At 31.8% G+C, this 144,179-nt stretch overlaps 2 protein-coding genes across 4 annotated transcripts; both read left to right on the top strand.

Annotated features, from left to right (window-relative positions):
* Positions 1 to 94,669: 94,669 nt before the first annotated feature.
* On the top strand, positions 94,670 to 139,350 carry LOC124360261 (adenosine kinase 2-like). 3 transcript variants are annotated; one of them, XM_046813705.1, is made up of 8 exons: positions 94,670 to 94,842; positions 101,826 to 102,033; positions 102,935 to 103,070; positions 107,605 to 107,750; positions 120,404 to 120,577; positions 128,109 to 128,259; positions 129,029 to 129,115; positions 139,194 to 139,350. In XM_046813705.1, the coding sequence occupies exons 1-8, from the start codon at positions 94,823 to 94,825 to the stop codon at positions 139,337 to 139,339; spliced, it is 1,068 nt and encodes a 355-aa protein (XP_046669661.1). In that variant the 5' UTR covers positions 94,670 to 94,822; the 3' UTR covers positions 139,340 to 139,350. The 3 variants fall into 3 exon arrangements, with proteins under 3 accessions (XP_046669661.1, XP_046669663.1, XP_046669662.1); XM_046813707.1 differs by lacking the exon at positions 94,670 to 94,842 and adding an exon at positions 96,791 to 96,904; XM_046813706.1 differs by lacking the exon at positions 94,670 to 94,842 and adding an exon at positions 98,860 to 99,023.
* LOC124360260 lies at positions 113,328 to 116,290 on the top strand. Its single transcript, XM_046813702.1, has one exon. It carries the CDS (start codon positions 113,720 to 113,722, stop codon positions 115,160 to 115,162), a length of 1,443 nt encoding a protein of 480 aa, XP_046669658.1. The 5' UTR covers positions 113,328 to 113,719; the 3' UTR covers positions 115,163 to 116,290.
* Positions 139,351 to 144,179: the final 4,829 nt, after the last annotated feature.

Here is a 144,179-nt window from a genome sequence, read left to right as displayed (position 1 = left end):
TGTAATGTGATGTACGCCAATTTATGATTAATTATTCACTTGGCGGGTTACTATTACATCGTAACAACCTGATTTCGGGACCTTCTCCACTGACGGCTGCAATTTTATTGTTATTATATGGTAGTAAATGTGTAATATTAACAGTTATCATTCAATGAAGCCACTTACCTTGCTGAGTATTGGAGAAGCATATTACTCTAGGGAATGTAAAAATGTTACTTCTCTCTGTAAATCCGCAGGATTTCTTAAAAATAAACTGACCCTTTAACTAGAAACTTTGTGTGAAACTTCATTTATATAAAAGCAACATCGAGTTAACGATAGTGCATGTCACTCCATTTGACTTTCTGGACATTTATTCAACAATTTTACATTAGGTAAATATCCATGGAAACGATAAAATGTCAAAATAAATATATTTATAAGTAAACATGACACGACCATACGCCGTTTTAACATATGATCCCCTTTAGACATTTAAATATATATTTCTTTACATTTATTATAAAACTTCATTAGGACTTAGACAAAAATAAGATCTACGACGTTGCATGCTCATCCATGGTATTTGGCTGAGCATTATTGAACGCTATCACTCAAAAGTATGGCACAGTTTCTCTGTTGTGTCCCTTATGGGTAAAAACGTTTCTTATCTGTCAGTGTTTCTGTCTCCAGGACATCTTAAGAATGCAGTGAGCTGTGGATTAGATATTTTGTATGCAGCCTCAGTGGATCCCATTATACGTCACGTAGTATAACGTAGTCACACATTTTATAAAAACATTTAGGAGGAAAAACATTAATTGTGTATAATTTAGTACGTGATATAACAAAATAGTGTAACAATTTCAAATGGAACCTTAAAAGGTTCCCCGGGTGAAAATTTGATTGAGAATAATGTGTACCTATAATATCAAAGTGTAAATTTAATGCCTAAATTGCATCAACTCCCAACACAATTTCCTAAGGTGTTCTTCTTTGCTCCTTAAGTCTGTTCCAGAACATCTTCATTGACGTGCGAAAACATTCAATTTACGAAGTTAACACATGAAATGCATACTTCCTGCTGTTATGAAATGTTTAAACGGATATTTTTATTATGTGAACCATTCACCCAAAAAGATTCCATAAAAACGTATCTATCCTGTTTTCTTTGTCTGTGTTCAAGTCTAGCTCCCGATCGCGACCTGTTTAATATTAAGTAATTCCCATACAATTTTGTATTAAAAATCCATTTGACTAATTCCGTACAAAAAAAGGTCTTAACTTATCATTATACATCAATACTTTGGTTTACATGGGTTTTATGCTGTGATCAAATTTCTTAACAGTTGGCAAAATTATAATAAAACTACTATATGAATTGCTATAAGCCTGTAAAAGGGGTTTTCTCAGGTTTGGTGATCTGCTGAAGCTGTAAACAGAATGTCTGTCCTAATGGTATAATTTTGGGGAGCACAACAATTCCTTCAGGCTTAACTTTATGACAATAGGCCGCTCCTTAGAAGAAGAAGAAGTCTCTAAACATACTAAGTTTTCTATTCATTTAAACAAACTCTCCAATAATATAAAGTTTTTATTTTTGTGAGGCCTTTCGTACACCGAGTACATCTTCGGACTCACACAACTGAATAAAAGTAATAATAACAATAGTAACATAAACAATTTTGTACTAAATAAAAACATATGTCATTAAAAATACAAAGAGGTTATATTCTATGACAGCACAGTATGTTATATTTATATATAAAAATAAAGTTTATATTTAGTTAAATCAAATAAAGTAACGGTGAATTTTGAAAAGGCCCAGGTTCGTTTTTTACCAGATTATTTTGGTTCGTTTTTATAAAAATTGTTTCATATGCATCAAGGAATTTTTTATTTTGTACTTCTTTTAATAATTTGAATTTCAAAAAGAGTGTCCAGTTTGAAGTGCGTGTTTTGCCATGGCTGATCTTTCTTCCTGTTGGTATATACTAAGTTTTTTTTATAACTTTCCATTGTTGACTCGATTTCCAGCAAATTTACCGTGAGCTATTTCCAATTTAGGCCCATTCTTTGAGAGCAGTTAACGTTAACTAAGAAGTTTTCATACAGGTGTAACAATTTTCTTAAATAAATTTGGTCTAATTCCGTCTCTATATACAAAATTCTTGAAATCAAAAAGTTTTAAGAATATAATTTGTTATAAAACAGTGTTTGCCCAATATATATGGTTATATCATTAAAACGTCCTAATTAAAAATTATCCAACATAATTTCAAAGTTTTGCAATTTAATTGTAAAAGCAGCCTAGTGAAGCATTATTATATTTAGCTGAAAAATAATTCCGAAATAAAATTATTATAAAACAAAGTGGCAATTGTCAATTTCTAGCCTCTTTAATTTAAAAACTGTAAATCTGGATTTCCCTAAAATGTGTTACTATACGTTAATTTTAAAACTAATCTCACAGTATATGAACGTTTATTAATTGAAAACTTTAGGAGTTTATTAAAGTGTAGTTTAAAATTAAAAATACTTCAAAGGATATTTATATTCAACAAACCAGCATCTGCTTGGTTAGTCATTATCGCGGACCCTTCCCTTTTTAATAGATTCAATTTGTTACCGGCTTCCAGTTTAAGAGATGCTCCTTAAATGCTTTAAGCTAGCTGCTGTTTCTTAATGAAAAAGTTTTACAGGGAACTGGATGGTTCTAACCAATTATTAACTAAATATAGAACAAGTTTATTGTAGTGTTTGAATTTACATCCCGTACATGGGCTGCATTAACTTTTAAGTTTTTGTTGTATTATTATGTAGGAGTCGACGTATAGACGAAAATATTCAAATATAAAAATGTTCAAAGTTTATTTATTAAAATTAATTACTTCAAAATGTAATACCACGTATCCATACGAATATGTACAGTACAAAATTTTAAGAACGATACATAAATACTGTTAAGAAAAATCGTAAAACTGTATAATTTCGTAAATCAAATCAAGCATTTTTATAATTGAATACTAATAAATGTTAATTATTTTTGTTATTATTACATTATAATTTAACAGAAATATGCATCTTCAATTTAAGATTACACGATAATGACTTCGACTCGCCGTGTGTCCCGTAATAAACATTGTTGAGGTTACATGCAAAATCACTAGGCATCTACCCATGTTAATAGGTCACAAAGTCATAGGATTTTACTCAGTTATTTTACAAATTGATTTGTTAATGAAATTACCTCTTTGACATCGTGGTTACACATAATATTTAATAATTCACTAATGCTCAGCCAAACACATATATTGACATGCAAATTCAATTAACTGGATGCCGCTTATATAAAAATGAAGGTTAATGCACAATTTCACGTTAAAACGTCAGTGCTTTCTTGAGATATCGTATAGATAGGCTTGCAGAAATGAAATTTGTACAACCACTCAAGTGGTAGTCTTCACCAATAATCAAACATCTATTTAAGAGTTTTCATATTGAATAAGTTGACTCAGTGTGTATTTTACACTCAGAATGAGTCTTACTTGAATATACTTATAGCTATTGTATTGGTCTCTCCTAAATTAAATAGAAAAAGATTTCAATTTCACACACTGATTATTTACATAGTTAGTGATTAGTTAGCATATTATTTAATGTTAATTTAAGGATTATTTATGAAAGTAACGTAATTGGTTCCGTTGCATTATCTTGTTTCAAGGCTCTCGGTTAGGGTCAGCTATAGATCTAAAGCGTTACATAACGTATACACTAATTGCATCAATGTTAATTAGTTTCGTGACGTAACAGCCCGCACAAAGATATTTAAATGAAAATAACAACGATACAACTAATAAGATAGGTATGAACGAAAACATTTAACTACAAATATAAAAGTGATAAAACATTAATGGTCGCGTAAGTTTATTCCTATAAGTTATAACCCCACGTGTTATGCTATCCAAGGTGGGTTATTACTCAAAGGCTGTTAAACTAATCTGAAGAGGTCGGATTCCACACGTTTTTTGATCTAGCAGTTCAACTTTATTTCAGGATCAAACGTGGGGAAATATACAAAGTTAATGTGTTCTATGAGATGTTTCTGCTCACACCTTATCACTTTATTAGGTGTCTTCATTCACTGTTGTAAATACAATGTCACATTTAACACTTCCACAAAACGACCTACACCACCATAGTGTTAGGTTATAGTATGGTCTGGAATCATGAGCAGTTTTTATATTGATAACATCTTGGTAATTCGATACATTTCCTATAAATCACAGTAGGGAATTATTTGGTTAGGAATATAATGCTATTTATAAACATAATGTAGTATATATTGTATACAATTTTATAATAAAGATTTATGAAGTTTACTTAAAATTTACAAAGATCGGTGGCGTTCAACAAAACCGTTTTGAACGACAAATTATTTTGATGACTTCTTATGCAAAAGGGTATCCTTATTCATTTAACATTTATAATTAATATGATTAGCTGAGGACAACGCTCTACTACTGTTTGGTGCATAAAAGTGGAAAGGTATTCTTCTGTAGAAACTGTTACAGGATTTAACATAGTTTAATCTAAAGTATATAGTTTTATCAGAAAAAACAAACGAAATAACAAAGAGCTTCCATATTTTCATTATATTTGCTGTGATTTTTTTATATTCATATACTTTATACATACGATAATATGAGATAAAATGTTGTTGTATGTACTTATTACAGGATAGCTTTTTATAAAACAGTGAAAATTCGTTGTAAAATATTTTCCCGTTTTGCCAGAAACAGGGCTCATGATCTTTTCCTAATGAAAATAAACATAGTATCACCCCCCTGTCAGATATAACATGAAGCTTTTTAGGAAAATTCCAACGTGACAGTAAACATCATTTAACTGCCCCATGACGTCCCGGCTGTCAAACTGTTGGTTTGACACTCTGACAGTTGCGGTAATTATTAATTAGGGAACAGGAGCGGGAGATGATACTGAGGTCAGTAGAGAGACACAAAGCCCTCTATACTGACACGTGCTTAATAAAATAGTTAGTAGACCTAGTATCTGGAGTTGGTAGGAGTGTATCTCCGAATACCATGAATTACAATTCATATACAATTTGTCCAATAAATATTTCCGGTTGCATCTTTTTAAAACGCCCAAATCCATACAATAGGTGTCTTGGCAAAGGGTGCTCAGCAGGATCGGAAAAGGATAGAACAAATTATATTCCTATTTTTAAAAGACAATGGCCGTTACTATTATTGGAATATATTTCTAAGCTCTTAAAAAATATTTATTATGTCAAGATTTTATATGATTAAAACGTATACAATCATATTCAACACAACGAAAATACTGTAATATTTAGCCAACGCATGTTAACCAAAACTAACAATAATGCATATCCGTGTATAGAAGCTTGGCCAATAAGCAATTTATATGACTGAATAGCTAATAATGTATGGAAAACTATCTCGTAATAGTTATTGATTACTCTCTATACATTTTGTCATTTATACATTTTATACCTTCTTCAAACAAATTGAAGGTGCATCATTTTTTTAAATGGAATCCTATGGTTTGAGGATGTTTTAACAGTAGGCATGTTGTAAATATTGTATTTTGAAGTTTCATAGTGTCTAAATCTTTCAACATAATAATTATTAAATCCTATAAGATCTGCTTAAAACTTAGATTAAACCTATTTAATTTTGCTATAAAAATTTTTTGTATAAACATATAATAATATATATGTTCAGTCACTTAGATAATTTAAATTACCGGTCTTTATTTTAAATAGTTACGTAGAAGTTTCATAAATTATTATTTATAGTTTCTGGCTGCCATACTGCTACTTTCACATAAATTAGCCATCAGAGTATATTAATTATGATGCCCATGTTTGGTTGCAACCAATTATTTTTGAAACCTCCTGTTAAGATACCGTAAGGAGGGATAATGGGGGCTATATCTCATTCATGTAATCTTGGAAGAAGGGGAGGCACCTGCTGTGTTCCTCTAGACAGCCATTCATACTTGCAAGTAGTAATATTTCGTTCCTAAGCATTCATAGAGTTACCCAGATATAAATGACTCATGGATTTTAGCTGTAAAACTTGTAGGTTCAACTCAAAGGTAAATACCAATTTTTAGATATGGGGTGTAAAATGTTTCGTAATACAGTCTACGAAGTCTTACATATAAGATATATTCTCAAGCTTCAAAATAGTGGCGACAAATGCAATTATTTTACCTGTGTTGAAACTTTACATTTATTGACTTTTATGTGCAGAATTAATTGATTAATAAAGCTTAAGAGATTCAGATTGCATTAGTTTGAGCATTTACAATGTACCATGCACTATGAACCGGCTTATATAGAGTAAACAGTGTTATGGCCTGTCCTGAAATGCATTAAAGTCTATTTGCGTTCCCGCTCCAAACATTAAAGCTTACACAGGGACATAATATATTCATGCTGTACCTGTACATCATATTAACATACAGTAATTGTACTAACATCATATAGTTTATATGATTCCTCGTACATGCTTGACTGACTAACTGTTGAAACTACCTATCATATATTCTGAAAGATAATTTAGAACCAAATGAAAAAGCATCTTAATTGTTTTATTGCCTGAGCGAAAGCAAAACCTATGAATCAAAATGCTGGAGAAATTTCATTTCCGTCCTTTTTCTTGTGTTTTCAACACAATATCTTGAAAATGAAATGGTCTACGTAATTAAATTTTCTTAATACATCTTAATGACTGTGTAATATTAATATTATTGAATAGTGTGTGGTATTATGAATTATTATCCTGTGTTTAAGACAATTACCTTGGTTATCTTTTACTGTGTTCTTAATCAATTGCGATATATAAGATTAATTTAAAGAGCACCTGAAGTAACTCCAGTGTGGAATTGTAAAATAAGGTCTTTTACATCATGTGGATTTAGTCGTATTCTGATTTGTTTTTTACCAAAAAATACAATATGATTGTTTTGAATATAAAATTAATTTACTTACAAAACATGTATTTTAGAGTCTGGCTATCTTTTATAGACAGGTTATCAAATCTTGGATAAACATTAAACCCAGATAAGGTAAGGGTTTACTGTAAATGATTGAGTTATTAGCTATATAATAAGTGAAAAAATACTAAAATACGTTCTTCAAAAACTTCTACAATAAGAAGGAATAGAAACTTAGAAAAGGTTATAATTGTATAAATTAATTAAGAAAGAAGAACAGAAAGCTCGATTCAACAGAGGGTTGCTAAAGAAGTTTTAGGAAAATGAAAAAATGTGTAATGACTCCTCCGGTGTTAGAAATACTAAATGATAATAAACCTTTTATTCTGTACATGAAGGAAGGTGTATGATAGAGAAGGTGGACGGAATGGCTAGGACTATCGCTTTCTAACAAATGTAATGACGCAGTGATGAAGACTTTTTTTGTATATTTAAAGGAAGATTTGATACTCGACCATGCATTAAATAAATTAAGAAAATACATTGAGGTAACACTGTTTACAATGTTATTAATCACAGACAATAGAGCACTGTCAAGGGTCTCAGTAACATAATTACATAATATAATCAACGATGATTAGAACGATTTACAAAGTGTTTTATGTTATTCATTTACATTTAAACGTACATTTTAAATTAAAGTGTAGATAAAAAATAACAACGTATTTATTTCTGAATGAATGAATGGTATTACTTATATTTAACGGTATACGTTTATGTTTTAAAATAAATATTATCGTTCACGTTTATTAGATCCAGGGGAAAAGAAAAACCAAATTTGAGTAGAAATTACTTGCGTGTTAAACATTTTATTTATCGTTACGAGGGAAGAAAATTGTTATTGCTGGTGAAACAAGAGAAATAAATGTAACAACAAAGAAGGCATGAAAGAAATAACTACGTCAAAATCAATACGGATTTGAATTTTGAGAAAAGTTAATCATCAATATAGAACATTCAGTACTTAGATCCATAAATACTTAAAATATACTTCCGTGCAGTGATTGAATGCAGACTGCAATCAGTGCAGTACATACATTCTATTCACGAGTAAACGTGTGCAGCTTATTTATGCATAGTTGTGCGCGGGAACGTTCCCTTTATTCTGCCTTTATTCATCACAAATACTCGAAAGCTTTTGTAGACTGGAACCACAATTGCCTAGTGATTGTGTGAACACTAATGTAATGGTGACATGACTGCACACAGGATAGCTGGTTACGTTATATAGATACAAAGCCGAGAGCCAACTAATGTAATCCAGCGACATGACTGGCATCGAAAATTTTAACTTAACCAAAATTATATCCACTGCCGAATACTAAGGTACACATTCATATATTAATATTTTAATACATATTGCAGTTTTAAAGAGGCTATTTTGAATTAATAGAGTAGTAAATTTTATCATTTAGATTTAATTTTTAATTGGTATTTGTCAAATTTTATTTGTTTGGAGGCTAATATTTCTAGCTCTTACAACTTTTAAAGTAAAGTAAACACATTCATATTTAAGCCATATTATCGTTTAGGTACACATAAAGTACATCATGGTATCGTGTATTAGCTTTATTTATTATGTCAGTCTCAGTACTATAAAGCCAATAGTTGTAGAAAAGATTATTTTCTGTGTATGTGTTTGAGGTCAACAAAGAGCTAATACCCAAATATAATAACTTTATATTTGGTATAATACCTTATCAGGATAATTTCGAAATTAATACAGAATATAACTTGTGATTGACATCCAGAATGAACTAAAGGCACTAAAGGTTTACTTTATTCCATTAGTGCTTGCCTTGAACATCTATTTCTGATAACTGCTTATCGTGGACGTGTAAATTTGACAAGGTCAGGCCAAGGTCAGAAGTTGACATCGATGCAAATTTTGCAAGCGCACTTAATTGAGAGGTGACACGATCTCAGAGCCATAGTGACAGATGACACGCTATTCCAGTTAAAGACGTTTACTACGAATTCGAAGTCTAGGATAAGACGCAGCGTTTTATTGCTTTAAGTATATACGAGGACATTAAAGTGCCAGCTAGATTCACAGTCGTCATTCCATTAGTCGTGTATAATTTACTTTTAATATTATAACTAATGTTGTAACAAATCAGCTTTAGTTAGTTAGTGGACTGAGAATAACAGTTTGAGCAACTCATGATTGTGTGTTCGATAATCATCTGTTTATTATGTACTATGTACCTACTTACTATGTACTTTCAGTATAAGATGGAAATTCTTATTTAGGTTTTGCAACTTTCCAAAATAATCGTTATTAAAGTTTTGCGTTATACTTGTTTTTTGGACTGTAGCCAGGGAAAGAATTAATCGTTGAGGCATGTTAGTATTCATTTTTCTGTTTTTCTATTAGCCATTGTTAAAATGTAATATCATAATGTCAAGGAAGCTCGCCAGTTTAAAGTAACTTACGTGAAAACATTCATAACTTTGTTCATTAAGGTTAGTTTTATAACAGTATTTAATGTATTACATGATTTTAATTGGTCACTGGTGCAATCTGGAGTAAAATTTATATATTAATGTTTTATTTACTATCTACATTACACTACCGATCAAGCACTGTTTATTTATTATTGATAAAATTCAAAGGTAAACAGATGTTTCAGAAAGTTTTTCGAGCTATAGCTGTCAACAGCTGTCAAAATACGTTTCGTTCTTATTATAACATACGAATGTAAACAAACTAATTTTTCAATTTCAATTAGGCTTTATTTGGTGAAATTAATGTGTTATGGCTGGTAAAAAATCACTCTAAATGTTAATTCAGACCAAATGCTATACCTGTTCCAAATTTCAGCACAATCCGTATATCAGTTTCAGCGTGATTCGAGGACAAACCTCCAAACATCCAAACATCTAATTATCCAGACATTCAAACTTTCGCATTTATAATATTAGTGGGATTAACATTGATAACACAGAAGCTCGTGGGGTTAGATATGTTTAAATCCACAAATTAAAATCTAGAGAGTGATAGGTTTTTATTGATATCCAATAGAAGAAAAGGTTTTAGGTACCTAAAGTCGCCTAACAGTTTCTAAAAATTGTTGTAATGTTTTAGATAATTCAACATTCGTAAGAAGGACTTTAATTTATCTTCATTGAATGTAAATTATCTTACAAGTCTTTGTACGACAACACAATAAAAGTATTCGAATTTACCTGAGAAAGTGAGCCTTTTATATCGCTGCGATTATTCTTAATTGCACAGAAATATTTTCTGTCTAATTAACGAAATTATATAAAATAAATATACGCAATGAAGATTGTTAAATAATAATGTGATTTCCAATTTTAGTTTTCCTTTAGATAAGTGTGCTCTGATATCAGTAAAGATCCTCAAGCACAGCTTCAACTTATCAGGGATGACAGCTGTTAAGAGCAGTTTACTAAACTTTGTAGGCTTTGTTGTGATTCCCTTTTTATGTACAGCCTTGTTCTGAAAATTCGGACAAGATCAAGTCTATTAATATGTTTAGAAATGAGACTACATACTTTTGCAAATTTGCATTAGAGAAAATTTCCTTAATAAACGTAAACAATAACGTAAATTAACTGGTTGAAACCGACTTATTCTATTATAATAAAATCACGTACTACTGCATAGAGAAAAATTACAATTTTAAAAGAAAATGTTCTTTCCAAGCTATGAGTTCTTCATAAAAAGTTCTAAACAAAATAGAAAAGTAGTTTTGATAATAATAGCGGACTGGTTACTGGTTTAAGAAATAAAATTTAACCTTAGCCACGTAATAATTGCAAGTTGGTAATCATTACCAGATACATACATACAAAGTGATTTGTAAAAGAAAATGAATCATTGATAGTAAATATATTGACAGTTCCCTAAAACTCATATATTATATAATTATATTATTGTATAAAAATATTCAAGCTTCAAAATTACTAAACACTTTATGTTCAGATGTTACTAGTGGTTATTTCCTTTCCCTTTCCTTTTCCTTTCCTTTAGTTTTACATTGATAACAGGTTACATGGTCGAATATATTGCGATAAGATCATGACACTCGTGTGGGATATCTCTTTTATATCCACTTTATTGAAAATATAATGTAGGCATACGCGAAATTAGATTTTCATTGACGTGTTTATTTTATGTCTTCACAGTATATTTGTAATATTATTTTAACTTTCAAAATCAGATACAAGAAATAAATATAGACCATAATAAACACCAACCAAAACTGACTGTGTGCATTGTCATTATATTAGTCATCAATGGTGGAAAATCTGAAAATAAACTAAGAAAAGCAGATGAATAGTTTTACAAATATTTCACAGTATTACGTGAGGTGTTCATTAATGACTTCCTCTGACCTACTTCTAGAGAAACAGGACCGTTGAGAGATGGCACTGTTATTCTCTCTACATAAAAACAACTAGGAACAAACGTCTCTCCTCCTCTTCATACAAATAATACACCTCGTTTACGGTGAGTCTTTAAAAATTATCTTATAAATTCGGAAATCGTAATTTAATCATCTAGAAAATGTTTACGCTACAAAAGTCTTTCTTCGTTGAAGTTTTAATTCGTTAATGCAGATTCGGTTACATAGTTCAGATGCTATTAAATTTCAAAAGTGTAATGCGCTCTTCCATTTCAAAAATTTATACAGCGTAAACTCCTTCCATTCATTCCATAGGCTGGAAAGTTTCTGCTGTAACTCGGTGCAGCAGTGTAGCATTTTATAATATGCTACTAAATGGTCGTTATTTTCCTCTTGCCAAGAAATTTAAGAAGGCTAATATGTGCAGACCTTGGAAAACTGCCTTCTCAGAGACAGTGACAGTCGATGATTTCACTGAATTCCAAACTTTCATCCGGGATCATAGTGGTGGACCTAGCGTTTATCCTTTATAAAAGGTTTGATCAAGAATCGTCAAAGTTTCTGAAGCACATTGTCAACAGAACTTGGGAAGAGTCCGATTCCAGCCTCCAGCCAGGTTGGAGATTGCCACATCGCGAGTCCCGTAACAGCTCAGTGAGGTTGCATGCGATAGTACAAGTCTGAACCTTATTATTAAAATTTACTGCGGAAAGATTGACGGGTGAGAAAGAAATTCTTTCAAACTGGCACATAAAAGAGATATTTTAAGAGAGGTTTTATAGTAGTGTTTAAATAATAAAAATTCCTGTTATGAAGACATGGTACTATTAAGAAGAAGTACCTTGGAACAAAATCTTGTCACTGACTCTTAACTGTCAACCACATGTATTCAATGTTAATCACATACGATAGTACTCAGTTGATTTCAAAGTTTACTTATTATTATATTTTATTTTTGCCGCCATGGTTTCCTATAAGAATCATGTATTATTATTTCATAACGCTCAGCTAAATCATATGGACTAAACTACACCATCGCCTAAATCAGAGTTTGCTATATAGAAAATTTCAAGTAAATAGGTCTGTTCGTTTTCGTAATATCGTGCGGAAAGAGACAAACCACTAAACAGACTGAAAGTAAATATTTTTTTGCCCCGCAAGAGACAGACTTTGCTAACGCTAGTCAATTTCAATTGCTAATAATGATTGCCATGATGGCAACTGTTGATAATAGTCTGATCTCGCGAGTATCAGCAGTGTTGTATTCGGAAACACGGCAATTTTTTCACAAAGAAAATGTTTTTACTGTTTATCTATTTAGACCCCTGGGATTTTAGTTTTTCCACATATGATATTTCAACTATTGTTTTCAGTGCTTATCAGTATTGTATCCAAGAGTAGTATTAGAGTAGTAGTAGTAGAGTAGTATTGTATCCTCACTATTAGGTCATATTGAAAATCTACTATTAGCGACGTTTCAATTGAAGGAACTTTAAGGTTATTTTTACCAATGAATCCATTACTAAAACAACATTACTGGAGAACTCATAATGTAGATGAATGTCATTCTATAGTGTCAGTTATTTTCAAAATACTTGTCATTATCCATGAACGAAGAGCTAATTTCCACTTCTTAAGCATGAAACCAGATTTGGAAATCAATAGAGGAATTTACCCTGAAGAAGTAATAGATCGTCTGCCGCGCTATTTTTTTATCTTGAAATGAAAGGGTCTCATAAAGGGTAACAATATTACATGACAATTTGTTCTTAGATAATATTTTCTAAGCTTGGTACACTATAAATATTGTTGATTTTCAAGGTAAAGGCAGAGAGAACTTTCTTTCCAAAACAAAGACGTTTTACATTTCGTGTTACAACCGAACCCGACCGTCAGGCACGTAAGTAACATTAAATCAGATCTAACTAACCATAAATTGCCTCTTAAAGTGATGATTTTTAGTTTATTTCTTTCTTCTGGGAATGATAAAAATATTCCTAGTGTATCTATATTCCTTGACGGAAGAAGGAATATAGTGAAGGAATATTGCTTCAAGCTAGTTTCAAGAAAAATATGATCTTTGGAAAATATTTTCAAGTCATATTTATACCTTCCTCTTATTTTTAACAAATTTTTTAATACCCTTTTATACCTTCAATAAAACTAGCGTGGCTGACAAGTTTGTTTAACATTTCTCTATCGATTATAAGACATCTGATGATGTGTTTTTCTAAATTGTAAACTTGCTTTTCGTTCCTGGACTTTAATACTTTAATTAACTTGTAATTCATGCTCTGTTTTAGACTGCACGATAATTATAATTAGATTTGAGAAGTATTTCAATAATATCCCTCGAAACTATTAAATTCGGATTTGTGAAGATCCAAGGACGTTCTAATAACCAATCAACCAAAGAATTCTCACATACTCATAAGTTACAATGTATAAGTATTTTAATGAACACAATCATACAATTACGTATGCATACCAATTACACTGAAAAATGAATAAACAAATTTAATACCCTCAAAAATCTACTTTGGTAGACTGGATGATGCACCCTGCAAAACCCCATTACTATCTTTCTGTTCTGGAAGTTTGTCAAATGCAGAGTTAACAAGTGGCTCGTAGTTACAAACTGCAGCCATTCACATTCAAGGCCTGCCCGGACGTTTATGGTAATATCGTTGAAAGCCGAGTAAATCTTTCATTGAACAAAATCTACCGAAAAAAAAAATACAACCCAACTTTGTCATTTATATCCCACATTATTGTTGGATATCTATCGCACGTACTATGGAACTATGTACATAAATATTATAATTCTCATATACACAATATGAAATAAGTGTCTTTAAAATCATGTTTATTGTTGCTGAATTTAGGAAGAAGCTGTTTTTACATGACAGGGTTTGAATAACATATTTGTCTATTAATAAAATCCCACTTAATGTAGTAATATTTTAATAAAACCATGTAAAAGTTTATTTATATAATTCTTTCAAATCTACAGGTTGAGTATAAGAATTTTTTAGAGGATTTTTCCATATAAAGTGGGCACCAATTAAAATGATGAAATAATAATTTTTCCGTTTGATGCATAATTAAAAGGAATAAAATATACAAAATATTTATGCGATCTATAAATAATTGATGAATAATTAAAAGGAATAAAATATAAAAAATATTTATGTGATCTATAGATGAATTATAAATTTGTATTAAAACATACTACTATGTCACTTTCAAAAGCTTAGAATAATTTAAATTTATTTTTTACTTCAAGAAATAAAAAGAAGTCAATACAATTTCTAGTATTTGCTAAATATTAGAGTATAAAAAGTGGAATTAAAAATAGTTTTTGTTTTCTCAAATCTATAATCCTCCTCTAAATGATGTAATAAAAAGGCGATTGTAATTTGAAATTTTGGATGACTTATACTTTTTTTAAAGTCACCTACCTCGTGAAACGTGCCTAAATATTTGATATGGAATCAAAAACGATAAAACTAATCATTGTTTTTGTTTCAAATACAACTTTTTAATAGAAGAAATGGTTTTGAATTGAATAGAGATATACGGAAAAATATAAATATACGGTACTAGAGCTAATGTGATTCAAATCTGTTTGGCCCTCATTGTTTTTGGGACGTTGACAAATTTAAATAAAGCAACACTTAAACTTAAGATACTACAAGTAAGCAGTGATCGTGATAAAGAAGAAAAAACACCCATAACAGTCAGGTTTATGTTAAAGTATACAATTGGTGGACTCATTGCACAGCGGTGGTACAGTGAAAATTGTAAAATTTAATTGTGAGATTGAAACAATTTAATAAAGTAAAACATAAAATGAATACATATAGTAACACAGTGATTATGATAGAAACCTCTTAGCGAGTCAGATTTCAGATTAAATATGCAGTCAGTGGATTCATAACGTGGGCACAGTGGCAATAGTACATTGTGAGGTTAAAAAAGTTGAATGGGGCAGTAATTAAACTTAAGATATTCCAGTAGAGCAGTGATTGTGATATAAAACAAAAAAACACCCACACCTTGCAAAGTTTAGGGGTTAAGAATGTAATCGGAGACGTATTAGCGTGGGTACAGTGACAGTTGCGACTTAACGACTTCTTGAAAGGTGATTACCAGCTCTCATTTCAGGAAGTTTAAAAGAAAGGTTGAAGGAGGACTTCTTTTGTTCCTAAGTGTCTTCTGAGTAGTTCAAGTTTTTAGGTAGTAACATTGTTAACTGCGTGTGTTTATACCATTCCTAATTAAGTTTTTTAAATATATAACATTGAACTCACAATGATTGTTGTAGATTCAATTTAATGCATGTACGATTTACATGTGTTTTACAAATTGTAATATTTCAATCTAATTTTTAAATTGTGTATTATGAATTAACAGAATCGTACACCATCTCTTTATAAACTTTATTTTATATGATCTTCTAAGTCGTTTTCTGTTTCCATGTCAGGTTCTCCTTCACGCAATCTAAGCTAATCGTTTATTTAAGCATCGGTTGTTCCAATGGTACAATAAACACTATAAATCAAACCATAAAATACTCATATTGGTCATACACAAAAAACATTATGGGATAGCTGTCTGAACTGAATATTGCGAGCTAAACTATGTGCTAACACTAATAACAGAGGACCAAGGAAGTGATGATATCTAGTATAAATACTGTTACGCGCGGTGTTGTAGGTAGAAATGGTTCTTGCGCAATGTGTTGGTTGTTGCAAACAACAAAACAAAATAGGAAAAAGATGACTATGCGTAATATTATGTCCAGAGCATATTTTACGCAATTGCAATAAACGAAATACTAAATAAAAAATTATGGTTGCCTGTAAAGTCGGTTTTACGGGCGAAGATTTTACGTGACAACGTCTTTTTCTCGGTAGAATATTTATTGATATGAATATTATTAAATTGCACAATAGGAACAAGGAATTGAATGAAAATAAGAATTGCACAAATTTTAACTATAGAAATATATTTTGTTTACTAAAACATTGTACATAATTTGAAATTAATTAAAATTTGTTATTGTAAATGGTAAAGTTGAATAAAACATTTACTAAAATTGGAATTTGAAATTCTTGCTAAACACAGTTAAATTCTAACTCCGCGCGTGGTGATTGGTCGGCTTAGTTCGTTTGTTTGGTCGCACTGTTATGACAGGTTAGAGGTTATAATTTGTTATTTTAAATGTTTGACTAGCAATACGCGCTGTTTCTTCTCAATCGACTGAATTACGATTGATTGCAGAGTGATTTAAACTAATAATTTACTTAACACTATCAACATTTGTCAATAGTATGACATAACCTATAAACTCAGTTTCTCAACTTTTGTGTCAATCTAACAATTAATCAATCAATCATAGTTTACGATAATGAAATATCAGTGTACAATTATTTACCTTTATTGTTGTAGTTGTTGTAAATGACGAATCTAAGCACTCCACATTTTCACGAATAAACATAGTTATCTGCTTTATCCCGTGCGGCGGACCCACAGTTATCTGCTTTATCCCGTGCGGATCCCGTGCGGCGGACCCACTGGACGGGCATCGTAACGTTACCGGGCGTTACACTTTTTCATGAGTGACTCCGAGCCGCAACCTAATTTAAGACGTTGTCACGTCAAAAAGTAAATGGGATTAGATTTTTTGAATAAAAAACGTTTATTGTAATATATAAAATGCCTCTTTTGTAACTTAGAGAGAAAAAACAGAAAATTGTTAATCCCATTACAGGAATTGTGAGCTACATAACTATAGAGAACAATGCAGTTCATCAAGCCGTTGTTAAAGCAAGTATAGCCGGTAATTGCAGACTTACACTCGTGTGTATGTATGTATGATTGACAGTGAACCTATTGGTGATTGACTTCACCCACTGTTCAGAGTTCCTAGAGCGATAGAGCGATAGTTATAGCAAGTATAGCCGGTAGTTGTATATTGACACTCGTGTGTATGTTTGTATGATTGACTGTGAACCTCTTGGTGATTGACCTTCACCCACTGTTCAGAGTTCCTAGAGCGATAGGTTATAGCAAGTATAGCCGGTAGTTGCAGACTTACACTCGTGTGTACGTTTGTATGATTGACAGTGAACCTCTTGGTGATTGACCTTCACCCACTGTTCAGAGTTCCTAGAGCGATGTTTATAGCAAGTATAGCCGGTAATTGCAGACTTACACTCGTGTGTACGTTTGTATGATTGACAGTGAACCTCTTGGTGATTGACCTTCACCCACTGTTCAGAGTTCCTAGAGCGATGGTTATAGCAAGTATAGCCGGTAGTTGCAGACTTACACTCGTGCGTATGTTTGTATGATTGACAGTGAACCTCTTGGTGATTGATCTTCACCCACCGTTCAGAGTTCCTAGAGCGATGGTTATAGCAAGTATAGCCGGTAGTTGCAGACTTACACTCGTGTGTATGTTTGTATGACAGACAGTGAACCTCTTGGTGATTGATCTTCATCCACCGTTCAGAGTTCCTAGAGCGATGGTTATAGCAAGTATAGCCGGTAGTTGCAGACTTACACTCGTGTGTACGTTTGTATGATTGACAGTGAACCTCTTTGTGATTGACCTTCACCCACTGTTCAGAGTTCCTAGAGCGATGCATCTAGTCTAATAGTCCGTGACATTTTTACAGCCGTGGACTTGAAAGCTGCCGTCAACCAGATGACGTCACTGGACCTTTCTCTTCCTCATTCCTTGTCAATGGAGATTTGTTGGATTGCCTCACCCACTAGAGCCGGAGTGAAAATATAGATTAGTAGTCTGTAGCTCAAAATTCAGAATTACGTATTGGGGTTTGTGATAATCAATGAACTCACTTTAAACGCCAGATATTGTAACGCAGTGTTGTAATATAATATTTGTCTTATATTAATAGTCTGTTATAATTTTTTATACGGGATCTCACCAGAAGAATAATACAGTAATTTTAACGAATTGATCATTGATATTATGTCGATTACAGCTTAAAAATTACTGTTCACCCATAATCCAAATTCGTTTATAAACAATACAATGATAGTGAACCATATCTTATCTGAAAGTGTCAATTTTTCAATATTGTACAAATCAGTAATCATCTGAAAGAGTTTTATACTGAATGTCTCAGCAAGATTTTGGCATGGTTTACAGCATCTAGGTGCATATACGCCATCCAATCAATATAAATGTTTGCATACAAGTTATTCTAAAATCTGACATCAGATATTGATCTGCAATGTAAAGAAGAAGCGGCTGCCGACAGCGTATGCATAGTTTAATGCTCGTATCATACCAAACAGCAGCAAAAGATTGCATTTTATTTTGTTAGAGATTGTAATAGTTTTTTTTGTTGTTCCATCTTGCGGTAAGCCATTACTGTTATAGTGCAGTGATTAAATGAAAATGGCAATACTACCAAACGTGAATGGAAGAATTTATTTAATTGGCTGACGCAGTATTTCTAAATATGACACAATTTTACAAGTAAAGTTTTGCGACTAAATATCTTAACCAAGTATATTGATAGAAAATCGTCGTAAGAAAATATTTTGGCAAATATAAAGTGGTAATATATTAATTTTTCGCTGAAAACTTTCACATAACCGTCTCAATTTTAGTTGAGCGTCAACGAAGCGTATTACCGAAGGCGTGGAAAGTGTTCATGTCCATGCCTGTCCACACGATATAATTAGAACTGACTGAACCTAAAGCTTGAAATTTGTAAGAAGCTCCATTTATAACTAAGCAGCATTTCGATGGCGGTCCATTAAACTCCATGAAATTTGGCTGAACGTTCTTATAGTAAAACAGGGCACCAGAGAATTAGTTGCAGAATAAATAAACTAGTTAACAAATTTAGTGCAATCGTATAACATTTCACATGTGACATGGTAATGCATGTAGTCTATAGACAAGAAATAAAACAGGAAAGAAAATAAAACAAGAGTTGAAGTTTCGCATGTATTGTGGAAGCCTGTAACGTTGCCCAGTGTGTCATTCCCCTACCTTGTAACCTAACATAACGTAACATTATTTCACTTAACCTAAACTCATCTAACCTGAACTAACCTAATACAACCTAACACTACCTAACTTAACGTAAAGTGACCTAGCCGTATTGGTGTTATGCAAAAGTAACGTTTGTATCAACCAGTCAGTTTAGTCTCATTGAAATCAGACGGAATAATAATTCCAAACATATTTTTGTAACAAAAAATACATAGAAATTAATTTCCATTAGTAGCTCTGAATTGTTTTTATCAGTATAGGATAAATCAGTGTAGTGAATGTGGTGACACTGTCAGGTCCAACAAAGACGATGGCACACATCGTGTACGGGACTGCTATGCACGTACGCTCTCATTGTTCGCTCTTCCCTGCTAAAGTACGCTCCTTGCAACCCTTTTATCTCACCGACACTCAATTTAAATCCTTTTTCCGTGCGAAATACAATTACCTGTCTCCATTGTACCGGGAAAAGTCTGCAGAATGGAAGAAGAATCTGCAATCACCGCTAATAAAATGGATGTTTCCTTCCCATTGTGGTCTGGATACTGTGTTACGGTATTGTAAAATATCTGCAGAACTTTCGTTTTTACTACGATTTTGGGAATACATTTATTCATAAATGTTATATGTATTAGAAATACTTGATTATAATATGGAAATGTATACAATAGTATAAAATACAGTATTAATCAAGCAAATTATAATCTGTGAATAAAACTATGAGATGTTTTGCTAATTATCTATACTAAGTTTGTAACTATAAGTCTGGTTTACGGTATAAAAATAGTGTTAGTCATTCGGATTATATGTAATATATTTAAATTCAGATGGATCGAGTAAATTCCATCACACTTAAAAATTATGAACATTTTTTTTTTTTATTTTATTAACGGAGGTTTTACTTATTCTTATAAATGTTTTGCGTCCTTGTTCTGTATATAATCAATAAGTAGAGAAATTTACCCAAGAAGATTAAATCCATCATTTAAAGATATAAAAAAGCATAAGGTTTTAACGTAGAGTGGTGGGAGGGGTTTGTACAATTCGAAATATAACGATGTAATTTTAGAAACTTATAACAAATTTATATTTACTTTTTTAATGTGTGACGAAACCCAATACTTTAAATAATCGACTATCGTGAGCAGTCAGTAATCACAGCCAACTATAGAGAACCATGTGTCAGCAGGTGAAGGTCAACTTGAGTTGGGCACGACACGAGTTAAGTACCTCCCACGTTAAGTACCGGTAGTTGAAAACTGCACCATTACACCACTATCTCTAGTGGGTCTGTTCTCCTTGATTCAACACACCTTCTTTACCTCTAATAGAGGGATCAATGAACGATTTTACAACATAATATCCTAATCTTCGAATCTTGAATATTATGATTTAAAATTTCAAAAATTACATAAAGTCGCATGCACTGTCTAATTATATTGACATAAAATATACCTTACCATATATTATTGTCATATTATTACGGCTTGGCAATGAAATTGTCCAGATCATTTTAGGAAATATTTTATTGGAAATTTCTGCTCATACATAAATGTAATACTCTTTATGCCTTACAGGTATGTATTGCTATTATCTATAGCAAGATACGCAGGCAATTCAAACAACACCAAATTGATAAAAAATATTTTTATTTCAATGATTACAATAAATTATAATTTCACTATCTTATTTCACTCGTGTAAGGCCCCTATTTCATGCTATAGTATATAAAGATAAGCATTATAATGGTATGCTTTAAGTTCATAGGCACAGAACCTTCCAAAACCATAAATTACCTAGGAAAGTTAAATTACCTACCTCCATAGATTTTTATTACGTTTAATTTGCTTCAAATACCTCAATTCACACTGAGCTGTTTGTTATTTTATTATTTTAAATTATCAATGTTCTACACATCAAGGAATTTCCGTAACAACTCAACAATAGCATTTATAAAGGAGCAGGATATTAGGTAATACTGTATACATGCGATTTAGACAAAATTTTAGGTTGGTTCAAATAACCAACCTAAAATATACTAGTTAAATAAAGTACGCCAATTCAATTTAGGCATACGTATTAAAGAGTCGATCAACACAAGAGTTAACACTTTACGTTACGTTTTATTTAGCGTAATGTCAGTGCTCCTATGTTGTTGTGTGGTTTGTTATGTCGGCGTATTTACTCCCAAATCCATTCTATCAGAGCAATTTAATCTTCTCTTGCTTGCCAAATCTAATTATGTGTCTCCATTTCATCGGGAAAGGGTCATAATGGAAGGGTAGGACATTTCCTTTATGATAAATTAGTTTTATTTCATTTAATTCCACGAATGTAATGTTCGATTTCCAGGACCCTTCTTTTTAATAAATAATTATAACAATTTACTGAAGGGATCTGTCATTTAATTTCATAACAACAGTATTGTTTAAATATTACCAAAGTGTTTTAATATATTGATGGATTGTTTATAAATATTAAATATCAGTAAGAAATTATTCTACATATGATTTAAAATAATAGTATTATATTCAAGGTACTTGTAATACAGTAATGTATTTACTGACACACAATAATTACGACAACATAAACACGATTACTCAAATGAACTTCAAAATCCTGATCAATTTTACAGTTTCGTTAAGAAAAGCTGAAAAAGATTTCTTATTGTTAATTTCTTTTTGGCGAATTATCCATTCTAATCCTTGTGACAGGTAGATGTAAACCCAAATAAAAATCTAAAAACTAATATTTCAACGTATTAGCATACATATTATGATAATTGTTATTGACCCTATTTGTAATGGAACGCTATCTATGTAATTAGTATAAAGAAGTGTGGGATCTATGTCAAACCAATTTAAAGGTAGTTTAAAAAAGGCCACACTTTGATAATAATCACTTGAAATAACACATACAACTGTCCTGTTTAAGAAATAATGTAAAAAAATTACTTAAAATGCTTTTAGAAAATTCATATTGGAGGATTACATTTATTTATATAGCTGTTAACCTGACACATTTATAGATCTTAAGCTTATTATAAATCCTCATATCTTAAAACTATAAAAAGCCAAATAGAAAAGCTTTTATGAAAAAAATTGCCATAAACCGGACCGTGAGTGCATAGAAATTACTCTAATATTGAGCAATGGATCGTAAGTAAAAAAATTTATGATTTAAATTTTTTTGCCTTGATTGGGTGGTTTACCCAAATGGTTTTCTATACAGGCCCATATCAAGTGGTGAAGTCCCGTTTTTGTAGGACTCGACGTGGTATTTTAGTTTGCTTTGTTATGGTTCCATGATGAAACATTGGTTGAATGATGTGTTATTATATTATAACCTGCATTGATATCAAAAGACCTGAAATTTTATCTGGGGGTTTTAAATTGTGAGTAATCATAATCTCATTTGATTAAGGTACTATGTAAACATAGAATTGTTTACAGGTAAAAAATAAGCACAATTTTCATTCAGTGCGCTCTCTGACAAGAATCACTTTGGCAAATTCTGGTTTTCGTCAAAAAACGACATGATTTTACAATTTTAATGTACTATCAATGACGAATCAAACTGTCTGTAAAAATATCTGTAGATTTAGATGATTATTTTTAACGTGTTTCTGAAGTGGATTGATAAAAATCATCCACAGGGAATTTTTAGAAGCAACAAACATTCCAGCATAGTACTCTTCATACTATTTAATATAAGGCCAAATGAAGGTGTATAGAAAATAATTCCGTTACCAGTTTGTTCAGCCATGTCAGATGTTTCTTTGTTGCTTTAGTTTTTTAGGAATTATTTAAGGATTAGTAATGAATAACGGAAAATGTACGAGTTCAGAGATGGTCTTCAGAACGAAATCACAATATCTTCACTCAATCTAAACTTTATGCATAACCCATGGAAGATGCAGTCCTCTAACATGAGGATCCGACATTTTTGCCTTTCTGTTGTGGCCCAATGTATTTTTGATAACTTTTTCTGATAAACCTGATATTACCTGTAAAGTGAGATTTTGTACGGCAGAAAATAAATGCTAGAACAAGTCATTAATCCCTGACCCTTTTAGGTGTTGCTCGTTACAATAGGTCTGAAATTTCCAAAAATATAATCGTTGGTAATCAACACTTTGATAACGAAGTGTCTCCAACTCAAATGAGGAATGTTTTTGGGTGAGTTATATTTTATAGAAAATTTTATATTCTATCCTATTTTATCTAAACGTTTTAATAGTTAGAGAACTATATAATTACAGTGTATATAACAAAAATCGTTTGTTTAAAATCATAAGAACTTTATTTTAGAACTATAAACCCATTTTTCAGTTTTTCACATTTTAAAACAACGGAACTTCGCTACTCAACATTAGGGGCCTGTAATTAAAACTATTGTGTTAAATTATCCGATGAAGGAAAAACATTAAAATCGTCTGTTTTTCCCTGACTGATTCTTTTCTCAATATTAGGGTAATTTCTATGCTCTCATGCTGCGGTTTTAACGGGACGTTCATAAAATTTGTCTTTTTACAGTTTTAAGATATGTAGATGTATGGCAAATGAACGAAGACTAAGTATGTTAGTTATTTAAATAAATATATTCCTCTAATATGAATTCTCCAAAGACATTCATTTGGTAAAGAAATAATAATTTAATATTTAAGTAATTTTTGTACTTTACCTCGTAAAACGAACAGTTGTATGGGTTATTTTAACAGTTTATTATTAAAATGTGACAGTTTTTAACTACCTCAAAATTAGTTTGACATCGTTTCTACACTTGCGCATGCTAATTCCATTGATAGCGCTCCATTACAAGTAAGTTAAATACACATATAATTATATACATGCTAGTACATAGAAATATTAGTTTTAAATTTTTATTTTGGGGTTGAAATATACCTGTCACGAGGAGTATTTTTTGAAAAAATGGATAATTTGTCAGCAAAAATTTAACAATTATAAATATGTCTAAGCTATTTTTTTATAAAACTCTGAAATCTAAGAGGATTTTTAATTTTATTGGAGTAATCGTGAATATTTTATTATATTATTAACAGTTTTATTCGTATCCAATGAAGAATATGAAACTTAATCATAAATTAAGTTCTAATTAGAGCAACATACAGTTTTGTAATAAAGCGAATACAAGCACAGAAGCTAGTATATAGGGTTTACATTACGACCAGTACATGGCTATGAAACACTCAAGTAGTCCCAGCAGCAATATCCACTAGCTCACGGTGCAATATGTTGAAGTTAGTGTTCACCGTTATGGCTCCGTTGATGACCTTTTGTTTTTAAATAAAAGAGAGTTTTTATAACACGGGGATGAATTTAATTATTTATGAAACGCTAATTGACACAATTATTTCCGCTTGAGTTTGATAACTTGTACAGGCTGCTTAATATTAATAAATAAACTTATATGTTTATCCTAATAGGTGTTCAATTCGCCACGACTGGAATTATCAAGAAGGCAAGAGTACGCCACACCACTGGCGAATTGCTGGCTTTACTGAGTTTGTATGAACAGTTTAAAATTATATAGCTCATTTTATCCTGCAGACAGATAAATTGACAGAAAATTACAGATCAAAGAGATATTTATACATTTTCACGGCAGACGAAAGAACAGTTTTGTTATCCTACTGTGTGCCAGTCTTCAAAGATGTTCAGTATAATTTCATGGTTGGACATACCGCATCCTTTCTATTTGGAATATAATTTCCTACAAAATGTATAGACTTCAAATAAAAGCTTTCTCGAGATACCTTGACACATTTATCAATATTCAGATACTTGTTCGACGTTCGTTAAGTTAGGTCTTTAGCAATGTTAAAACAATAACAGGTCCCGTGATCTAGGAGAGTTCTACAACGCAATAATGTGATAAAATAAAATCTTGTTTCCGATTTCAGATATTGGTTTTCCACTTTATTAAATATTTTTTTTACACTGTGTATTACAATGTGACATTTTAACATCTCATATGGATGAACTCATTTTGTTTACGAACTTACTTTTCTGTTATTTTCTCATTGCCACCTTTAAGATACTACAGGAGTTATATATTTTACCTAATTTTTTTCCCATTTTAATATGGTGCAGCATTTTGGGGGAATACTAATAATCCTGAAACAGCATTTAGCCTTTGAAAAAGAAATATAATATTTATATACAATTTAAGTTACAATGGTGTATGTAAAGAGTATTTCATTATTCTTCGAATAATATCACATTTTTTTAAGTTTAGAATTTTCCTAATAAAAAACACATTGTTTACTAAATAGTTAAAGTTTACAGAACTTGTATCTGCTCACGCATAATATTTTACTTAATATAGCGGTTTTATATTAATAAGGAGCTCATAACGCCTTTTTGAAACTGTTTAACTGCTTACCTTTGAAACTAGAGCAAATGGGCTGTTTTAACTGTTTTAAAATTTCTCTAAGGAGCTGCTAAGCCTTTCAGTTTCAGAGCTTTTTTGATTCTAATTCAGCTTAACGTTTAGAAATTTTAATTTGATATAATGTAAATTTTACTTAACTTTGTATTGTTTGTTTTAGTTTTTTGTAACAAATCATATGGTCCAAATATTCATTTTATTTTAGTTCAAAATCTTTCCAATTTTAAATTGAAATTTAATTAACAATTTTGATTTAGCATGGACAGTTGTATATAGTGCAAATTATGCCTTAAGTTATTTTAACTAGTTTTAGCTTTTACTTATCTTGATAAGTCATACTTGTACTTAAACAATTTTAGTAAAAATGTAACCTATGAAATTAAATGTAAGAAACAATTAATAATAATTCGTATGGAATTAGTTTGTAAATATTTTACTCCAATTATTTAATTCGTTTTCGTTTTAATATATTAGAAACTTTAATTACTTTGCAACATTAAAGTGTTATATTATAAACATAAATTTATATAATTAAATACACCATACAAAATCCTTAATCTGTGTAGATTTCATTTGGCCTTTTATACCTTTAGATAATTCTCCTTACTTAATTACTCAGAGAGTAGAAACTATCGTCTGCGACTCTTTACAAAATGTCCTGACAGACCACTTCCAAATCTCGATTAGTATCCTGAATTTTCATTCTTCCAATTTTATTTATTCATAGCCCTCTTGGACCAATCCGGATAAAGAAAGATTAATTTATACAGAAGCTTTTTTCAATACTTATGAATAATTTATCTTAATAGGTCCCTAGGTGATCAGGTAAAGATTTTATATAGAATGAATATAAAAATAAGACAAAGATTAGGTGCTGGCTGTAATTACAACGTGACACTTGAACGGTTCCAGATGTTAGAGGTAATAGATGTGACATTACCTCCCTGACAGGATGGGAAAGTGGTGGACAGGGACAAAGACTAGGAGTTGGCTGTAACTACACTGTAACACTTGAACGGTTTCAGGTGTTAGAGGTAATAGATGTGACATTACCTCCCTGACAGAATACGGAAGTGGTGGAACGAGACTAATGTATTCTTCATTTTACCATAATGTTCTCTACTATTGAAAGATCCAGTAGAATAAACCTTGTTGTGTATCCTTGTTAACAATGGTTTATTTAAATCTTATCCCATTTTAATATCAATCAATTGTTTGTTTATTATAGTTAGAACTAACAATTATATTAATTCATTATAGACTTATAGACAATTTGAAATTTTAGTGCATATAGCAATGGCATGAATGCTGTCTGGAAAGTTATTAACGGTTTAAATTTGTCTCTGTGTTTTAGAATGTGTGTTGAATCAGAAATCGTACATGATACCATATATCGAGCCCAGTATCGTATTGTCTTTGAACATCTATTGTAAATCTACTTGTACTGTTCAAAATGATTTTAATATGATAGTAATGAACATGGTATTTATTGTATATATTTGTAGCATGTATTTTTTTGTTACCTATGATAAGTAAAATGTTTACCTACTTTAAAGTTTATCAATATTTTATGAAGTTTTGGATATCTGTACTTTGTATTCGGTTTGGATTATCCAAAATTTCGTGTCATAAATATTTACAATGATAGAAAATTAAGTTAACCACATATAGGTAAGTTATTTGAAAATAGTGGATATTTGCAAGAATTCAATTAATACATTTTTAAACTTCTTTCAAAATAAATGAGCTACACAATACAGGGAGCTAAATTAAACTTTTTTATTTCTTGGGTAGAACTATAAAAATAATATACAACTACCGGTTTTCATGATGATAGTAAGGAAGGATGTACTTTTCAAACGAACTGGAGCTTTCAAACTGGACAATTATTAACTTAAAAAACTTGTATCCCGATTAAGACCAATTTTATTAAACAAGATTATCACAATCACTACATTAAAAATAAAGAACAAATATTCATAACTATATATTTCTGTCACACCGCAACAGTAAATACGAAAGTGAATTTAGTTTTTTATTTTATTTTATTTTTTAAACATATGACACATGTAATTTAACCCCTGTGGCGTAGTTTTTAAAATATAGATAAATCATGACTTGGAACAATACTATGTAAATTTTTATTAGTTTAATTTATAATTATTTCTATTAGTTTTTTATAAAGCTATTTTAGTTATATTCGTAAAATTAGCATAAAAGTTTAGTCCATCTTCTTGATTTAATAAATCTTTTGTGTTTGCTTAATTACCCTAAAAATATTCCCATATATATTCGAATTTATTTGAGTTAATAAGTTTACATAATTTTAGGTTTTCTGCTGATATGGTGTCCAATATTAGTTGAGAGGTGTGCGACTATCTATGTTGAATTTGATGTGGAAGCAATATTTTTAAAATCTTCATGAATGTATATTTCTGTTTGTTAAATGTATTTCTTGTTGCAGTAATCGTATTTTGTTTCATATAGCCTATATCTGATGTATTCTTATTTTCTTCAGAATCTCTTATATTGTTCAATTTGTTCTTTAACTTACTTTTTGTTTTATATTTGATTTTATGTTCTTATTTTTAGTTACAATAGAAATTTGGCTATGTAGTGTTTGTGTTTTTCATTGGTAACATTCCAAGATAATTACAAGTGCACTGTTTTTGAGAATGAAATTTCAGTTGAAATTAATAAAAAAAGTTTAATAGCTTACCATGTTAACTTCGGGATTTACCACGTTATGAGGCTCTTAGTCATTATCCTGTTTGTTTAGTTTTGTAAGCTTATATTTAAACTAAACACCAGTATATTTAAACCTACATCTAATAGTACTATACCTAATCATCAAACGTATATTGACTAAAAAACAGCATATAAGGGCAACTACTTGAAAAAATAGAGTATGTTCCATTGGAAATAAACTGCAGATATATTTCCTTGTACATAAACAGAAACAATTACATTTGGTTTCGGAAGATATTCCTGTTCTACAAAAAATGTATAAAATAATGAACTTATATTTTACTTAGTAGCCTATATTCGCTTCTGCCAAGTCAATACTTTTCACCTGTGACATAGCGTTAAGTAATAACACCGAACGCACAGTGGGATTAATGACACCAGGCTTCGGCGTAGTAAAATAGTAATTTTTCACCGTACAGAGATGTTTCAACAGAATAATCTACAAGCCAGATATAAAACGATTAATTGACGTACATGGATACTGGATTACCTGGGACTAGAGCCAGGCTACTATTATTCCATCACGTCCATCCGATGACAGCTGACTGTCCGTCAACACGGCACAGCGTCACATACTCCACTAATATCAGTTCTTGTTTGCCGATACCCGTTCATGTCCGTGTAGCTCGCAGTATTATTGTGGAATTGTGTCTAATCCTTGCTACACGGTCCACCAGCTCCACGTATATTACAATATACATCCCTCTGTACACAATAGGGGCACTCTGTATAGTATGAAATACTGAATTAAAATATTGTATATTTGTTCTACTTGTGGCTTTATCTTTTAAAGATTGGATTTATGATTACTCCATAGAAGTTACTACGGGTATAAAGGAAACCACATAAACTATCTACAATCTGCTTTCGTTCATTTTGGTTGTCTGATCAATAAATGAGTGGATCCTCATTCCAGTGCCTGTTTTAAGAATGATGCTTGATGCACGTGTCTCGAATGTTTATAATAATGATAATGTGAACCTAAGCATGCGTCTATCGTTATGTATTTATTTTGATAACTTATGTTTACTTATGTTAAGTTTACTCCTGTACTTCGATCTCTATAACATTAAGGAAACAAATAATTAGTAAAAAATAGAGAACTCAAACAGTTTTAATGTAAGGCAAAACATTGTTTATCCTAATAAAATTATATACAGGAAAGTATATGCCCTTTGGTTGTTTTGCTTTTACGCTATTTTATTCAACTTTTTGTACTGATATTTTACTTGGACGGGATATTTACGGTCCTATTTTACGGTCCCTGGGATGAATATAGGCATATTATTGTTTCGAAAATTGCCCTTGGCTACGCCTCACTGATTTTTAAAGTAGCGAAAAATACCATCATATTCTCTACAGCTGTGAAAAATTGATTGAAAGAGCCTGTAATATCTAATCAACTGTTCTTTGTAAACATTGATTTATGATGCAAAACTGTATGTTTAAGTAAGTTAACTATAATTTTTAATTAATTTCCATCGATAGTGTGTAAATTCTTTAAAGAGTAAACATTAGTTTACCCACCGTTTTTAGATTTTAGCGATTAGGTAAGTAAGTACTAATCCTACTTAGAAAATGTTCTAAACATATAGCACTCAGAATATGACAGCGAAGATTCCATTAGAAGCACTTAGGAAGAACTAGATGAAAGTTCGCTGGAATTTTTGACTAATATAACAATTCCAACCCTAAATGTACTAAAATATCAAACATAATTCGCAGTTTCTAAAAATTATAAATTTATAATGCACGTTTACCTGTAAATTTTTATCAAATATTAAGTATTAAGGATAAAAGTTACGTTACTATCTAACTTTTAATATAAATTTAGAGACTGTTATAAAACCCATCTTAGTTGTATTTTGAGAGAAGTAGGCTTCTCTAGTACGTGATACATATTTTCTTGAATCAGAGAACGAGGCAAAATCAACTATGGAACAAAAGTACTAAGAATAAAGAACGAACTACAATGGCCATAAATACAAACTTGTCGTCTAAAATATAATTCACTCGAAACAGCAGTGGTCATACACACACAACGAGAAAAGAAGTGGGTCAGTGCTAGTAGTGCAAATATAAAAGACAAAATAGTGTAACTTTTTGTATAACTTTTAGTAACTTTTAAAACTATTATGAAATACATATTAACGTAAAAGGTATTAAAAGATTTGTTTGACTCTTGACAGAGGAACAATTTATTACAAGACAAAAGCATCTAAACTTGGTAGACTTTATTGTGATAACAAAGTAATGAGAGAATCGAGAACTGAGAACACTCCCTGGACGTCTCTGTTTACCTCAGCCCATTATTGGACACGAGTCAATACGGGATGTGTCCTTTTCAGCCAAACACTAATGCTGGTAATGCTGGTCTGTCCCCATATCGTGCGTGATAATTTTCAGTATGATATTGAGTTAATGGTGTTTTCTAGGACGTGTCATTATCGGTCAAACATTAAATACTGGTTATTTTTTTAGAACTTGATACTTCTCAGTTTTATAGTTAGTTATTAATGTTATATGGGACGAGTAATTTTCAGCCAAACATTATTTAAGGTCTGTTCCTAGACCTTAGAAATCAAATGTCAGTCTATGGATTTAAAGATGTTTTCTGGGAAGAGATCTTTTGAGTCAAGTTAAATACTGGTCCATTTCCAAACCTTTCCTGATATTGTTCAGTCATCAGACTGAAAACTGAATATAATATTTTTATAGATGTTTTCTGTAACATTTACTTTCAACCAATCATTAATGGTAGTCTCTTCTCAAATGTCTTATATTTTTCAGTCTGATATTTCTTTGAGGTAGTTTTCTCAGACAATTACTTTTCAGTCAAACGTTAAATACTGGTTTCTTAACACACATCACCTACAGTAAAATGAATGGGAGTCACAGAAGATAATATCTATAATGGGGTTTTAAATTATACCGATTGCAAATCATATACATCCAGGAAATTATAGTGTCGTTTGCTATATGGATGTATAACATTCTTGAACTGTCATCTGTCCCACTAGTTTTGGAAAAGGTCAAAGTAGGAGTGTTAAAAGGGGTTTGAAATATAAAACGATAAGTTAAAAAAACAAGAGGTTTTAAAAACTATAAACTGACTGTTAGACACAAAAATAATAGTTATAAGACCGTTAGACTACTGTACAAAGTCTACTTTGAATGGGCCAGTATATAGTTATTCAACGTTGATTTAACAGTAATTTACGTATCCACGGTCTATTGTAAGTGTGTTTAACTCTGAAAATATGCGATCTATGAAAAAAAACAATACTTTTTTTAATTTTACGAGTCTTACTTTTTGTCCCTGTTGAGAAATCTATCGAAACTCCAGCGGGTGAATATGAATAAAATACTTTAGGAAAATTTATCAATTTAATTTCAAGAATTACCAGGTTGTGTACGTGTGCAATGAAAATTGGCTATCGGTCCCTTGAATATCATGGGATTTCACTATTAACATTGAGTTTGAGAAAAATTATCCAAATACTTACCTGGAAATACAAACATTGTTGCAAGCTCAAATTAGTTTAAGGTGATGAATATATGGCACATACCCTTTTCGATAATAATAAGAACAATGCATTCAGCGCCTTGCATGAATCATGTAAGTAACACAACCACAAAGTCATAAACTAACATTGAACAATGCTGGGAATGAACCGCTACGTATTAAATCAAGGAGACAACATCAGCGGTAATGAATCTACCTGGAGAAACTTGTGTAATTACACCACCCGGTTCCATGAGTTGAGTTTACTTATCTTACTTTTAGCTTTATAAGAAAAACTACAACAAAGTATCAAAACCAATTAAAATTTATATAATCTGTGCATGTTCAATGTATTCAGTTCATTACACGAATCATGTAATTAACAACACCTCAAAGTCATAAACTACTATGGATTAACTATCAAAAGTTAATTTCAAACTGGGCCCGTGACAAGTGGTAACATATAATACGTTGCAAAAATACTATTTAAACTCTGATACATGACTAATGTTAATAAAAAAAGCTTGGAATGTTTTCACATAAGGTAATGTACAAAGTATTGGTAAGTTTCCTTGATATGGCATTTTTATAGTGGTCTATGGAAAAAACTAAGAAATGAACACTAATATGTCTTAACGATCCATTCTTTCAGAGACTTCAGTCCGGAAAACAACAAGACTTCTGTACCGCAAAATATTATAAACGAATATTTTGGAATGTTGCATGCACCTAATTAAGATTTCCCTCTTACACAGGCATAATGTTTAATTTACAAATAGGCCATAATAGGCTTCTTGGTCATATATATGTATACAAAACTTTCTTTATCGCGAACCAAGGCAAACTCAAGTATAACTGGAAATATTTTAGGCAGAAATTAAATTACCAGAGCCGGAAGTAGAGGATTATTTATCGAAGTAGATTTTTGAGGAGGTCATAAGTTTATATATGTTTTATTGGAAGAATAAGGCAAAATAATGTGTGATACCATATTTAAATGGCTACAAGTACGATCGTATATATGTATATATTTTTCTTCGTCAGAACAACAAGGCAAACTCTACTATGGTATTGAAAATATCTTATACCGTAGGGATATGACAAATCAAATCAAATTACTCTTTATTTTTACATATACAATAATTAAAATTTCAAGCATTCTATACTGAATATACCGTAACATGTGCCGAGGCCTGTGCGTGACGGCGTGCCCTTATCTAAATTACTGTCAATAGAACAGACTTTATTTAAATATATCCATACATTAAGCACACTTCAGCTCACACATCAAGTCTTACAAAATGAAACAGTAGTTACGAAAAAAATGAATATCTAAGAAAGCGGTTGAACATGCTATATATTCTGAAACGACAGCAAAGCAACTGAAAGTAGTCATAGTAAATGTAGTTAATAACGGTAAGTGGGAGAGAGGAGAGACTCCGCGTTATCAGAGCCGACCATCCGCAGCCACGTTTGTGACAAGGGATGAAAGTAAACGCTTTTTGATTTAAGTAGGTTTCTAAGACCTGAGCATTTTTATTTTCTTAATCAGGGTACCAAAGCAGACTCATTTGTGGCTTTGAAATTATACTTAATTTGAAGCAGAAATGCTTCTTCATGAGCAATACGTTGTACAAGAGTCAGGTTGAACTCTGACCCTTATGCATTAACACTGAAATATCTACATAATTTATGCCTATAATTTCATTAGACAAATTCAAAGGACACCTTCATATTACATCATAAGTGTTTTGACTAAGTACTACAAGAACTTGAAAATTGCGAGCGAAGAGGGTAACAGCTGCTATTGAAATAAATTATGAAAACTATACGTCATCGGTGTCGTCTTAGGCAGCAGAGATTTATAATTCCCAGCAATATTTCTATGAATTATGTCATTCTTGAAGGAACTGACTCTACCAGGTCTTTAGGCATACACCTAGATCAAGGTCTGATCGCTTATGACGAAGAGGGTATTTATTCTACAGTGAATATCTTTAGTTCCTTATGCGATCTAGGGAAGACACTTGAAATCATATTGATGGTCTTATCTACCCTAAGTTGGCTGAGAAAATAAGACCCTGTGGAGGTTTATAAAATATAAAAGCAAAAACTATTTAAATTACAAAATATTGGACAGAATAATCGCTGGATTAGATAACATAGGGTTATATAGAAACGTTTCTGTCAAGGTAGGATGACTTTGTATTGCTTCTAAGTATTAGAAACGATCATAAACTGCAAAGTAAAATTGCAGTTTGATACAAAGCATGCAAGATATCCGGACTTCTACTGGATTCAAAGCTTTTGCGAGAAAAGGTTGGCGTGAGATTAATCAATTAGCACCCTGAGGCATTCAAACAATTAAATGCTTCAAGGCCCGTGTGAACTGTCAATCCGTGTAAATGCCTTTTCCTCTGTTGATGAGTTATTAATGAAAGTGGGTTGTTTTACCATTTCATTACAAATGTTATTTATGCAACTTATCTGGTTATGAAGTTCCTCTAAATAACTACCAGTAAACGGTTTAATTATTTTTATGGTTAATACGTGACGCATACAATTACAAATTTGTGAAATTTTTATGTTAAATTAAACTGTATTCTAATTATTACTTCATAATGTTTGATGTTATGAACATATTCATATCAAAGAAACATAACGATGTAATATGATAAGGTTTGCTTATCGAAATTTAGTCCGCAATATCGTATATGGATTGAAGGTGGTCGTTTAGCATTCAAAATATTCCTAACACCTAAAAAGACACTAAGGGAGCCACGAAAACCAATAATATGTATTACAGGGAGTATAACTGTGAATTTATTATTATGAACGATTTATGTAATATTTTTTTCACTATTTTTTAAGTTTCACGAACACATATGATTTAGTTGTTTTTTAATATAAATTTAATTTTTAAGATCTGTACAGAGTAAGACCAATATTTACAAAAATATGTAAATTTATTGACGAATATGTAATATTATTTTAATACTTAATATTAAATGAAAAATTATTTTTTTAATAACCGCCTAATTTGTAGCACATTACAATTGTTTTGCTCTCATGAAATAAATTATGATAAAATGATTTGTAACAGTATATATAAAAGTTTAAACTTGTAATATAGGTTCTGATGTTGTTAAGATGGGAAAACGGATTGAGTAAATGCTTTGACAGAGGAATGCTGGTAGATTAAATTGATAAGTTTCTTGGAGAATTTCAGCCTTAAACTGCACTGTAATCTTCAGACTTCCGCTGAATTACGCGTTCTATTTCTTTTTTACAATAGATAATTAATTAGATTTTATAATGTACTAAAGAGGGATGTCTTTCTCTTAAATGGTGATATTATTATCTCTCGATTATTTATGACCAAATTTAGCTTTACTAAGAGCCATTTATGATTTGATATTTCACACATAAAATAAAGGTCACTTTTAATAATAAAAGAATCCTTAGTTAATTTTAAGGATATATATAAAGATTTGAGTAAAGAGATCGTAAATAGAGCATGACATTAGTAAATTCTAAGATTGCAAGTTGATATGAGTACTTATTGTTCACTTAGTACAAGAAGTTGAGTAACTTTTCGCTACACTTATTTCTAAAAGACCTTTACGCTCACATCCGGAGTAACAGGATTTCGGCATGGATATGTTTAAAGGTTAGGCATGGCTTAATGTTGAGATCTCATGAGGAAGAAAAACGGAAACACTATATCTGTCATCTCAACTTGAAAGAGGAGGAGGCAGCTCTGTTTAATATCATGAATGTATGTTCTGGTCAGAAGCCATCTTAATGTTTTAACGTTGTATGGATTCAACACAGACTTACATAAACATTTGTTTTAATCGTTTCTTTAGTGCTCGATTTGAACATTTCATTACCTGGTTGCAATGAGCAAAACATGCCTTCTACTCCTGATATGTCTTATTTGACAATAGCAGGACTAAGCGACACGGTCTGTCCCTATTTCCGAATATAAAGTATAAGTAAGTTGGTAATAAGTTCTGCAGCATTTCCACACTAATTACTATTGATTATTAGTGATAGTAATAGAAAACGAGAAAGCTACATGTAAGTTACTACGAGTGTGGGACATCGTGCCCCACATTGCTTCTTGCTTCGTTGGGTTTCAGAGTTGTTCGAAACTTTTACTCTCGAGAGTGTATTTGTTTTGTGAGTGGATAGGTAAGATATTGATCTGAGTGGGAGGCTAACAAAATTATATTGTATGTAAATGAAAAATACACATGCATCTGGTTTGCAACGTCAGTTCTCACCATAACCAGCAAGTATTTGTAAAATAAAACTTTCGGAGTTAGGTAAACATATCTCCTAATGCCAATATATTTCCGACAAGTCTGTCAACTCCTATACTTTACATCTTTTTTGAATGAACCGCCATTGGTGATAGAAGTGAGGACTTTTGAGTAAATTATTTTAAAGGTATATAACCTTGAAAATTAAATTTACTCCGAATTTGGTTGTACATAAAATATTTATATACTAGGTTTCTATCTAGTCGGAAATTTTTAGGCCTGCTAAAGTTCATAATAAAATTATAAATAATGATTTCTAAATTTCTTTCAGTAGAAAGTACATTATTTTGAAATATTTGGTGAGAATTTGATTTGACAGTCTAACCAGATACAAATTATTTTCCAATCTTAATAAGTTTTCTACCTTAATATGGAGCAATTTATAAAATTAAATAAAAAATATAAGATGGAACTATTTATCAGGATGCAATATAGAGTATATAAACGAAATACATGAAAAATTAAAACAAATTACCTTTATTGTGCTCATGACTTACTTCCAGTTTTAGTATTTAACATTAAGAAACGTTAAATTTTTTAGCTTTCAATTATGAAAATAATGTCTAAACTGTTATCAAACTTGCATATAGCACCATAAATAAATGCTCGGATTTGAATTACAACTAAACTTAGGCGTCATGTGGAGGCCGTAATATTTTAATGAGCTATAACGCCATAACTCTTTTACCCTTGCTTCAACTTACTTTAACGACTGTCAGTTTATGTATTAGTGATGTTGAAAAAGTTAAATTTAATTTTAACTTTTGAATTAAGTTTAGTGTTTGATGGGAGTGAGAAAATAAAGAATTGTTATTAATCAATACAATTATGATTTATTTGAATATATACTATGCAAAATATACACAATCTTTTATATAAAATGCAAAGATTTAATTGTGAAGCTCAGATATTTATTGAGGATTGATAGCCACTTTGCTCCACTCGTGGGATTTCACATGTTATGTGTGTATGTTTCAGATGTTTTTGAAATAATTCATATCCCTAACGCTGTCCGATTGAAGTAAAACGGGCTCAGAAATTAGATACATAATCCAGCAGTCATTCATGGACGACATCATAACATTGATCCAAAACTCCACACCTTGTCTCGTTTCCTTGACCTTTGGGCAGTAATCTTTAAAACATCTCTGAAATAAAGTGTAAGTAAGGTATATAAGATAAGAAACCTTTTATCATTTTTACACCTAACCTCATCTAACTGCAACTAGACTGACAACAGCGTACTCTCCAACAACGTCTTGATCGGTCAATTCTTGTATCCAAATAAACCGATCGATTTAAACATTTTAACCGCTGATTAAAAAAAATTGTCTGATAATTAATGTCAATTTATTTCATTGATGTAACATTTCTTATGATGCAGTAAATGTTGTTTTACAGAATAACCTTTTAAATTTTCTTTTATTTGCTTATGTGTTTTAGTAAAGTACCTGTTAATATATATATATATATATATATATATATATATATATATATATATATATATATATATATATATGAAAGAAACGGCCAAATACAAAATAATTGAATCGTAAAAAGTGAGGGCTCTGTGGTTTAATGGTAGCACATTCACCCGGCAAGTGAGAGATCCGGGTTCGAGTCCCGGTAGAGCAAGTACTTTTTGTTTTGCGATTCAATGTTTATTGAAATAAATTAAATTCGGCTATTGACGATTATACAAATTTAATGAAAGTAAATAAATATATATATATATATATATATATATATATATATATATGTATATATATATATATATATGTATATAATAAAATATATATATGGAAGTAATTATTTTAAATAGTGTTTCATTATTGCATATTTTTCTTAGTGCTAATAAAAGTATTCACTAAATTTTATAAAAAAAATACACTAGTAATAGTTTAAATATTAAACGCATTAATCAACTGAAAATTTAAGTAATGAATGGTTTAAATAATTACATTGAAAGCTTGTACTCAGTTTTCTTAGAAATTTTGTCATCCTGCAATGTTTATGTTTACCCGTTAATTATGACCATGAGATAATTCCTAAAATGCTCACTAACGTTTAAAAAATTCCAATATCATCATAGAACTCGATATTGTGTAAACAGAAGTGAAGGTTCATGCAAACTTTCTTGTCAATAGTTGGTTAGTTCGTTGCTGACATATTGTGCAAACAAACAGGCGGATAGACAGACAGGAAAAACAGAGAAATATAATTTTTCTGCTCCTTGAGTGTTTCGCTAACGCTCAGTTGATAATGCTAATCAACAACAATTCGTGTACTCTCATGTTGATAGCTATTGTGGAATACTCTCATTTTAATTTCGTTAGGTATGCATATCTTTACATAAATGTAGTCCAAGATAACTAATGAAAATGGTTGATTTAAAAAAAAAAACATTTTGGGATGAAAATTATCAGAGAGATTAACATAATCTGAGTATTTAAACTACAGTAAAGAAATGTGTGTGCTTCATTATAAGTGGGTAGATCACGTATTCGTGTAGCTCAGTGTGAATTATTAATCATTGTTTACTCATCTAAGTTGTGTGGAGGGAAATTCGGTAAAGTTAGTATGGTTAATTCTCTTCTCAAACCAGTTTTATATAATAATCCTTCATCAAGAGAGATTTTGATAGGCTCTGCATTTTACAGTCTAGTTTTGCATGCAACTCCAAAATGTATTCTAAATAAGTAAACTAATAAAAACAATCACATAACTGGTGTTGTATTATATCCATCATAGCAACACAATATAGAGATTTTTTAAATGTTATCTAATTTTAAAATTTATGTCTTAGATTGTCAATGAAAAATGTGAAGCCGCCATTTGAAAATTACTGTAAGTTTTGTCGTTTTGGGATATCATCGATACCATTGATAGCACATAAACTGTGTATACACTGAAATAATACTATGATTAGCGGCAAGAACTGTTAAAAACAAAGACAACATAATGTATATGGGTGATAAATGTTAAATAGGTTCATAGTATACTAAACTCTACAATATTTAGAATTTCGTATAAACAACACAAAAACTATCGTTATTGAGGGATAATAGGATAATCTAACATCAGAAAGTTATAATAATAATATTTAATTTTACAGTTTTGCACTTTTCTTATTTAGCTGACAAAGTCACATTTATTTATAGGTGAAAATCTATATAGAGACAATTCAAGCCTGACAATTAGCTAAATGCCCTTAACTTTCTTTTCAAACACCTTAATTTTTGATAATGCTCTACTAAACTCTTTAAACCTAAACTTTTCCTATTACAGTTCCCTTAATAATTCAAATATTTGGACTTTTAACACCATTTAGCTCAGCAAATATTAATTTTTGATCATTTCAATACAATTAATTTGTCTCAAAAAGATAATTACAAGTAAAATCTACTATTCAATTCGTTAATCCTATAAGATTATAATTTTTTATGTTTGGAGGTTAAACAGTTTTTGTTGACTTTACCAGTTGTTTTGTATTTTTAATTATTTACGAAGATAGGTATGGAAGTGTATCTAATGATATGAAACGTATAATATAATATGTTATGTTATTGAACTAGAAAATTAATTAAAAGTTTACCTTATAATTAATCCAACGTGCTTAATCTAGTTTCTATTATTACGATGTCTTCACTAAGGAGATGTCTTATACAATATAGAATAGGACGGCAACCCATTTATGGAATAATCCTTTTTTACGTAATTATTATTGTAACATAAATTTAAAAGTTGGTCAATGTTTATGAATACGCAATAAAAACTATGAGTCTGCATGTATGTTTGTGTATGAATGTGGTTGTTTCAACAACATCTTAAGAACCTTCTGAAGAAGAGTATACAAATATAATGCATTTTTGTCTTTAACATAGTAATGCTACCAGATTTAATTATTTTTTACCTATAGCTCGTTACCTATACAGGGAAACTCCTACCCAGAATTAATCCACAAGGAGACATTAGCATACATAAATAAAGTTGTACAGTTATTACTTATCTATCCTCCACTCAAAAGAATTAGACCCTATGAAATCTTCGTTGGTTATTGAATGGGTAAGCTTTACCAATCACCTAACAACTTTGTCCCCTTCAACTCAGAAATTAAAGTGAGTAAGTGTAAATGTTACGTTTAATTTCACACTCGGTGAATGAAGACGGCTCATCACGGATATAATTTAGTTATTTTAACGATGTTTTGACGTTTCAAGAAATGAAAAATTTTATAGTTAGCCCAGCAATTGCTGGAATTTTTGAACTTTTGGGTGTGATGTGGTAGATATTTTGCGGGGACGAAACTTTTTCTCCTCCAAGTTTGGAATGCCTGATACAGTGTGAACACCTGTCATAAAATCGACACTCATAAATCGCATGATTATTTGGTTCCATTATGTTAAGTTTGCTCTAAAATCTATGGTTCTATAATGGCTCTAAAAACCACGCATAGATCTGCATCCTAAGGATTCATAGGAGATAGTTTAATAGATTTATTTTAACACTTTCAGCCCCAAGCAAAAAGTAGACTAGTTTACTCCCAGCCCACGATATTTTTATTACTGTGAGCCCAGCCCCATGTGTATATATTTGATTCACACTATGTTTTGCATTGAGCCCCGTGTGCATCATATTGCTTCACAAAAAACTACTGTTTTAATCAAGCTGTGAGCCTTTTTTATGCACACTTACATTAAAACTGCATAGCATACTGTGTTGTGTGGGACTGTGAGACCACAGGGCAGTGATGGGTCATAAATTGGTTGGCGGTTGGCAACACTGCATTGTTTACAAAAACAGCTGTTTTGCCCAGATCTTGGCTTGGAGTGTTTGTGTGACATGACAATTTACGTTTTGATCATGTACTGAAAACCGTTGAAGACAGGCCTAGGGGGAGATGTACATCTTGCTACGAACATTACCAATCCCGTGTGGGTCGGTTACAAGCTGCAAAGATAACTCCTCAAGTTAGAACAAAGTGTCCTGGTTGTCCAGAACAGAACATGTGTATGGACTGCTTTTTCAAAAAACATTGATGTGTAAAAAAATAAGAAATAAGATGTAGTAGCCTACCTGAATAGTAATATGCAGATTGTAAAATAAAATATGTTCATAGTAAATCTACTGTATGTTGTTTTGCCCGATCGACGTTTGCCCAATCAAACAAATTTGTTAGCAGCTTATCTAATATTAGGCTATATCATACAATCCATCCTTTATGTTAGGGTACATTATGTAAATAGGTTAGGTAAATATGGAACTTTATGGGATTATTCATATCCTAACATAACTTTAGATGGAAGCCGTATAATGGACAAACCATTTTTATGTATTTCTATTGAGACATAACCTAACCTAATATATATTACCAAACAAACTTTACCTGGCCTAACCTACCAAAAACACTTACTGTCAAAGAAAGTTGATTTTAATTAGCTAGAAATAAAAGAATAGGCCAGATAATAGGATTTTTATACTTTTCAGCTCCGTGAGCCAAAATGATGCACATGTTGAAATTTGAAAATGGGCATCATATTGACTCACAGTGGGCCATTGTGGTAAAAAAGAAAACAAAAAAACATACATTATGGCCCATATGCATCATAATGATGCACAGTCTAAAAAATGCTCTAAGAATGTTATTATTCAGTTGTTTTGATTTTTTTTATGCATGAAAGCAATCAGAGGAATGATTCCACACGTTAGTAAGCCTTGGGCTGGGGATAAACTTTTACACTTTTTGGCTGGGTTTTACAGTGTATCAAAATGATGCACGTGGGCGTGAGCTCATAGTGCAACGTGTATCATATTTATACATATGGGGCTGAAAGTGTTAAGTCACAAGAGAATCACTGATCTCATTTCTTACCTTAAATAGTTGACAAAAACAAAGAATGAAGTTTTTTCAACGGGATGCTAACATAAAGAGTTATAGTAAAGCATTAGTAGTAATGATCCCCATAGTACTGGGAAGTCATTGCTTTGGATTTATGAACCACAAATAAAATTATGTGATAGAACAATTAGCACACAACAACTAATTACGTTTTATTATATACTTGTTAGTGTTATGAATGTATACAAATTTGAATAAATGCTCATTCAGGATTTTTTGCCAATAATATCATAATATAATGTATAATTTTAGGTAGTGAATATTAAAAAACCAAATATTGCAATATAAATACTTCAGTTTCCTACGTTATCCCCTTAATTATTTAGTTAAAAAATGGATAAAATGAGTAAGCCAATAACGGATCCACAGTAATAAATCATACTAATGTGATCGCAATTACAGTATCGGAGTAATCTACAGCCGGGAGTAATCTGGATATGTGTTATACATGCAAATCACTATGTGTGGAATCAATCTCATTTAATTCAATCAATATAATCAACTTTAATGAGATAATAGAAAGACTCATAGTTTAGAGTTAATATCAGGATTGCGTTCGAATAAGAGCCTTATATAACTTAAAACAATTTACGTTTATCAGTTTACTTTGCTACTGTGTCATTTACGCCTTTGTTGTAATTAGAAATTTATGAACTAAGTATGAAAGTTACATTACATGATGCCACCTAAATAATGAGCACCTTTTTTGACGAAATTCGATTTGCTAATTTAGTTTTATGAGACTTTTCATGGTTTATTATTTACTAGATGGAAATATTGAAGAGCGTTGTAATTAATTTGAAAATTTTTCCAAGATGGATGAAAAACAATGTTTATTTTAGTATATTTAAAATAGTTTTCTAGTAAATATTATGCTCTTATTCAATGTAAACTATTAAAAGTTCCAAAGCTTCGGGATTCTTAACGTCTTTAGTTTACATAGAACTAAGCGTAATATTACGGAATTTTATCTTGTAGTATGATAATAACATATGAAGTTATTCTTTGTTATAATGTTTTTTATTTACGATAAATATTAAGAATTGATAATAGAGTGTTGAACATTGTTTTGACTTTGTATGTCACAAAAATAGAACACCATAGTTTAATGACTGATATCTACTTTTCTGTGCATGTGTTAATAAACACCAATAAATACAGTTAAATACCCAGAACCAAGCTATTTATTCTTCCTCCTGTCCTAATGCGGTTGACATGTGTTGTGTAGTATTTTTTTGTTCTGCGCTCTGGTTTATTTTCGCTAGCCTGGCCTTAATGAGTTTGCTGAAACAGTCAGTTAGTACTTTCTTATTTTCTTGTGCAAAGTTGTTATGACAATTGACGTGTGTGTGTGGAAGTTCACTGAATTATTCATAAACAAATTAATATGTAAGTTCATTAAGTCTTGAAATTTTTGGTATATTTAGTTCACATATTAGGGTTTTTCACAAATTAGCAAGAGGTGATTTTAAATCTCCGAGACGTAGTAATATATATTTGTAATATATAACGATGTCCAAGAGAAAATAATTTTGCTGGGTAAGTTGGTAAGACTTTAGTTACCTGTCAGGTTCTTCATCGTGATATCAATATATTTGCAGTTAAGGGCCTTAAATGAGCATGTGCATAATAGAGGTCTGTTGATATGTTGAGACTTACAGTTATGCAGTGTAGGGTTTGTAATGATTTTTAAGCAAACATTCTGAGTCACACAAAATACAAACAGCCGTCCAAATGATGTTGTATGATTGCCTGATCAACGGAGATGGGTGTAGTCTTATAGTCTGACGTTTTTGTGGCCTCACAGATAGTAATTTATTATTACCAATAGTTTAATACACCGAAGGTGATCTCTGACGGTTGTACAGGTTCATTTGGCGTTAAATATAACTAGATAAGGTGACAACTGGTAGCACAGCGATATGTTTTGTAAAATATTCTGTTATATGATCAGATAATATGGTATTATTCTATCTAACAATGTTAAAATTGAAAGTATATAATAACACGAATTCATATTTTTGATAATAATGAACTTCACTAAGATATTTTAGATTATAAAAATATGACGTATTTTAATCAGACTGTGTAGCGCTTTTAATGCTACATTGGCTAATTTTTTAATTAACACTTAAACTAGATGAAAATTTTGGGAAAGAAATATTGGGATTTAATTTTAAATTAGATTGTGAGAAGTATTTGATTTTTATTTGAAAACTGTATTATTTTATATTATAAGAGAGCTCTGATTTTTAGTTTGATATATTTGATTAGTATTTTTATTTTTTGCCAAATGACCTTTTAAATTTACTAAACGGTTTGTCAATTCTTTATGGAAAATAGAGTGATGAAAATTCTGAAACATTGAACTTATTAATTATTAATGAGATAAACAGAAGTACAAATAGTGCCATAGTTGTTATGCCTTGCATTTCATAATTATCTTAACGTATTTAATTAATATATAATTAATGACATAATTTACCACATTAAACGTATCCAAAGGATACATTTTTTTCTATCAGGCAAACAATTTGTAATATCTGAAGAGTTTTAATCTGTCCCTAGAATGCCAGTTGAAAATCGTTTTTATTGTTAGTTATGATTTAAAAAATACTTAATTTTCTCATTTTGAAAATCAGTGTTATCATGACAGTTTTAAAAAGTGTTAGTGTAAGGTTCGAAGGAGAATGTAACATACACGTGATTTGTCATAAGTTTCATTTGCAACTTTTGTAACTGAAGTTACACGAAATTTCCCCATAAAGATAGTGTTAGTTATGATTTAATAAATATTTCATTTTTATTTTTTCATCGTGTTTACTTGGCAGTTTTAAAAGTGTTCGTGAAAAGTTCAAAGAAGGCTGTGACATACGCGACATAGTGTTAAATTTAAACTTTGCATTTCCTTTTAAGAGGCTATTATAAATATGTTAAACATTTTTTTGAATAAACTATTATCAATATAAATTTTATTCCTTACGTTTAAATTTTGGATGTAAACGTATTTTATCAGCTTGTATTATTTCAAGAATACTGTGTAAAAGTGGTTTAAAAATGGCGGTATAATAAGTGTAAAACTTAAAGACTAACAAAATACTCAAAAGATGAGAGCTGGTAAAGTATTTAGTAAATGAAGTAAATTCACCGTTCATGAATGCGCCACCTCACCTCGAGGTGTTTCTGGCGGTTGATTGACACAAACCCCACAACATCACTGTAACAGCAGTAACTAATGAGCGCACTAATTATGTGCCGTCGCTCCCAGTAGTTTAGTGAGATCCTTGACAGAGCCGCTGTCAGAGATCGTTCCTTAAACATTCCTGAGAATAACACCGGGGTTTGATGATATCTTGTTCTGAAAGGGCAAAATGGCGGTTTTATTATCTTGCAGACTTTAATACTGTTAAGATGGAGTTTTAAATTAATATTAAAGTTAGCATTAGATAACTTTTATTTTTATATATTTTCTTATTAGTGTGGTTTATAACTCAAGGTTTTGATGATTGATATATTGCAGTCTGGTGCGTGGAATGGGCCAAACAGTCCTACATTTCCAACCCTCTCAGTAATGTTGACTTGAATGCTAAGATGATATATTTTTTCATAATTTATAAGTTCTTAAAGGCTTTATAAATTACAGTGTTTTAGCTCCAAAAAGCTTGTGTGAGTTTTCTAAATTAATTTTTTTTTGTACATTCACTACTAAAATACCAAACAAGTTATTTATTTAGAATATTTCTAAAATATAAATATACAACAGCTTTTACAGCACAATTATTTTTCGAATACAATAACCGCACATTTTGTTCAAATACGTTGACATGTGTAGCAATAGTGTATTTTCAGAGCATTCTAAATTATTATAGAATAGGTTTTTAGCGTAGATTGCTTTGTAAGTAGAATGATTTTATTAAGATTTAATAAAATTAGATTTAATAGAAGTAAATAAATAAAAAACAAAACCATACGTTTTTCTGGAAATTTTGACGAAACTTCCCGGGAAATGTAAAAGTTTTTTATACGAATGACTGTCTGTTTATCTGTCTTCGGCCCGTGTCCTGAATGTATTCTCTTGTAAATGTAATTGTTTATAAAGTTTTTTTACAATAAAAGGATATTAGACGGTAAATAAAGTGACACAATTACTTTATAGCTCTTTAATAAAACTGTATAATTTTGTAAACTTCCCGATACTGCACATATATTACAATCTAAAGATGTCTCTATATTTTAATTTCATTTGTCCTCTGCTCATAACATAATCAGTTACTGACTCCTGTTGAGGAACGTGTGAGAGTTTGACCCAATTAAAAACAACAGATGTTGCACAGATAAAGTATTAATTACAATCAGGTTTTAACTAGCGAGCCATGTTGCAGAATCCATCAGCAAATGAGATACACCGTGGGCACTGTATAATTAATTCATTTAATGTCCTGAAGGTTTGGGAAATCACTGTTGTGTGACCTGTAGAAAAAGAGCTTTGATAATCTCTATGTAATAAAGGTAAGACTAGTTCATTCACTCATTAATAACCTTTCAACAACCCGATATCTCCGAAATTTTACACTTTACGCACTTTATATCTCAGGATTTAAAACAGAGAAAGAATAAAATTTTCGTGAAAATCTAATATAAAATAAGGAAAGAACTAAATTAAAACCAATAAAAAACTATATTTTTTGCTTTTACCATACCAGATTGCCCATGTAAATTAATATCTACTAGACACATGATTCCTTACGATCTTAAGAGACAAATAATATATTTTTTTCATTAAGATCAACTCTCTTATAGAAGTTTAAAAATTATGATTTTCTACCCTAGAATACATATATATTACCTTTTCTGTTATCCAATGTAATAGGAAGATCACTAATTAACTAATGAATTGTTATGTTCTTAAGAATTGTTTTTTATTTTAACAATTATAAATTTTACGAGTAATTGTTTATAAAATTAATATTTATTCTCAAGAAATTGTAATCATTAATAAGGAAGGAAGAGTGCTGTAGACGCTATTTTTACAGAAGAAGAATTTTTTTTAAACTACCTACTTATGTATATAGTATCAGAAATGTAAACGCATATACCGCAGTTGTTACATTTGTAATTCTAAAAACCATTTCACTCTCAGTCTTCAGGTCCAAAAAAAAGATCTTTAAACTTAAAAATCTTATTATTACGAAATATATCAGAAGACTGAAATTTATTCCAGTGGCCAAAGTTTATTGCCATAAGATTTGATTATTGCGCTTTATACAGAATGTACATCTGTATTCAGGCCAATTAATTGACAATTATTTAACTGTTGCTCTCCATACTCCTTACAATTAGTAGTGTCTTAAAAACACAGAAAAAATCAAAGTGTAGGAAATCTTTTTATTCTGTTTCTCTATTACAATTCATTGGGATTAAATATATTAACAATATATTATATTAAATGTTTCCTCATGAAAGTATGTAATGATTAGTGCTGCATTATTAATGTTTAACAAGGAATGTAAACACTCACCTGCGTGCAGGTTTCCTCTATCCAATCTTTACGGGCAGTAGCTCCTGAATCTACACCATTAAATTCCCACACCGTCTCGTTTGTCACTTCCTCTATCCGTCTCATGACTTGCTTAAAATTGTAAGCGTCACGTCTGTTCAAAAATTATATCTCACTATTTCAAGATGGTCAATTCAGATGTATAATTTTAAAACATAGAATATTTATTACAATAAGTTATTATAAAATAATTTTGTATGCTATATATTTATTGATAGTCATATTTTTTTATTGATAAAGTGTCACAATGGTGATGGATACGAAATGTTTATAAATTAGTAAATTAGTTTTTTATTCTACTGTGTAATTAGTAAAATTCAGTACAAATAATCGCAATACGTGAAGGTTTTTAGTTTAGGTTCAATGACCACTAAGCAAATGTCAGTCAAATTCAAATGGATTAGGCCGAAGAAAACATTTAAAACGAATGTCAGGACCACGTTAATGGCAATTCTTTGTATATCCGTTTGTATTTGTTGACAACCCGTGTTGACAGGTACTATTATTGCTTGTTGTGAGAACTTGTTTTAATCCAAATTTTTACTTGAAAGAGTCCGTTTATTGTACTTAATTTGCGACCTGTGCAAAACAGGTTTAAAAATGATTATAACATTATTGTAACTCTCTAAAATTATTTTTTTTCTAAAAAAAATTGCAAATAAAAAGTCTAAACCTTGTAAAAAGATTTTAAATTACACGTCTCGTTCTAAAATCTAGATTTTACTTATCTTAAATGGCATTGCGAATATTAAATATATATATATATATATATATATATATAATATAATATATATATATATATATTATATATATATATAAAAATATATGTAATTTTATTTACTGCATGGTGGTGAAAGGCCTCTATGAAGACGTTAACTCTATCAGATGAATTCTACTACAAAACATTTTTAAGAATCTGTAATGTTTCCTAGATCTTGTTTTGTTACTTTTTATATTTTTCAGTTATTTAAATGCCTTATTTTATTTTTTAGATTTATGTATCTGAAGTAGACATTATAGAGCAGTTGTCGTTTGACATTTTGATAGTTTTAAATTACCGCAACATGCATTGTCCTAGCACTTAATACTCTTTAATGGATTCAATGTATATTCCCCCGACAACACTACAGTCACACATCGCAGATTATTCGTCTCCTTTGAAATTAATACTTTAATAACAGTTTCTCTACCAATATGCACAATTTATACAAACCCACAGAGATCACATTAGTATTTACACCATAAACATTCGCAGAGCTGAAGCTATGGCTTACAGAAGCATTCAATACAGAATGCGGGATGATTGATGGGCAAAATGAGGAGCGAACACTCCTGGGTTCAGCTATGCATACGTGAGCTTCGCACGTTCACTCATGAATGCATGTTCTGCAGTATAGCACGGTACAAAGCATGCAACCAATCACGTACGAAAATGAACTGAAAGTTGAGTGTAGTTCTGATACAATGTTCACTGCAATTATTAATGGCATTGACGTCAAAGAGGAAAAAAATTGAATTTAAACTTTTTAAGGACTTTTTGGAAAACATTCTTTCCAATACGATAAGAATTATGTTACGTTATTTCCACATGTTAATCTTTATTACACAGCCTCCTCTCGAGATGTAAACCACTCCGGTGGAAAAGTTAAATTATTTGTTTACATGTCACTCGTCTGTTAATTTTTAGATTAAAATAAGTAAGTTACAACAATTCAGACGATTTTGTTCACGAGAAAAACCAACCAATTTGATTAATCATGCAAATTTTAAGAAATGCGAATTTTTTATAGTTTAGATATAGAGACGCTCTCTGTTGGAACAGTCTCAATTTCTTTCGAAGATTTATTTAATACTACTTAAAATAGCTGCATAGATAAAGTACTAATGACGACTAAAATTTGTATTATACAAAAAGTCTTTCTTTGGTTAATATACTAGTATACTAAACTGTTGAAGCTTATTGAGGATTGAAACCGTATGGGTGAGGGGGGTGGGTATAGTTTAGCTATAAAAACTTTTATCTCTGTTTAAATAGGCTTTTTTATTTGAATACTATTTTTATGTACTTTATAGCACCTACCATTTGTAAAAGGCGGGCGGAATTAAGGTCCGCTGGGATTCATGAATTTACTCGTGTGTTATGCAAGGTAATACTGCAAAAAGCGTTATACTTATCGATCAGTTTTTAAAGCAGTGAATTATAGATTTACAAATAATTAAACCGGAAGAAACGCAGCAAAATTATTGGACTTTCAAAAAAATATATATTTTGACTCGTTTGGCCTAGTTCAGGCACTACAACTGAATAACTCATTTTTAACACGAATCAATAAATATTGAATAATAAGCCTAATTGAGGCATGGAGATTGGAAGATAGAAGGAGGTTAAAGTTGAAATTTTCATATCGTATCATGTGGGATATGGTTAGAAGCTGTTAACGAGAGCTACAGTCTTTAGAGCGCGAATTCAAATTTGCAAGCTTTTTTGAAGCCGGTCTCGGTCAGTTCAGACTTCTTCTGACCTGTATTCTTTTGTTCAGTTCTAATAATAAGGGTTTTATCTTTATTACGTGCATATCTTAGAGTTAGTTTGCATGGAGTTTTTGCATAACAGGGTTTTTGTTTTCCTAACTTATGCTTGGTGTTAGTTGTTGCTATTATTGCTATTATTTGCTAGTTTTAACCTAGATTTCTGTATCGTGTTAGGATAATTATCTACCTGAGGAAGAAGTCAGATCGCAGGTTTAAACACGTAGTTTAAACCGTTTTCTTGTTTCAATTAACGATGGCAAATATTTGGGAAAACCCTGTGACCTTCTCGAGCTTTAGTAATTGAGAAGGGCTTCACAATCGACTTATAATACAGGAATATGATCTGGTTCTCACAAGCAGGTACAAAAGAGGTACATAGCATGTTAGGAACACATCGTTACGATTCTGTAAATTATGGTGCAATTTTGAAAGAAATAAAATCTTTTTATTGCAACGTTCTCCCCAGGGGAATTATGCAAATTTCGGTTCAGACCTTGACGAAGAGGAGTAATGGTGCGGGCCGGTCACAATTATTATATATAACAATAATAATTTAATTCCACCACAATCAAATTTACTGGCAATTTTGAAGTCAGCAATATCTACATTCAGTAGCAACTTAAATAAAGATTTAAATATAAATAAAATATTAAACAACGATTAAATATATAAATAAACACGTCAGACTTTAGTTAGTTGGACATAACGAAAATATCGGCTGTTTAGATTTAAGGTATTAAATATTTTTTATAACAATAACATAAATAAATAGTTCAATTACCTTATATGTACACAGTACGATTTTACAGAATAGGCATTGTATTGGCAAAATTTTGTTAATAAATTCAATGTGATATCAGAGACTAATAGCTTGCGATAAACAATTAGAATGTTTTGACTTCTATTACAGATAAATATTGATGTATTTAGGGGAAACAATGAATCTATAGTTTCATGCTAACATAAAACTGTGACACATTAAATTAGATTTAGAAAAACTGTACAAAATATACACATACTTAAATCCCTTCAACGACTGAGGTAAAGTTCTTAATAAGTCTTAAAAAAATCATTTTTCTGGAAGCTTTAAGCCACATTGGTTACATCAAACAAGGAGGGAGCTGTTAAACGTCACATCGAGCAACGTATGCAGCGCTGTCCTTGCGTTTGTTTTCAGGACACCTTGATGACCAGTGGTTGGTTGTTCGTGACATTCTCCTACCGCTTAAGGACGAAGATATTTCGGGATAACCGATCTCCAATTATCATTCTGCAGTGAATGATCCTAAGTATTCAGTCTCTTCCAAAGCTTTTCATCCTCGGTTTACCACTCCATACTGTTCTGGGTTTGGCGAACACGTTCTGAAGTATATTGGTATACCAACGATCCTTTGGTTCGTAGGCATCACACTGTATGGTCTCTTCAGTGGATCGCACTGCAGCACTGGAAGCCCTGGACAAGCTGTAAATTCTTCCCTCGGATGAAGCGAGGCAAGAACCAAGATCAACATCGGTGATTTAGTATCTATCCAAAAAGTGCACCCTTTTACACCCCGTGTCTCAACCATCCTTCCATCTACAGATATATTTGGTTAATTTTATTTGTGTCTCTCTATTCCATTCGTAACATTTTGGCCTCCGAACCGAAATATCTTTATAGTTCTTTTTCCCCTTAACAAATATCGATCAAGTCTATAAAAAACTTTAAACTAAGAAAAAATACATCTTACACATATGACGTATCTTAGAGTGAAGTATTCGGTTCACAGTTGGCTTATTTTATGTATAAAAATATATCTCAAAAAGTGAGGAATTTTCCATAAATGGCTGTGACTGCAATCTTAAAACAAATAACAAACCTGTTATTTGTTTAAAACCTAAAATTCTGTTGCATTACGGTTATTTTCAGTTTCATATAACATTAATGGATAACGTGATATGTATATATTGAACATATTATGATAAAAGCAATACTAATACACCAAAATTCACTTTTATATTACTTAAGGATATGTCCAATGCTAACAGGTAAATGGTATGTCCAAGATTAATAGTATAAATATTGTAATAGAACCATCATTTAAATTAAATACTCTCGATGTTTAAAGAAAATTGAAGAGTTGGAAAATGAAGGGTGTAACGCTTTGAAAGGATGATGCTTGTGGCTTAAACGATAAGCTGCTTTGAACAAACTAGTCTCCGTCTAAAACAGCGATCCGTTCCTCAAAGAGGTATATAATGGTTTCCTATTGCTCTGGAAATACTCATTACATCCTGAAGTGTGCAATTATCTCGCTAGTGTGTTTGATTAGATGAAATTATTAAATTTCATGTTAATTAAACACACCATATATCTTAGTAAATTTAGAATATCAAAGAAAATAAAACAATTTTTGAAATATATGTGTTATAAAAGGTGAAAATCATTATTAAAATGTTTAAATGAGATATAGATTTTTATTACGGTTAAAGATTTTTTTAAAGAGAATGCAGGATCAACGAAGGAATTTAGGCTCCAAATCTACCTTGAATTAGCTTGGGGCTTACGTTCCATCTACATTTTTCTTGAAAATCTTTATCCTGTACTTATAGTCTGTAAAAATAACCGGATAATTCCGATTACTAAAGTGTCTCTGTCGTAAGTGACGAAGCACCTACTGCGCCACATAGTAGGCTATTTAATAAACTATTAACCCCTAACAGCTTTCACAATCTCTAAAGTGTGGTTGGAATCACTAAAATAATACTTTTTGCACGTAGGGTAGTATATTAACAACTTCGCGACAGTATTTTTCTAATTCGAAGATTTATAATGGTTTTTCGCTTGCAAGTAGAAACTGTAAAATAAAGTTCGTTTTAGGCTACCCCTTCCCGACTTTTCTGGGTCTCTTCCGACAGAAACTTCGAAAGAAAAAGACCAAGTAGTTCCTTTTGAGCTTCTTCTTCGTCACCGCCTTTTTCATCTCTCCATACAAACATGATTCCATGATTTAAGTCTTTGACAGCTTCGGACCGCAGATGTTGCACTCAAGTTCAAAGGAGATTAAACTCCACATTCGTGACCCTTCCAACTATACCAACGTCATGTGTTGTCTACTTAGTTGCACCGCCGTCCTTTGGGATCAGGTCTAAAAACACCAAAGTGCACTCAACTGTGCACTTAATGAGCAATGAAAACACATCTTTATCTAGATTAGACTTTCTTTTGTGGTCTAGGTGTGTATTATACAAAATTTGTTTTGAGTTCCTTCGTAAAAGACTTATTTTGGATCTCTTCAGTCAAACATAGATCCAAATTCCCGGAGATAAGCCTTTTACAATTTTACATACAACTTTTTAATATGTGTTCGTCAATATTTGATCTGTAAAAATCCCACGATATATTGAAATTGATAAAAAGATTACTTAATATTCAAAACTCCACACAAGTATATTTTATAGTATTAATCTCTTCGTTATTGCCGTTTTTGGGTTGATATAAAACCAAAAATTTAGAAAAGAAAGAAGATTCACTCAAAGTGCACATAATAATTTCTAATATCAAATGTTGAGACCCGGTACCGAAATTTTTGGACGCTTAAAAGAAATTTTTACTCAGAAATATAACTTTTTAGGGCACGAAGAAAGCGTCGAATAAAAAATTTTAATTGTTTTCAAATATTTTTACAGATTGTAAAAGATAAAAACGGTAAAGTCTAAATGCCAAGAGGATTTCTCTATTCAATTGTCCACTGCTACTTAATCCGTCCCATTTAACAGCCACAGTTAAGAGTGGTTTGTCAGTTGCTCTAACAGTTTCTCTCTAATAGAATAGTGCTTTTAACGAACAACACGTTGCAACGTGTAATTGTATGTCTAAAAGCTTTCTCTGCATTTAATTTTAAAATACTGTTTAATATTGTAAAATTGAATAAACAACAATATTTTTAATATCAAGTGTTGTATTTTGTGTCTTTAATGTAACTTTTGATGCAAATAGTTTTTTATAAATATAAAATAATATTATTATATTACAATTATGCAATTAATTTTCTAGTTTTCATACACATTTTAACAACTCCATACAATAAATTTAATTTGTATGTGCAGACTTTTGTTTTTAGAATTAAAATATAATATTAGAAAATTACAATAATGGTATAGTATATTTAAAATTTGTTTGGACACCAGATCCCAACATTAAGTAGAATATACGGATTCTTAAATATATATTCTTCTAAAAAAATACAAACTGACATGCAAAGATTACTATCAACATGATCCTGACATTTGTTTTAATTTTTTCTTTGGCCAAACCAATTTGAGTTTGACTGACATTTCCGTAGCGGTTATTGAACTTAACTAAGACATTCGCAGATTCTGATAATTTGCACTGAATTTTAGTAATCACATAATAGAATAAAAACATAATTTTATTGTAACAATGTATTATCCATTATCATTTTGTTACTTAATTAATAACAAATTGTCACCATCAATAAATTTAAATCGTATACAAATATTTATAATACCTGATTCTATTAAATATTCTATATTTACAATTATAAATCTTGAATGGACATCTTGAAATAGTGAGATATATAGTCTTTAAACAGACGTTACTCTTACAATTTGTAACATGCCATGACACGGGTAGAGGAAATGACAAACGAGACTTAATTGTGAGAATCCAATGGGGTGGATTCAGGAGCTACGGACTATTGAATAGAGGAACCTTCATGGAGGTGAGTGTTTTTCATTCCTTGTTTAAAATTCATAAATAAAGCGCTAATAGTTACATACTCTCATGACGTAAAAGCTGCTCCGGTAACCTTTTACCATATAATTTTAATCTGTTTAATTCCAATGATTGTAAGAGAAAAACTATTAAAAGAATTTTCTACTCTTTGATCTTTTTCGTCGCTTAAGACACTACTAATTGTAAAAATATGGAGACCGACAAACAAAGAACTGTCAATGAACTGGCCAGAGTCCGCGCTATTGATAGAAATTTAATATAGAATAAACGAGACGCCATATGTATATTTATATTTAAGTAGAATAATAAAAACTCCTAGCAATAAGCTTTGGTTATTGGAATAAATTTAAGTTTTCTGATTTATTTCGTAATAGTACAATTTTATGTATAACGAGCAGTTTTTTTGAGGACCTGCAAACTGAGATTAACTTAGGTTTATCTAAAATTTTAAATAGGTTTAGGATTAAAATAACTGCGGTAGATGTCTTTAAAATTTCTGAAACTATATACATAAGTAGTTATTAAAAGTCTTCTTTGGTTAAAACAGCATCTACAGCACTTCCTTTCTTATTATGATCACAATGTATTGACAAATTTACCAAATTAATACTAAAATTATAATAAATTACTTATAATAATAAATTATAATAGTAATAATAAATTTATAATTGTTAAAATAAAATAAAATAAACATAACTCATTAAGAACAACAAGAATGTAATAATTACTTAGTAATCTTCCTTATATATCATATAAACTAAAACGTAATATATAGGTCTTTTAGGGTTGCAACCCTAATTTATCTCCTATGAGGTGTTAGTCTTCACGAAAAAAAAAACATTAATTGTCTATTAAGATCTTTAAAAGATAGACATCGAAGAAGCAAAATATATAGTTCTTCTAGTAGTTTAATCTATTTATTCCCCTATAGATTTAATATTTTCAAGAAATTTTTCTTCTTTCTTCTGTTTTCATCCTGAGATATACGTGTGTAAAATTTAAACTTTCTGAGATATCGGGTAGTTGAAAGGTTATTGCTGACTGAGTGACGCTTACCTTTAGTATATAGAGATTGTCAAAGCTTTTTTCCACAGTTTACACACTAGTGATTTACCAAACATACAGGACATTAAGTGACCTTATTATACAGTGCTCACGGTGCATCTCATTTGCTGATGGACTCTGCAACATGGCTCGCTAATTAAAACCAGATTGTAATTAATTCATTATATGTATAGCATCTGTTGTTTGTAATTGGGACTAATTTTCCACACGTTCTTTAACAGGAGTCAGTACCTGTTTATGTTATGAGAAGAGTAAACTACAAATGAAATTAAAATATAGATCCATCTGTAGATGGAAATATCAGATGTGCAATATCAGGAGATTTACAAAATTATAACAGTTTTATTAAAGAGCTTTAAAGTAATTGTGTTATTTTATTACCGTCTAATATCCTGATATTGTAAAAAAACTTTATAAACAGTTACAAGTTTATATGTAACAAAGTAGGAGTACGTAATGCACATGTAGCGTAACAGGCTTCTTTGGGATTGTATGTAAAATTTCAAATCAATTGCTCATTTGATTCAGAACATGTGTCGCAAACGGATAGACAGTCTGTCAATCATACAAGACACTTTCACATCATACGGGAAGTTTCCGTCAAACTTTTCTAGAAAACCTTTTGTTTTCTTTGCTATTTATTTATTTCTATTAAAAGTTCTGATTTTATGAATTCCTAATAAAATGCTTTTACATAACAAGCAATCAAACTAAATTACCTAAATCAACCCATTCTTTAATAATGTTGAATGCTCATAAATTCCCTCAATTGCTATATTTAATTATTTTATTGGTACAAAATGTACGGTTATCCTATTCAAAACAATAATTAATTGTGCTCTAACAGATTGTATATTCATCATTTGAAAATTTAAAATTTTGCGGTCAATGCTTTTTTGAGATTACAGTAGTAAAATTACAGTAATAAATTTAATTTTAGAAAATAAACATAATTATTTGTAGTTAAAACACTGTAATTTAAGAAGCGTTTAATACCTTATAACTTATGAATATATCTATTATATCAGATTAACATTACTGACAGCGCTGATAATGTAGGAATTTGGAATGATTCTACTTACCTATATTTTCAAAAAAACCACCAGAGTGCAGTAAATCAATTAACAAAACCTTGGGTATTAATTTACACTAATAATTCAATATATTAAAATAAACATAATTTAATAGTAACTTTAATATTAAGTTAAAAAATCTACTTAACAGTATTAAACTTTGAAATATAATAAAACCGTTACATTTCTATTTCAGAACAAGATAATTTAAAAAAAACTACCTCATGAAACCCGGTGTTTTTCTCAGGAATGTTTAAGGAACGTTCTCTGACAGCGGGTCTGTCAAGGATCTCACTAACTACTGGTAGGTACCGACGGCACATAATTAGTGCGCTCATTAGTTACTGCTGTTACGGTGATGATGTGGGGTTAGTGTCTATCAACCGCTTGAAACACCTCGAGGTGAATTGTAACATTCATAAACGGTGAATTTGCTTCATTTACTAAATATTTTACCAACTTCTCATTTGATATATTTTAAAGGTTTGTTAGCCCTTAAGTTTGACACTCGCAATACCTGACAATAACGCTAGGCACTCGTATTTAATTTAATTTTAATGAGGTGTTAGGAACACACGTATTTCACAATCTTCTATGAACCTTGCGCGAACACCTTTGAAAACTGTCCAGGTAACGCTGATTTTCAAAACGAGAAAAATAAAATAATTTTTAAATCATAACTAACACCAAGAAAGGTTTGTAACTGGTATTCTACAAACGGCTTAAAACTCTTTATATAGTAAAAATATTTTTGCCTGGAAGAAAAAACGTGTCCTTACGTTATTTTTGCATGTGTGGCATGACACATTTTAAAGAGAGCAATCAGAATTTTCATATATTAATTTATGATTCACTTGTTCTAATTATTTACTTGAAAATGTGTCGATCCAGAAATGAAAATTGGTTCAATACATGGACAACACAGAGATCTCTGACCATGTCTTGGAAATTTTATTATTTATTACTCTAAATTCTTGCATATAACATCTAATTTATCTTAAATCTATTAAAAAATTAATCTAAGAATAATAGTATTCAATTTTGCTAAATAAAACCAAGTAAAGTGTTCTGCATCTATAGTTAAAATTCGAAGTCTTCATTATATGTGTTCCTTTATAGTATACCAGAACAAATAAACATACAAAAAATTATAATAGCACAATTAACTAAAATAAAATGTGATATTTTTAAATAACCCATATATTGATTCATTTGCTTAAGTTTAATCACTGTACAATTACATTATAACGTTAATAACTTGTTAAACTGATTTAGTTTTAAAATAAAATTTGAATAGTAGTGGAGCTAGACAAATTCAAGAATAATTAAAGTTTTTGTCCAAAAATGCAACAAAACAGTGATTAAAGTTCAATGTTTAAAGTTTATTTTTGACCATGAAATACAAGGAAGGAAACATGGTTTTTCCTGATATTTTCTAAAGTTAGGAAAAACATAAACACAGATTTACTATTGGCCTCTGTTTAGTTCTCATTGGTTAGTTGATCAGTTAAAACATATTATGACCTGTGTTATTTAGTTTAGTGATAATAATAATTATTGTTTTTATCAAACGCATTTTAAAAATATAGTGTACTTGAAAATGGACACAACACTATTTTCCTAACGTTTTCAGGAATGTGGTTATAATGTTTGTTAACCTTAGGAAGAAATCAGATTGTATATCGATAATCGGGCACATCAATTAAGTTTTCTACAAACGGTGTGATTAAAACTCCATGAAAATATGTTTAATCTATCTCGAGGACTGATTCTATGGGAAAACCCAAACAAATCACTCTGCATTTTAAAAATTTGGGTTTACTTGATGGTAGAATATATTTAGCTATCAAATCGTTTCCGTTGAGTATTTAAGTTAAATATTGTTTAAGAATACTTGCATTTGGGTACTAAATTATTATTTAAGATCCTATACAAATCGGATCTGCATAAAATATCTTAACAGCGTGAATTAATTTATTCAAATAGGGTATTAAGGATGTGTACCTCAAATAAAAAATAATACAAAGTGGGCTTGATCGATTCGTAATAAGTAATGTTAAAATTATCGAAAACTTGTAAAAAATGCTTTTACGAATTGGATACAACTTTCTTATTACAAATACATAATCATTTCTAGACCAAATGATTATTTTTATAGTCTACCAGTTCCAGTTAAAAAAAAAATTTTTGAAACTAATAAATTCAATCATAGTGTCCCAACTCAATTAAAAATAGCGTATTGGAGAACATTTATAATTACTTATCTGTTCAATGCAGACGTTTAAATAACTATAAAATGCAAGCCATGCATAATATTTCTACTCCTCGTGATGTAACTGTCATACTTAATTTATACATTGTTAATTAAAACCTAGGCGAAAACGTCACAAGCAAAGTAAACTGATACACGTAATTTGTTATTATTTATATAAGGCTCTTATTCGAACGCAATCCTGATATTAACTCTAAACTATGAGAGTCTTTCTATTATCGCATTAAAGTTGATTATATTGATTGAATTAAATGAGATTGATTCTGCACATAGTGATTTGCATGTATAACACATATCCAGATTACTCCCGGCTCTAGATTACTCCGATACTGTAATTGCGATCACATTAGTATGATTTATTACTGTGGATCTGTTATAGGCTTATTCATTTCATCCATTTTGAAACTGAATAATTAAGTAGATAATGTAGGAAACTGAAATGTTTATATGGCAATATTTGGTTTTTTAATATTCACTACCTAAAATTATATATTATTTTATGATATTATTGGCAAAAAAGCCTGAATGAGCATTTATTCAAATTTGTATACATTCATAACACTAACAAGTATATAATAAAACGTAATCAGTTGTTGTGTGCTAATTGTTCTATCACGTAATTTTATTTGTGGTTCCTAAATCCAAAGCAATGACTTCCCAAAGTACAATGGGGATCACTTACTACTAATGCTTTACTATAACTCTTTATGTTAGCATCCCGTTGATAAAACTCCATTCTTTGTTTTCGTCAACTATTTAAGTTATGAAATGTGATCAGTGATTCTCTTTTAAATCTGTGACTTAAATTTAATCAATAAAACTGTCTCCTATGAATCCTTAGGATGCAGATCTATGTGTGGTTTTTAGGGCCATTATAGAACCATAGATTTTAGAGCACACTTAACATAATGAAACCAAATAATCATGCAATTTATGAGTGTCGATTTTATGACAGGTGCTCACACTTTATCAGGCATTCCAAACTTGGAGAAGAAAAAGTTTCGTCCCCGCAAAATATCCACCACATCACACCCAAAAGTTCAAAAATTCCAGCAATTGCTGGACTAACTATACATTTTTCATTTCTATAAACGTCAAAACATTATTAAAATAATTAAATTGTATCCGTGATGAGCCATCTTCATTCACCGAGTGTGAAATTAAACGTACCTTTTATACTTATCCACTTTAATTTCTAAACTGAAGGGGACAAAGTTGTTAGGTGGTTGGTAAAGCGTACCCATTCAAAAACCAACGAAGATATCATAGGGTCTAATTATTTTGAGTGGAGGATAGATAAGTAATAACTGTACAACTTGATTTATGTCTGCTAATGTCTCCTCGGGATCAACTCTGGGTAGGAGTTTCTCTTTTTTTGTATAACGAGATATAGGTAAAATTATTAAATCTGGTAACATTACTATGTTAAAGACAAAAATAGCATTATATCTGAATACTGTTTTTCAGAAGGTTCTTAAAATGTTGTTTGAACAACCACATTCATACAAAAACATACATGCAGACTCATATCTTTTATAGAGTATTCACAAACTTTCACCCACTTTTAAATTTCTTTTACAATAAGAATTACGTAAAAAAAGAGAATTATTCCAGAAGATAGGATGCCGTCCTATTAAATATTGTAAAGGACATCTCCTTAGAGAAAACATCGTAATAATAGACACTAGACCAAGCACATTGGTGTAATTTATAAGAATTTTAATTTTAGTTTAATTAATTTTCCAGTTCACTAACATAACATATTAATTTATACGCATTTCAGAACGTTTCATAGCATTAGATACACTTTAAGAAGAACTACAAGTTTCAGTGACCATGCCCATCTTCGTAAATAAGTAAAAATACAAAACAACTGGTAAAGTCCACATAAACTGTTATAAACCTCCGAACTTCAAAAACATTTTATTCCTTATACGGATTGAATAGTAGAGTTTACCTGAAATCATCTTAATGAGATCAATTAGTTATATTGAAATTACAAAATTGTTAATGTTTGCTAAGCTAAATGGTGTTAAAAGGCCAAATATTTGAATTATTAAGAGAACTGTAATAGGAAAAGTTTAGGTTTAAAGGGGTTTGGATAGCACTATCTTTACCAAGTTAAATTTGTAATATTGATGACCCGTTTTCTCAAAAACTACTAAAGTTAAAGAGGTGAACATGTTTTTAGTACTTATATATCATGTAATAAAGATTTGTAAATGAAAGATTGTGCAGCTTCTTGCTGTAAAGTAAAAACTAAAGCATAAAACTAAAAAGGTCCATGTTAAAGTTTTTACAATAAATATACAGTACGAGAGGATGTGGTAAAAATTGTAGAGTTGTATCTCTTGTAGTTTCTGTGATAATAAAAAATCATTTGTGTAAAAAATTACAGTTTTCGGGAAATCGCAAATAAAGATTTGGCGTACAGGAAATTATTAAATTACTGATCTATAAAATTAGTTTAGTGCAATCCAGCACCATACGATGGTTGGCCTGGGTCCTCTTCTTCAGCAAAAGCTTCTTCCAACCTCCTTTTGGCACTTTCACGTCGTTTTCTGGCTTTTTTCTGGAGTTTTGAAAGTTCTCACTCGCCCCTTTGCACTCGCAGTCTGTCTAGTTCACTCATTAACTGAAGCAGTGTTTTTTACTAACAGTCATTCCAGGCTCCTTCAAGACAAGGCACCTTGTGGCATTTTCTCTGTTAAAACTTAAAATGGCTTCATAAATACCAAACTCCAAGGTCTGTAGACCTACAAACACCGTTTTGGGTAGTCGTGACCAAATTACAGCATTGACCGACCCATTGGGATTTTGGGACTTACCATGCAAGCATTTCTTCAACAGGGCAGGATCTGCCAAATCCTGAAAAATAGGCTTAATCTGCCTCATAATAACTTCAGGTATATGCATGTGCTTCAAATGATCATATATTTCATTGTTGGCGACTGTTCGCTGATATTTTACACCAGCTCTCTTTGCCTTTTTCACACATCCCGTGCTGTGGATTTTCATTAGTGGACAACAAAAGAAAATATTCAGCGCATAACTGCTTGCCTCATTTTATCTAAATGTCCATTATTTCCTCCGAATAGCTAACCCGTAATATTTCTGAATGGCTAAGATGCGTTCATCTGTAAGGCGATTTCTTCCACCAAAGGTTTTTCCATCGGCAAGGACATGTTTTCCTGATTTTTAGCTTTAGTTTCTTTAGTGTGAGCACCCATTCTTTTTTTTACATGTCCACAACACTCCATTTTCTCAATCATATAGTCATCTCCATAAAGCTTACTGTCAGCAACAGAGCTAAACGCACTGGTATCGCCATCCCCCTAAACAATATTTATATTTTACGCCAAATTCAGTTTCTGACCTACCAAAGATTTGTTTGCTCCATGTATTTCCATAGCCCCACTAGAGCCTATGAAATTAGCTTTACAGTTTTAATTGTGTATGTTTTGTAATTTATCTTTGCATGTACAAAACTTACTTACAATGGCCACATCAATAACACAACCTGTATCTACACTTGTTACAGTCACAACTCCGTTATTTGATGTGTGCCCCCTCTTTTGCCAGGAGCCATCTACTGCCACAGTTAGTTCTCTGCTTCCATTTTTTTCTTAAACAGCTTTCTCAATTGCTTCCTTCAGTACAACTTTACAAACTTCCTTAGTGACTTTTGCCAATAACTTCATTGTACCAAAATAATCTTGCAGGAGGGTTCGGAAGATTGAGAATAGCGCACAATGTTTTAGCCGCAGATTGTCCCTTACCTATAGTGCGTAAAGCATAATAACCAACCTAGTGTTTATATCATGTAACCTGGTATTCAATGTCTGTTCTGAATTGCAGTACTCTACTTTGGAATCACACTGTGTAAAATACAGGTGGCAGCTTGTCGCTAATCCACCGAGCATATTTGTACTGTAGGCTAGTTTTGCGCCACAAAACCTACAGGCATTTAATTTCCAGGAACTTACTCATAAGTGACTCTATATCTACTAGGTCATATATGTTCTCTGCTTCATACTCACTGTAACTTAGTTCTCTATCACCTATTTTCACCTTTGAAGAGCTTACACTAGGTAAGTCATCTTGTTTTTGGGTTAGGCTTAGGACTACTGTTGAAATCAACTTGTTAATAACTTTCTGGCTTGTGTTTTTAAACCCCAAAAATTGTTCCTTCTCTTGAACACACTTTTACGCCTCGTCATTTTACTTCATCAATAACTATTTATTACTGAAAATATGTGAAAATATTCACAGTCTCATAAGACACAACACAATAGCCTATGTGGGTAATAAACAAACTGATACAGGCACAATAAAACAGCAGAAAAAAATTGTCTTGTTTATAAACACTCAGAACTACCAACCTAACACATTCAAAAATAAAGAACTTACTACTGTTGTACTATATAAATTTCATTGCAGAAAGTATAAGTTGTTGCTAAGCAACGTGTTCCTGTCTTGTCAATTCACGGCAGAGCTACTAAAATTTTGATATAGACGCATGAAATAAGTGGAATAACTTTGTTTCTAAATAACAGATTTTGATGGGAGTGGTCTTAAAATGTTTTTGACATGTATATGAAACACAAATTATCTAATAAAATAAAAAATGCATTAACAAATATTTTTCTACCATCTGAACCCCCTTAGAGTTTAGTAGAGCATTATCAAAACTTAAGGTGTTTGAAAAGAAAGTTAAGAGCGTTTAGCTAATTGTCAGGCTTGAATTGTCTCTATATAGATTTTCGCTTACAAATAAATGTGAATTTAACACTTATTACATAAGCATATATGCGTCATAAGTATATTTGTTTAAAATAGTTCATACCGCTAATCTCAATATTATTGTTTGAGTATACAGAGTGAGGATAATGTTTGTTATATATTGCAACAATAATATCCCAAAACGACAAAACTTACAAGAAGGTTCAAATGGCGGCTTTACCTACTTCCCATTGACAATTTAAAATATCAATTTAAAACTAGGCTACTCTTTTAAAAATTACTTCTGACGTTACATTTTCAAGAAACACTCTATATTTTGTTTTTTAGCACTGGTATGTTTATTTCTTAGTTATGTATGAACGTGGTCAATTTCAGGAACGTAATATTTCATGTTAAAAATGGAAACTCTAAACAGTAAAACTAGACTGTAAAACGTAGAGCCTATTAAAATCTCTCTTGATGAAGGATTATTATACAATACTAGTTTGAGGAGAGAAATTAACCATACTGACTTTACCGAATTTCCAGCCACACAACTTAGAAAAGTAAACAACGATTAATAATTCACACTGAGCTATACAAGTACGTGTTCTACCCACTTATGATGAACCATGTTGATTTCTTTACTGTATTTGAAATAGGCCTACTCAGTTTATGTTCATCTCACTAATAATTCGCTTACCAAAATGTTTTTTATTAAAAATATTCGTATTTTTAGCTTGGACTAAACATTTAGGTAAAGGGATGTATACCTGACGAAATACGATGAGAGTATTCCATAATAGCTATCAACGCTAGTGTTGAAGAACTGTTGATTATCATTATTAGCCAAGCATTAGCAAAGCCTACCACTTAAGGAGCTGAAAAATATCATTTCTCTGTTAGACCGACTGTCTATCTGCCTGTTTGTTTGTACAATATCTTAGCAACGAACTGACCAATTATAGATATGAAATTTTGCATGAAGCTTCACTTCTATGTAAGCAACAAGGCCATGCCACGTGTCACTTAACAGACTTTGTTGAGATGCTTTGTGAAATTAAAAGTCAATATTTTGTATCATTTTGCTAAATGTATTAGCATGTAACATGTTAAAATATCACATTATTGTGCTTGGTTTGTAAAAAGAAAACATGTTAACTCATTTTCTTGTCGTTAACAACACGGTTATTTTTAATACCAATGTTTACTAACATTCATCCAAATTCCATTAATCAAAAATGTTTAGTCTATCGGTTAATGTTTTCTTTAAATATCTTTTGGACAGGCAGACAGAAAGGTATAAAACATTACCAGCTCCAAGAGTGATGACGTTCACAAACTATGAACAAATAACGTATTAACTAAACCAATAGATTCAATAAGAGTATTCTGGGATGTACATAAAGTTATTCTAAGGCATAAATTATACAAATACTCAAATATAAACTTCTCAATTGAGGTCACATGCTCCAAAATTATAGCTGAGCTGTAAAGTTTTATTTTAAGAGTAGTTTTTATTAGTGTTACATTACATTATTTACTGCCATAAAATGATTCATAGACGAAGTTGGATTAAAAGTCTCCCAGTTTATATTATGGAAAGTTCTTAAACAATTTTAAACTAATCTAACCTTGTGTTTTACATGGATTCGTTTTTACACACGGAACATCTTATATGCAAATTTATGCTCAACTGTCAATCTCCATACACATTCTATTATTGATTTACCCAGTGTTGAGTTGTAATATTTACTGAATAGTACCTGAATGCAATACATGTTTCACCATTACAATTTTCAGTTCACAATATGTAAGAAATGTTTTATAAAATACAGTCCCATATGTCTGTCTGTTTGTGCTTTTTAGGGAATCATTATATAAACAGAACAAAGGTAACAATAAGGGGTAAGGTAAGGGGTTTTTGTTCGAACTTGTAACAATATTTATTTTAACTTAAAACTGTTTTTAAAAATCATTAGAAAATATCAGGTTTTAACTTTTCGGTTCTAAATGGTTGACTTACGAAAGAAATTTAATTATTTTAACCATTTATTAATTAACTTTTCAGTTAATAATTGAGTTTAATAGTTCGACTATTACAAAATGTATGGTTTGTATTAAATTTATTGAATAGATTTAATAACAATAAGAAACATATTAAGTGTGATAGTAAGTGCATTATTATCCATAGTCGACGGATGTTGGAGAAACTATCACAACAGTTGGCAGAACCGTACAGTGTGTCGGGCATAGTGAGGCCGGGTCCCCGCCTCTACCGAAGTATACCAATCTGCTATACTTAAAAACTAGGACAAGGCAGAAACATTTCTAAAACGCTGAAAAGTCAAAGCATTTTTCTCTCAACAACCAAGGCAATCTAATTAATGTTTTGTTTAATAATGAAAAGCCAAATGTCTCATATGTTTGTTCTTTTAAAACGTTGATGTGTTTTATGTTATCCTGTATGTATGTATTTTGTTAAAGAAAATCTACATGTACATATTTTTGAAATAATTTAAATGATAATTGAAGGAGTGCACTTTTGATTCGAAGTGTCGATCTTTCCGAAACGACGATAGTAACATATTAATATAAATTCAAAATGTTCTACGAAACCTATGGTGATACAAATGACATTAAGTATTTACAAAATATTCACAGCGTATCTAATTAAAACATCTAGTTTCTATATCTGTAACATTGTGTGAGAATTGATACGTGATATCACTATAAACATGACTTTCAAACACGAGTCAGGGTATTTCCACAAAACGGATCTCACGATATGTGAGTTTAGTCATTTTTTTAATGTTCTGCTACATAGGTTTTCTTTCAAATCTATGTATCAAATCATGTTTTTAGAGACCTCTAGTTTTCATCCTATTGCAATGTTGGAAGATAGGGATAGGATAAAGGTGGGGATTGGGGATTCCTTCATACCATTACAATTTACAAAGGGAAGCTTCAAAATATCTAACCATGGATATAAGAATTCACAAATCAAGTGGAGGTATAACTTATATGCCTTACTCCGGAGCTGTTTTAAAGATCACTGCCCAAAGGTCAAAGAAATCAGATAAGGTGTGGAGATTTTGATCTCTACAATGATGTCGTTGTTATCTCTTTCGCCCGTGTATGACTCAGCAGTCTAGATAGATTATGTATCTAGTTTCTGACCCTGTTTTAGTTTGATGGATCAGAGTCAAGGATATAAATTTTCAAAAAACTTAATCTGAGATCCCGCTCCGAGACAAAGCGAGTAGAGATAAAAGTAAGTAGCTATTAATCCCCAGGGCGTATCTGGGCTTTACAATACAATCGTTGCATTTTTATATTAAATATTTCTTATTTGTTGTAGAGTGTATTTCCAGATAAATCATAATTACAAGTTGTATTGTTAAGTTAAATATAAATAAATGTATACGTTATTTTCTTACTCCCATCTGACACAAACCTTGATTCCTGAGTTAAAAGGAAATTAAACTTTTTCAACACCACCACTACATAAATTAACGGTCGTTAAACTAGGTTCAAGCAAGGGATAAAATAGTTATGGCACAACAATAGACAAGGTTATAGCTCATTAAAATATTATAGCCTCCAGATGACGCCTAATTTTAGTTGTAATTCAAACCCGAGCATTTATTTATGGTGCTATATGCAAGTTTAATAACAGTTTAGATATTATTTTCATCATTGAAAGCTACAATTTAAGCCATGTGCACAATAAAAGTTAGTTTATTCAAATTTAATTTATTTCGTTAATATGCTCTGTATTGTATCCTAATAAACAGTAACATCTTATGATTTGTATTTAATTCTTGAAATATCAGCGTACTAAAGTAGAACATTTTTTAAGAATGCTAAATAATTAGTATCTGATTAGACTCTAACAACTGTTGATCAATCAAATTCTTGAAAAAAATTTCAAAATAAAGTACTTTGTACTAAAAATAATTAGATATATTTATTTATGATCTTATTATGAACTTCAACAGGCCTAAAAACTTCTGACTAGATGGGAGCCCACTATATAAATATTTTATGCTGAAAAAAGTCCGGAGGAATTTGAATTCTTCAGGTTTTATAGCCTTAAAATAATTTCTTTAAAGGTCCTCACTCCTGTCACTGGCTATTCATAAGAACATTATTTAATGTGTAGGAATTGAAAGACCCATCAGAATTACTTTGGTATTGGATGATTTTTTACGTTTATTTACTGGGCTATCAGAGTTTTTTACTTGTTCACCTCCACTCCAAAAGTTTTATTTTATACATAACTGGCCCTTAAATCGAGCGCTGACGCTACAAACCAGATACCTGTGTGGTTTTTTCATTTACACAGAATATCATTTTGTTATCCTTCCCAATCAGATCAGTGTCTTACCTACTCAATCACAGGCCAATGACACTCTCGCAGTTAAGGTATTTTAAACCGCTCTGAAATCCAACGAAGCAAGGAACAAAGTGGATTACGAAGTCCCACATACGTGGTAACTCACTTGTGATTTTCTCGTTTTCACTTAGAACAACAGTGAATAATAATCAACCATTATTAGTGTAGAAATGCTGCAGAACTTATTACCAAGTTATTTATACTTTAAATTAAGAAAGAGAGACAGGACGTGTCTCGTAGACCCGCACAATTGCTAATGATTTATTTTGACTTTTCGGAATTATATGAACAAACCATAATTCTACCAAAGATGACAAATGAGAAGTATAAAGCATCTTTCCGGTATAACAACTAGCTATAGAAATGTTAAAATCGTGCACTAAAGCAACGATTATAACAAATGTTTATGTGATTCTCATTTTTTATCTAGACAACGTTAACAACATTAAGATTGCTGATTATAATTGATTCTGATTGGCATTCGTTTTGTTAAACAGAGCTGCCTTCCCTCTTTCCAAGATGACATGACTTAAATGTAGTGTGCCCGCTTTCCTTCCTCATGAGATCTCAACATAAGGCTATGCCTAACTTTTAAACGTACCCATGCTGATATCCTGTCACTCCGGATTTAATTGCATAGGTTCTCTAATAAGTAAGTGCAACGATAAGTCTCTTAACTCCTTGTCCTAAGTGAACAATAAGTACTAATATTAACTTTTAATCTGAGCGTTGACCAATATCTTGCTCTATGTATGATCTTTTCATTCGACTCTTTATATTTCCATAAATTGAACTAAGGATTACTATATAATGATTAGTTTAGATTATAATGATAGAGTGAGATATCGTGTTATTAATAGCTCAAAGTAGAGCTAAACTGCATAATTGAGAGATACTAATATCATCATTTAAAAGAAAGGCATCTCTCTTTAGTAAATTATAAAACCTAGTAATTATCCATTGTAAAATAGTAATATAACGAGTAATTCAACGGTTGTCTGAAGATTAGAGTGCAGTTTAAGGCTGAACTACTTCAAAGGAACTTATCAATTTAATCTACCAGCATTCCTCCGTCAAAGCATTCATTCAACCCGCTTCCCCATCTTAACAACATCAGAACCTATATTACCAGTTTTACAGATACTGGTTTAAATTATTTTATCATAACCTTCCGGAGCGCAAAAAAATTGTAAAACGTCATAAATTGTTTCATGGTGTTTTATTCACATATTGTTATTTTATAATTCATACAGCAATATTATGTATTTGTCAGTAAATTTACATAATTTTCGTAAATATGTAAGTATTGGTCTTACTCTGCTCAATCCGTAAAGACTTAAATTTATAATAAGATTAAAATCTTATATCCTATCTCTTTGGGAAAGTTAAAAAATAGTGTAAAGCATATGAAATAAATAGTTTATTTAAAAAATAAATTCACAAAAATAAGTTTTGACTCCTTTTATAGATCTTAAAGACATATTCTCGGTTTTGGTGGCTTCCCTAATGATCTTTTAGGTGTTAGGAATAAAAAATAAAAATATGTGTTTGATTGCTGAAATAACCACCTTCAATCCATATACGATATTGTAGACTAAATTTCAATAAGCAAACCTTATGGTAAAAAGTATAGTAATAGTAAGAATACAATTTAATTCAACAAGAAAAGTTCACAAATTCGTGATTGTATGCGATACGTATTAGCAATAAAAATAATAAAACAGCGTATAGGTAATTATTTAGAGGCACTTCATAACCAAATAATTTGCATAAATAAAATTTGAAAACAAATTGTACGTCAACCCAGTTTCATTTCAAACTCATCAACAGAGCAAAAGCCATTTAAACAGGATGGCAATTCACACGGGCCTTGAAGCATTTAATTGTTTGACTGCCTCGGGGAGCTAATTGATTAATTTCACGCCAACCTTTTCCTGCAAAAGCTTTGAATCCAGTAGTAGTCCGGATATCTTACATGCTTTGAAACAAACCGCAATTTTACTTCGCTGTGTATGACCATTTCTAATACTTAAGGACAATACAAAATCATCTAAGGTTGCCAGAAACGTCTCTATATAACCCTCTGTAATATAACTCAGTAATAATTTTGTCCAATATTTTGTAATTTAAATAATTTTAGCTTTTATATTTTATAAACCTCCACAGGGCCTTATTTTCCCAGCCAACTTAGGGTAGATAAGACCATCAACATGATTTCAAGAGTCTTCGCTAGATCGCATAAGGAACTAAAGATATACACTGTAGAATAAACACTCTCGTCATCATAAGCGATCAGAACTTGATCTAGGTGTATGCCTAAAGACCTGGTAGAGTCTTTTCCTTCAAGAATGACATAATTCATAGAAATATTGCTGGGAATTATAAATCTCTGCTGCCTAAGACGACACCGATGACGTATAGTTTTCATAATTTATTTCAATTGTAGCTGTTACCCTCTTCGCTCGCAATTTTGTACTACTTAGTCAAAGCACTTATGATGTATTATGAAGGTGTCCTTTGAATTTGTCAAATGAAATGATAGGCATACATTATATAGATAATTATTTCAGTGTTAATGCATAAGTGTCAGAGTTCAACCTGACTCTTGTACAACGTATTGCTCGTGAAGAAGCATTTCTGCTTCAAATTAAGTATAATTTCAAAGCCACAAATGAGTCTGCTTCGGTACCCTGATGAAGAAAATACAAATTTTCAGGTCTTAGAAACCTACTTAAGTCAAAAAGCGATAACTTTCTGCCCTTGTCACATCGACCGGTCTGTTCAAACGACTGATTACTAACTGGCTGCGGATGGTCGGCTCTGATAACGCTGAGTCTCTCCTCACTACCACTTACCGTTATTAACTACATTTAATATAACTACTTTCAGTTGCTCTGCTGTCGTGTCAGCATATATAACAGGTTCAACTGCTTGCTTGGATATTTTATTGTTGTAACTATTATTTCGTTTATTAAGACTTGATGTGTTAAGGTAAATTGTGCTCACTGTATGGATATATTTAAATAAAGTCTGTTCTATTAAGATTATTTTAAATAGGACCTCACCGTCACTCACAGGCCTCGGCCCAAGTATTTTTAATATAGAACGCTTGGAATTTTAATTATTGTATATTTTAAAACAAAGAATAATTTTATTTGATTTCATTTGTCATATCCCTACGGTATAAGATATTTCCAGTACCATAGTAGAGTTTGCTTTGTTGTCCCGACGAAGAAAAATACTTATGTATATACGATCTTATATACATACGTAGGACTACGAAGCGTAATTCGGTTAAAATATTCCGAATTCTAGCCGCCTAAATTTTCTCCTGGTATCACACTTTAGTTTACCTCGTTCTTCGAATAAGGAATTATAAACTTATGCAGTCCTCTGAAACCTACTTCGATAAAAAAGCCTCTACTTCCGGGTCTTGTAATCTACTCTTGTCTAAAATATTTCCAGTATTATATTCAAGTTTACCTTATTTCGGGATGAAGAAAGTTTGCATACATACATAGGAATGAGAAACCTATTATGGCCTATTTTTAAATTAAACCTTCTGCCTGTATAATAGGGAAATCATAATTAGGTTCATTTAATATTCCAAAATAATAGTTTATACGCTTTTACGGTACAGAAATCTTGTTGTATGCTGGACTGTAGTCTGGGAAAGAATGGATCGTTGAGACATGTTAGTGTTCATTTCTTAGTTTTTTATACGCCTTTGTTAAAATTCCACATCAAAATATCAAGTATAATTACCAGTTTTGAGTAAATCACCTTGTATGAAAATTGTCAAGGCTTTGTTTTTTAACGTTAGTTATTTATCAGAGTTTAAATATTATTTACAACGTATTATATGTGAAAATTCGTCGCTGGCCCAGTTTGAAATAAACTTTTGATAGTTAATACATAATAGGTTATGACGTCAGGTAATGAACTGAATACATTGAACATGCACAGATTATATAAATTTTAATTGGTTTTGATACTTTGTTGTAGTTTTTTCTTATAAAGCTAAAAGTAAGACAAGTAAACTCAACTCATGGAACGGAGAAGTGTAATTACACAAGTTTCTCCAGGTAGATTCATTACCGCTGATGTTGTCTCCTTGATTTAATACGTAGCGGTTCATTCCCAGCATTGTTCAATGTTAGTTTATGACTTTGTGGTTGTGTTACTTACATGATTCATGCAAGGCGCTGAATGCATTGTTCTTATTATTATTGAAAAGGGTATGTGCCATATTCTTATGGTTTTATACTAATTTGAGCTTTTAATGGTTTTTTTTTACTTCCAGTTAACTATATTTGTAACTTTTCTTAAACTCAATGTTAGTAGTGTCAGTAAATTCCAATTTTCATTGCACAGGTAAACTGACTGTTGAAATTTAATTGATACATTTTCCTAAAATATTACATCCATCTTCAGCCGCTCTATTTACGGTAATGATTTAAAATTTTCGTCAACTTAAAATTCTTCAACTGCAGATAGGTAAATTTATGTTAAATCAACGTCGACTAACAATATACTGGTCCATTTAAATTAGGGGCTTTGTACAGTTGTCTGACAGTATTAACTTTTATTATGTGTCTCACTGTCAGTTGTAAGTTGTAAAACCAAAAAAGTTTAAACTTAAAAAACACTTATTTCATATTTCAAACCCCTATTAACACTCCTATTTTGATCTCTACCAAAACTAGCTGGACGACAGTCAATTTCGCTCTCTAAAAACAAATTTCAAGAATTTTAAATATCCGTTTAGTAAACAATCCTAATACTTCCTTGATGTAAAATGACTTGTAATCACTATCATATGAAACCAAAATTTGGGTATTATCATTTTTTAAAGATTATCATTAATTAAACTGTAGGTGATGTGTTTTAACAAACCAGGATTTAACTTTTAACTGAAAAACCATTCGTCCCAGAAAAAAACTTCAAACAAATATCAGGCTGACTAGTATCACGCACCAGAGAACAGACTTGCATTAATGCTTGGGTGAAAAGGAAATGTTACAGAAAACATAATTAACTAACTTGATATTTAATTTTCAGTCTGATGACTGAAATAGAATCCCGAAATATCTGGGAGCAGACCAGTATTTAACGTTTTTAATGAAAAGAACTCTTCCCAGAAAACATCTTTAAGTACATAACAGATTGACAAGTAACATATAAACTCTGGGAACGGACCTTAATTAATGTTTGGCTGAAAATCACTCGTCACAGATAACATAACTAATTAAATCAGACTGACAAGTATCACGCAAGGTCTGGGGACAGACCAGCATTAATTTTTGGCTGAAAAGGACACGTCCCGTATTGACTCGTGTCCAATAATGGGTTGAGGTAAACAGAGACGTCCAGGGAGTGTTCTCAGTTCTCGATTCTCTCATTACTTTGTACCGATAGTAAAGTTTACCTATTTTACAGACTCTTGCCTTGTAATAAAGTTTTTTTCTGTCAAACTTCAAACAGTTTTTTAATACATTACACGTTAAGATGGGTTTCATAACAGTTTTAAAAAATTATACTAAATGTTTAAACTATTTTGTTTTTTATATCTGCACTGCTAGCACATACGTACTTCTTTTCACGCAATTTAGTTGCAGTTGTGCGTGTATAACCACTGGTGTTTTCGAGTGAATCATATTTCAAACGACATCAAGTGTATATTTATGGCCATTGTAATTCGTTCTTTGTTCATAGAAATTTTGTTCCATAGTTGATTTTGCCTCGTTCTGTGATCATGAAAATATGTATCACAGACTAGAGAAGACTACTTCTCTCACAAGAAAATAAGATGGGTTTATATCAGTCTCTAAATTTATATTAAACTTTAGATAGTAACTTAACTTTTATCCCTAATACTTAATATTTGATAAAAATGTACATGTAAACGTACATTATAAATGACATTATTTACGTTTTTCTTTCTTTAATTCCTTACGTTTTTCAAACAAACTAGGTATTATGTTTGATATAGCAGTAGATTTACGGTTGGAATTGTTATATTAGTTAAAAGTCCAGCAAACTTTCATCTAGTTCTTGCTAACTGCTTCTAAGGGAATCTTTGGTGTCACATCCTGAGCACTGTATATTTAGGACATTTTCTAAATAAGATTAGTACTTACTTACCTAATCTCTAAAATAAAAAAAAAGGTGGGAAAACTAATGTTTACTCTTTAGAGAATCTACACACTATCAATGGAAACCAATTAAAAATAGTAGTTAAATTACTTAAACATGTAGTTGTGCTATCATAAATTAATGTTTACACAGAACAGTTAATTACATATTACAGGCTCTTTCTATTAAAATTTCACAACTGTAAAGACTAAGATGGGATTTTTCGCTACTTTAAAAACCAGTGAGGCTTAGCCCAGAGCAATTTTCGAAACAAGAATAGGCCTATATTTATCCCAGTGACCGTATAATGTCTAAGTAAGACAACAGTACAAAAGGTTGAATAGAATAGCGTAAAAGTAAATCAACCAAAGGTACTTTACCGTGTATAATATTATTAGGATTAACCATGCTTTGCCTTACATTAAAACAATTAGAGTTCTCTAGATCTTTTACTAATTAATTGTTTCCTTAATGTTATAGAGATCGAAGTACAGGAGTAAACTTAACATAAGTAAACAATATAAATACATAACGATAGACGCACGCTTAGGTTCACATTATCATTATTTTAAACATTCGTGACACGTACATCAAGCATCACTCTAAAAAATAGGCACTGGAATGAGGATCCACTCAATTCTTGATCAGACAGCCAAAATGAACGAAAAACAGATTGTAGATAGTTTATGTGGTCTCCTTTATACCCATTGTCACTTCTATGGAGTAATCATAAATCCAATCTTTAAAAGATAAAGCCACAAGTAGAACAAATATGAAATATATTAATTCAGTATTTCATACTATACAGAGTGCCCCTATTGTGTACAGAGGGATGTATATTGTAATATACGTGGAGCTGGTGTACCGTGTAGCAGGGATTAGACACAATTCCACAATAATACTGTGGGCTACACCGACATGCACGGGTATCGGCAAACAAGAACTGATATTAGTGGAGTATGTGACGCTGTGCCGTGTTGACGGACAGTCAGCTGTCATCGGATGGACGTGATGGAATAATAGTAGCCTGGCTCTAGTCCCAGGTAATCCAGTATCCGTGTACATGAGTTACTCGTTTTATATCTGGCTTGTAGATTATTCTGTTGAAAACACCTCTGTACGGTGAAAAATTACTATTTTACTACGCCGAAGCCTGGTGTCATTAACCCCACTGTACGTTCGGTGTTATTACTTAACATTATGTCACAGGTGAAAAGTATTGACTTGGCTGAAGCGAATATAGTCTACTAAGTAAAATATGAGTTCATTATTTTATACATTTTTTTGTAGAACAGAAATATCTTCTGAAACCAAATGTAATTATTTCTGTTTATATACAAGGAAATACATCTGCAGTTTATTTTTAATGGAATTTACTCTATTTTTTTCAAGTAGTCGCCCTTCTATTCTGTTTTTAGGCAATATACGTTTATAGATTAGGTATACTACTTTTAGATGTAGGTTTAAATATACGAGTGTTTAGTTTAAATAGTAGCTTACAAAACTAAACACACAAGATAATGACTAAGATTTAATGTGGTAAATCCCTAAGTTATGAATCTCAAGGTAATGAATAAAAGTTAACATGGTACTCTAATAAAGTTTTTTCTATACTTTTAAATTTATTCTAAAATGTCTTTCTTAAAAATAATACATTTGTCTTAAAACACAATTATCTTTAATGTTACCTATTAAAACACAAACACAAACTGGATTGACACTACACGGACTCATTTTGTTAAACATGTACAAATATCATTCAAAAACATACGTACTATAAAATTACATATAAAACAAAAAGTAAAATGAAGAATAAATTGAAAAATACAGGAGATTCTGAAGAAAATAACAATTGAATATATATATATATATATATATATATGAAATAATATGATGAGTGAAACAGAAAATACTTTGGGCAAAAGAAATATAAATTCATAAAGATTTTTAAAAGATTGCTCCCATATTTTATTCAACATTGACAGTCGCATACCTCTCTACTAATACTGGACACACCATATCAAAAAAAAACCTAAAATTATTAAAACATGTTAACCCCAAAAAATTAATTTAAATGTAAATGGTGTTATTCTTTTACCTTATTACATAAAATGTAAATATTTTCCAACATATAAAAAATAATAACCATTTGTAAAGTTGAACTTTAAAAATATAATTAAAGAGCTATGAAGCTATTGTTAAAGCTATTCATGTGTAGTTCTCGCCACAGGATAAGTAATATGATGTGCAAAGTCAGAGACTAAATAACATTTATTACACAAGGAACCCATATAATAAACTAAACAGTCTATTTCCACTCTTAGAACAGAAACCAAAAACCGGAATCCAGATGCTTTTGATTATTTGATTCGATTATTGCTGCATTATTTGTTTACATCTATTACGGTTAATTTTCCTAAAATGACATTGATTAAATTATTTCAATTACACTCAAAATTATAAAACTAAATTCTATATTCGTTTTATAAGTGTACCTTAGCAATATTGAAAATTATAACTCGGAGATTAAACATGAAATGGAACACCTTCATTTATTTTGGAAGACGTTTAAAAATATATTAATTGAACTTTTGCGAATAGCCACTATTTACCAATAACGAGGTCAACCAAATTTGTTATTATGGTCCATATTTATGACACGAGATTTTGGATAATACCAACCGTATACAAAGTTCAGAGATACAAAACTTCATAAAATATTGTTATTCTTTAAAGTAGGGCAACACGTTACTAATAATACCTAACAATAGAAAAAACATGTTACAAATATATACAAAACATACCATGTTCATTACTATCATATTAAAATGATTTCGGATAGAGCAAGTATATTTAAAATAGATGTTCAAATATAATAGGATACTTATAGATTTAGTATTAAAATGATATGTATGTAGGAAGTAGATTTTAACGTATCGTAAATATATTTAATAATAAATATTAATACGTTATCAAGTAAGTTTTATGGTTCAATATACATTTTAAAATATCACAGATACATTTAAACCATTATAAACTTTCTAGACAGCATTCATGCCATTTTTGTATGCATTAAGATTTAAAACTTGTCTATAAGTCTATAATGTATCAATATAACATTTATATTATACAAACGACAATTGACAGATATTAAAATGGGATAAGATTTAAATAAACCATTGTTAACAAGGATACAAAACAAATGTGTATTCTGCCGGATCCCGCAATAGTAGGGAACATTATGGTAAAGCGAATAATACATTAGTCTCGGTCCATCACTTCCGTATCCTGTCAGGGAGGTAGTGTCACATCCATTACCTCTAACACCTGAAACCGTTTAAGTGTTACATTTTAGTACAGCCAGCTCCTAATCTTAATCCTAGTCCACCACTTCCGTTTACTGTCATAGAATTAATGTCACATCCATTACCTCTAACACCTGAAACCGTTTGAGTGTTACATTGTAGTACAGCCAGCTCCTAATCTTAGTCCTAGTCCACCACTTCCGTATACTGTCAGGGAGGTAGTGTCACATCCATTACCTCTAACACCTGAAACCGTTTGAGTGTTACATTGTAGTACAGCCAGCTCCTAATCTTAGTCCCAGTCCACCACTTCCGTTTACTGTCATAGAGGTAGTGTCACATCCATTACCTCTAACACCTGAAACCGTTTGAGTGTTACATTGTAGTACAGCCAGCTCCTAATCTTAGTCCTAGTCCACCACTTCCGTTTACTGTCATAGAGGTAGTGTCACATCCATTACCTCTAACACCTGAAACCGTTTTGAGTGTTACATTGTAGTACAGCCAGCTCCTAATCTTAATCCCAGTCCACCACTTCCGATTACTGTCATAGAGGTAGTGTCACATCCATTACCTCTAACACCTGAAACCGTTTGAGTGTTACATTGTAGTACAGCCAGCTCCTAATCTTAGTCCTAGTCCACCACTTCCGTTTACTGTCAGGGAGGTAGTGTCACATCCATTACCTCTAACACCTGAAACCGTTTGAGTGTTACATTGTAGTACAGCCAGCTCCTAATCTTAGTCCTAGTCCACCACTTCCGTATACTGTCAGGGAGGTAGTGTCACATCCATTACCTCTAACACCTGAAATCGTTTGAGTGTTTACATTGTAGTACAGCCAGCTCCTAATCTTAGTCCTAGTCCACCACTTCCGTATACTGTCAGGGAGGTAGTGTCACATCCATTACCTCTAACACCTGAAACCGTTTGAGTGTTACATTGTAGTACAGCCAGCTCCTAATCTTAATCCCAGTCCACCACTTCCGTATTACTGTCAGGGAGTTAATGTCACATCCATTACCTCTAACACCTGAAACCGTTTGAGTGTTACATTGTAGTACAGCCAGCTCCTAATCTTAGTCCAGTCCACCACTTCCGTATACTGTCATAGAGGTAGTGTCACATCCATTACCTCTAACACCTGAAACCGTTTGAGTGTTACATTGTAGTACAGCCAGCTCCTAATCTTAGTCCTAGTCCACCACTTCCGTTTACTGTCAGGGAATTAGTGTCACATCCATTACCTCTAACACATGAAACCGTTTGAGTGTTACATTGTAGTACAGCTAGCTCCTAAACTTAATCCGAGTCCACTACTTCCGTATCCTGTCAGGGAGGTAGTGCCATATCCATTACCTCCAACACCTGAAACCGTTTAAGTGTCATATCAGTAAAACCAGCTCCTAATCTTTATCCCATTCCACCACTTCCGCATGCTGTCAGAGAGACAAATTCACATCCATTACCTCTAATACTGAAACTGTTCAGGTCCTATTAATTCCATATAACACCTCCAGCTGATCACCTAGAGACCTATCAAGACCAATTATATAAAAGTATAGAAAAGAAACTTTTGTATGTATTAATCGTTACTTATCCGGATTTGTCCAAGAGGACCATGAATAAATGAAAACGGAAGAATGCAAATTCAAGATACAAATCGAGCTAACCATTTCCAAAATGGTTTGTCAGGATATTTTGTGAAAAGTCGCATATGATAGGGTCCACTGTCCGAGTAATTAAATAAGGATAAATATCCAAAAGGTATAAAAGGGCAAATGAAAAATACGCAATACAGATTGAAAGATCTTTGTATACTACATTTAATATAAATGTATATGTCCATTCCAAGACAAATGTAAAGACGATTATCATGTTTACTTAGTGTTGCACAGGTTGTTGGTATTTTTACATAAATTTCTATTTTAACTTCTAAAATTTTTGCGATAGTCTGACTCTTTGATAGAGTTAACTTAAATATGGTGACAGTTTGTTTAGGTGACAAATTGGTGAACACGTTTTTTTCCTTCTTCGTCTATGGAAGCTATTTGGCTGGTATGTCTCTTGTTATAGGTGGAGTGTTTGGTATGACTAAAGCAATCAACGTTGATCGTGGCTGGTGCTGGGATGAGTACTACTTGCAAGCATCCAGCCTGCCCGACCTTTGCTGGTGGTCACGTATACGCCGTTTGTCCGTAAGTTAAGTGTTAGTAAGGCTTCTTAGCCCTAACTTATAAAATAATATATTCTTGAACTTTGAACCCTTTGACATTCAGAAAATTTTATTTATCGGTAATACCTTTAATACAGCAAAAAATCACTAGTTGAAGTAACTCATTTTAATTAGCTTGAGGATTTGCAATGCAATTTTATTATCAAAATACAAGTTGTCAAAATAAATTCGTATTAAGTATTGTGTTTTATAGTTCCTGTAGTTGATTTAAAACTGTTAGCATTATTTATCCTTAAAGCAATATTGATCCTTGTTTCTTTTAATTTATTGAAAGCTTTGTTTATAACACTTACATACTCAGCATTTTTATTCTATCTTAACAGTTATGACGCAAGTAGTTACGATTTCCATAAAAAATAACTAAAACAAATCAAACAACTTGAGCAAAGTAGTTACAAACCAATTTTACAAGAATAATTATTTATTGACTCTATATGGTCCATACGGTAACTTAAACCCATATCTGAAACGGTAAAAAATTGGAAATAAAATATATAGATCTTACAGTATTTTAATGATGGTAACGAGAAAATAACAGAATAAATAAGTTTGAAAACAAGCTGAGTCCCCTCATATGAGATTTAATAATGTCAGATTGTGAATTAAAGTGCAAAAATAAATAAATAATAGACTAAAAATTCAATATTAGAAATCTGTAACAATATTTGATTTCATATCAACATTGCGTTGTAGAAACCGGTGTAATTAACCGAAAATGTTATTATTTGAACACAGTTATAACCCAACTTAACGAACAAGTATATGAATCTTGAAGCACATGGCAAGTTATCTCGAGAAAGCTTTCATTTGAAGTTTTTCAATTTTGAATGATTTTTCTCCAAATAGGAAAGAATGAGGTATATCCAACCATGGAATATGATTGAGCATCATTAAATTCACTTAATACACTGACATAACTTCTCTTTCATCACCGTGGAAAAGGAAAATATTTCTTTGCTCTGCGATTTTCCATCTGTTATTTCTTCGCAGTATATTAAGAAAATAAAATGAGCTATACATGTTAAAGTATTCTATATAACCTCAGCAAAGACTGCAAAGCGCCAGTGGTGTGTCGTTCTCCTGCCTTGATAATTTTAGTCGTCGGGAGGAGATCTAATACGATAAACAGGTTAATTTATTTAATAATAAAAGGCCTGAAAAAGTTATCAAAACTGAAGAGGAATTAATTGAGTTAGAATGTAAGAAATAATAAAATTCATCCCGTGTTATAAAAAATATCTGTTATTTAAAACAGAATGTCATCAACAGAGCCATAACGGAGAACCCTAACTTCAACATATTGCACCATAAGCTAGTGGATATTGCTGCTGGGACTACTTGAGTGTTTCATAGCCATGTACTGGTCGTAATGTAAACCCTATATACTAGCTTCTGTGCTTGTACTAGCTTTATTACAAAACTCTATGTTGTCCCAATTATTACAACTTTATTTCTGAGTAAGTTTTATATTATTAATTGGTTACGTATTAAATTTATAATTATATAAGTTACCGTTACTTATAATACTTTATTATATCGAAAATAATATAAAGAGTGCTTTAAGCATTTAACGATTTTTTTTTTAAATATAGCACACAACCTTGAAGAACTTATGTAGTGCAGTATCTGTATAAAACGGACAAGAAAGCTTGTGATATTTAAAGTCATATCAGTAAAGGTTTTTGTTACGATAATTTTCAAATTTACGATTAAGAATTAATTTTTGAAATACATGTAGTACGATTAATTCTAGTATCCCTATTTAAGTAAGAGATTGCGAAAAGTAGTTATTTTGATAAACATGTTTTAAATTAACGATATTAAAATAGGCTAACTGAGTCTTTTCTTGGCCTTTCTATTAGACTGGAAATAGTTTTTGAATTGGTTTGTAGACGTTTAAAAGGACATGATTATTGGAATACAAACATAAAGTTGAGTTGAAAAAACCTGTTTTTTCGAGGGCCTTGTAGGTCTTTAAATGCTTTCTTCTTCCAGATTAGACAATAGGTTGACTGACAACAGAGAATACGCAATGTAATATGTAAGAGGTTCTAACATTGCGTCGTTTTATTTCCAACTGATTTATTGACTGTTATAGTATGTTCAATATCATCTCTCATTATATGTAGTACACTATCTTACAGTGGTTACCAAAACTCGTTATTATATTATACGTTCATAAAATCTTCTACCCGTATATCCGTTTCTAGTTTAACTCTTAATAGAAAGGTCCTAAAGAATTGAAACTAGGTGCAAGGAAGAACCCTACTGTTTCTGAGTGAAAATTTAAAAATATTAGTCAGCCTGTGTGAAATTCTTTGATAAAACTTTCAGAGACTTAGTTGTTAGTTTCTCTTTATGCAAGGAACAGCTCTTTTGAGTCAAAAACATAAGTGACAGCCCGTCCTTATGTCTGTTCGATTGTGTGAAAGTTTTTCGTAATTTTCCTTAGGTTACGGTCCCTCTATTCAACGATGTATTCGGTTATTAAACGTAGGAATCCTCCATATACACTATTGTTCAATAAATATTTTTTTTAAATAGCCTTATAAATAGGTGAGGATAGTCCTAGGTTAACTCTAACATAATTAATAACTCTTAACATAATGTTTTTTTAAAAACATAAAACATTATTTTACAAGTTTTTGTCAATCACCATAATCTGATGGTCCAACCCATTGATTGTTTTGATTATTTTACTAGCTGGAAGAGTGCAAGAGGGCACTGTATAGGGAAAGTGCTATTGGACTGAATTACATAATGTTAATTTATAAATGTTTTGTGCTTTAGATTTCCTCTTATAATTAGGGCCAAACATTTATTTTTTCATTTTACAAGTGCAAAAAAACTTCAGGGTATGATTTTTACTACATAATGATGTAACTTCCTTAAGTATTGTTTTATTAATCCTCTTCTTGGCATAAAAGTACATAAACAGGGGAGTAACACAAATGATAGTGGGACTAAGCATGAATGATGTCTAAAACCACATTAACGTGCAACATTCTTAAACGTGATTTTACTAAAAAATATAATATTTCTAAAAATTTTCAATTAATTTTAAAATGTATGTCCCTAAGTCATATACTATGAAACATCTCCCAGTTTTTTCGATTCATTGTAACAATTCACATCATTATTTTCAAACTTTTTTCTTGGGCATGTTTATAAAAACGCAGACATAATTTCATGTAATCTAATTTAAATTTATAAATTCTAATCGTGTATTATTGTTTTCAGATATTATCGTGTACTGTAATTAATGATATAAAAATATTGTTATAAATTGGGTGTTGTTGTAAGTGCCTGCATATCTTCCTACAGATAATAACAGGACATACCTGTATGGCATATAGAATTTTTACATTTGTGTAGGGGCAGAAACTCATTAAGTATGATATTGTTAGTTTCATTTTCAAACCTTATTGCCTCCAAAATTTAACTGAGATAGGCTTCAAATCTTAAGAAACCTAAAATAATAGATAGCGCAAACCTTATTAAATTATAATTTCCAAGATGCGACGGTTGAGGATTTTATATTGTAACATCATGTATTGATTCCTTTTATTGGAAGTTTAGAAGGTGTGTTGAATGAAGGAGAACAGATCCAACTAAAGATAGTGCTGTAATGTTGCAGTTTTCATCTACCGATACTTAACGTGGGAGGTACTTAACTCGTGTCGTGCCCAACTCAAGTTGACCTTCACCCAGTGTTTGCTGCTCGCACATCGTTCTTTGTAATTGACTGTGATTACCGATTGGGTCTCGATAGTCAATTATATGCAGGATTGGATTTCCTCACAGATCTTAGAAGTAAATATTAATTTATTAAAAACTCCTAAAAATAATATTTCCAATAGTGCAAACCCCTCCCACCACGCCACAGTATAAAAATTATGCTTTTTACTATCTGGAAATGATGGATGTATTTTTCTTGATTTGAACAAAATACTTGGAAGTATAAGTAGCGCCTCAGTTGAAATACAACACATGATGGTGATAATATTATAATTTGATGTATTTTTAACATATCCATATGTATCTCTATCTGTATATGATAAAAATCCGAACGACTAACACTATTCGTACACCTTATTGTCACGTGATTTGTTTTTTTTTTACAGATAATCTCATAAAAAAATTCTCATAGTTTTACTTACAAATTTTCAATTATCTAGTTAACTATTGGATTTTATACCATTGTATACATTTCTGTATTATAATTCGGTTTTTCCAACAGATATGTATGTATGTATTAATTGCCAGAATTGCAGTAAATCCGAAAGTGTTGCAGGTATTGTACAGAGACAAAAGATGGGGGAAAATTTTGGGGGGGGGGGGGGTGGGGGGGGGGGGGGGTGGGGGGGGGGGGGGGTGGGGGGGGGGGGGGGTGGGGGGGGGGGGGGGTGGGGGGGGGGGGGGGTGGGGACATTGCTCCTCAATTATTTCTTTCAGGCTTTAAATTTAAAAATAACTTTCAATATAATAATATTTATGAAAACATTAATACGTTGTATTGTTATAAACTAACTTTACAATTATTTCTTGATAAAATTTAGTCTGGGCTATATCAAACAATAATTTAGTGACATATATACAGTATGTGTGTGTGTGTGTGTGTGTGTGTGTGTGTGTGTGTGTGTGTGTGTGTGTGTGTGTGTGTGTGTGTGTGTGTGTTTTATCCACGTACTAAGAATATATTTATTATTTTGATTGATAGCTTAGTAAAACTCTAAGCAGAGCCCCTCCCCCCCCCCAACGTAACGATGAAAAATCTTTCTTTATTTTTCTTTGCCTCTTAAAAAATCTTCGTTTTTTGTTCTCAGTTAAATTGTGAACACTCAAGTGCAAATTCTTAACATTTTAATTAAATGTTGAGACAAAATATTTAATTTTAATAGTCAAAGTGAATGAAAAGCGGTTGTTGCTATTGCTTAACTATTTCAATATTATAACTAGGTCTGGTGTAAATAAGGAGTAGTGGTAACTACTGCCTAGTTGTAGCTTACATTTGTCCGGATAAAGTGAATAAAGAGTATAGTTGCTATTTCTTCGGGCTAGTTGTATCTCATAATTTTAAAGCTTTGATGAAGACTTTTAATTTCTTGGCACTTGTTTGTTTATACCAGATTGTCTACTTACGCAAGTTATATTAAACATACTTACCGTATTTCAGAAAGTGTGAAAATAACAATTCACTGTTACACTTTTTATTTATCATCGTGTTTATTAATGGAATTTTAAATTATCTACATAAACTTAACAGTTTTATTAAACAATAAAATTGTTACTTTTATGGAACGAAATCTAGTGTTATTCGTACTTTCTAACTAAATTGTTATTTTACCTTCCGGTAATGTAGTAAAGAGGGGAGGAATTAACTTTACCCCTTCCTCTTTATTAATACTGACGTCAAATTTCCACCAACCTGAACCCGCATCACAACTAAGTGTAGTACACTGTTGTCAAATAAGGTAGAATTATTCATTTTTTCATGTAGACTAACTAACTCGTTCAATTCCACACACGAATTTTGACTCAATAATGTTCCACGTATTGCAAAATATTGATTACAGCTTTAAATACTTTCAGCATTAGGGATCCAGCCTGCAATGTAATGAAAATGGGATACTGCCACTGAAAGTTTTCAGTATTATTGTTGTATTTTTGTTTTTGTTTTGTAGTTTATAGTGTACTAAAAGATTTTTGTACACCTAGGTTTATTTATGTATATTGTATGTGTATTTTTATGAAGCCATAAACAAAGAGAAGCAAAACATCAACTGTTGTGGGTTGAATACATAACACAGCCCAATTTACAGTATCGCGCCACTGTGCTTCGTACTCGCATGGTACATGGTGGAGCTATTAATGAGCAATCCCTTTATGTTGCAACCCCTAGTACGTTGTAGAGCTCGTTCAAATCAGTACAATACTAGTTGAAATTGTAAACCTCTATAAAATGGCAGTCAGTTTATTTTTTTATAAAAATTAAAAACAGATTCTTAATTGGAAACAGTTTAAGATACTAAGGTATGTTGGTTGTGTTGTCTTATCTGTTTTGTTTCTACTCTCGGAACTATAGTATAGTTACCCGAATTTTAACATTAAAAAAAATCTAAGCAGAAGATACCTACATTAAAGGAAGTTAAATTAAAATTCGTTTATATCTGCGTTTAGACATATAAAACAAATTATATATACACTGCCAAGGCAACATCCCCCTGGGCACTTTGATGGTTTGCGCGTTCAAACGAGCGAGCCCCCATCACAGTAAACCTGACCGATTAAATCTGTTAGCAAATAACGGATTAAATAATGGTTTACATAACTAAACGCCCAATAGTTTTTAAGATTATAACGTGACCTATGCACCGATGACGAAAAGTTTGGGGCCATGTGGTCAGGATAAAAGTAAAAATGGTAGCTTTTAATATAATTATAAAATTCAAAAACACATACTATATAACATTACACTATCTTTTACGACATTTTAGCTTAATCGGATCACAAGTTTCCAAGTTATAAGTTTTGCAGTTGTTAAAAAGCGCCAATAAGTGGTAGGTTATTGTTTACAAATTATAAATATATATAATTTAATGTAACTGTCGTGATTGTTCACTTACTAATCTCCTAGTTAGTTTGTCGTTAGTTTTCAAAGTAGGGTATGTATACTTTTGGATTTGAAAGTTGGATGTCATTCAAGCTATTTATTTGCGTTTTATGATAATAACATTAAACAAACTTTGATACTTCGCAATGCCCCCTAGTTGGTCACCTCCTAACTGCCAGGATGTCAGGCAAGTTCGCGACGAGGGGGAGACAACGCCAGGGGGTGAGTGGACCGCCACACAGAAGGACAGTGATGGCGGAACGAAGCTAATTATTGCCGCCGCTTTGCATAAACCCCACATTAGAGAATTGTGTTGCCGACATCAAAGGACTCAGTGCGAATATATGGGTTAAAACTTTGATAGAGATATCTGTTTGAAATGATGGCGCTGTGTTACATTTTTAACTTTTGGGTTTGTACATCCAAACATTTATAAAAATATCAAGAGTTTGGCATTCAACTTTCTTAACTTTTAAAATGTGTTTGTTTGAAATTTAAATACAGAGTACATGCATTAATTTCAATGTTACTTTTAACCCCAGGCACTTTTGGGTAACAATGAATTTCTTATCCTATCCTATATCGGGCTATAAAGGGTAAAAGGTAAATTGTGTTTAATAAGCTAGAGCTTATTGGTTAAATACGATTATTTTCATTACATATGATGTACTACCTTCTTCCATATGTACAGTCAAATTGTTGCGAAAGGTGGTGTTCTCGTACTGTGTTGTACAATATTGTCATTTTTAACTACTATTCGTGCTTTGTTATTTTGTTTGTATATGTTTCAAAATAATTTGTTGAATACACAACTTACCTGTATTGAAGTTTTCCTTTATCATGTTAATAATCTTGATAATACTATTTACAAAATAAAAATATATCACAGTATTCAAATTGATAAACAACCGTATATAGCATTAGTACATAGACAGTGATACATTTATATATCGATTCGGACTCGCAGCAGAGTTCATATTTCAGATCATCGAATCTTATCTGTAATATTGATATGTAATATACTTTCTTAAAATTTTTTTGAACTTATATTTTATGACTATTTATTTACAAATATCTAAGCAGTCCTCAAAGATAAGTTTATAGTCAGCCAGTGTATACAAAGTTATTTCATTATTAATATAATAAGCTTTAGCAGCCCGTATGACTTTTCTGTAAAAATGTATTCAAAGCAGCACGTTTTCATTTTTTTGCTCTATTTTTTATATAACGTTGATATTTATAGATTTTAAATTTGAAGAGGAAAGCAGAATCAAATTTTTTCATAAGCTTTGTTATTGTGTTTTGTATAGTATAATAATAATAATAATAATAATATATATATATATATATATAGAACATTTTGTACTACCAATTCAAGTAATATTGATCACATGTGATAAAATGTTAAAGAAATATGTATCCATGTCTCAAATCAGAGTCTCTCGTTCAGTTTTAATATTTTAACAATAAAACCGTTTGAAAACTCTATTAAGTAATATATATATATATATATATATATATATATATATATATATATATATATATATATATATAATGTACAAGACAGGTGATTATTTGTATCCTGCCCAACATTCATTCAAATTGAATATCATTACCGTATAAAACGTATTATTTAGCTTCGACTACCATCTTTAAATTTCAGATTAAGGATACATAAATATATTTTTTGTCTTTACACTATTCTATTTTTCTCTATATGGCTTAAAAACGTATGCCCCCTAAACGTTGAGCAGTTAGATAGCAGCCTTGTTCTTTTTCTACTTATAATAGTAGACTATAATTATGTAAATAGAAACCTAAATGGAGAGTTCAAATTATTGAGGTAACTCTGGTATCTATGCAAGCAGCAAGTATGTTATTTATGTTTATATAATTTCTGCACAGTATAACGGTGGTTTCTAAAGGTGCCTCCTTTATATTAACGGGCTGCCTTTTGTTCAGTGTTGTGGTGTCATCTCGACAAGGGTGAGAGGAGGGGAGAGGTCGAGTGCACTGCCAGGCCCTAGACATAGCGCGTGTCCTGGTATCAATACATGATGTACCAGAGTAGGGCAGAAGGGAGGTAGGGACGACAAGTGGGGCCATTGTCTGTAAGCCGTCATGTCTACTGCCTGGCTCTCGCTGCTCGCTAGTCATCATCCTTCTATTCACCGCGTTTCATCGCACGAAACACCCCTGAGGTGTCTATTATACATGTGATGATCATTACCGAACAATGCCCAATCGTCATGCAGCACGCTTCCACCAGTCTTAGATCTTTATTTAACTACTGAAATGATTTAACTTACGCACACATTACAACGTTCTTATGGCAATTCACATTTTCGTGTTAGTAATATTAATCCAATAATTGACAAAACACGTTTAACATAAGTAAAATGTTGTGTTTGTATAACATTAAACTAAAGTTAAAGTGAGAGATGTTCATCAAATCACTCACAAACAGAATAAAATTTACAGTTTCTATTGCAAAAGAAACGACCACACTTATCACGAACTTGTTACATAGTACATCTCAGCACTACGAAACTTTGGGTTGTGGGAGTAATACGGGTTTATTTGGTGGGTGTTTATTGATTTATTTTTGAAAGTAAAAACTTTAGCAAGCCAAATTTAAACGCTTAATGAAGTGGAGGAGCAGTCATAAATGCAGCAAAAGGCAAAAAATGTACACTGTTGGTTATTTGTATTTTAGATTCATGTATACCCCAGAGAATTTTGTATACTTCAGTGGGTGCCAAATTGAAACAACTTTTAGTTCGATTTCATTTTTTAGTTTTGTTTATTGATTCAAAGTTTATTTTTAGCCCGAAACAGTTTACAACATTACTTCAGACTAGACACAGATCATAGTCTGTTTGTCTCAATTCATAGTTTGTTTTTGTGTGTAAAAATACGGCGCCTAACCGGTATTAGAAATTTGGTCCCGGAAATGATAAACTGAGATTCTAACGACACACAACCAGTGACAGCTAAATTATTTCACTCAATTAAATCTGTACCTCTATAATACATTTATTTCGAAGTCCGCTACTTTTAGAATAAGCAGTTTACAATCATTGATCATCACTTAAGTTTAAATTTCCAACTATTTGAAAACTATTTCAGATATAACGAAATTTTAAGGTTTTAAATGTTCTATTTTAATTGAAACTGGAAAGGAATCTATACGAAATATAGCCTAAATTGAAACTTTTGTAAATAAAAACTTCTACAATACCAGCTCTTATCGATTGTGTTGTAACGAACTCAGACAATATCTATAATAATAATTATAACTAATAATCTATAAAGGGAGGTTTATACCTAATTTTAAAGTTTCCTGAAGAACTGTAATCCAACGTACGAACGCGCATGTACTGGCAACATATTTTACGAAAATCATAACGTCCAACGCAGTGTAACTATGAATGATACATATTCTACGCCCTCACAGTTCTTGATTCTGTGCTACGAAGTGTATATAAGAGGAAGTAAACAACTACCTTAACCAAATTGCATAACATTTATACGTGTGGTTTGATCGATAAAGAACTAGTATTTTATTGCTTGAATATGCACGAAAGAATATTACGAAGGTCAGTGCTCTTCTATCGCAATAAGATATAACAATTACAATACAAGATATGTAAAATAAGGTTCTGTAATTTCAATAGTATATGTTTATTAACCATCCTTGCATACACGAGGTATAATTAAAAATAGATTAGAACGATTCTTGATGTTGCTCTGTGAATTGTGGCAGAATTAGGTCTAGTTCACGTGAGTAGAAGTAGTTATACAGGGGGAAATGATCACAGTCAGTTTATTTTGATTGTTACTCCAAATCAAATTGTGTATTTCCTTAACTTTAAAAGATTTTTAATATTATTAAAAAAATAATTGAAAAATGCAATAAAATATGTATGAAAATATATTTACAAACAATATTAGTAATCTCAAACTCACAAAAAAATTTACATTCTCTAACAATAAATGAAGTCTTAAAACTGCATTTATGCTAAAGTGACTCACTTGCTACACTGTTACTTTAAACATACCTAAAAAGGGAAAATACTCGCAGACCTGATATATCTAATACGGTAAGTCGACTTACAGTATTCAATCATGAGAATATAGAATGATGCTTTCATAAGATTATGATATACTTCTTATTGATACCATAAAACAAAAAACACATTTAATCGAAATCAAACAAATAACGAGTTGAGATTAATAAAATATTGTTTGCAGAAAGATGTGTTGTACACTCTCATCGAGCAAAATCATGTAAACCAATAATACTGACAAAATTCAGATGTGCGTACTGGTTAAGACCCTCATTGAACTAATTAGGCTACATTATGTATATGGTTAAATGGAAGCTGAGTCAGCATGGGGGATCGAGGCTTCTCATTCGCCTCAAAGCAGAGCCTCCTGGCCCAGAGAGTGACTCCCATTGGAACCATGTTTACGGTTTCCATCTTAAATACATGAGTAATATAGATGGAGTTTTATATCACATTTCAACCTCTAAATTACCATGCTCGAAAATTACCGTGCATACAGACGAACACACACAAAGAAAGAAATTTGATTTCTTACTCAACTAGTAGGATAGACTCCGCTGAACGCTCAGCCAATAAACTTTGTACTGACTAATTTTAAGTATATAAATACATGTTAAGAGTCTACATTTTTCAATCAATAAATGTGCCGCAATATTTTCCCTTACATCTTTAGTACCGGTACAGAAATATACACTATAACCAAGTTTTAAATCGTACTTAAGAGAGAGGCAAGGCAACGAGGTATTTGATACTTTTGAACTACTATACATGAGATTTATGCTCTCTATTACATTTTTCACCAGTGATCACAGTCAGAATAACACAGTAAAAATGCCCTTTGCCGTTCAGCTTGCTATGATGATAACATACTGCAGGTTAAACACTGTACAGAAACAGTATGGTACATATTTTAAAGTTGCTATACAATAACTGTCTAGCTATTATACATGTCCTTGTTAATACATGAGGATGAGGATCGTTAATTTAAGGCCCCATTTATTTGTTCATCCAGGTTGTTGCAGGGTAGTTATAGAAGAAGAGGCAATGAGATTAGACGGGTTTATACTTCAAGTTAAGGAGGATGTCTACGCTCAAAGGATCAAAAAAATGTATTTTTTTACTGTACATTTTTATTATTTATTTAATGTTACCTTCGTAATTTTTGTACACAAAATGTCAAAAACATGGTCCTAATAAATTATTTGTACATATAACAAATAATAAAAGCAGTATTGCAATTAATATTTTGGTGCAATTTTCAGCCACAAAGTATATTTAATAGCATTTGTATTTTGTTTGCATTTGCATATTATATTTTTGGTAATTGGGTATTAAACATTTTATTTTTCAATAATATTATTCTTAAAATAATACTTTACATGACTATAGTATCAATATGAAACGTGAATCAGAAAAAAGTATCTTTGAGAATTATTTTAAGTATTCAAAGTATTATTTTAAGTATTATTTTTAGTATTTTAAGTGTTCTAATATTTAGAACAGAAACTTGTATTCAGTATCATATTATATCAATCAAAAGTAGGGCTGTAGGTTATGTTTTCATATCCGTTTCTACCACTCAACAATAATTGTTTACAGTTTATGTGCATTTTGATTCACTTGTTAAAGTTGTATCGTATATCAAAACTGTGTGATAATATAGTGTTGTTCATGGCATTGAAACATTTTAGGCAGTGTAATGCATAGGTTATGTGTTATTACTATAGGCCTAGCCTAAAGTAATAGTTTTTTTATTAAATTAATCTTCTCATTGTCATGGCTCCAGTGAATCCAAAAGCTAAGCCACTGAAAAATTCAATAAGAAGGAAAGCTCAATCTGCAATCCAGATACGTTGAGAAGTAATAGAAAAAATGGAAGTGAATCTAGAACTAGTACAACTTCTACATCCAACAACTCTCATATTAAAATCTCTTTTTCTAGCAGACCAGGTTGCTCAAAGAATTTAGAGAAATATACCAATACAGAAAATACAATCCATTTTCCGATTCTAGAAGATTTCCAGATTTCACGAAGAATTATTACTAGGCCTAACAAGAGACATACCTCCTGAATACCTACAAGTTGATTCTAACTGTTTGGTAGGTTAGTTGAAAATATAACTTGTCCTAAGTGCTGAGAAATCTGGATATAATATACACAAAAAAATGACAAAGACCTTCATTAATCATGAGTACAGGCTGTTTTGATGTAGCAGTCAGCTTCGATGGAACTTGGCATAAACGTGAATTCACGTCAAATTAAGGAGTTGGAATTGTTATCCATATTAATACTGGGTCGATTATAAAATTTTGTGTCCTTTCGAAGTTTTGTCGAAACTGTGCTCTAACCAAAGTTCAACTTGGGAACAACAGCCCTGAATTCAATATATGGTATGAATGTCACTTGGAGTGTTGTGACATAAACTACACTGGGTCGTCGCCTGCAAAGGAAGTAGCTGCAGCCAAAATATGGCAGCGATCATTGCAAGGAGAAAACAGCTGGTGTTTCTGTAACAGAGCTCTTGCCAATAATGAAACACCAGATAAAAATGTACAACACTTAAAAACACATATAAATAATACAGTTTTGAAGTACATAGTCCCATTTATAAAAGGTTGTCAGAAAAAGAACTGCTACAAAGATGCCTCAAGGGCCAGACCAAAAATACAAACGAAAGCCACATTTGGCGTAAGTGCGACAAGACAAAAAATGGTTCCAGAAGACTTGTAGAAACTGCTGTGGTAGATGCAGTAATTTATATAACTTTAGGAATATTGCTACAGTCTCAAGTATGGTTTAAGCTTCATTGTCACCTAAAAGTCAGTCCAGCAAAATCGACAAGATGCGGGATCGACGTCGTCGCGTAAAGATTGAGAAATCAAAGTCAACTAGGCTAAATAGGCGAAGATTATATTTGAGACAGAAAAATCGTGAGGAAGAGGAGAGAAGAAAACAGGTTGAAGGCAATACCTAAGGACCCAGACAATTTTAAAAGTAACTTATTCCTAATAAACTTCCTGATAAAGTTCTTTTACATTTAAAGTTCGTTGTTTTGGTTTATTGGCGTTTTCCGAAAGTAATTAATTTTTACAAAGTTTACCTACATTTCTATTGAGTTGTATAAGAGATAAATTGACGCTTTTTATTTTGTTCAGTTCGGCCTATTCTAAACTTTGTACCTATAGTATTAATTGGCTAAAATAATGATATTAAAGTGTTGGAAACTAAATAAAACCAGATTTTTAGGCAAAAAGGGGTTTTGAGTCGTAAATATTGTTTGTCACATAGTTTGTTCATAAAAATTAAAACCCATACAACCTCATACTCATTAAATGACCTCAAAATTCAACTTTAACCTTCTAAAGCTAAACTATAGTATAACAATATATAAAAAACGACTACTTGATCATGGCTGAATACTTATTTAATTCTTCAACAAACCCATTTTAACAGTGTATAATATATTAATGATTTTTCTGTAGTTCTGCTCTGGTTTTAAACCAAAAGCTGAAGGAGAGGTTAAAAAAAGTAATTACGTTATGTTTGTTATATAACAGTCTGCACTGCACTCTGCACTGCACTGTACACTGCTATTGTAATCGCAGATCACAGTGCAGTGATAGATAGTTGTATTTGTTTACCCGCTACTTTGAGGTTACGTTATGCAATGCTCTTAATTATATTTAAAATAGTTACATTTCTAAATTGAATTTGTCAAGATATAATTATTTTTAAATTTGTTACCTTCAAACGCAATAGGCGTAATGCAGTCTTCAATGCTAAGGTATTGCTTGTTGTTTTGTTGTAGGAGTACTTACTAAAAAATTACATTACATGATAACAGTGTAAAATGTATAAATTTAATATGAAATGATTTAAATTTTTAAAGCATTTATTCTCTATTAATATTTAATTATTTTATCGGCTGTATACCAATTGCTTAATATTAGCTTGTAAATATGAAATTAACTGCCAGAGTGGCAAAATATGAGTTTCACTTTAAATATATAAAATTTGGAATATATTATATTATGTAACATAGACTAACATTATTTTACCTAAAACGATCTAGGCCTAAAACCACGGTATCAATTTACATTAATGTGACCATGGAAAGTTATGTTCATTTTTTTTCCTGAAAACTACAGTTTTTCCTGAAAACATATATTGAAGAAAAAAATTCGTCGGCGACAAAAATCAAAGAAGCTACGATTTTTTTAAAGCCTCTGAAAACTCCGTTTTTGACAGTTTCCTATAACTCCGCGTCTGCTCAAACTCAGTATAGCCAGATTTTAAAAACCGATTATCATACCAACAACGAGAAATTATCGTACTTTCATATAAAATAATCGTACCAAACACATTTAATGAAAAAGTATGTTATGTTTGTATAATAAATTATGTTATAATTAACTTTTGGTTTGTTACTTGTATAAATTTGTCAAAAATCTTTCATGGTACGATAATAACTACCCATCATGTATCTTACCGGCGCATAAAATCAATGAAATGATCGTACCTTTATGATAATTATCGTAACTCTGGCAACACTATCCATATTTGACAGTTTGGTATCACTCCGCACCTTCTCAAATAAAGAAGGGACGCCATTTTGAACTACTGTTGTTCCTCTGCGTCTATTCTTAACCTCCTAGTTCAGTAGTGGTAATGGCACACCTTTTTGTTGGATGTTCGGTATCTCACGTGGAAGCAATTCGTAAAGACGAGAATGGAGTTTTACAATTTTATGCTGGTAACAATGCCTGCCCACTGTGCAGTGCTTGCTCTTTTAGAAAAAAAATTAACTCGAGCTTGCAAAAGTCGAATCCCGGATCACGTGATGCCCCTGCTCCTTAACGCAATAATATCCAAAAGGCATCAATATAATACAATAATATACTTTCCCCCCAGTTCATATGCAACCTGTGATAATAATACTTGGCTATAAATGCCCAACCCATGAAAAAAGTCCATTTTCCATGGTCACGCAAATATAAATAAATACCACAAACCACTTTTCATAATTCTCTAAAACAGTGGACATATATAGCTTAATTTCTTTTCTAGAATTTTTATAGATGCTGACAAAGCATTATTGCACATTAATTATTGGGCTAACTTGTTTTTAAATGAACTGATGTAGTGGACTGTAGGAAAATTGGATTTCTGGATTAGAAGGTAACACATTAAGGACAGAGTAGGTACAGTTGGAGGAATTTAGCTGTGCTCGTAGGGTCCTAATACTACCCTTTCAACAAATAAACGCTATCTGTGTGGCGGGCTGCATTTACGTGCTAGCCGCTGAGATGTAGGTGCAACAATCTCTGTAACGACTTTAAACTCACGATTTCGATTTGCAGATTAGTATTGACAAATATATTATTTTTAAAAACATGTTAAACAACACTCTAACAACTGAAAAACAAGGATAAGTCCTATTATTGCTATTATTTGGTATTCTCTTATTATTTAATTCCATAAAAAATAAGCACTGTCACAAAACAGACTGATTGTAGTGAGTGTGATGAGTTATTTGGCTCAATACGATTCCTGAAAGGAGGGTTTTACCCATGAGTCATATGAAATGTTTTCGGGACGCAGCGCATAATGCTACCCCGCCACGCCTCCCGCCTATCACCACACATTCAAGGTCACGCGCGCAGCTGAAGTCCTCGAACTGTATAACTAGAAAGGATAATAGGGTTAACAACATTTACGTGAAAGACTGGCAGTGAATTTGAGAGTGGGGCTGCAGTATGATGTCCAATACTCGATTGATTGATAATATCACATCAGGATTAAAATAATTTAAATGCTGTTAGACATATTTACCCTCTTAAGTAATTGTAAGTACTACACTGCTCAAACTTCCAAACAAAGTTGTATTACTTTCTATAATATAAAATGCTTATATTTCTCTGACATACAAAAATATAGCTTCACTCTAATAGAATATTAAAAGTCTATAATGTATTCACCTCTACATTATTGTTCCAAATTAATTCAAACAATCTTGTATGGTATTTGAGTAATAGCCGCTAGAGATGGGAAATAGCCTTCTGTTGTTTGTCAATTACGTATTGCAAAATAAGGTGAGGGCCGCGGTTTTTATATCGCTTATTACAATCATCGATAGCCTACTTTATATATCAAATAACAGAACCATCAATCAATCAATATCAATGTTTTTAAAATAATATATTAAAGTCACATGTTTCAAATTAATATAAATAGTTTTAATAATTATTACATAATGCAATAAATACTTAAGAACCGTAACTATTAATCAAACGATAAAATTAAGATAGGTGACAAGAAAAATTTCATTTGAATAATAAAGAAAATGTAACAACAAAACAAATATCTTGAAACCGAGAAAGGAAATCATCTTTAAGTCTTATGTGTTTAGTTTTCTAAAGTTAACTATCTTTTTTTTTTATTCAAAAGAAGTAACTTATAGAGCAAATTGTGTTTGTTTGGAATTTAAAATATGTGTATACAGTTGGTACAGATGATTTATTTATCAGTCAAATCAATTACTATTGGTTCATTATATCAATGTGTGTAATAATTAAATATCGTTTGATGATTTTGATATAAAAAACTGGGTCCGCTTATCGTACTCTACCCTAATGCTCCAGTAATCTGTTACCTTGGTAACATGTTAGTATACAAAACTTTAACTAACTCATTACAATGTGACTGTTAAACTAATAAAATTATAAACAGGTTGATTTAAATTTTCACATTTTAACACCATTATTGGGTACTACGAAGTCCTTATTTGTTACTAGGCTGTACTTACTTACGTATTATAACTATAAAAATTTAAACATAACCTTTATAATAGCTCACTTTATCTTAACTTGAATTCAGGTACTATCTCGAGGGATGTTTTACTTATTTCGCCAGAAGTGCGGGATGGCACCACCGAAGCCCACACTGATGGCAAGGGGCATGTCTGTTTGGTATTTTTCCGACCTCAGATCATGCCCCAGTACGTCCAACTTCAACGACATCAGATCATGTAGTACAATGTAAGACATGATTTAAGGTTAAGAAAATACTGACTAGAAATGCCCCTGGCCATCAGTGCAAGCTTCGGTAATAACTCATGTTCTTTTCTCTATGCCTTATGGGAAATTCAGGACCTCTGCCGAATCTGTATTAAATAAAGATTTAACATATTGGATTATTCCAGTTACTTACACTAATAAACAGTTTTTATTTCAAGACGCTACCTCATCAGCGTGTCTAATAGTTTAAGGGTAAACCCTGATCCATAAAATTATACAAAGGAAACTTTATACCCTTTTAAAACCTAAAAATTAAGAAAAACAAATTTTGAATGATTATAATTTGAGTCCGTTGCAAGACTAGATTTTTAATTCTTATTGCTCTTCAATGTACCTTTAGGTTGTCTAATTTTTTTTCCTCCATCTTAATAGGAATAACATGGGTATGTATTATTGGAACTCCTAAAAATCCCACATAAATTATTAAAATTAAGAGACTTGTATATAAATTTGTATGTAAGGGCAAGTAAAAGAATTTTTACACTGTACAGTATTTGCAAGGGGATAATATTTTTGTCTGTCAGTGTGTTAGTGGTGTTGAACACATACTTTGCAGTCTAAATGGCATTTTCAGTTCTTATGTAATAAACTGAGTTATTGATATAGCACATGATAAGCCTTTATCACTAACTGGTTATCTGGTAGTCATTCCAAACTTTTTAAAGATGTATCATATATCTTAAAAATGTTTGGAATGACCACCAGTTAACCATTTATCACCAAAAGCTAATCATGTGTTATATCAATAGCTTAGTTTATTACACAAGAACTGAAACTGAAAACAGTTCTTAAATTTATTAACAATATTTACTTTTTACACTTAAGTAACAGGAATATTAGTGATAAAAGCAACCTAGTGCAATAACTCTGTCTTAGCGTGCTCAGCTATGTAAGTCCAAACATTATGATACAATTCATAGCCTTAAGGAGAAAATATATGAATTCATAATTTGGTGTTCAACGGTTATGAAACATTATGAAATTAGCTCCGTAAATATTCCAGTTCCAATTCTCAATTATATCCTTAAGAGTATCATTACATCTGGAAAAGGTTTCATCACGTTAAAACAGATTTGAATTAATGTTATTAAAACTCAAAACCTTAGGTTCAGTACTGTATTTTATATATACAGGGTGTATATTATGTCTGGAAACACCCAAATTAAATCCTTTAATAATTTAAATATAAATTTGAAACCTCTTACAATCGTGATAGAGATTGGGCATCTACTTTTTGGAACAATGTTTTGTTATGTCACACCAACGGGGGACGTCCTGCCGAGGGGTATCGTGAATGAATATTCTTAATGGAAAGCCTATACCTTGTGATACATAATTTTAAAGGTAATAGCTTACTGAATTGAATGCCACAAACCGCATCTCAAAGGAATTTTTCTATCAGAAAATAGAGCATTTTTAGTATTGAAAATTTACTGATGTTCAACAATGTAATTTTAACATTGGTTCTTGCCACAAAATGTGTTACACTAATTTTTTAGCATTTTTTAAATGTTCAATTTAAATAAAACAAAAATTTCATTTTAAGCTGGTTCTATAGCACAAATTTGCCAGTTTTTATTACAGTACAATTATGGAAATACTTATGTTATTGATTTCTTATTACAAATAAAAAATAATGTATGCTGTTAGAAAAGTCTTACAACAAACGTTTTACCTGCATTTGGTGTCAAAGCAATTGTGTCGAACTGTGTTCCTTCTACGGTTTGACAATGAGCCAATCTTGTGTAAAATGATTCGACAGAGTTGCCTAACATTTCTTCAGTTATCAAAGCAATCTCCTCTATAATCCTGTTTCTTAGGTCTTCCAAATTATGAGGCTTTCTTCTATAAACATTGGATTTTAAATGACCCCATTTAGGAAAATAATCGATTGGTGACAAATCCGGAGATCTTGGAGGCCATTCGATTTCTCCTCTTCGGGCCAATCCATTTATGAGGAAACCTTAAATCCAAATACTCTCTTACCTGTCTCCCATAATGGGGTGGAGCACCATCCTGCTGAAACCATACATTATCAAAGTATTCTCCTGATGCAATTTGAATAGCTGGGATTATTTCATTTTGGAGCATATTGTAGTAAAGTTCGGCATTTAAATTTCTATTGATGAAAAAGGGTCCAACAATTTTGTTACCCTAAAAATTCCACACCATACGTTTCAGTTTTTGTGGTTGCTGTGAATGGGACTCAGTAAATCCAATGTGGGTTTTCACTAGCCCAGTAACGGCAATTGTGCCTGTTAACATTGCCATTTAGGAAAAAAGTTGCCTCATCAGAAAATAGTATGGTCAGAAAAATCTCTATTGTCATCACATTTGCGCATCACAAGTTCACAAAACTCAACTCTTCTGTCGTAATCATCCTCACTTAACTGTTGGACTAAATGAACTTTAAATGGTTTGTATTTATTAATTTTCAAAATCTTACTCACAGACATAGGGTGCATATCATGTTGCTGTGCAGCTTTTCTGAGCGATGTATGTGGGTCTTCAATAAATGTTTGCAAAAACATCTAGTGCATGTTCTTCATCTGTTGCAGATTGTATCCTACCCGACTTTGGCCGATTACGTACACTCCCTGTCATTTCAAAACGCTCAATAGTTTTTGATATTGTTGAAACACTTATGGGATTCCTTTCTGGGAAAGTGTCATTAAACAAATTACAAAACTTCCCGATAAGATCTTTGGACGATCGCCATATCCTCGCATCATCAACAGGAGTAATTCGTTCTCTTTCAGACAATTCCATTAAAATGCCAAATAAAAACTGAACTACTGTAATTAGATAACTTGTTGACAGCAATGCTTCAGAGACACTGATTAACTCGACAGGAATGATATGGACCTTTTTCCATTTGTAATTCCCAAGCTTAGACCTGTCTAGTGAAAGCTCCATGCTCAACAACTGAAACCTGTAGACCAGATGATTAATAACACAATAATGTTTCTCATAGGCTAGTGACCTTTGTCTCTTTAAAACCTTCCTGCTGACTGGAAAAACACACCAAGTACAGATTCATAAGTAATCAGAGAAAGTGACTCATAAGTATTATTCATTGTAATAAAAACTGGTAAATTTGTAGGCCTACTATGAAACCAGCTTAAAAAATAAATTGTTTATTTTATTTTAATTGAACATTTAAAAAATGCTAAAAAATTAGTGTAACACATTTTGTGGCAAGAACCATGTTAAAATTACATTGTTGAAACATCAGTAAATTTTCAATACTAAAAATGCTCTATTTTCTGATAGAATAATTCCTTTGAGATGCGGTTTGTGGCATTCAATTCAGTAAGCTATTACCTTTAAAATTATGTATCACAAGGTATAGGCTTCCATTAAGAATATTCACGATACCCTCGGCCAGGACGTCCCCCGTTGGTGTGACATAACAAAACATTGTTCCAAAAAGTAGATGCCCAATCTCTATCACGATTGTAAGAGGTTTCAAATTTATATTTAAATTATTAAAGGATATATTTGGGTGTTTCCAGACATAATATACACCCTGTATATATATATATATATATATATATATATATATATATATATATATATATATATAGTACATCTTTAAAGAATGTTTGGAATGATCACCAGATAACCATTTATCACCAAAAGCTAATCATGTGTTATATCAATAGCTCTTACATGTTATATTGTGTTTCAGAAAAGGAATGATTGTAGGCATGGGAAACTCCATGCTAGATCTTATTGGCCATGTCAGTGAAGATGTCCTCGATAAGTACAAATTAGTAGCAAACAATGGTTACCTGGCGGCAGAGGAACATATGCCACTTTTTCAGGAATTAATGGAAAAATACAATGCAAAGTTTGTTGTTGGAGGATCTGTACAGAACACTTTTCGGGTCACTCAGGTAAATTATTTTATTTTTATAATTCAGCATATATATAAAAACAAAAATTTTGTTTTTAGTATAGATGTATAAAACAGAATAATAAACAACACAAACAGAATTATAATTTTTTTAACCCTTAAAATCGTGAAGAAGATTTAGCCTGAGTACAATTAACATGGGTATAGAGATTTTTAAAATTCTGGTTTTGTTAACATTGTATTTATTTTCTGTTGCTTGGAAAAAGACATAGTGAATAATGAAAAACAAAAATATGTTTTAATACTCTACCGGTACTGGCAGCCGCGTTCTACAAGTAAGAATGCAGTACGATTAGGCTATATCCACAAGCCATGCTATGTACCATCAGATGATAGAGCAATAAAGCAAAGCACAGGTTATTAATTTATTTTACATGTGACGTGCATTCCAGTTTGCTTTCCGACGGTCATAAATCAATACATTACACATTCGCAGCACTTTTGTGAATTGCAATCTACACAATAAATGAAAATAAGACAATACAGATTTTTCTGTAAGCCGTGAGTAGTGCTATACCAATGGTACTTACATATCCGTATGCCATGATTTTTAAGGGTTAAAATTTTAAAATGATTTGTATTCTGATAATTTTTTAACTGACTTATTTGCATGAGTTTATGTATGGTAAGAGGTAAATTGGTTAAACTGAATAAAATCTTCCCTAATTTCTCTGTTACTTTAGATTTTGTAAAAATCCATAGGCTTATAAATAGTAAGAGGTAGTTAAAACACCATTTAAATAATATTGAGCCATAGTTATTTAATCAATTTGATAAAGCCGTTATAGTCTTATTTAGTCTAAAACTAAATGTGTACTGTAACTTGATATTTCCTACTTCTAGCAAGATTATCTAATTAATTCGATGTTTTCATTCCTCAGTGGGTTTTAAATGTGCCTAAAGTATGCACCATATTTGGAGGTATAGGATGTGACCAGGAGGGAAAGGTGCTTGTCAGCAAGGCGGAAGCGGACGGAGTGGACACACAGTATCAGTACATCAATGGAACTCCAACAGGTGGGGAGATATCACTGTTTAAAGTTTGTCATGTTTTCAATCTTTTGTAATGAAATGAACTCTTTGGAAGGAATTCTTAAATGTTAATAGATTATATTACTACATTTATAACTGGACTCCATTGTTGTATTATTTAGCAACATATATATCTGTATGATATAACAGCCTTACTGATACCAAACAAAACTTAACATAATAATTATACTTATAAATGTCTTAGAAGTTTCATAGTCAACAAAATCACTAATAATTTTGAGAATTATTAACAGCATGTAATTGGTAGCAATTTATATAACGTATGTGTGGTTTTGTATGTGTATGTAATTCAAACTAATTTGTTTTAGTATCTCCAACAACTATATTTGAAAATATAGGGTTACTAATAAAGAATGGTACGGTACAAAAATAAAGTTAATTCTTTTGCAGATAATGAGTCACAAAATCATGAAAATAGCATAAAAAAATTTTTATACTAACAAGTTTAAATACAATTACATAATTGTAATATGCTCTACAAATGCTTGATTGGAGTGCCTTTAGTTACTCTGCAAATATTCAGGTGGCATTTAAGAATGCTGCAAAACTAGAAGGTTAGTACTTTTGTTTGCATGAAGTGAAACAGCTGTTTATTGCAACAATTTATAAGTGCATGTTTTTAAGATTGTTTTGATAAGTTTATGTTTTTTTTTTTGTCATGGTTACTGGATGGACCAGCACTGTTTATCAGGTTTTATGTTAGGAGTTCACCGGAACTAATATTGTCCTAGTTTGTATTGTTCTAAACATGCAAAGCATTTCACCTGGAAATAAAGTAACCTTATTTTTGCACAATTCATTTCTTTAAATCCTGTACAAAAATAATGGCCTTGCATTTCAGATTATGAGTATTTTGAGAAGCATAAGACATCATCTCAACCAAGTGGCAAAATTCATTATTTATTTTTACTATACAAAAGCAGAAAAGTGTTAAAATATTGGTAATATTTTCATAAATGTTCCTAATTTCTTTCTATCTTCCTTGATTTCAAATTGATAGATACTTAACTCTAGAAGTGGCAAGCGCTCTAGGTATATACGGCACGGTCGGCCGTCGTCAAGTGGCAGCGCCGGAATTCCGGCCCGATTACGTAGCGTCGCATTACGTTATTTTTGAAGGAGTAAATATAATCTGATTGTGATAAAAATCATGTATTTGGAAAGATGAAGAATCATACTTTACAATGATAATGTATTTTATTAGGTTTTATACTACTTACAGATATCCTCTATGGATATATATAAAAAGTTGTGCAGCAGACATTTGGCCCGCCCGCACAACATTTGTTTACTTTCTTGTGTTGTTCCAAGTCCATAGTTTGGAGTTTATTTCAGCTAGTTATTACTTATGAGCTAAATAATAGTATATTACACATATTTTTGTAAATAATTTGTGATAAAATGAGTGAAATCTTTAGAGATAGATCAAGTGACTTGAGAGAACTGCTATTCTGAACTGCTTAAGGAGCTGAATTCTACACTTGTATATATTGTAAATATAGGTATGTAACATCAATGCGTTTTATATTTATTTTTTAGTTGATTTATAAACAAAATGATTCATAAAAATGGTTTTAGGGTATTGAATGCATTATATGTCAACATGTATATATCGGCTTTATGTCTTACCCCTGTGCATAAAAAATAAGTGCGTTGGTAAATTTCCGTAAAAAAAAACATGAAAAGTGTACATATGGATTTTAAAAGTCATATAAACTATATATTTCTGATATCACCAGTAAATTCTAGATAAAATGTATATATTAGAATTGTTTTTTTTATACGCTTGAAGTCAAGTACAAAATGGAATCCGAGGATAAAATTTAATTTTTTTACTTTTTGGAATCTTTTTGCCGCTTTAAAAATTTATGACAAGAAAAAAAATAGTTTTTTTGTAGAACATGTTTTTCTGTGTTCTTTTATAAAAATATGATGTATAATATGTTAAGTTTGGAGCATTAGTTGAGGTAGTAATATATATTAGAAAAATACACAAACAGTTGGCCTAAAACACCCTGCCACTACAGAGAATTTACAATGCCACCTCTAGGGTTAAATCTTAAAATTTTTAACCGAATATGAGATTAAAAACATTTAGAATCCTTATTGCAACAAAATTGTAATAGCTTGTAAAATTAATTAATATAATACATAATTGGAAATTTCAGGGTGAAGGCTGAACTGTTTATGAAATCCACATTTACATCTACTGCTGGCAGTGATATTTTCGTGTCATATCCATCTCCATTTACAATTCATACTAAAAGGTGGAAACTACTAACCCATCAGAAATGCTACTCAAGTTTAATCTCAATAAATATACCATATTCCAGCAATCACAGGTAATTTATTTTAGATTTTACTGTTTTGAAGACTTCTGTGTTCCCATGAAATATTTATAATGCAAGTGCTTTTCTCTAACACAATATCACACTTTTTTTGCAATGAGCCTATTACTTTTTCTTTATTGTATTATTTGCATTTTGGTATATATTCTTTCTAGTTCTCTCTGCATGAGTAATAACATCAGTAGTGTGGTGTGTGTAACTCTTTTGTGTACTATCCTACTGACTACTGTCCGCCTGGCCGAAATCGTTTGTGCGTGTTAGGCCTACCATTTGTGATGTATGTGTGTTACTTATTTATTTTTTTGTCTTGTGTATTAATTATTTTTTAATTTTTAAACTTTTACAAACTCATGTGGAGTTGTTTTAACTACCTGAGGATGGAAAAGTAGTTCTGAAACGTGTAGTGGACATCTACAAAATGTAGGAACTGTTTGACAAGTTATAATAAATAACATATTTTGAGTTAATTACTCAGTTCCGGGGATATAGATCTTGAATATTGATAACTCTTACGTTGTGTTCTGTTTGGTTTATATATCTTATAATTTCAAGACAACCTTTCAGCCATATAGTAAAAATAACAATTTCATTACTGTTATCCGATAATTTTTAGTCATTTTTATCTTATAAGTTTTGATATCCTCATAGGGCCACCTTGTAAAATTTTTGGATGTGTACAATTTATAACCATCTATAATACAAGCAGTCACGATATCTGCCATAATTGATCCACACGAAAACTAGATTTGGAAGTAATATTTATAAATGTCTTAGATGAGTTCTTTAAACAGCTCCATTTATTAAATTGTTGTAAAATGGTAGTCATTTGTGGTGTGTTAAATATCTCCTCAATTATCTCCTCCTTTATTATTCAATTGGCTTCCAGATTCTATGGAAATTTATTATATTATATATATGTATAGTTGTTATTACAGTGATTAAACAATTTTATATTGTAGATCAGAGGGAACATGGTTTTTAATTTCAAGCAATATAAAAGTGTTTGTTCTTTCACATTTTTTATTGAGACTAATCTTTTAACATGGGAATTTTGACAAGACGCCTACTGCCAGCTGTGGAGCTAATCAGCTTACTCTCACTGATATAATGAGTCAGCGATCTGGTCACTATCATTTGCTGTTTTTACATGGTTAGTTTTTAAACTGAAGTAAAAAATCACTGTCTAAAATGATAGGAACACTTATTTACATAACCATTGTTTTATCACTGTTTACATAATATGACATAATGAACTCATAATTAGATTAGATGTCACACTAGTAGCACAGTATGTGCACTTACAGAACATTTCAAATTGTTTAACCTTATACTCCATACTTACTAAAACACTGATATTTTATCAGTGGTAATGAAAACAATGTAAACCTGAAAACAATGTAAAAAAGAACAATTGAAGAAAACAAACAAAATGTTGAGTCAATTGAAAAAAAGAGTGATTTGTCCTAGTGGGATAAGTAACTGCTCAAAATAGTTCTGGATATGATTACTGACCATACAAAAATTTGTTGTTCATGTGAAACTACACTGAAGCGTTATAGTTTCTAAGCGCTGGTTATTCAAAAATCTCAGGCACAACATTAAATTTAGCTATTAAATAACTTAAATAGAAATTGAAAAATGTTTTAGAATTCTTCAATTTATTATAGAATCTTTTTCTTGAAAGTTTTATTATAACTAGTAGGCTAATTTTTCAAGATTAGTGGTCATGCAATGTTCAAAAATGTATACAGTAACTTATTATACAAATAATGCATACAAATCAGTTAAAAGAGGAAATGCAATATTTATCTATCTTAATTCTCTTTATCTAGTATGGAGATAATACTTGTAAAGTTCCAAATAAGGTTTGTTTTTAACCAGCCCCATTTATTTCAAAATTTTAGTTTGCTCATTATTGTAGATAAAAAATATAGTGTTTTGAAAACTGTATACTTTTAGAAATTACACCTGAACCACCACCATTGATAATAATTAATTATATTTAGTTATTATGGGCTTCAACAAGTTTTCAAATAATCTATTGACATGTCCCTCAAATAATATGTAGAACAAGGTATTTGTTTATTAATTATGGATTAATATACTCGTAATATAGCAATTCATAAAAATATAATTACTAAAATTTCTAGGTATCTGTGCTGTGCTTTTGACAAAAAATGGAGCAGAAAGAACATTGGTCGCTAACCTGTCAGCAGCAAGTTGCTTTACAATCGATCACCTTCAAAAGGAAGAAAACCACAACAGGCTGCAGGTAGCAGATGTGGTTTATGTAGCGGTGAGTAAGCTTTTAACATTAGTAAAGTACTATGAAGTGTATTAATGTTGTCAGGCCCGTATTTAGACACATACTATTATGTGTTCAAGCACAGGGTGGCAAGATTTGGGGTTGCAATGTTTTTAATTTTATTTTTCAAGCTCGGTATAAAATATTTACAAGCCAATAAAATAATTATAAGTTATGTTATATTATTCATGAGTGATGCCATCATAAGGTTGTCTGAATGAGAGCGGCGCTTCTTAATGTAGGTTTGTGTATATCAAAAAGATATTGTTCTAGAGTGAATCGGCTGCTGCGCCGACGCCTACCTCTCTAGTCTGACGTTAGATTGTGTGTAAGTACCATGTGCCAATCCGCTATCTGCCTGCCCCCGTCTTTTGCACTGTCTTTGCCACTCCACCTCTCCCATTACCAGCTTTGCCTAATTACCCACATTCTCGTACAATTCTTTTTAGTTATTTTCTGATAGTTGAGTGATGATGTACGTGTTTTCTTTTTTTTTTTTTTTTTTTTTTTTTTTTTTTATGAATAATATTAAAGTGAAATGGATAGGAGGAAAAGACTACATGGGTCAGCATATATAGATGAATTTCGGAAGAAAAGAATCAATGGGAAGATGGCTCTCTTAAAAAAAGTGAGAAAATTGAACTTTGCAGCTGCACCAAAACTGAAGAATTAAGGAGACATATAAGTGATAATGATAGTAATATTAAAACTTGTACTGGTGGTACTAACACTGACAATAGTAGAAATTACTTTACTGATGTACAAGATGTGTTTTTAAGTAAGGTCTATTTGAACATAAGTACACAACAAAAGGTTATTTTAAAAAAGTGAATTAATATTTAGAAAATACATATGAGGTGTGTTCAAAAAGTATCGCGAATTTTGTGTATTTTCAAAAATTATTTATTTATTCAAGGATATCTATTTTGTCCCCTTCAAAGTAATCCCCCTGGGATATTATACACTTGTGCCAACGTTTTTTCCAATCTTCGAAGCACTTCAAAAAATCATTATTTTGTATCTTGTTCAGCTCCTCTTTCGATGCCGTCTCTATCTCGTCAATCATTCGTTTTCATGGGCTTCTTCAGTTTCGGGAACAAGAAAAAGTCACAGGGAGCCAGATCTGGGGAATACGGTGGCTGCGGTATCATTAATGTGTTGTTTTTTTGCCAAGAAGTCGCGTACAAGCAGAATTTGTTTTTCCACAAATCCGGGCGTATCTGGCGGATCGCTTCGCACAAATTGCGCATAACTTGCAGTAATATTCCTTATTCACCATTCTACCTTGTGGCAAGAACTCATGATGCATCACGCCCCTGCAATCGAAGAAAACTGTAAGCAAAACTTTCACATTCGACCGAACTTTGTGTTTTTTTTTTGTCTTGCTTCATGCTGCAGCTTCCATTGAGATGATTGAGGTTTGGTTTCCACGTCATAACCATAAACCCACGATTCGTCACCAGTTATGACCCTCTGGAGCAAATTCGGGTTGTCGCGGACAGATTCCAACATCTCATTAGCAATGTTCATGTGATGCTGTTTTTGATCGAAATTGAGCAATTTTGGTACGAATTTTGCGGCGACCCGTCTCATGCCCAAATTATTGATTAAAATCGAATGGCATGAGCCAATCGATATGCCTAGGTCCTCGGCAATTTCTCTAACGGTGATTCGACGATTGGCCAATACCATTTTCAACTTTTTTGTCAGTTGTTGAAGTGCTCAGGCGTCCGGCACGCTTTTCGTCGTTCACATCTTCTTGGCCTTCTGAAAACATTTTGTACCGATAAACGTTGCTTTTGTCCAAAGTAGCTTCTCCGTATGCCACAGTCAACATTCGGAATGCATCCGCGCACTTAATTTCGTTTTTCACACAAAATTTGATACAGGTTCTTTGTTCAATTTTTTTTGAATAGGTAAAAATCGAAGACGAACCAAAACGCGTGCAAGCAAAGCAGCTGTCAACAATTAACTGAACATTCAAAAAGGCCAAAATTGTCAACATAAGTGAGAGACATATGTACCAACATAACGCCACAAAAAAATCAAAATTGTAATGTACGTTACCCGCGAAAATTCAAAATTCGCGATACTTTTTTAACACACCTCGTACTTCACTCTATTTTTTGACATAGTTACCAAGTTTGTTCAAACACTTATCATATCTCTAACTAATTTTAAAATGCCCTCTTCATAAAAACTTGTCACCTGCTCCGATAACCTAGAGTTCACTTCCGTTTTCATTTTGTCGTCATCATTGTAACGATTGCTAGTGAGGTGTTGTTTGAGGTGCAGGAACAGCTTGGCACAAGATCAGGACTGTAGGGTGGGTGATCAAAATCTTTCCAGACAAAACTGTCCAATATAATCTGGTCTGACGTGCAGTGTGATGTCTTGCATTGTCATGGAGAAGGACAATTATTCCCTTTATTAGCATGCTGTGTGTTTTGTTTTGAATTGCTCTTTGTAGTTTTTTCAGGATTCGGCAGTATGCTTCTGCATTGATTGTGGTTCCTCATTGCATGATGTCGACCAATAAAACAACATGCCTATCCCAAAACACAGATGCCATGATTTTGCACTGGGACAGGGTCTGTTTGACTTTTATCTTTACAGACGAGTGTGTGTCTCCATTCCATGCTCTATTGCTCTGATTCGGGTGTGATATGCGAAACCCATGTTTCATTTCCAGTTATGATCTGACTCAAGAAGCTGTTACCTTGATTGTGATAACGATTTAAGAACGAGATCGCACACTCAAATCTTTGGTTTTTTTGGAAATAAATGCACAAATTTAACTAATCTATACAAATAGACACATAAGAAGATTATTGCAATAGGCAGAATTGTAAGGAAGGTATCTAAATCAACAAAATTACACATAAAGTAATTTATTACTGTTTTTTTTTCCTTTCTTTAACAAATAGCTCACATACACATAGCACATTCATGCCTATATATAATAAGTGTACCATTATTCGTTCACCATCACCCTCCCTGTACGACCCAACCCTTTCCGACATCATCCACCAGTCAGGAATCATTTAGTCATCACAATCATTAATCACTGTTAGGAGTTTCAGGACACAACGGGAACACAGTTTCCTAAAATTTAGGTGTTCAGAAACAATGTTATAAAGCACTGATGTCGACACATTAGGAATTTGTTTGAAAGCCCTGTTGTGAAGCGCCTGTTCTCACGAATCTTTGCTTCAACTGAAGCCACCAAATCGTCTGTAACCAAATAAGGACTACTGGAGTTGTCCTCATCATGGACATTGTCATGGCCATCTTTGAATTGTTGTACCCACTTACTCACTTTGTTTTCGCTTATAAAAGTATCACTATACATTTTCAAATCTGTCGATGAATTTTTGTAGGAGGCAGATTTCTTGCTGACAAAAACTATATCACTTAGCAAACCTCATATGCGGTGGGCGAGTTGATAATCTTAAACATTTTGAAACCACAGAACAGACCATACAGGTTAGCTACAGAGCTGAAACTGAGCACAGTTGTTCCCGAGACGTACTGGTACAGGACGCACACACTCGTTGCGGTATGCGTGCGAACTACTAGTGGCTACAAAAAAAACTGACCTTATTATTAAAACACTGACCTTTTGTAGGACACGGTATACTTACTTTGCCGTGTATTTTTATCTTTCAATGTTTGGTACATGTAAAGGAAAATCTCAATGTTTTTAACCTGAGAAGTGTCGCTCATAATTATAATACAAGGTACCAAGATCTTCTAGATTTAAGATATGTTAGACTCACCAAAACCCAGCAAATGTATTTGTATATTGGGAAAAAGCTCTTCAATAAGTTACCATTAGGCTGTAGAGATATTACGTGTAAAGTTTTTAAAAATGTTGTTTTAAGATGGCTTAAGAAAAAAGCTTTTTATTCTGTTGATGAGATGTTATCAGGCAGTATTGACATTGTATTTTAATTTAGTTTTTTATGTTTTCTGACATGTACTTATGACCATAAGTGCTAAACCTAGTATTATCTAATTTCTAATTTCTTTGACTTTGTCATGGCATTGTAATGTGGGACGACAATAAAATGATTCTTGATTCTAAACACGCCTCGTATTCTTAATAGTTGCAACTCAGATATGTCAGATGTAAATAAATAGGCCTAACTAATTGTGAGTTTTATTTCCATGTTTAATCATGCAAACTTTAGAACTAACAGTGAATTATTGAATAAGTATTATTATATTTTATAGAAACCCAAGACGTACTAAATATGTTAATATATAGATTAGTCCCTTATGTGTGAGGTGTAAATTGATGTATGTGTCCACTGACTGGTGGATGATGGGAAGGGTTGGGTTGAACAGGGAGGATGATGGTGAACGACTAATGGCACACTTATTATATATACGCATGAATGTGCTATGTGTATGTGGGCTATTTGTTAAAGAAAGGAACAAAACAGTAATACATTAATTTATGTGTAATTTTGTAGATTTAGATACCTTCCTTAGAATTCTGCCTATTGCAATAATCTTCTTGTGTGTCTATTTGTATAGATTAGTTAAATTTGTGCATTTCCTGTAGGATATAAAAGGTCCGCATCATGAGATGCCGTTGTATATTTATTGAACGACATGTGCTGATTTTTTATGCACTACCTTGTAGTCAGCTGTACATTGTTCTAAGGAATTTAGAGATATTTAAACACAAGAAGTATGAAAGATATGAAAGAGACATTAAAAATATTGCAGATTTTGGAATTACATATTTATTCATAATGTAATTTATTTAAATAAATAAGTTCTATTCCTTTTATATCCACTGGTAAAATTTATTGTAGTGCATCAAAATTCATATGTGGTTTACCTAATATGCATTTGTCCTGCCTGATTGATTTATTTTTATAAAAATCAGGTACTAACCCCATTGGTTACACGCAATCTTTCACAGCTGCCGTCATGTACCCAATCGGGTACACACTGGATTTATAAATCATGTCCTGCACCCGATTGCTATGCATTTCCTTCTGATTTTTAAAAATTTTTTGCCTGTTTTGGTGGTTTGTAAAATATGAGTTTGCACGTAAAGAAGTACCTGAGACTATCTTGTGGCCTGTCAGATGCACGATTGCTTAATTATTTAGGAAATAAATTGTTTAGGTACCTCTTGATGTACATAGGTAAACATTGAAAAACATAATGAAATAATTTGTTGTGCAAAATTGCCAACTCTACATAGTTTTTTTGTCATACTTACGTGTTAAATATAAGAAAAAACTATTAATCTTTTGCTGTTATTATTGAAAAACTTGATGCATATAAAAATAGTTTGGAAATTAGCCATCATCTTGAACTAGTTAATATTTTTTGTATATTTAAAAATTAGATAAAACACGTGTCATATGTGAAATGAAAGCCTGTTAGTTTATCATGTTTTTAACCACACTTCGCTTAAACTTAGGCCTAATGTCTACAGCAAATAGTTATACTAAATATTTCAAACTTATATTATAATAATATTAATCCTATACAAAAATATTTTAAAAGAATTAAATGCTAGAATTTATTCAATAGTTCATCCCTTAATTTACTAAGTAGGTAAAATATATGATTATGTAAATGACAATCAGTTACCATTTCAATAAGACATCGAGTCATTTTTTAAATACTAGTTACTCACCACACCCAGTTTTTGTTGAACCTAAAGCTAAATTTGCTCTATGAATTTAACAGAGTTTGACAGAAATTAAATGAATGCATAAACTTCTGAATCATGCAAGCCATAGTGGACAGAGTATAAAATGTGGGAACCTCTTTCTGTTACTATCACACAGTTATCAGATGAAGATGAATTTATTAGATAAGCACATTTATTTAAATCTTGATGATGTTTATTAAGAAGACTTTAAGCATGAAAACTCATAATTATTTAAAATGTAATTTAAGTGTATACATAGTGAATAAAATCACTTTGAATGCTTTTTAGGTGTGATAATGCATTAGAAAAGAAGTTTTTAAAACATTTTTTTTATTTTTGCAATATGGCTAATATCTACTTAGTGTTCATTTCAATGATGATTGTTACTCCGAGCAGTTATTGCATCACCATGTTGGAGCCAGCTGATATTTTTAAGATTCGAGGATCTCCTGAATTTATTGACAAAACAATGTTGATCAAAGAGTTTATTAATAATGCAGACACTCTCATACTTGCAGCCCCAGATGGGTTTGGTAAGTCCACAAATTTAGACATGATCAGAGTGTTTCTTAGTAAAACTGTGGATAAAAAACAAGCAGAAGATGTTTTTAGGAATACAGAAATATACAAAGAAGAGGCACTTTTAAAGGCACACTTTAATAATCATCCAGTGATTCATTGTTCATTTAAGCCTAATTCTCCAGTAACCGATTACGAGACGATGCTAATGGCTTTTCGTAATGTTCTCCACCAGACTTTCCTTCAACACCAATATCTCACTGATAGTCCACATTTAACCAAAAATGACCTCAAAGAATTAAAAAGCTACACAGATGAGGACAAATATAAGACTTTAAAACCCATCCAGATTTCAGTGGGATTGTACGTACTATCCCAAATTCTTGAACGTCACCACGGGAAACAAGTAATACTTCTCATAGATGATTATGACAGTGTATTACTTGATAGTATATTCACCAAGAGTTTAGATATTGCTGAAGTCTTTGGTTTTTACAATGCCATTCTCAGTGGAGTACTTCTCCATAATGAACATGTCAACACTACGATCTTGACAGGTACCACTTGTGTATCCATGAAGCCGCTGGTAGATCTTGAAAATTTACAGTGTGTAAAATTTCTTCAGGATGAGACCTTCAAACTTTTCTTTGGGCTAACCGAAACAGAAGTTGATGATCTATTAGGGCGTGATGCTTTCAAGAAATTTCAGTTGCACCGGCAAGACATTAAAATGTGGTATGATGGTTACACAGATCCTGACCTTTCTATTCACATCTATAACACAAGGTCTGTCGTGAACTTCTTGAAGTCTGGTGATTTAAAGAGCTATTTGAACACCATTAAAGGTGAAAAGGCTTTTAAAGTGTTGCTTGAAGAGAAAGTTACTAAGCAGCTGTTTAGAGAATCTTCTCAAAATGTTATGATCGTTGTGCGTCATCTCACAGAAATTGATCAGTCCCACATGGAGGGATTGAAGAATATGATAATCCATCAGATCTGGAATGAAGATTTCTCTGACTTGTATGTTCATATTTTAATGGAGAAAGGTTACTTCACATTTGACACACCTTGGGAGAGATCAGGGTATAATTCCTCTCTTACTGTAAAGTTTCCCAATATTGAAGTCTGTGAAACAATTCGTCAGATAGTGCATTCAGTCATTGAGGAAGCAAAAAAGCACAGTTCTAATCTAATAGATTAGCAGTTATAATAGTAATGTAAACATAGTGTAAATAGTATATTGTGTGGATGTATCTGATCTTACTTACAATTATTGGAGTATACTATGAAACAATTCGTCAGATAGTACATTCAGTCATTGAGGAAGCAAAAAAGCACAGTTCTAATCTAATAGATTAGCAGTTATAATAGTAATGTAAACATAGTGTAAATAGTATATTGTGTGGATGTATCTGATCTTACTTACAATTATTGGAGTATATTATTTTACAAATGTGTTACTAATAGCACTTTTCCATTATAATTGTCTAATATAAATAGTATAAAATAGTTATTGTTGTGTAAATTGCTTTTTTTTAATTCTTATAAAGTCTTATGAAATATGATATTGTATTATAATTTAATATTTGAAATACTTAGCATTGTTTTGTAAAATCTAAATGAATTACAAGTAAAAATTTTAAATCAATTTTGATATTTTTCATAGTATATCATAGAAATCAATATATCTCCAATCAAACTTCCAGCATTTAGCGTATTAAAGCTGTTTAATTATTTGACTGAAACTAATGTTGTTTTGCATTGCTATATTTTTACACTGTACAGAAAATAGGATGGGGATAGGAGAGGAATTCAACTTTCAGTTGAACCCATTCCCTCAACTGAGCTAGTTGGGCAGTTGACCTAACCCCACTCAACACCTTCAATCAGAGGAGTCTTCCTTGAACTAGAAATGTAATTTGGACTTTCACAACTCTGTAAATTATTTACTTCATTATTAAATAAATTTTATTCCTGCTGAGTAATCCTCAGAACCTCCAAACAGTAATTCAGATGTAAAAAAAAAGAATTTGAAAAAAGACCACTTATGCTAGAAATCAGTTATTTTTAAATTAGCAAATGATTTAAAGAATTAAAATAGCTTAAAGAAATTCAAATCAAATTTAAAGGAGCATTTAATGAAATTGACATTATATTCACTTAAGAAGTATTTATGAGTTCCTTAAGTTACAACATTTAAATTTTAATACATTATTAAATCGTAAATTTTAATTCTAACATAGTTTTAGTTTTTTAGTTAAAAAAATGATGCTATTTCATGTACCATCTGAACACAGATAAATAAAGAGAATTTTGATTTGATTTGAGATCACAGGTTTCTAACTAGAAAAGATGTGATTGATCCCACACCAAGGAAATATTTGTACGCTGTCACAGTGTTTAAATTTATTAAGTACTCTATGCAACTAAGAACTCTTAATACATTTTACAATTGTGTAAAATAACAAGCATGCATAAGTATATTATAAAATATATAGCCTGTAAATATCTATACAGCTTGTAAACATTTTTTACTAGTATTTTAGTGATATCTGTCATGATATGTAGCCTACACTTTCAAGAATAATGTGTAAAAAGATTCATGAAAAATCTTAAATAAGGAAAAATTATGTCTCTGAAGTTATATTTGTAAACACTTATTTGTTTAGGCCATCAACCAGCAACGTGATTGATCAAAAAGATATTCTGGAAGTGGTGGGTCTGTCTGTTTCTTAGCAACATTGTCATTTTCGCCAGACTGTTGAATCTCAGCAATTGAGTTTTGAATCTGAATCTTTTTATGAGATCATTGGATTTGAGATTTGGCATCAACACATCATGAAAAATATATATTCTTTTCATTAGCTTGCAACTTACTGGATTTTCCTTTTAGTTTGCTTATTATCACTGCATGTCTACTAGGTCTATGCACAGATGTCAGCTGTTCAACGTTAAACAAACAGACAATAAAATTGCTAGTTTTTGTTTACCTTATAAATTGCAAGTTTTATATGTCCTCGATAAAATTATAATATTTATGTTTTTCTTTTATTATGGATAGAGGTGTTTTGAAAATGGTTTCTAACATTTTACGATTAAAATACATATTATCAATAATACAAATATATGCCCATATTTTTGAAATGAAAGGCATATAACTAATTACTTTTGTTACTAAAGAACAGTAATTAAATTCTTTTGAGACAGTATTACCTCAACATGGTAATGGTATGTCTAGTACTAGCAGTAGTATAATGACACTGAGGATAATACTGACACATATTTTTTCTTTGTTGTCACCATTTATGGTTAGTTACGGAATTTTTATTACTTCATTTGTTGTTTTTTACTTCAACTTCTAATTACAAAAATGTCAAACACAGGAAGATTACAATAATATTGGATAAAACAGTTTGTTTTCCACACCATGAAATTAGCCAACTGCTATTGTCATATCCTCTTTTTAGGTGCTTGTATAAGTTCAAGTTTGATACTAAATGGACTGGCATTGAAATATTCTGTGTCTGGATTTCTAAATTATATGCATAAATCGTTAAATGCAATAGTAATTAACACAAACATAATATTAGCTAACAGTCTACCTTCTTTACCAAAATCAAGAAGTGCATAGACATGAATTATCGAAATACCATGAATTTATAATTGAACATTTTCAAACTGTTTCACATATTATCAATAACTTTACTATGTCAACAATAAATTCTATTTCACAACTTCTTTATTTGTTGATGACCATTTAAAAGTTTAAATAAATCTACCTTCTTATATAAAAAATAGTAATAATTTTTTGCACTTTTTGAAAAATGTAACTCAACCTCTTTTTAAAATACTAAATTAGTAACAATTGGTGTTGTCATTGTACACAAATATTGAACACCAACAAGGAATTGATTCTGTTAAATATTATTCAAGCGAACTCCCCAAAAATACTGTACTGTCAGCGAGATTTTCTTTTAACTTTAATACATTTCATTTTAACTATAAATTGCCTTAGGTTTCAACATAACACTTATCTATAGCAAAAAGGGACAGCCTTGATAACAAGAATGACTCCTTGTACCTACAATCTTGTCATGGGTAAGTTTGAACACGATTTTGTAGAAAACCAACCATAGAAACCCTTTTTCTAGGGACCGTTACATTGACGATATCTTCATGATATGGACATATAGTAACAAAGATTTACAAAATTTTATATAATCACTGAACACTCTCTGCAACCTAAAGTTTATGTGGGAGATATGTGGTTCATATGTGAGTTTTCTGGATATAGATATTTTTATTAGAAACCACAAGTTGAAAACTAAAATCAATATTAAAAAAACTAACACATTTCAGTGGCTACATTATGACAGTTTTATTTTTTCCCATGTCAAAAAATCCGTTTCAAGGACTTTTAACAAAAAGAATCCAAAATTTATTCAGTGAAAAATGTCAAAATATATTGATAACTTATTATCTGCATTTTCTAACAGGAGTTATCCTCGAATTTTCTAAACAACAAAATAGAACACTAAATCACTATCTTGTATTTTAAGAAATAAAACTACATTTTTATAATGATGATCCAAAGTTTTTAACGAAATACCACCCATGACTTTATAAAAATAACAATATTCTTCTAGTAGCATACAGTTTATTGACATCTCTGCTCAAGAACATTTTCAAACATATTCGAAAAATAAGATTTAGAAAACCACCAATTTTTAAAGACATCTTAGCTATCCAAAATTACCTGAACACAAAAGTACAAAGAACAAAAAACATAACAGTTGAATGGCCAGATATTTAGTATGAAACATGTGCTCTACCTAAACAACATTTATAAGTAGTTCTACACAAAAATTGTACAGAATGTTTGAAAACATCCTGTGAATAAAAAAAATTATTGTTTATCAAATTCAAAGCAAGATGTACCCTAAGGCAACATTGGCTCAACAATAAATTCTCTGATGCGACACAGGTATGCATATAAACATAAAAAGACAGAGCAACCTGTATTGGCACATTGCTCAAAATATAATTTCAATTTCAAAGACACATATTCAGTGAAATCAATTGAAAAAATATAACAAAATTTATTAAGTACAAACAACCTAAGAACCATGGAACAAGCACATCAGCTCGTCGCCAAATCAAAATTTCCAAGTGACATAAAATTTAATTGATCAAATCATATTTTTTTTCTCTTAGCACAAGAAGCTTATAAATTGTACTTATTCCTATAAGGACCTTAGCACTGCTTCCGGAGTGACATGATATTCAGGATAGGTAAGGTTAGAGAGTAAGGGCCACCTCCTATCGAGATCTATAAGGAAGAATTAGGGCACTAATCTCAAAGTCACGTCCTTGCGGAAGAATGGAAGGCCAGCTCTGAACCAGCCTCTCCAGTCAAATCAGGCAGGGGGTGGCACACCGTTGTTGAGGCTAGCAAGAACATCTGATACTTAGGGAACGAACCCCACCAATTCCAACAGTCATCTCCTGCAGTAGACTAGACCTATTGAACTACCCTTGCACCCGAGAATCTCGACATTTGCGATTAGTGATGTACAGCTCCTGGACATCTATAAGGTTTCCCAGATTTAAGTGACAGATCGGTATTTGCTGTGCCCAGTGTTAGGTTCAACTGGAAGATATAAACCAGCTAGAGATGATCTCGGCTGGGTGAAATCAAATCACATGTTAAGAATCCTTCCTCATTTATGTGGTTATTTTGATTTTCTGCGTTGATGTTCTACGTTTATTATGTTATTAAAGTCCTATTTATAATTTATAATATTTGGTTGGGTTTCCTGAAGATGGTTTAAACCAAAAATATAGAAATTGTTTATTAATATCTTCCTATTTCTTATTTTGAAGTTTTATATATACACATATACCTATATATATATATATATATATATATATATATATATATATATCTCGGGTATTCCATAACATAACTCAAAATTGACACATTTCTTAAAATTGTAATTTCAAACAACACTTATTCTTATTTATTTTTGATAACTCTTTAACGTTATCAAAGTTTCCAAGTGAACTGTTTTAAGGGAATATATTGCACACATTGAGAGTTGTTGTTTCATCAGTGCTGTGCAAATGAAACATCTAAACTAATAATGCATCTTCAGTTTGACATATAAAAATGATGGCCAAATGTGAAATCTACCTCTCTTCTGACTAAGTCGGAATGGATATTTAAATTGATGTTAATCAACCTTATTAACACAGACTTCTCGAAGCTATTGTTGTATCCTATTTTGAAGTTGAATCAGCGCTGTTTTACATTTGTGACTTAAGATATTCGTAAATCAAACTATAGACTGGTCAAGAAATTACTTATTCACATGAAATTCAACAGGTGAGTCAATTGTAATAAATATATTTTGTGATATTGAGTACATTTTTGTGTTTGCAGGGATTTTTCTTACCAGTCAGTGTGGAATCAGTACTATATGCTGCGCAATGCGTACACAATAGGAGTACAGGAACATTTGCTATGAATTTGAGTGCCTCATATATAGCTGAACGGTACTTGACGGAATGGACCAGAGTGATGCCTTACATTGATCTTTTATTTGGGAATGAAACGGTAAGCTGCAAGTAAGTGTTTTGTTACATTATTAACTTTATTGATAGTTACTAAGTCAATGTTTGAGATAATTTGGTTCATTATTAATTGTTGACAGCTATAACATTTTTCAACTTATCATTTATTGCAAATAAAGTGACCAGCTCTTCTTCATAGTACGAGTATGTCAGTCAGTGAGGAAGAACAGGTGCACAGTAACAGTTGGACTCTGGTTTTATGTATATAGGTTGAATGCAGCTAACAAGTTAAATATCTCTTCAAATATTTTAATCAAGACAAAGCCCTCTCTAAGATAAGTAATTATGGCTAGTTAGACAGTGAGACTAAATATATGAATATTGTGCTTGATAAAACACTGACTTGGAATTCGCATTTCAAGTGTATGCTGCAGTATACAATGTATGCCTTCACACTAGCGGACAGTTTATTTACCAATGATTATGTGTGGTTGCCTTTTTTGGTGGCCTATGGTGGAGCAGAAGGCAGCGATAACTGGACTCTTGGTAATTTTGTGTCTTACTTTCCTCATAGCAGCTCTTGAAACCTTGTATGGGCTGCCTCACCCTTCAAATGCAAGTGGAAGGGAGGACATTGCCATAATACTTCTTCAAGGAATAACCCAAGTTTCCTGTATTATTCAACTTTTAAATGTTTCTAAAGTTTATAGTTAAGTTTAAAATATGAAGTTAATGAATTTTCAGGATGTTATTGTAAGTAACAATACTCCAATAGAGTTAAATCTGTTAAAATAAAAAATTAATCTCAGGATATATTTTTGACTTTTTAATATTTTTTCTAATTTGGTTGAGCCACCCCACACAGCTAATCCATAACACATAACACTTTTGCGGCATCCACGATACATGTCCATGAGTATATCTCTGCCGCATAATTTTAATATGTATGGATTATTAATGTCAAGAGTTGAGGCTTTGCAGAAGTTTATCAATATGTAGTCTCCACGACAATGCTGTGTCAACAGCAACTTCAAAAAAAGGTACTGCTGTCTCACTCTGAACCACCACTATTTCATCAACAGCCATGTTTTTTTGGGTTGTTAATTAAATTTTAAACTAGTGAAAGTTCAGAGCAAATTGGAGGGCGGATACAGTCCAATTAATACGCCATCATCACTGATAGTGACACCAAATCATTTGTGAACACTAAAATTAATTAGTAAGGAAAAGATTAAATAACTTTGTATTGGAGTAAACTTAAATAGTTAAATAATTGTAACAATTATAAAAGATATTCGTATATTATAAACAGTATAAACTGGAGGTACTAAATTTTAATTCTATTATAGAAAGTGAAAGGGATCTACTTCCATTATTCCCCACTCTTGACTTCATCATCTTTCTGAACTTTTGGCCCTCTCACTATTCACATCTTAGTATGAGAGCTCATGCAAAATATCAAATTTTTTATATTTATTGGATTTTAGTAAAATATTGAACAAATAAGTGGATATTTCTATAATGTAATGTAAGAAAAAAATTTGCTTATAGTAAGTTATATTTCTAAAGTAAATTATAATAATAGTGGTGAAATTGAGCGACCACGAGTTGAGTAAATGTAACTGAATTAAATAATGAACTAATTGTAATAAGGTGTTTCTTATTACAAAGTGAATGAGTATTAACGCACCTGAAAGTGTGTAATGAAGGTAAAATATTTAACCCTTTTACTGCCGACGTCCGACATATCGGACGTCGGCATTTTTGCCGAAAACGCCAACGTCCGATATGTCGGACGTCTGTTTTTTTTTATTGTTACTGGCTACTGTTATGTTCAAATGCCGAAATATTCGGTATTTTGGTTGTTTAGGAGGAAAGGATAATGAAAGAAGCCATTTGAAGAACTTTGGATTTCTATTTTCGTCGTCTTTGACTAGAATTGACGAACTACCTAGACAGCTGTCAAAACCAGATGATCGGGTTAGATTACTGAAATCTTCGTTCATTGTTGTTGTTTACAATGTTATCGAAAGTTTTTTGAAGTGTTACTTTTGTTGATCAAGGATAAAATGAGTAAAAGAGTTACATCTAACTCTCCTGTGAGTGAGGGAACAATAATTAACAGTCTAATCGATGGTGGTGTACAAGTGCAAGACGAACTGATTTCCTTCAGAATTTGTCAGATTCAGATGCCGAGAACGATTCTGATATTAGTGTTAGGGCTATTGATGACAATCAAAGTGATGTGGATGACACTGATGACGATCCTGACTTTATCTTACCATCAGATAATGAGGAGTTATTAGATAGTGAGGGGGATGTGGCACAGATAAGTTTACCTTCAACTTCCACTGGTAGGCCTAGAGGAGGCCTACCAGTTTTGGGAAAATCCTCATAGTGCAGCTATGTTTCAAGGTAGCACCTTCAAATTTGGTATATGTTCTAAGCAATTGCTCTAGTTTATAATGATATCATGCTCAAAATTTTAGTATAATTTTAAAAATAAATTATCAGATGCCAAACACAATTTTTATTTTTTTATTTATTTTTTATTTACATAATTTTTAAAATTAAATAATGAGTTTGTTTCAAATTAAAATTTCTTTTTATTATTTAAAAAACAGCATTTAAATACGAGTAAATAAAGTAAAAATTCATGCAAATCTAATGAAAAATAAAAAAGATACAGCATTTTTTGTAAATGAATGCACAACAGTGATTTTCCCCCTTGGCAATTTTGACTGGTACGATAAAAAAATGGCCGGCAGTAAAAGGGTTAAATAATCGACAAGAGTACAAAGGTGACTAGGCTATACTAATTTAGATGATTGAACTCTTATAGTACATTCAAATCTTGGATATATTGGACATTGATCACTCTTTCAAATTTGAATCCAACAATTGTGTAACTCATTACACAAGTTTGACACCTTTTTAAAAATTGGCACCACTTACGTCAGGAAATAAACTATACAGAACATGACCCATTATAAATTGGCAACACCAAAGTAGGAGTGCACACATCTCAACCTCGTATACATTGGCTCCACAAATGTAAGGCTATCCAAACTAACACAAATTGACCACCAACATGAGGCTTTCCAAAATTATTCAGTTAACTGTTTTCGTTTTGGACAAATTGAAATACAGCCCATTGTCTTTAATCCGTGTGCTACTTAACTCCGTTATAGCACTAGTAACATGATCTTTCACCATGTCTGAGTTATCGCCCGTCAGTTAGGAGAACAACATCCTCAAGGAGTTGATGCGTTGCAGAAGTTTATCAATATGTGGTCTCCACACAAAGCTGTGTTGTTAACAGTCACCTTAAGAAAATGTAATGCTATCTCACTCTGCAGATGACTACCATGATCTACCACTATTCAATCAATAGCGTGGGTTTTTTTGGATTGTTTATGGAGATAACGACCTTAGTTTTTGACAAATTAAAAACAGCCCAGTGTCTTTAAATCAGTCTTTTAACTCCATTATAGTATGAGAAGTGCAATCTTTCACCATGTCTGAGCTATCTCCAGTCAGCAGTAGAAGATCAACGTCGTCAGCATATATGACATCTTTTGAATCTTTCTTATTGCACCTTAGATTGTCAATATAAATTAAGAAGAGTATTGGTGAAAGAATACAGCCCTATGGGACTCCTCTGTTGACATCTGACCAACACAGCCCTGCACAAGTATAAGTATAAGAGCTCTGTGGGCTTACTATTGACAAACACTGCCTTCAACCTAAAAAGCAATCAATAGCTATGCCTCTAATTCAATATTAAGAGAAGGACTGGATGGTTGATGTAATCATACATCCTGTCGTTGTTTCTGTTATGTGTTGGTCAAATGTGTGTCGTCTTAGGCCACATTGTAACTTAGATTGTTAATATAAATTAAGAAGAGAAAAAGAAGATTGAAAGAATAATTAAATTATTGTGAAAGAATACAGCCCTATGGTATTACTGTGTTAACATCTGACAAACACAGCCATGCATAAGTGTAAGTATAAGTATAAGAGCTCTGTGGGCCTACTATTGACAAACACTGCTTTCAACCTAAAAACCAATCAATGGTTAATAGAAGGAGTGGATGGATAATGCAATCATAAGTTCTGTCATCGTTTCTGTTATGTGTTGGTCGAACAGGGTCGACGGAAATGGATACCCTCACTTTAGTCTCGGACATAAAATACTACATTTGAATTTGATATTTTGTTAATCATGTTTATAAAATATGAATTTCCCAATTGTTATATCTAATTAATTTGAATTTATTCCAGTATAAAGTTGATTTATCTATTTCTCTATTAATTATTTTAACCTTCACATATGATTCGGCATTACAGTTAACAACAAGACTATTTTACTAGAGTTGATTTAGTCTTGTATGCAGCAGTAACCGCCTACTGATTTCCCGCAAACTATTCAAAATTTGCATTGCATATAACTGATCTGTTACAGCTCTGGATAAATCATAGAATACTTCAAGAGTCCTCTGTGACTCCTCCAAGTAACCAAGTGTGTAATTAATGAGCCAACAAGGTGCTGAATGCGTAGAGTTTACCTTTTGAAAGATTTGTTGATCTTGAGAAATGATAGATTTGGCAAGAAGATGAAATGATAGACGTGTGAGATAAACTTTTTCAAATATCTTTTAAATGGAAGGGATTAATATTATGGTATATTGGTCTACAGCTGTTTATAATAGACCAGTTTATGGGATTGCTTGTAGTGGTTTGACCACAGAAAATTTCAATTTTGTAGGAAAAGTTCCAATTTTAAAATATCGATAGATTGATTAAAAATAAGGTCTATTTCAATAGCACAGACCTTTTATGTTTTGTAAACTTTATGGTGATGGATTTCATTCCATCCATAAGAGATTTTGTTTTGTATCGATCATATAATATTTTTATTTTCTGTATATTGGTTGACACAGAATTGATGACTACATAGAGTATTTACATTGCCATAGTCTTTGTAGCCATAAAAATTTCATGTTCATCAGTTAAATTTTCACAACAAACTGATGATAGTAGTAGAATCTATGTATTTTGCTGACATACCTCTTCTGATCTCCATTTTCACAATTCCACAAGTTACTGTAGTATTATTTTGAGAGTTTTTGATTTCTTTACTTTGACAGGTTTTCTTAACAATTTTATTAGTTTTCTTAGAAATATAACATAAGATTTAGAGTATGAATGACCTCTAAACTCTAAAACTTTTTTCTTAGACCTTTTTGAATTTCAAAATATGTTTTCATTCCACACATTAGCTAAGATTTAGTTCTTTCAAATTTCTTTCTTTTTTAAAGTGTTTAGGAAAACAATTATTAAAGAGTTGTAATAATACGCTTGTTAAAGAGTCAAGTCATCCAGAGTCAAGATTTATTATTAAAAACTTGTTCCCAAGACGTTTCTCGTGGTTCTTACAAAGACTAATTTAATAATTTTATTAAAATTTCTTACAATCTTTGTATTTTTTTGGACATGAATGTTTTCCACTGTGTGGCAGTTGGACATGTTGCACATTATAATCTGATAGACCTAATTCAACAGTTTCAGTGTGACAGGATTTTAAATTAGTATAATAAAGTCATTTGCAGTGTTTGATTCACGTGTTATTTGTGTTGCCTTAGTTATATGCGAGGTTAAACCGTGTGAATCTAGTAAGTCAAAGAGATCTCTTTTAGTATCGGTGTCAGTTAGGGCATCTATATTGAAATCACTGCATATTAACACGTCTTTCTTTTCTTGTGTCCTATGATAGTGACTGCTATACATGTTCAAAGTAACAAGATAATTCAATGGTCTAGACTGAAGGTGGGCAGTATAGAGCTTCTACAACCTGTGGTCACGTTCTCGTGAGCCCCAAAACCTCTACTGCCGTGCATTCTATCATTTTTTCAGTTAACAGCAATAAGGTATCTTGTTGTTTACCTGCTGATAGAGCCAGTTTACTGCTATCAAGACTGCTCCTCATGTCCCTGCTAATGTCCATAAAATGAAATATCCTGAAATCCATCAAGGTGGTTTAAAATGTGCTATCTTCGCATTTGTTATCACAAGGCAATGTTCACTGTCATAAAGAAGACTGATTTCTCTATTTAAATAATCTAAGTGTAGCAGTAATTGATCTATTTTGTTTATTATAATTCGAACATTAATTATGTAGCAGCCATGACACGTGGATTATAATTTATATAAAAAATGTGAAGCCTTGCAAGTATTAGATGTGGATGTTTAATAAGGTCTCTCGTTCACCACTCTTCTGGTGCTTCCACTGAATTTGAATAATTAGACTGAGACTTCTCAGGAGATGCAGATGGCAACTCCATCAGTGAGGCAGCATCGCCAAGTGTCAATCCCCCATTCACTGACACATAAGCGTCCATGGCTCATACACTTGAGTACAGCTGGGTCTCGCTGGACTGCCTGGTCGATAGTCCGGACTGTTGAAAATGAGGAGATCCTCTTCCATATCTTCTACGATGAAAATTCCTGGTTTTTAAGTCTATTTCAGATTGTTCCTGGAAGTTTTCTCATTACGAACTATGATGTCAATCACAGCACTAGTACTGCAGTGTAACTGTACAATATATTTTTTAAAGAAATGAGGGATAATTTTGTACCTAGTAAATCCCATCGAGGAACTAATGGGAACATATTAGTCTTTTAAACCCTTACTTTAAAGTCTAGAGGAATTCCCGAAAAACTGTAGTATGTTTTATTTCAGTAGGTTTACCATAATATGTTTTCTTCACATAGCATAGCTCTGGTGGAAAGGTTAGTTCAATATAAATGTTGAATTTAGCTCCAGTTCACCTTCCTCTTTTGTAGCATTTGAAACCCGACATTGTCACAGACTTGACAGTGAATATTATACAGTTAAGCTCCAGTTCATCTTTATTTTATTATTAACTCAACAATATGTACTAAAACAACTCTTCCCTCTATAGCTACATTATGTGTAGAAAACGCTTTGATATCACATCTAAAACACCATAGTGCACCTGATGAGACAATGAGAATACCTCTTCACCTAGATTACACTATGTTTTGTTATCTATGTGTCTTTGATGTCAAAAAGACGTAAGAAGTTCATTTTGAGCTTCTTCGTCACCAACTGTTTTTTTTATCTCTTCAGATGAACATGACTCCAGATTCAAAGAGTCAAGTCTGTGACAGCATCAGATTTCAGATGCTGCAATAAGAGGAAGGTAGATTTGGTCTAAATTGACATTCACATGTCCATATTCTGCAGCTCTATGGTAATTATAATTGTATGTTTCACTCCTATTGTTTTATATAGTTATTTTCTTAAGATACTTTTAAAGTAAGTTGCCAGTTAGTTTTTAGTCACACTTTTAATAGCATATAAAATAGAATATAGAAGTCAATATTCTAAATCTGTGTTTTGTATCTCCCAGCTCTCATTCCAATGCCTCCGTTACCTGTCCCCTCCATATTTCAATCTTTCTCCTTAAAAATACACATTAACTGGAATAATTAATTTACAGATATTATTTATGTGTAATGTAATTAATAAACTCTCTACTTTGTTGTAGGAAGCTCGAGTATTTGCTAAGGAACTTAAATTTAAACAAGTGAAAGATCTACATGAAATAGCCCTGGAGTTGAGTCATATGCCTAAACTCCGGCCTCAACAAAGGATAGTAGTCTTAACTCAAGGCTGTGATCCAGTCATTGTTGCAAAAGGTAATTTTTACAGGCACAATTTGATAGAGTTTTTTTGTATCACCATCCTTATAATAATAATGATAAGTTGATTTAAAACATTAATGGTCTTAAAATCACTTTCATATCCAATATTTAACACCTTCTCCTTGGATTGAAAATTTTTTCCACATAGAGTCTTTTTATGGGGTTTAAAGTAAATTGAAGTCTGATGTCAAGATCGGAGCTGTACGAGTGATGTGGAAGAATCTCTCACCCCAGTTTCTTATGTTTCCTTTGCTGTGTGTTGGTACACGTCATGATGTAAAATCACAGCTTTCAGTCTACCAGTCAAAGAGTCCTTGACATTTCATTCAAATAGCAGCTCTTATTTTATTTGTGAATATCTTAGAGATAGTCGTAATAAATAAGCCCAGACAACACCACAGTACTGCAATCACACTGAATCAGACTTGAATTTCTTTTATAGAACCTGTATGTGTCCATTAACAGCTTTGCTGCTCAGACTGTAGTACAAAATTGTGTATTTATGTTTTATCTCATGTTACAAAACTACTGATGGTTTTTTTTCAATTGTAGACTGAATTTGAAGTCTGGTTCCTTTGTAGGTGTCTATAAGTTGGAAATTTACATCATGTAAGTTGTGTTTCTGTATTGTATAATGTCTGCTTATTGTTTTACAGTTGTGGGATGATGTTAAGACTATTGTTTTTTTTTAACAATAGTTTTTAGTTTAATAATGTGGTATCATTCTTTTCAATGCTTACTGTTAGTTTATATTTGTTTTTAGACGGAGTGACAAAAGAGTATCCGGTTATACAACTTAGTCCTGAAAAAGTAATAGATACAACTGGAGCTGGAGATGCATTTGTTGGAGGTATAGTAATTTTGAATTTCTTAAATAATAACCCAGTGGTTTAATTTTCAAATACTATCTATTTCAAATTGCCCAAAATCCTGATTTTACAGAGTAATGGAATTACTGCAGGTAATATGAAATCCAAATTAGTGCAAAAAAAGTACAAATATAGTACAAAACACTTGTCTTAAAACCAGTTATTTAGATTATAATATATACATTTATTTTACTGCCGAACAGATTTAATATGTTTTTACTGTAAATTTGAACTTTTTAAATTATTTATTTGCATAAGTTTAAAAATTCCATGTAATTATCATGAAAAAGGTTTTGTTTGTAAAAATAAAATTAATTTTTTAAGGATAACACTATTATTACTGCACTTGTAAAATAAATTCATTTTAAAATGTCATAAGAGTTAATGTACAAGGGCTATCCAGAAAACAGATTACATTTAGCTTTGTAGCCACTAGGGGCAGAACTAATAGTAGTGCATTAGGTTTAAAAATGGCTGAACTATTGTGCATAATTACAAACAAAGTGAACGACCAAACATTGTGACCAATGAAATTGTCATCTAATCGATGAGAAGATTAAAGACCGCTGATTCACAATAACAAAATTCTCACTTATTTTTCTTCAGATTTCAAGGAGTTTATTACACGAAAGTGTTACACTGAATTTGGGTTACCTTAATTTTATGTAAGATGGGTACGGAAAATCCTAATAGAAACCTATAATAATGAGTGCATGGCTGCTTCATTGACATGTTTGGACACGTAAAAGGTGGTAACTTTCTGCTTGATCAAATTATTACAGGGGATGAGTCTTAGGTAAAAGACGTGAATTGTGAAACCAAATTACAGTCTATGGAGTGGGGGCACACACACTTTCCCAAAAAACCAAGGAAATGCATGCAAACATTGTCAGCACGGAATATTATGGGAAAATTGTTTTTTGGAACAGGAAACAAATTCTTTTTTACAACTTGACACAATCATTAATTTTGCGAGGTATTGGGAAACCTTGCAAAAATTAAGAAGAGCAATTCAAAACAAGTGCAGAGGAAAGTTAAGTTTGAAAATTTAGTTTTTACACGACAATGCCCAACCACACACAGCAAATCAGACTCGAAAAGTCCTAGATGCTTATAAGTGGAAGGTGTTTCCTTATCCGCTTTATACAGTCCCGATCTTGCACCCAGTGACTACCACCTGTTTCCTGCAATGAAAACCGGGCTTGTGACATAGCGCATTGATGACGACGTGGAACTGTAGGAGGGTGTGACTACCTGGTTTAAGTCTCAGGCAGCAGAATTTTCAACGCAAGAATTTCGAAGTTCACCACTATGATAAGTGCTTAAATTTGTATGGTGACTGTTGCAAAATAGTATTTCAGTGTCACTCTCAAATATATATAATACAATTTTTTTTCTGGTACCATGTTTTTGTTTGCATCAAAACGTTATCTACTTTCTGGATAGCCCTCATATACATTTCAGTATCCATAAATAGATGTGCGTAGTCATTTTATCACGTTATAGGTCTTTAGATGTGTAAGATGAACAGTCTCTAGCATTCGTGTAACTTCATTCAATGAATACTGTGTTTGAGTTTTGTTCCTATTTTTATACATACATGCCTGTTTTTGGTATACATATAAATGTATATGTTTTACTTTATTCTTGCACAACCTTTTCATATAATTTGTTTTGTAATGAAAGAATAAACAGATGAGTTAAGCAAACTGAAAGTAACAGGATCATACATTCTAGAAGCTCTTTTCTTTAATTAAAACAATAAAGAATTATTTATAAATTTGAAAACAAACATCCCAATAACATACTTTTTATTTTTGTGAGGCCGTTCATGTTCAAGGAACACATGTGGGTCTGATAATATGTTTCTTGAACACAAATGGTCTCACAAAAATAAAAAGTATATTATTGGAGTGTTTTGCTTTCAAATTTATAACAAGACCATAACCTACAGGTAACTCGACACATGTACCATTCATTATCATTAGTGCATTGGTTATCATCACAGTCAAAGCTGATAACAAAATATTGTATGTCAAAAAACATTAATCATATTGTGACGTAGACCTATCTAACTCCGCAGATCAACCCTAACCGACACATCACGGCCATTGTGACGTAACAAAAAAAAGCGCGAACCCGACCTAATGACCCGACCGGGGAAGGCAGGGCTCTCACATAGGACCCCTGGTGTGGCTCCTCGCTGTCGTCTACATCCGCACCTCGCACCACACTCCACACTGACGCTGCTGTCCACTCGTTCTTCGCACTCCATCCCTCCTCTCGTGGCCCCGACGATGGGAGGGGGGTACCCATCGTCACACACCCCCACGTAGATCTCTTCTACACACCCCCAGGGTTTAATTTCTTCTCCAGCATCACAGGGTAGAGGGGGCATTATTAGGGACCTGGAACCTCCAATCGTAGAGAACGCTGTCGCCAGGTCGCTGAATCACAAACACTAGGCTGTTTAGGCCCTGAGGAGCTACAGTCCATAGTTGGCTCTACACCTTGGTAGACCGGTTTAGGTCAATGAGTCCTAATTTAAAAACAAAATAATTTTTTAGTATGAGAGCCCTAATCTACCCTACAGTTATCAAATGAGTGTGGTTGCCATTACGGTTTCTTAACAGCTAACCGAATAACAGATGGTCTTTCGGTATCAATACAAGTTGTGCAAAGCTATTTATGTAAAACCGATAACTATTAACCTACAAACCCTTATCAAATGCAAAGTGAATATAATTATATAATATATAAATAATAGTAACAAACCATATATCATTGATAACAAAATAATACAATGATTAATCAATAAAACATGAATATTTCAAAAATTAACATAAATGATTGGTTAGATTTATATAATTAGCCTTATTATAACATTTTGATGTAACTACAAATACATTGTTCAGCCCAGTTGCACGTTTATTTAGCTCTGTAATATTAGCATTGTAATATGTTCAAAGTTTTCAAGCTGGAATTGAGCACTGTTCCCTCGCCTGGTTCAGTTCCTTGGGTCAGGGTGGCGAACTCCTGGGGTAGGTTGGCCAAAATCTGACGTTGTAGAGAATCCCTTTCCTTTTCTACTTCAGGGAGTTTTGCTTCAGTTTCCCCTAAACGCTCCTGAGTTTCCCTTAAACTTTCCATAAGCTTATCCCTTTCGTCCAACATAGAAAACCATAAGCTGTTCAAAATTTGCATCTTCCTCCCGAAAATTGAGAACTTCTCGGACTAATACTATCCTCTGATATAGTAGGCATCACATCACACATCATATTTCCACATTTTTACAGATTTATGTACTTATACACAGTGGTAATTAAAATACGATAAGAGGAGGCAGGCCAGCTAGCCTACAATCACAATCTTAGCTCACTGAATCACTACACATTATCACTTAGCGACCCGTTCAACTGCCCGAATTTCGCACTAATATATACACTAATTTCGACGAAGATCTAACTAGTACGTAATCACAATTTGCTACTTTAGTAGTCATAGTTATTGCAAAGAAACCCGACACACCTAAGGACAGACGACTATCGCAACCCTACTACTACTCCTCTCCGCCTATTAAACCGTGAATACCATAAATACCACAAATTTCTTAATTAGGGCAAAAATTTGACTTACACACACTAAAACTACTTAAATTACCAAGAAAAACATGGAAATTCAAAACTGTTATTAATCTAATTTTAGGTCTTGTCGGGTTGAAATATCTTTTTAATACACTCTTCCTTACCTCATTACTATACTCCATCTGGCCAAGGCGTCCTTTACTGATCCGATCTTACTAATTTAACCTAAGGTTGGTCTCCAGAAAAGGAAAAACAAATATACGTACAGCACCTCTTACCACCCATGTGTCCTCGGTCCTTACGTGGGTCTAGTTAACACGGCGCCTCCACCAAATTTGTGGCGTAGCGACCGCCACAGGGGGGTGAAAGTTTGACTCACTTGGCTGGTGTGCTGAGGTCCACCTCAACACGGCGGGTGATGACCGAAGGGAGGAGGGGTGTTGTGGAAGGAACAAACACTTCAACTGCTGTATAACCGATGTTTAATACAAATGTATGCCATTTTCAGGTACATTAAAGTGACATGTTTTTCTTAAATTAAACTAATAAATATATTACTCTGCTTAATTTTTTTACAAACAACATCAATATGTTACATTCCAACTTAGCCTAGAATCAATTATGCAATCCGAGTAAGACCACAGAAGTATCACAGCCCTCAGGAATATTATTTACAGATTTAAGGGTAACATACAAGTGCTTGGTTTTGTCAGAATTTAAAAAGAAACCATTGGCATCAAACTAGGAGATTGCCTGTGTCAATGGAATTATTTACAGATGTAGCTAAGGGTGTTATGTCATTTGAGTTATTACGATTTAACAAGGTATTATCATCAGCATACATAGTAATGTGGACAGGGAATATTACTACTTAGGTCATTAATCATTACCAAAAAAAGTGCAGGCCCCAATACAGAGCCCTGAGGTACGCCAGCTGTTACATAAGCAGTATGAGAGGATTCATCACCTATATGTACAATTTGTCTACGATTTTCGAAGTATGATTTGAATATAGCTAGTTCTTTACCATGAAATCCATAGTACTCTAATTTCTTCAACAATATAACATGCTTTAACCACATCAAAAGCTTTGGTCAGGTCACAAAGCGTGACGAGCATCGCAAGCATCTTCGAAAGTTAGTAATAAATGGCCTACTAAGGTATCAACAGCTTGAGCAGTAGATCTGCCAGTTCGAAAACCATATTGATCATTACAGAAAATATTATTAGTTTCAAAATATTTACATACCTGTTTTTTAAGTACTTTCTCAAATATTTTTCCTATAACAGGGATACAAGATATAGGCCTATAATAGCTATTTGGCAGATGGTGCTCTCCTTTCTTATATACAGGTACAACTCTTGAGATTTTAAGACAATCAGGAAATACCCCTTCTTCTATACAACGATTTATACAATAAGACAGAGGATAAGCTATAAATTCACTCACATTTTTAATTAAATCACTAGATAGGCCATACATATCCTTCGATGAGGATTTATTCAATGATAATATTAACCCATGCACATCTTCAGTTGACACAGGAAAGAACTCACAGCAGGCACTTAGGCCTTAAGCTGCCAGCATTTTCTAAATAGGCAAGAGAGCTATTCACTGACACACTTACTTTGGTACTTATTTCTTTGACCGAAGAGATTGAAGAAGCTGTTGAAGTCATCAGGGGAGATGTCAGGAGCTTTACCGCAGCTAGTAGTCCTCTTCTGGGCTTTATTAATAACAGTCCACGCAGCCTTGCACTTATTCGTTGACCCTTCAATAAAGTTCTCATTACTATGTTTCTTTGCTTCCCTTAAAGCACATCTGCCAAGTTTGTTTAAATCCTTATTATAGTTATCAATTAAATTAAGACCCGTTTCATAGAAGCTCGCTGCCTTCTTCAGTAACCATTTCACTTCTTTGTTACAATTGAAGTCGTGACAATCCACCAACGTGATGATTGTGATGCCAGAAAATATCAAAACGCTTGTTGCAAGGTCAGGCTATAGGGTTAGTGGTTTGAAACTTCCCAGACAAAAGAATGTAATGAAGTTTGGGTCTAACCTGCAGTGTGAGATCATAAAGACTCAACAAGAACACAGTTTCTTAAATTTTTAAAAATTATTTTCTTTATAGTACTGACTTACACACGTGAGAAATTGGTTTAAGAAAGTAATTATTATGAAGATTCTGTTCTCAAAAGTGTTCTTTTCGACTGAAGGCACCAAATCGGTCGTGATAAAAGACATTGAAGCTTACGTCATAATGTTTTATGGCCACTTACACACCTTGCCGTCTTTCACTCATGATACTAGCACCATAAACTTTGTAAATGTCTGCCGCAGACAGGTTTCTTGCAGAGAAACCCTGTATCACTGGCAAAACCATACACAGGGGGGATTCGATAATATAGAGATAATTAAAAATGTAGAACATAGAACAGATCATTCAGGTTAGCTACAGAGCTGTAATTGAGCACTTGTTGATCCCAATGGTTGTTGGAAAGCAACACAAGCGCTCATTGTAGCTCTTGCACAATTCTACTCCCGTATTACAACAAAATAAACATGCCTAGTACGTCAAATTCTTGTAATGAAGCGATTGATTTGAAAGTGGACAAAATGAACACATGATGTTGCATGAATCTTGACCTTAGATTTTAAGTGATGTAGATTACACTCATAGCAGTCAAACTTCGTACTCTCCATACGTTCAAAACTTTTCATTGAACCTGTGAACTGCTTTGGCTCGCCATTTCTAGTTCAGTTACTTAATAAATAGCTATGCCTTAACCCTATAAGTGGCGGTCATTTTTTTGTCTCAGTGGGCAGGCCGTTTTCGGGTAAATTGCCGTGATCGTTAAACTTATTTTTAGAAAATATCGTCTAAGTGATAACCTAGCAACATTATATATTTTTGTTTTCCTTACGAACTATAGAATAAGAATAAATATAATATTTGGTTCCTTACCTTTATTTTCAGATGAATATCATTGTAGATGTGTGAAGATTTTCTTTTAGAAAAAATAATTTTTGAGTTCTACTGTCCGTCACTTTGAAACTACTGGAGCTACAAAATAATGTCAAATTCACAGAATATACACAATTTTTATTCTAAACAAATTACTTCTCTTCCTATACATTTTTTTCTATTTACAAGAACAAAAAAGTTTTTTATATGGGAAAAAATTAAATCTATGTACAAACTAGTTTTTTTTACTCCGAGTCAGTAGAAGGGGCTTGTCTTTTCCTCCCAGTAGTTTAGGGCCTATAATAGTGGCTTAGTTTGTCATAGCACAGTGGATGAATGCCACAGTTGCAGCCTGGGCACCAGTATACACTTTTCTTTCTTTTTACTGTAGGGTCTTTTTGCGCAAATTATGCAAACCCTTTCTTTTTTTCCTTCTAAATGAACAATTGCATGTTTTTTCCTAGGGCCTCTGCTTGGTGTGGACCTACAACCAAAGTGTCAGGAATGGTTTCTTTTCTTACTAATTCTTGAACCACTGAATCTACAAAATCATCTCTTGCCATTAGGCTTGTCTGAGTTTTGGAAATACAATATGTAGGGAACATCGCGATGTCAAGCATATTGAAAAATATCTGTTTCCAATACTTCTTGCTTTGTCTTGCGCAAGAAAGGTGATAAATACTCTTGTTACTGCTGTCCACAGCGTCCATTTTTAAGTTGTATTTATTTATAACAACTGGTTTTACTGCTTGCAGTCCACTTTTGCTGGTAATTAATTTATTTTCAGCGTGACAGCCAGTTGTTAATAAATATACAGGTTTCCTAGATTTTGTTTGTATTTTACAAGCAAAATTTCACCTTGCCTATAGTAAATACTTTCTTGCTCCCCCAACTGAAATTCTTACACAATTCTTAAAATTTTTATTTATTGTTCCAGTCAAAAATGTTTTCTTACTTAGTAATTCACGGGCCAGTGGGAGTTTAGTGTAGTAATTATCTGTAAAAACATGATGATATTTATTTAGAAGGTTACAAGAAGTTAAATGGTCAATCACAACTTTTTATGTGAATGAGCCTGGATTTTGTGTTAAAAAGTATTTTCCAGTGTACAATGCCATATTCAAAACATAATTTGTGTTGCTATCACACATCTCAAATTTGTTTATCCCATATCGGGCATGTTTTTTATTCGGCATGTACATTATAAATACACAATGGTTTTTCATAGCTATGGGGGACTCGTCTATTGCAAGATTTTGCCAAGGTACAAAATGCTCTTTTAGTTTTAAATTGAAATAATCATAAAATGTCCTAATTTTATTCCATGGATCAAAATTTGGATCACTACGTTGTATATTTTGAGAGTGGCTTACATGAAACATAGAGCTAATAAGTTGACATTTTCTGAGTCATGTTCTCGGGAAAAAATGGATGGTATCTATTACTTTAGGTACTCCAGTAATCAACTATATTTTTTTGCCTTACTAGTCCGATATTTAGTATCAATGCTATAAAGGTTTTTATTTCACTTTCTGTGAGGTGTACCCATTCTTTCAGCTCAGAAAATCGTCTAAGCTCACAGAATTCCTTTTGTCTCTCATAGTTTTTGCAGCATAAAAGTTTGTTTGTTTATCAGATTCCATAGGTTAGTTGGTCAAGAAAAAGGTAAAAATACTCTATAGGGCTAGAGTTTTCTGGCAGGACAGTCTTTGATTTCCAGGGTTTCTTACACTAAACTCAGTTTCAATATTTCTGTCTGGCTCGCGTTGTGGATGGGAAAGTACTTGGATCCAAGTACGAGGCTGTGGGGGTTGTGAAAGTCTATATACAAGGGGGGTTTCAGAGTCAGATGCACTTGAATCTTCATCACTAAATTGGTTTTCGTCTTCACTGCTTGACGAAAAAATCTCGCAAACGAAACATTATCCGCTATTTCATCAGCGGGCACATCACTTTCCTCGTCAGAACTAAGAGTTTCCTCTTGCAATAATTCAAGAATATCACTAAAAACCAACATTTTCAAGTAACACAAACAACGCGATAAACAATAATAATATACTGGACAATAACAGTACGCAAAGTCGCCAAACAAAACAGTGACGAGACGAGTAGACGGCTGTTCTCTCGTCTGCCGCCAGGTCAAAAGAAAAACTGTTGGGATTCACTTAAGCCAGCAAACATTAGTATACATGAATTACACACTATACTATATGATATTTATAGGAAATTTCATGGAGAATACAATAGTTCAAAACTAGGCCTAAAAATAAGGGACGGTTGCGGAGCAACAGCCTTAAATGTGAAGCGATGGCTGTGACGGCGCTTGCCACTTATAGGTTTAACAAGTTAGCAAGTTTGCAAGCTCAGTCAAGCTGCACCTCAATTATTTGGAACTTGAAACTGATGTAACAACCAGGGATGACAACTTGAACAATCTTTGTAACCTACTGAGGCCAAACCAGAGAGATACCCTTTATTCCACCAGTTTACACTGTTGCATGAACATTCATTGAGTACATATTGGGTAACCACAGCCCTTACTGAAATAAACCACAAATTGAGTGATCTAACAATCTTAACTTTCCCAACATTAATTAGCAACCACAAAAAATGTTATAGAAACAGAGAGAAAAGAGAAACAAGTTCTGTTAAACTTGAAAGGAGTCTTCGTTATCTCATGAAAAATACAATGTGAATGTCCTCATCCACCATTTGTTGATCCTGACTCAAAGTCTACGCTAGGTTTTTACCTCAGAAGCAAACGTCTGAAAAGTATGGTAAATGCAGCTACTCCTAAGATTAACATAGGATAACTTAAAGTACTTTGGTCTTCTTAGATGAGCAACATAGAGCACTTAGGCATAACATAAAGGGCTCCCAAACACTGCTCCCTCCTTCTCCAGATTACCTGTTCGGTGTTGTCAGAAGACTATTTAATTCTGTACTTGAGAAAATTATTAGCAAAAGCTAAAGGTTGGCTCTCAATTCTCAAATCCTACATCCCTGGTCAAGGTCTTTAAAACCAATATTCTTAACAAAACAAGATAAAGCAAAGTAGAAAGCAATGAATTACTATGCATTGTAGCATTGCCCACACAATAAATTTGCACCTGCTACTTCAAAACAATATCAAACTAAACTCTACAAAATTGCTCGACCACTTACTCCTGAAACTGCTGCAAAACTTGAGAATTGTTGATAAATCTCAATCTGGAACCATCAGCTTTGTGTTTTTAGTCCATCTACTTATACATTTGGATAGGTTTTTGTCCATACACAACTCCTATTACAATGTGTATTACAATTGGATGAAAATGAAGAATTGTTTGAAGATTTTGATGAAAACATTTCATTCAGGCGATAATACATTTATTAATAGTGTTTGTTAAAATAAAAGTTACATAAAAAACTAATTACTTGGTTATTATTTACAAGTGTTAAAAATGTTTATTAGTTTAAGTACTTGTTAGAACAGAGGATAAATTAAATTATGGTCAATTGTTTCAGGATTCTTGGCTCAATTTATTCAGAATCGTCCTCTAGAACAGTGCATCTCTTGTGGAATTTGGTGTGCAACGCAAATAGTTCAGCAGCAAGGCTGTTCTTTGGAAGGATTTGTGAAATATGAAACCGTAAACAATAAAAATAAATAAAACTACAGTAATCCGACTTGTCTTTTCTTGTAAGGATAAATTTTAGATATACTTTATTCCATAGATATATACCTGTACAGGTATAACATAATGTGGTCAGAAGTAATTAAAACATTTTATAGTAACCTAAAAGGTCATATATTTTTGTATAGTTTTATATAGCAGTGTGCAAATGATAAAAGTTTCCCAGTGAGCGAGTGTGAGCATATTACAGCAAAGCAAGTACGTTGTTGAAACGAAATATTGTCACAAATATTTTACATTTACTCCAGTCTATTAGATATTATTTTTACTCTATGAATAAAAATGTCACTTATTAAAATCTCTTATGGTTGTACAAAGGTTGTTTGCAAATTTATTCTGCTATTTTCTTGTTGCCATCATGATTACCCATAATAGCAGTGTTAAAAATATTTGCTAACACTCAGTTAAATCATACGGGGGGTGACAGGACACCATCATAGAAGTCAATGTTGCTAATATTAAAATGAAACTTTATGCAAATTTTCATTTGTATAGGTCAGTTTGTTTTCAAGATATTGTTATCAAGACAGATAGACAGAGAGAAATACAAATTTTTCTAGCCCCTCTAGTAATAGGCTTCAGCCCAACAACATCATTTTGTTATAATAAGAAATATACAAATATTAGCATGTCTCCAGGGAGGGTTGACTTTTTGTTGGTTTATACCTTTTAATTGAACCCACCACTGGGTACAGTAAAACCTATGTGTACTTAAATATGGACAATTCTATGGATGACTTGGAGTGGCACATCATTAACCATAAATGTCGAGATATTGGGGAGCAAGAGAAGATAGGACAGGTCTATTCTACTTCAAAGGGTGACTTATTGGATTAGGCTGGCACCCTAATTAAAAGCAGTTACCAACCTGGACTCTTTTTACGACTAATTGCAAAGATATGTGTCTCAGCTTCTTGTAAACTTTTTTTAACCAATTATATGTTTAATTTCATGTAAAATTTAATGTATTTCATACATATCTATAATTGAGGTAAAAATTAAAATTTTATTCCACTGCAAATATGTATCAAATATTTAAAATCTGTTGAAACATCAACATGTTGATAATTTTACTATTAGAATTACAAGCAAAAACTGTTAATATCTGAAGAAAAGAGTATAACCCTTGCAACTCAAGTCATCTTGACAGAGTAAAGAATCAGTGTTGAACTTTTAAAAGGTATTTTTGTTGTCTTACTGTTACTGCCCAGGATGGTGTTGTCTCGGTAGTCTGGTGATTTGTACTTTCAAATGAGCAGGTACTGTCCGTGGCAAATTAAAAAAACCTTGTCCAGTGAAATCTGTGTTAATAATTAAACAAATAGCAATATACAAAATTACAAGCCCAAGATAAGGACTTTCAGAGCTTCAATTAACGTGATCAATGCCGATTTCTGTGAACCACCCAGTCAAGAGTAAATGTTAAGATGGTTATTTAATAACAAATGTTTTCGTATAAGTCTAAAAATTACGTGGTAAAACATTAGCACCTGTATCTATCTTGTATTAAAATTTGGTCTTAATCGAATCTCAAATATCCAAGTTATAAATTTTTTAAAGTTGCAGTTTGGTTGGAAACCACCAAAAACCGATATTGACATAACTGGAAGTTATTATTTTGAAATAATTTTTTAACACATTCACTGCGGATGACAAAATTACCGGCGACAGAAAATGCGGGAATTTTTTGTTGTTTTTTACTTCCCCAAAACGAAGTCAGGATAGCCGAAAGGGTTGTCCAAGGTATCCCGGAAGCTTCGTTGGCCGGAAAGGGTGATGTCATGTCCGTGCCGAGTCTGCTTGTCATTCGCACCGGGTGTCGGTCCCCTTGTTGTATGTGCTTGCAGCTCACTAGGTTTCGGCAAAAACACTTGCGAATTACACGTATAGTACATGAATGACACATAGATAGTACATCAATTACACGTATATATTACATATTAGTTTGAAAAATATACAACATCAAAAACAGTTAACACTCCCCCCTCCCTGAGTTAAAAATTAGAAAAAAAAACTATATACATTCCCACCCACCGCCAAAGACTAAAAACTACTTATTTGTCCTTGTGATACTTATCAAAGCAACTGAGTTCACACAGACCTGGTTCGTCAGGGCACACTGCACAATAGTACACTGTTTCCTTACGCTTGCCTTCTTGGTAGCAAACGCGGCACCTCCGGGTAACTGACTTGCCGTTTCCTTTGCGCTTCGTTAGTTTGGAGAGACGATGCATGCTGTTGCACGTCGGTGTGTGTGATGAGCAGTGGGGCTTCCTTTGGAGGGAGCAGGTCTTCAAGAACACGAAACTCGGAAGTCATACAAGGGACAGTCTATCTGAGTTGTACATGTTGTACAGGTGTAAAAAAAGAATTTACTACAACAACCTGGAGAAAGTGCATTTCATTGCGACTCATTGTCTTCATCAGATGAAAAAATTATCGTCAATAACATTATCGTCTTCCTCCATTATGAGTACATACACTTTACACAGTCAACAGACACTATAATCCACTCACACAATATCGCAAAGCATACACAACAAACGAAAATGGCGAACCGGCGACGAATCACACCAACTGACTCACCGAAACAGGCACACCTCGCAATTAATGTTACAGCCTTCCCGGGCAACTTGCTCAGCTCACACTGAGGCAATATGAAAGCAGCTGCTGTATACCGACCTTGCTCGTCCACCGCCCGGTGGGGGGGGTGGGGGGGGGGGGGGGTGGGGGGGGGGGGGGGTGGGGGGGGGGGGGGGTGGGGGGGGGGGGGGGTGGGGGGGGGGGGGGGTGGGGGGGGGGATGTAAATTTTTTTATTACAAAAAAAATTATATTTCTCTAAAATTACTTATGAATCATTTGGGTTTTAGACAAAAAAAAGTTTAAAAAAAAATTGTAAAAACAAATTTAAAACATCTGTTTTTTCAGTTTGGTTAAAAATGAAGTTAAAAGGGTTAATTGGAATTTTAAAATGAGTTTTTTTTTCTTGGATTTAATTAAATTTTCTTGGTAAAATTCAAAAGGGGTAATGGGCTTTTTGAATTTTCTGGAAAAAAGAATTATTTTGGATTTAGTTAACCATCTAAAAGTAACGAGGGAATTTGAAATTTTTTAATGAATTAAAACCCAAGGGAATCCCATAAGGTTTTCAAATTAAAAAATTTACGTTTTAATACATAGGTGTAAAATCCGGGATATCGGAACAAATAATACAATGCAACGGGAAAACATAAATTTTAAAAATTAATTAAAACCCCAAATGAAAAAAAAAAATATTATATTATTTCCTTAGTAAATTTTGGAAAAAAAAAAAATTTAAACCAAAATTTTAAATTATTTAAAATTTAAGTAGGATATTGGTTTATTTGATTGAAAAATTTTAAATGTGAATTTATCTTAAAAGTAAATAAAATTAATTGTTCTGTTTGAAGTAAAATTAAAATTTAAATTGAAATTTAAAGAAACATTTTGCCTACTGTAAGTTAAAAACCAAATCTCATACGGTCCCTGGGAAATACCAAACCCAAAATTTATGGTTGAATTTTAAATTAAAAATTTTGACCTTTTACAGGAAATTAACCACTTTACTCTTATCCAAAAAAATATTTATAAATTCAAATTTATCAGGAATATTTTGATTAAATGTTTAAATGTGTTCCCACCCTTTTGGGAAGGTAAAAATTTATAAGTTTCCTTAATGTTTCCGGGGAAGAAAAAATCCCAAAGGAATTGGTTTTGAACTAATGAATTTAGGGGTTTTTTTCCTTATTTTTAAAAATTCATTTTAAAAGACTCTAAATTGGACCGGTAAAAATTATGATGAACTTTGGTAACTAAAAATGTTCAAAAATACCGAATAATTTATCTAACCACCCAAATTTTCTATAAAGTATGAATTAAAACATTGAAAATTGTTTTACAAATGGTAAAACTTTTTTAAAATTTTAAAAACCATTCTTTATTTTTTTTTTAAAAATCAATAAAATAAGATTCCATAATTTAGGTTTTGCAAATTTTTAATTCCGGTTTAAAAAAATTTTTGTTTTTTAATTAAATTTAAAAAATAAAATTATTTTAACCATTTTTTCAAAATTAATAATTATTATGTAAATCTAATTTTTAAATATGTTTTATTTTTTAAAATCCTTTAATGGGGTTTGGGGATTTTAATATATTTTTTAAACTTTAAATTTTTTCCAAAAAATAAAAAAAACTTAATTAAAAATAAAACCGGGAAAGACTCCCGGGTGACAAATAAATTTCCAAAAGTAGATAAATTTACAAAATTAAAAAGGAAAAAATTTTTATTTTAAATAAATAAATATATTTTTACAAAAATACGTTACCCCTTATAAATTTTATTTTTTTAAATTATAAATATTAAAAATTTTAAAAAACCCCCAAAAAAACTTCACCACCTCTAAAAATTTAAAACCTAAGAAAAATTTTGGTTTTTCAATTATGTTTTTAGAACCCAACTACTTGGTTTGGAAAAAAAAAAATTTTGGATTAAATTGAACCATTATTTTTAAAAATTTTACCCTTGATTTCTATATTTTTTAAAAAAAATTACCAATACAATTTAAGGGATTAAGGGAAGAAAATTAATTAAGGGATTTTAATTTTTAACTCTATTATTCAAAAATAAAAGTCTAACATTTTAATAAACAAAATGAAATTTTTTGAATTTAAAGTAAATAAAGGGTTGAACCCCCAAGTAAAAAAATAATTTTTTCCCCAATATTTTAAAATAAATTTGAAAAAAAATTTTTCTTATGGATAATAAAGGAAGTTGGGGGAAATTAAATGTTTAAA

The sequence above is a fragment of the Homalodisca vitripennis genome, chromosome 4, assembly GCF_021130785.1.
Source record: "Homalodisca vitripennis isolate AUS2020 chromosome 4, UT_GWSS_2.1, whole genome shotgun sequence".
NCBI classification, from domain to species: Eukaryota; Metazoa; Arthropoda; class Insecta; order Hemiptera; family Cicadellidae; genus Homalodisca; species Homalodisca vitripennis.
This window is presented reverse-complemented; position numbering and strand designations above follow the sequence as displayed.

Coding starts and splice junctions, on each gene's coding strand:
- LOC124360261 (XM_046813705.1), top strand. CDS start 94,823: ATGCAGTCTTCAATGCTAAG. Junction 94,843..101,825: donor ATGCAGTCTTCAATGCTAAG/GTATTGCTTGTT, acceptor ATTGTGTTTCAG/AAAAGGAATGATTGTAGGCA. Junction 103,071..107,604: donor CATCAATGGAACTCCAACAG/GTGGGGAGATAT, acceptor TAAAATTTCTAG/GTATCTGTGCTGTGCTTTTG.
- LOC124360260 (XM_046813702.1), top strand. CDS start 113,720: ATGCTTTTTAGGTGTGATAATGCATTAGAAAAGAAGTTTTTAAAACAT.